The 144,179-nt window shown below is 45.2% G+C and overlaps 2 protein-coding genes, 1 long non-coding RNA gene and 3 pseudogenes across 6 annotated transcripts; 3 read left to right on the top strand and 3 right to left on the bottom strand.

Annotated features, from left to right (window-relative positions):
* The first annotated feature begins 31,980 nt into the window (after nt 1-31,980).
* ALDH1B1 (aldehyde dehydrogenase 1 family member B1) lies at nt 31,981-37,583 on the top strand. 2 transcript variants are annotated; one of them, XM_009456247.5, is made up of 3 exons: nt 31,981-32,109; nt 33,780-33,868; nt 35,043-37,583. In XM_009456247.5, exon 3 carries the CDS (start codon nt 35,052-35,054, stop codon nt 36,603-36,605), a length of 1,554 nt encoding a protein of 517 aa, XP_009454522.2. In that variant the 5' UTR covers nt 31,981-32,109; nt 33,780-33,868; nt 35,043-35,051; the 3' UTR covers nt 36,606-37,583.
* An 8,229-nt stretch (nt 37,584-45,812) lies between these two features.
* On the bottom strand, nt 45,813-63,733 carry IGFBPL1 (insulin like growth factor binding protein like 1). Of its 3 annotated transcripts, none has more exons than XM_063788548.1 (5): nt 63,236-63,733; nt 53,388-53,497; nt 52,517-52,633; nt 50,668-50,826; nt 45,813-48,502 (listed from the first exon to the last, which is right to left on the bottom strand). In XM_063788548.1, exons 1-4 carry the CDS (start codon nt 63,693-63,695, stop codon nt 50,677-50,679), a joined length of 837 nt encoding a protein of 278 aa, XP_063644618.1. In that variant the 5' UTR covers nt 63,696-63,733; the 3' UTR covers nt 45,813-48,502; nt 50,668-50,676. The 3 variants fall into 3 exon arrangements, with proteins under 3 accessions (XP_063644618.1, XP_054514802.1, XP_009454925.1); XM_054658827.2 differs by having other exon boundaries at nt 50,799-50,826; XM_009456650.5 differs by lacking the exon at nt 50,668-50,826.
* A 9,216-nt stretch (nt 63,734-72,949) lies between these two features.
* On the top strand, nt 72,950-85,895 carry LOC112204375 (uncharacterized). The gene is made up of 4 exons (XR_008537274.1): nt 72,950-73,028; nt 74,872-75,224; nt 76,967-77,130; nt 83,781-85,895. It is a non-coding gene; the product is annotated as an uncharacterized LOC112204375 (long non-coding RNA).
* A 6,144-nt stretch (nt 85,896-92,039) lies between these two features.
* LOC100613729 (armadillo repeat-containing protein 8-like) lies at nt 92,040-93,393 on the bottom strand (annotated as a pseudogene).
* An 8,066-nt stretch (nt 93,394-101,459) lies between these two features.
* Nucleotides 101,460-125,048, top strand: LOC129136032 (transcription elongation factor A protein 1-like; annotated as a pseudogene).
* The window catches only part of PANTROV1R-PS240 (vomeronasal 1 receptor panTroV1R-ps240 pseudogene), an 853-nt pseudogene continuing 640 nt past the window's right edge, over nt 143,967-144,179 (bottom strand).

The following is a 144,179-nucleotide window of genomic DNA, read 5'->3' as shown; positions in this document are numbered from 1 at the left end:
CTCCCCCATTCTGGAGGTGAGGAAAGTGAGACTCAGAGAGGTGAAGTCCCCTGCCCAAAGTTACACAGCCAGTATCAGGCTTCAAAATGAAGTCTGTCTGGCTTTCAGCTCTGGTACATGACCTCCCCCTGACACTGATCTGTTTGTAAGCATGCCCCCTTTAGTGGAGTCTCCCTTCAGGGGCAAGAGCTGGGTGGACTCAGCTCTTATTGCAGGGCTCATAGACACACAACAGATGCTCAGCAAATGCTGGTGGAGCAAAACTGAATAGAATTTCCACTAGCGCCCATCAGACACTTGAAATTGATGGACAGGTGATCTCCCATTCGGGCCATGTGTGTGTCATCTGCAATGGCTCCCGTGGAGTTGAGCAGACAGGAAAAGTGTCTCAGTCCCAGCAGGAGGCACAAGGTCACACTCTTGGAAGGAATTAATAATATCCAAGGAATTCCTCTGGAACAGTGGGGGGGAATAAAGGTTCTTCAAAGAAGGCCTAATAGCAAATTTTCTGGATTTTCCAGCTAATTTGAAGGTACCTACATGGAACATTTTCTTGTCAGAAAAGATTTTAAAATACATTCATTCAGCGTGACATGATAATTGGGCCTGGCTGCCTGATGAATGCCTTTTATCTATTCCTGAGCTATTGTTTCCTGGTATTGAGCTGATGGGCTGGAACCAGCACTTTGTTAAATGCACAAACAGAGCCACTTGCAGTGATTCCGGTCACCAGATGCAGTGGGGTGTCAGAGGTGCAGGGAGCTGGTAATGATAGTGTCAGAGCAGGAAGGAACTTTAGCGATTAGAGAAGGCAACTTCTTCACTGTATACCTAGGGAGACCGAGACCCAGGGATGAGCAGGGAGCCGCTATGGGGGTGGCAGAAATGGGACTTGGACCTGGGTGTCCTGCCCAGACCCTGAGCATCCTCCCCTGCCTTCTGAGGATCCTGTGAAGAGAGGCGAGCAATAAACAGCGTGTGTCCATGCAAAGCTGCTCACACCCCCTGGATCCTCTGCTGGAGTGTGCTCCACTCGCAGTTCATGGCAGGGCTTGGCTGCCAAGCGGAATGCATTTCTGACAGCTGACTTTTCTCAGCTCTGCAATGTTATTATAGAGTCAACTGTTTTCATAGGCCCTTTTCTCTCTCTCTCCTTTCATGTTTTCCTTTATTTTAATGTCTTTGTCTTATCAAAGGCAAATTTCCAGGCCTGGCCATCTGATAATCATTTGCAAAGTCTCCATGTTTCTTTATCATCACCCTTTCTGAGAAGGAAGGACTTGTTTGGACCTAACAATTCTTCAACTTCACATAATTTTTTGGTTTTATCTGAATCTGAAATTTCTCCACTTTAAAAAAAAAAACAGAATGTCTTTTAGAGTAGCTCTGAGCCTTCCATGTGTTAATTAGGTGTTTGCGAAACTATGGTTTGGGTTTTCTGCTTTGTCAGAGCAGGGCTACTATTTTTCTCTTAAAAGACTCAGTACATTATTAGAAATGCCTTTCACTAACATTTAACAAATAAAACAGTTCCATAGGGATGATGAAGTTGACATTTCCATTGTTTTCTTTAGAAAACACCACAGTGTTAATCATCCCTCAAGGGATTGCATTTTTTGAACAAGTGAAGTAGCAAAGGCCCAGCCTAGGGAGTACACGTATGTGCACACGTGTTGATGTTTAGCCACGGATGCATGTCTATGTTTTTATGCTTCAGTCTGCATGTCAGAATGTGTATTCATGACACTCTGCACGTGGCTGTTTGTCTGCCAATGATAATCGGCTACATGCATGTATGGATTAATGGTCTGTGTGCGTGTGTGTGTGTGTATGTGTGTGTAGATGAACCTATGTAAACCTGTATGTGTGTATCTGAACATATCTACCGTGTATGTGGATATGTGCTTCGTGCACCTCTGTGTGTGTATTTTATGGCACCGTGACCGTGTTCATGAGTACATGTTTGCGTGCGTACTTGCTGGTGTTTATGTACCTCCATAGTCATGTATCACATAATGAAGTTTCCATCAATGACGGACCACATATGCGATAGTGGCCCAAATTATAATATGGTATTTTCACTGTACCTTTTTTATGTTTAGCTATGCTTAGATACACAAATACTTACCATTGTGTTCCAGTTGCCTACAGTGTTCAGCGCAGTACCTGCTGTACAGGTCTGTAGCCTGGGAGCAATAGGCTATTCCGTACAGCCTCAGTTAGTAGTAGGCTCTGCCATCTAGGTTTGTGTAAGTTCACTCTATGATGTTCGCACAAAGAGGAAATTGCCTAATGACGCCTTTCTCAGAACGCGTCCGTATTAAGTGACGTATGACTGTATATAGATATACACATCTATCCGCATATGTGTGAGTGCTATGTGTGTGATGATTTGTGAGTCTGTGTGCATCCATATGTCTGAACATAGGCACACGTGTGGAGATATGTCTTTGTCCGTGTTTCTCTACTTCAGTGTTTGCATGCCACGCGGATGCTGAGTTCTGCGTTCAGAGCCTCCTATAAACACGTACACAGCACCCTCCAGTGGACATCAGTGGAAAGCACCTTCAAAAAAAACAAAGCCAAAAAAAGGCAGGATCTGAATCGCTTCCAAATTCAATACTGGTTTGTCATCACACGCAGGGTGAAGTTTTCAGGACGGTCCTTGAGAAAACTGGGGAGGGTCATGCTTCTGGAGTGGACACACACTTAACAGTTTTCCCTATGGAGGTCCAGCCTACCGGCAGCTGCTTCATGGTGTGGGGGTGAGAGGACAGAGGCAGGATCACTGGGTGGGTCTGTGAGCCAGGAGGGAGGAGGTGGACGACACACATTAGACCATGGTCAGGAGCAACTGTACTCAGAGCTTCCATGTTTGCTGGGGCCCTGCATTCTCTATTGCCCCAGTCGGGCCCAGTTCCAAGAACATGGAATTCACATTCAGAGCTATGCCCTTCATGCACCACACCAAGTCCCACTGGTCTGGGAAATAGGATCCCTTCACCCGAAACGCTGTGTTGATTTCCTGTGGCTGTTGTAACATAGTGCCACAAACTCGGTGGCTTTGTGGAGGTCAGAAGTGTCAATGGGTCACCAGGGCTGGCACCCTCTGGAGGCTCCAAGGGAAGCTCCATCTCGCTGCCTCTCCAGCAAGGCGATCTGCATTCCTTGGCTGGTGGACCCACGTCACTCCAACCTCTGCTTCTGTTTGCACATCCCCTTCTCTGCCTCTGTCTCTCCTAACTCCCTCTTTCCCTTATAAGGATCCTTGTAATTCCATTTGGTCCACCTGGATAAGCCAGATAATCTCCTCATCTCAAGTCCTTAATCCCATCTGCAAAGTCTCATTTGCCACGCAAGGCAACATTCCCAGGTCCTGGGGATAAAGATGTGGATGTCTGGGGCTCATTATTTGGCCCACCACAGGTGCCCATCCCAGAGTTCTGTGTCTCTCTGTACAGTTCTGTATGCATTGGGACTAGCAGGACTTGAGACACTGGTGCCACTTATGGCAGGTTTACTCGGTGCCTGTCATTGCACCTGACTATGCACTCTGCCATTTGGTCCTCGCAGCTTTCCTATGGGGTAACTGGGGCTTGGTAAGGTGACCTAAGGTGCCAAGGCACACAGCTGGGAAGTCATGGAGACAGATTTTGAATTTAGGATTGTCAAACTTCAAAACCATGATGACATGGTTTGGATATTTGTCCCCGCCCAGATCTCCTGTTGAAATGTAATCCCCATTGTTGGAGGTGGGGCCTGGTAGGAGGTGTTTGGGTCGTGAGAACGGATCCCTCCTGGCTTGGTGCTGTCCTCGAGATGAGGAGTTCTCTTAAGATCTGTTTTTTTGTTTTTGTTTTTGAGACAGACTCTCGCTCTGTCGCCCAGGCTGGAGTGCAGTGGCTTGATCTCGGCTCAATACAATGGGCACCTCCCAGGTTCAAGCGATTCTCCTGTCTCAACCTTCCAAGTAGCTGGGATTACAGGCAGGGGCCACCACTCCCGGCTAATTTTTGTATTTTTAGTAGAGACGGGTTTTCACCATGTTGGCCAGGCTGGTCTCAAACTCCTGACCTCAAGTGATCCACCCACCTCGGCATCCAAAGTGCTGGGATTACAGGGGTGAGCCACTGTGCCAGATCTAAAAAACCGAGATCTGGTTTTTTAGAAGTGTGTGGCACTTCCCCCAACCTTGCTCCCGTTGTCACCATGTGAGACACCTGCTTCTGCTTCTCCTTCCGCCATGATTGTAAGCTTCCTAAGATCCTCACCAGAAGCCGAGCAGAGCTGGGGCCATGCCCATACAGCCTGCAGAACTGTGAGCCAATTAAACCTCTTTTCTTTATAAATTACCCAGTCTCAAGTATTGTTTTTATAGCAATGAGAGAACAGCCTAATATACATGCCCTTCTCCATTAAAAGACATGGTAACAAGGGCCAAATCCCCATTTTACCGATTAGAAAACTGAGATCTGGAGGCAGGGCATTTGATGATAATTTGACATAAATAAATGCCTTGAGAAAAATGTATACATATGTCCTTTTAAGGATTGCTGCCATAGATAAACCAAGCAGTCATGTGAGATCCAGGGCATAAGACTTTTTAAAGTTAGATGTATTAAGGTTTTACATATACTAAAATTCACCAGCTTGAGGTATACAGATCTATGAAACACATACAGCCTTGTAACCACCACCATAATCAAGACATAGCATATTTCCATCACCCCAAGCACTGCTTCCTGCCTCTTTGTAATCAGACCCCTCTTTCCACCCCAACTCCTACAATCCTGGTCTATTTTATGTCCCTTTAGTTTTATCTTTTCCAGGACATCATAAATGGAAGCATAGATGGCCTTTTAATTCTTTTTTAAATTAAGGTATTCTTTACATATACTAAAATGAGGTATTATTTGCATGTTGTATTTACATATAATTTACATATAATACAATGTATGCTTTTTGGTATACAGTTCTGTGAGTTTTGACACATACAGTCATGTGACCACTACATCAATCAAGATACAGAGCCATTCTATCACCTCAAAAAATTCCCTTATGCTTGTGCCTCCATCGACATCCTTCTCCCCATCCTGGCAATCAATCATCTATTTTCTGATCCTATAATTTTGCCTTTTCCAGAATGTCATATAAATAGCTGACTACAGTATGAAGCCTTTTGAGTCTTCCTTTTTATTGCTGAGCAGTATTCCATTGCATAAATGCACCACCGTTTGCTTATTTATTCACCAGTTGAAAGACATTTAGTTTATTTCCCAATGTGGCAATTATGAATTATTCTTTGTGTTCACGGCTGAATTTGCTTTGATAATATTTTGTTGAGGATTTTTGCATCTATATTCATAAAGAATTTTAGACTGTAGTTTTCTCCTTTTTTGGAGAGTCTTTGTCTGCTTTTGGTATCAGGGAAATGTCGGCCTTATAAAATGAGAAGTGTTTCCTCCTCTTCTATTTTCTGTAAGAGTTTGTGTAGAATTGGCATTATTTCTTCCTCAAATGACTTGGTATTAGAATTCACCAGTAAAGCCATCTGAGTCTGGAGTTCCCTTTGTTGGAAGCTTTTCAATCTTAAATTCAATTTGTTTAATAGATATAGGGTTATTGTTGTTATCTATTTCTTCCTGAGTGAAGCTTTGGTAGTTTGCATCTTCCAAAGGATTTGTCCATTTCATCTAAGCTATTAAATTTGATTATTATAAAGTTAAGGAGAAGTCAGTACTGAAATAACCAAATACATGAGTGAATGGCTCACCTAAGAAGACCATAGAGAAAAAAGAACAGAGATTCTGGGTTTAAAAATTACTTGAAATTCATGAAAAACTTTATGCTTTTTTGAAATGAAACAGTTTATTTAAAAGTACAATTATGCACAAGGATGTAAAGCAAAGTCTTAATATAAAAAATTGGAAACCACATAAATGTCAAGGAAAGCAAATATGGTATATTCACTTGATGGAATATATGTTATTCAAATTGTGTCAAAATATGCACAGCAAAATCTAGAGAGAATACACCCAAATAGTAGTAGTTTTTGAGGTTTTGAGTCTATGGAGTTGCTTATTTCTTCTTTTCTATATCCTTCAATAATACTTTAGTAATATCTTGATTGATTCTAAGCTTTCTTTGGCTCATTTTTCTACAAATTCATTTTTTAGGTCATCAAAATTTATACTTTTAACCCCATTTTTCAATGGACACAACTGAAAATAACGTTAGTCACTCAACAGCACATTCTCCTGCTGGTGGTCACCCTTGGAAAGGAAGCAGCTCATCAGTCTCTCCTAGGCACCTGGCTTGATGATATTGCTGCAGGGCAAAGAGCTCAGTCGCCATCAAGGGTGGTTTGTTTGCAGTGTAGCCACATCTCCTCTCTCCTGGGGCCTGACTCCTGCCACCACTGCCACCAATATGAGCCCAGGTCCTGGGCCTGGCCACCCCTCAGGGTCCTACCACACCCTGGACACCCCAAGTGTAGTGTGTATGCACTTCAGGTGGCAAGGCCAACTGCTTGATCTGCACAGTGTCCACTGTCCCTGCAGACCTGAGCCCACACATGCATGCCTTACTACCTGGCATATATCCTCTGCTCACGTGCAGGCTCCATTGTACTATCAGACTTCACTACAAAGCAAGCTGAAGGGTAAAATTATCAAGAATTTTTTTTTTTTTCTTTTGAGACCAGGTCTCACTCTGTTGCCCAGGCTGGAATGTAGTGGCATGATCTCAGCTCACTGCAACCTCCGCCTTCTGGGTTCAAGTGATTCTCCTGCTTCAGCCTCTCAAGTAACTGGGACTACAGGCGTGCGCCACCATGCCTGGTTAATTTTTGTGTTTTTAGTAGAGACGGGGTTTCACCACATTGGCCAGGATGGTCTCAAACTCCTGACCTCCGGTGATCCGCCGACCTTGGCCTCCCGAAGTGCTGGGATTACATTTGTGAGCCACCATGCCTGGCCAAATTACGAGGAATTTCAAGACAGCCAGAGTAGAGCATAAAAATCAAGTGCCTGTACAACTGCAGAGGTCTCATACCTGTAAAGCCAGCCTGGAGCAAGAACACGGAGGCCTGGGCAGCAGAGGCTGAATGTGGAGTAGTGTCGTCCCTTAGAAGTCAGAGTGGGCACAGTGGGTGGGCAGGTCCAGTGATTGATAGTCCTAGGATACCTACCAAACATACAAATACACAGCATCATTACCACAGTGTAATTTCTGTTGTAGAAAGTAATAAGAAAAAAAAAACCACCATGAAGGCAGATACTATTTCTCGGTTTAATTTATAGCTAAAGTCCCAGGGCCTAGTCTAGTGCTTGGCAATTAGCAGGTAACCAATAAATATTATTAAATATAATTGCAGGGATTCCTATTCTTACCTTTTCTAGTTAGCTTGGTAACTCCTATATATCCTTCAAGACCCTATTCAAAATGCCCCATCTTCTAAAAAGCTTTTAGGAACCCTTCCAGAGTTAGTGACCCTTGTTTTCCTGCACCTTCTGCAGCTCTGATTTTAACACCAAGCCAAGGCATGGAGGTTATAAGACAACATCTTACACAAATCCTCATATTTTGGTTTAGTTTCAAAATTTTTTCTCAGTAATTTTATAACTACTAAAAATCTTAACCCCATCAACTAGGATGAAATGAGTTTTTCTATGGCATTTTCTAAGAAGTAAGGTACTTTGTTTATTAATCATTCTTCTCCCATTTTTGCCAAATGACTTTATTAATTTTGGTATCCAAATGTTTTTCTGTTTCTTTTTTTAAAAAATTAAACATTTTACTTTGGAATAATTTCAGATTTACAAGAAATTTACATATATAGTACCGAGAATTTCCATGTACCCCTTATCCAGTTTCCTCTATTGTTAACATTGTACATTATCATGCTATACACATCAAAACAAAGACATTTGATATTGGTACATTACTAATATGTAAAGTCTAGACTTTACTTAGATTTCACCAGTCTTCCCATTAGTGTCCTCTTTTTGCACTGGTATCCCATCCAGCATATATTGTATTTAGTTGTCATGAGTCTCCATGGTCCCCTCTGGTCTGGGATAGTTTCTCAGTCTTTCCTGGTTTTCCATGACTTTGACAGTTCTAAGGAGGACTGACTGGGGATCTTGTAGAATGTCCCCAATCTGGGTTTGTCTAACGTTCTTCTCATGCTTAGACAGGTTAAGGTTTATGGAAAACACTCAACCGAGATGAAGTGCCCTCTGGCTACATCATACCAATGGATACATGATAGCCACATGACATCACTGGGGAGGCTCACCTGGATCACCTGGGTAAAGTGGAGTCTGCCAGGCTTCTCCATGGTGAAGCTGCTATTTCCTTTTCTACATTCTATTCTTTGGAAGCAAATCTCTGCTTCCTTTTTGATCTAGAATCCTATCTCATGTGTCCCAGAACCTATCGCCATATTATCATTGTTCTTTTTAAAAAAATCAATAAATTATGATCACTTTAAAATATATTTAACATCAAACTTTAAAAAGAAATTTGCCTGTCAGACCCAATGATCTGATAATTACTATAAACACACTATTTACTATAAAATTACATGCTAATTACTATAAACATGTAATCATCAGATTACAAAATAATCCCAATTTAGGAACAGGTAGGATGAAAGTGTTAATGACACCAATTAGTGCTGCTTGTCCCATCCCCAAACCTGGCTGCATCTGGCCCCTTGTGACAAATGACATAGGCATTCCCAGGCCCCTGTTCTGTACTAGACCTTGTCCTGAGCTCTGTGACCTGGACTCTGGAGCTGACCTGCTTCAACCCCTTTCTTGTATAAGAGGGGAAATTAAAGACAAGAGAGGGAAAGGGCTTGCCTGAGGTCACACAGCCTGTGAGTAGCAGAATCAGGACTTGATCCTGAGTCTCTCATTTCCCCAGCATTCCAAGTAACGCCGGTGATAATCTGGGATCCTCCATGAAATCCCTATTCAGCCAAGAAGGATTCTCTGCTTTTCTGCATGGCTTTTAATTCCAGTTCCAGTATCTGAGTCCCTTCTGCACAATCAAGCTGGGGTCTTGCAGGGAAGGTCCAGGGGAGAATAACTACTCCTTAGCACAGCCCTCAAGGAGCTTCTGGTGAGTAGAGTGACAATTCGATCAAGGGCTTAGTACAGGGTCCAGCACGGAATAGATATAAGTCATTGTTGGATGATTGGATTGGCCGGAACAAAGTCACTGTCCCTTCCACCTGGTTAATGCCCATTACACACCTTAATGATAGTATATGCCCACCCCTGAGAGCACTGACCACTTTACACCAGCTTGTGCTTCCTGTGAGTAATGGCCCTTTCCCGGCCAACACACCCAGATCCTGGAGAGCAGGGGCCATGTCAGTCTTGCCCAGCAGCTGGATCCCAGCATTTATCACAGAGCCTGGGAGATGGCAGGCACCTAGTAGATATTTGATGGCTGAATGAGTGAATGAATGAATGCCATCCCAGGCAGAGAGAGGGCCAGGCTGTCACATACATGCAGTCAGGCCTCCCACTGCCCAGATGCAGCTCCCCACATTTCTCACCAGCTGCCAGGCCATCCCATCAGACTCAGGTTTTCAAATAGAAGCGAGGAGTTGAGTGTATGAAGCTAAACAAAGCAGTGGGCTGAGCCAAACTTGCCTCGAGGCAAGCTGCTTCCTGCTGCCACCCCGGCTGGCACCCCGTAGTCTGGAGCCAGGCCTGTCCCACAGCCAATCCTCAGCTTCCGAAATCTGCACCCAGCCAGAGAATGTAGGGTGAGGGGCTTCTGGGAGGGAGGTCACCTGCCACACTCCCATCCTGGATGGCAGGGTCAGACCACCCTACTCATGGCCCACACACCCAGATCCGGAGGTAGAGGTGGGAGGAAGCCTACATCCTGTGGTGGGATACAAGGAAAGAAGGAAGGAGACTCCACACCTCCTTGCACCCATCAGGAGCGCAGCTCGGTGCTGGGCACTGCATGTGTGTTATCTTGCTCAAAAGTCATTACAAGTCACAGAGGCAGGGGTTGTTATTCTCTTCTACAGATGTGGAAACTGAGACTCAGAGAGGGTAAGAACTTGCCAAGGCCACAATTCTGGTCAGTGGCAGAACTGATTTGAGCTCAGCTCTGTCTGATTCCAGAGCCTGAGGTTTGGCCTCAAGCTGTGGAGGTTTCTGTTCCCACATTCACCTGTCTTCCTCATTAGTTCCCATCTCTTCTTCAGTCCACATAAGATGCCACCAGGATACTGCCCTGGTGTTTTTGTTTGTGTGTGTTTGTTTTTTATTTTAAGGCTAAGATAAGGAAGGAGGGGAGTGGTAGGGAGGCATCAGCCATTCACTCCCTGGTGTGAATCATTCTAATCCATTGCTTTCCTTCTGGCCTCCAGCTGAGTCTCACCTGCCTGGAGCAGGTAGAAATGTTGGGGAAAGTGTGGCTGCCTGGGAGTCAAGGTTGCTTTGAAGGATCCACTGAGTCAGTGTACAGATGAGGAAACTGAGCTCAAGAGCAGGAAGGGAAATGCCCAGAAGCCAGTGAGGAAAACAGGCAGAGTGCGATCTGGATTCAGCAACAGGAAATGTGATTTCCCCACCTATTTGGGAGGCTGAGGCAGGAGGACTGCTTGAGCCCAGGAGTTTGAGGCCAGCCTGGGCAATGGAGAAAGACCTTCCCCACTCCCTCGCAAAAAAAAAAAAAAAAAAAAAAAAAAAAAGAATATGATTCCGAACACCACAGCAAGTGCGTCTCTCTGAAGTCCCCTGCTGACAGTGAAGGTAAAGGCAAAGGTGAAGGTGGTGGGGCCAGAGAGTGGAAGGGAAGCTAGAGGTTTTCCGAAAAGGTCATTCTGTAAGAACCCAGGGGCTATCCTAGATGCAATTGCCTGTTCTAATAAAGGAGATCTCAATACCCACTTCAGACTCCAGCACCCATGCAATTATCTGAGGACTGGTTTATGCAGAGGTGAACAACCTAATCTCACAGCAGGTGGCAGCCTAGTGTCTTGCAAAGTCACATGCCCTACCTGTGTTCTCACTCTGCTCCACTACTTACTGGGCTTGTGGACTTCTCTGAGCCTCAATATTCTCTTCTGTAAAGTGGTTGCCTCCTTTGTAGCAAAGACGAGAGTTCATGACTATAAAGCATGTGTACACCTAGTATATGGTTGGCTCCCATTAAGGAGAACAGCATTTTGTCAGGGCTGGAAATGGGCTTCTTTCTTGGTGCTTAGTCTCATTACTGCCTGACTTAAAACTTCTATCCAACTGGTCTGCGCAGCCCAGCAGAAATCCCTCAAAGGTGGTGCATGGAGCCTAGACCTGGGACCCAGGAGACCTGGATCAGTTCCTGCCTCTTCCACAGACATGCTATGTGACCACAGACTGGTGCCTTCATCGCTCCGGGTCTCAAAACTCCTGTCTGGCCTTGAGGTTAATGGTTTCCAAACACTTTATGTTATTTATTCTTCATACCTACCTTAGGAGATAAGTACTGTTGATATCCCCATTTCACAGATATAAGAACTGAGGCACAGAGAGGTTAAGTTAACCTTGGCATGCCCAAGGTTATACATCTAGTTAGAGAGGCAGGGTCAGGATTCAGTTCCAGCTCTGTCTGACACCAGAACCTCAGAAGAGTCTCCACCCAGGAGGACCTCAGTGCAGAAACAGAGAGGCAGGGTGGGCACGGTGAGACCCAGATAGGGTTGCCAGCCTGACAGATTTGAGGAGAAAGAAAAGGACTGGGAAATTGGGAGGGGGTGGGAGAATCCCTTTCTCATCAAGGCAGCTGCAAAGAGAGGAACTGGTGGGGACTAGAGGCAGTGGGGGGCACAGGGAGTGGCAGGGAGGCAGTGCCAGGGGAAATGGGGGGTCCTTTTGAGAATGTCTGGGACCTCACAGGTACAGAAAGAAGCCTGAGCTAGAGTTAGGGGCTTCAGCCTCTAGCTATGCCTGAAGGGTGCTGTGACCTGGGCAGATTCCTTTCTGTTCCTGGGTCTCAGTTTCCTCCTTCGTACCATGGAGGGTGAGTCCAGGAACTCTTCCAGGCCCTCCTTTGGGTCTCCAGCCTATAACTGAGGGCCCAGCCCAGAGCAGATGCCTGAAAATTGCTTACAGAATAGTGGCGTGAGCAGCTGAATGGAGGGGGGTCAGTGGTGGGGCAAGGGCTGGCTTAATGGAGTCACGCCCTTGGATGTGATGCTGATTAGTATCATGATTATTGTCTACTTACAGCCCTGCTTCTCTTCACTGGCTGATGTGCAGACATTTATTAGTAAATCTTCACGGCGGTCTAGGGAGGTAAGTAGGGAGGGGGAAGCCTGTTTTACAAGCTTTGGGGGCGAGTATTGGGTGGGAGTGGAGGAATCAAAAAGACTTGAACCATTTGCTGGAGCCAATTTTGAGCTCTCCAGCAAAAAGAGATGCTGGAAACGCTCTTGTCTAATTCTCAGCTGCTCTGCCATTTGAATTCTCTCCACTCGAGAGATTGAAAACAGGCAGCTACAGATAAAATCTGTATTTTATTTGGCCTGCAAAGGGTGTTTAAAAATTTGTGGTTAATATTTAAATACAGGGAAATTTGGAATATCCAACTCATCCACAGCTATCAGGGTATAAATGGATACATCCCCTTTGAAAAGCTGATTGACATTTTCTACTATAAGCAGAACACATGCGTGCCTGGTGACCCAGCAATTCCACTCCTAGGTATGCACCCAACAGAAATGCGTACACACAGCCATCAAAAGACGTTCAAAAATGTTTATGGCAGCATGATTTGTAACAGACTGAAACTGGAAACATCCTAAATGGCCAGCAACAGGAGTGGATGAATTAATTGTGGTATAGTCACACTAAGGAATTCTGTACAGTAACAAGGATGAAAATTAGCCAGGCATGGCTAATTTTATTAACTGTATAGTTATTAATTAGTAGTTATTAGTGATTATGAACTACAGTTGTTGACTATATAGTTATAGTTATTAACTATAGTTGCAGATGATGTCGATGACTTGTGGACAGATAGCATCTACAGTGTGGAATGCTGAACAAAGGAATCATTCCTATATTATTCACTGTATAGTTAATAATAGCCATGCTGTACATTAGGTCTCCAGAACGTGTTCATCTGCAAGTTTGTACCTTTCGGCCAACATTGCCCCATTTCCCCTACCCCTCACCGCTGGTATAACCACCCTTCTAGTTTCTGTTTCTGTGAGTTCACCTTTTTAAGATTCCACATATGAGTGAGATCATGCAGTATTGATCTGTCTTTCTGTGTGATGGCTAGATGGATAAAGCAACTTTGGTACAACAGTGCCCCCTTATCCACGTTTTCACTTTTTACAGTTTCAGTTACCCTGCAGTCAACCATAGTACGAAAGTATTAAATAGAAAATTCCAAAAATAAACAATTCATAAGTTTTAAACTGCGTGATGAAATCTTGTACTGTCCTGCTCTGTCCCACCTGGGATGTGAATCATCCCTTTGTTCAGCATTCCACACTGGAGATGCTACCTGCCCAGTTGTCATCAACATCGTCTGCTCTTGACAACCAACCACTGACATACTTATGGCTCAGTGATGCAGAATCCACCAAAGCAGATGAAGTGGGCTTGTATATTAAACACGCAGAGGGCTGCTCTTTACATTCACAAATAAGAATCATCTCCCTGACTTATTTCGCTTAGCATAATGTGCCCCAGGTCCATACGTGCTGTCACAAATGGCAGGAGTGCCCTCTTTTTAAAGGCTGAATAATATTCTGTTGTTTATATCTATAGTAGTCCCCCTTATCCTCCCCATTGTTCTTTTTCAAAAAAATTCGATAAATTATGATCGCTTTAAAATATATTTAACATCAAGCTTTAAAAAGAAATTTGCCTGTCAGATCCAATGATCTGAGAATTACTATAAACACGTTATTTACTATAAAATTACATGCTAATTACTATAAACATGTAATCATCAGATTACAAAATAATCCCGATTTAGGAACAGGTAGGATGAAAGTGTTAATACATTCCAAGACCCCTAGTGGATGCCTGAAACCTCAATAGTACCGAACTCAACATAGCTTATGGTTTTCCCTATATGTAAATACCTAAAATAAAGTTTAATTTATAAATTAGGCACAGTAAAAGATTAACAACAATAGCTAGTAATAAAATAGAACAATTTTAACGATATACAGTAATCAAAGTTATGTGAATGTGGCCTCTCTTCTCTCTCTCTCAAAATATATTCCTGGCCTTTGAACACATTTCCGTTTACAACCTCCATCCTACAGTGTCCTTGCCAATGGTTTGTCTGGCTTCTGTTTGCACACGCTGGTGACAGGGGGCTCATTCTCTCCCCAAGTGGTGCCTTCCATCATGGGACCATTTTGCTAGTTAGAAAGTGCTTTCTGAAGCTGACTTGAAATGTAACAGACTCACAGACTCTCACAAAGAGATGGGAACTTGGAGGTTTCCCAGCCCAGAAGTCCATATCCTTTTCACCCTCAGAGACCTTTTCCTTACCCACCCCCTTGGGCTTGCTGCTGGAATATATTTTGTCTGCCTCTTAAGTTGCATTTATTACTCACTCACCTGAGAGAATGTATTTCCAAGTGACAGCATCCTCTGGAATATTTCAACTACAAAAGGCCTTTGACTGAGCGCTGTTCATCGAGTCCAGCCCCGGCTTTGCAAATAAACAGCTGACACCAAGAGAGGAGAAGCAACACGGCTAAGGCCACAGGGTGACAAAGCCTTAACAGATATCAGCTCTCTGGCTGGCCATTCACATCCTCATTGGTCTCTGGATTGTTCTGGTCCAGCTTAACCTTAGCATACAGCAAAGAAGAGATGGGAAAGAGACAAAGGAGGGGTCCACTTTCTTGCAGAGAAATGGAGAGACAGGAAGGGGGTCCAAGGCAGTCAAGCGCCCCTCAGAGCAAGGAGGACAAGTGCTCTGGGCATAGGGTCGGGGGTCTGGGGGACAGATCTGGGTGGGAGCCGAGTGGGTGTGCAAATAAACAGCAGAGCCCATCACTCCCTCGAAGTCCCTGCAGACCCTGCCCACAGCTGCTGACCCCTCACACGCTCTAAGCTCTAGCCGCCGCCTTCTGCCCAGTCCCCCGCCCCTACCGTGCACTTCCTACCCCAGGCCTTTGCTCCCACTGCTCCCAGGCTAGGGCTGATTCTCTCTCCTCCATCCTCTATCCTCAACCAATACAGATGGGGGCCTGTCTATGTCCTTGAGTGTGCTGGTCACCTTCCATGGCTCTCATTCTTTTAGTCCTTATCATGACTCTGAGAGTTGAGTATTGTTATCCCTAATTTACAGACCAGGAAATTGAGCCTCAGAAAAATTAGGTTTTTAAATGTTAGGATCACAAAAGATTAAGTGGAGAAGTGAGATGAGACCCCAGGTCTTTAAGCTTGAAATTCAATGTTCTTTTGAATACACAGTTCACCATCCTGCTTTTCATGTGAAAAATATGCCAAACCGTAGGATCTCATGTATATGCATGAGATGGCGGCTCCATCTCTCTTTTCTCCCCATCCCCCTCCTTCTCTCTCTCTCTCTCTCTCTCTACCACCCCTTCTCCTACCTTGTGAGGACACAGCAAGAAGGGGAGAAGGCAGTCATCTGGAAACGAGGAAGACAGCCCTCACCAGAAACTGACACTGTTGGACCTCGATCTTGGACTTGCAGCCTCTAGAATTGCAAGAAAATAAATTTAAGCTGTGGACTCTGTTATTTAAGCTCTCTAGTGTGTGGTATGTTGTTATGGCAGCCTGAGCGGATAAGACTTCCTTTCAACAACAGAGGAGAGTGGGCCTGCAGCAGGGGTCGGGGTCAGGGTCAGGGTCAGGCTCAGGGTACCGGGGAAAATCCCCGGGGCCCCTCGTCAAGGAGGCAGACTCCAAGATCCACCCCTCTGGATTCCAAGTGGGCATGTCTGAGGTGAGCCTCAAGTCCTCATGATTTTGAGAGGCGATCTCTGACCACCCTCTGAGTACTGCTGGCCCAGAGGGTCCTCATGGTCCCTTCTGCACCTCACCCTCAATGTCAGTGAAGCCCAATGATAAGCCACATCACTTGCCCCAGCAAATTCTTCATTTTCAGACATCAGTTCATTCTAAGTCATCCTCTTTTGGCCTTGTTTAATATTAGAACATGGGAATGCAGAGATCAGTGGCTGAAAATAAGCTGAACATTTTTAAAAGAGAAAATGAATCTCCGCACACTTCCGGAAAGTGGAAAAAAGTGCTCTGAGTTACTGAAAAGTTGGCAAAGTGCCCCATTGGAGGGACTAAAAATTACCAATACTAGAAAAGAGACTGAAAGTATCTCTTGTAATAGCTACCTATTGCTGCCTAATAGATTGTCCCCAACTTAGCAACTTTAAACAACAATTTCTGAGCATCAGGATCCAGGAGTGGCTTAGCTGGCTGGTTCTGGCTCAGGGTCTCTCGTGGGATTTGGATCAAGCTGTCAGCCAGGGCTGCAGCCTCCCGAAGCTTTGCCTGGCCTGGAGGACCCACTTCCAAGTGCACGCAAGGGGATGCTGGCAGCCTGGAGGGAGGCCTCCGTTCCTGGCCAGGTGGGCCTCTCCAGACTCACATGGCAGCTTGCTTCCCGGAGTGAGAGATCAGAGAAAAAAGCCCAAGATGGGCCTCAGTCTTTCATCATCTAATCTTGGATATGACATACCACTGAGAGGTGACAGCCTGCTGGCAGCCCTCACAGCCCTCACTCGCTCTGGGCGCCTCCTCGGCCTTGGCGCCCACTCTGGCCGCCCTTGAGGAGCCCTTCAGCCCGCCGCTGCACCGTGGGAGCCTCCTTCTGGGCTGGCCAGGGCCAGAGCTGGCTCCCTCAGCTTGGGGGGAGGTGTGGAGGAAGAGGCGCGGGTGAGAACCGGGGCTGCGTGCTGCGCTTGCGGGCCAGCGGGAGTTCCGGGTGGGCGTGGGCTCGGCGGGCCCCGCACTCGGAGGCCCCGTGGCCCGCAAGCCCCGGGCAGTGAGGGGCTTAGCACCTGGGCCAGCAGCTGCGCTCGACTTCTCGCCTGGCCTTAGCTGCCTCCCCTCGGGGCAGGGCGGTGGACCTGCAGCCCACCATGCGTGAGCCTCCTCCACCCCTCCATGGGCTCCTGCGCAGCCGGAGCCTCCCTGACGAGCAACGCCCCCTGCTCCACAGCGCCCAGTCCCATCCACCACCCAAGGGCTGAGGAGTGCGGGCGCACGGCTGGGACTGGCAGGCAGCTCCACCTGCGGCACCAGTATGGGATCCACTGGGTGAAGCCAACTGGGCTCCTGAGTCTGGTGGGGACTTGGAGAACCTTTATGTCTAGCTAAGGGATTGTAAATACACCAATCAGCACTCTGTATCTAGCTCAAGGTTTGTAAACACACCAATCAGCACCCTGTGTCTAGCTCAGGGTTTGTGAATGCACCAATTGACACTCTGTATCTAGCTACTCTGGTGGGGACTTGGAGAACCTTCGTGTGGACACTCTGTATCTAGCTAATCTAGTGGGGAGGTGGAGAACTTTTGTGTCTAGCTCAGAGATTGTAACGGCACCAATCAGCACCCTGTCAAAACGGACCAAGCAGCTTTCTGTAAAATGGACCAATCGGCTCTCTGTAAAATGGACCAATCAGCAGGATGTGGGTGGGGCCAGATAAGAGAATAAAACCAGGCTGCCCCGGCCCACAGTGGCAACTGGCTCGGGTTTTCTTCCGTGGTGTGGGTTCCTTGTTCTTTTGCTTTTTGCAATACGTCTTGCTGTTACTCACTCTGGGTCCACACTGCCTTTATGAGCTGTAACACTCACCGCAAAAGTCTGTAGCTTCACTCCTGAAGCCAGTGAGACCACGAACCCAGCAGGAGGAATGAATAACTCCAGAGGCGCTGCCTTAAAAGCTGTAACACTCACTGCGAAGGTCTGCAGCTTCACTCTTGATCCAGCGAGACCACGAACCCACCAAAAGGAAGAAATTCCGAACACATCCGAACGTCAGAAGGAACAAACTCCGGACACGCCGCTTTTAAAAACTAACACTCACCGCGAGGATCCACGGCTTCATTCTTGAAGTCAGTGAGACCAAGAACCCACCAATTCCGGGCACACCACCGCTACATCTAACATATGCTGTTGGTCACACAGACCATCCCTGATACAGTGTGGGAGGGAACCCCACAATGCAGGCAGGTGGGAATACCAGGAGGCAGGGTTCAACTGGGAACCATTTGGAGGCTGGCTACAACATTCTTTAAAAAAAATTTTTATTTAGACCAAACTGATATCAACCAACGTGTTTTTGGCCCGATGGCCTTCAGTTAGACCACAGATGGTTATGTGGAACCTGAATGGAGACATTCAGGTCCAACAGTGTCAGTTTCTGGTGAGGGCTGTCCTCCTCGTTTTCAGATGACTGCCTTCTCCCTTTCTTGCTGTGTCCTCACAAAGTAGGAGAAGAGATGGGAGAGAGAGAAGGAAGCGGGGTGGGGAGAAAAGGGAGGGGGAAATTTGACACAGAAGAAGGAGGTGACAATGTAACACTAGCAAGACGAGAGGGGAAGGAGCTATGAAATAAGGAATCCAAGAAAAACAGCTTTAGAAACTGAGAAAGGCAAAGAAATGTCTTTTCTCCTGGAGCCTCAGGAAGGAGCAGGGCCCTGCTGATGCCTTGAATTTGGCCCAGTGAAACTGATTTCACACTTCTGACTTCTAGAACTGCAAGAGATTGGTTGGGGGGGGGGGAGGGGTTGGTTTTTGGTTTTTGTTTTTGAGTCAAGAGTATCACTCTGTTGCCTAGGCTGGAGTGCAGTCGCTCGATCTTGGCTCACTGCAACTTCTGCCTCCCGGGTTCAGGCAATTCTCCTGACTCAGCCTCCTGAGTAGCTGGGACTACAGGCGTGCACCACCACGCCTGGCTAATTTTTGTATTTTTAGTAGAGATGAGGTTTCACCATGTTGGCCTGGCTGGTCTCAAACTTCTGGCCCCAAGTGATCTACCTGCCTCCACCTCCCAAAGTGCTGGGATTGCAGGTGTGAGCCACTGCACCTTTCCTTGGACGTGTGTGTTTTGAACTGGAAATTTGTAGCAATTGTTACAGCAACAATAGTAAAGGAATACCCTGCATCATATCCATTTGGTACCATCAGGAGAGTTTAGAGCAGGAAAGAAAGCACACCTGTGGTCCCAGAGCTGCATGTACTAGAGGTTTCAGGCTCACAGAAGATGATGTTAAGGGGAGCAGATACTTTTTGCAGGGTAATGAGTTGCACTAATTTCCAGCATGCTCAGGTGAGGCCTAGTGGAGTCAGACCTCCCGGGGTAGAATCCACCACTCACTGGCCATGTAACCTTGAGCAAATTCTGCAACCCCATCGTCTCAACGCTGGCTACATATTAGAATCACCTGGAGCACTTCAAATTATACCCATGGCTAGGGCCTACCCTGAGAATTCAAGTTGGCCTCAGGAGAGGGGCTTAGGCACCAGTACTTTTTATTTTAATCTTGTTTTTAATGGACCTTCAAGAATCAGACCAGAATCAGTACTTATTAATATAAGGCCCCAGATGATTCTAATATGTAGCCAGCACCAAGCACCACCCCTACCTCTCTAAATCTGTTTCCTCCTCTAAAATAGAAATCAGTGTTAGGTTACCCCACGTGGGTGTGATGAGCCTCAAATAAGGTAATCCCTGTAAAGTGATTAGGACATAGTAAACCACCAATTCATTACTGTGACTCACGACTGACTCCCTGTGGATGTGCAGTGGTCCTTTTCCCTCTTGGGCCTCAGTATCCCCACCTGTACCTGGATCATCTTTCAGTGCCTCCTGCTATATCCCCTCTTATGAATAGAAAGATTCAGTAGATCACTTACTCAGTGACCTTTTCAGGTGCACTAAAACCAAGCATTTCACACCTTAGGGAGACACAAGACAGGATCTAATCAGAACTCTGCATCCCTCGGGCTTGGTTTAGGGATTCTAGTGCCACATTCAAAGCACAGAACAGGCGCCTGGGCCAATGTCACCTTGGTAAGTGTCTGCCTCCCAGCGTGCCTTAAGGTTGCAGGAAATTGCCTATTTACACGTATTCTGCTCTGACAGGCAGACCAGAATTTTAAAATCCTCCTTCAGGTTTCTCACAGATAAGATGGGGAACTTTGTTTACTATGGACTCCAGGGCTTCTTGAAGAGGAGGCCTTTGAGTTTTCGAAAATAATTGCTTTTCCTCTCCTGTGCTCTCCAGGGGTGGTCTTTGGCCGGAGGAAGAAATGGTTTTGTTGCTCAGGAGAGCTTTGGGAATGGAACTCAGGGGCCTCCAAAGAGCAGCAATCAGGAAAACAAGCAGGGAGGATCCAGGTTTTGCAAGGCCTGAAGCCTGCACACTAGGGAGCCCCATGCTCTGTGAAGGAGAGAACAGTGATAAGAAGAAGATAATGATTCAGCAGCTTTGCAAACATTGTTTGGTGAATAAACAGCCCCGTTCAGTGCACCAGTTTCTTCATCCCATCATGGGACAGGTGGAATGCGATCTGAGATGCCAGCCTTGGTCAGCTGGAGGGTTGTTCAGCTGCCTCATGACTCCTCCTCTGTAAGATTGAAAGAGCCTTTCATTCCCTAAATAAACATGTCTATTAGAGGCATTGATCTGTCCCCAGCAGGCAGTAATTGCACCTCAAATGCCACAGATGCACAGCCTGGGGTTCAACTCCACCCCGCCCTGCCCTGCCCTGCCAGTCTCCCTGCCTGGCCTGGGACGGGCCCTGACCCTCCTTGGGGTTCAGGCTCTTCTTCTGTACAGAGTCACAAGGCTGTTAATTCATATTCTTCCCATCACAGGGATGAACCCCTCTGGCTCAGTCATAAATGATAATATAAGACTCGTTTTCTGTGGAAAAGCCCTAGTACAGCCATATGGGTACTTTAATACAAAATGCTCACCTACCAGTTTGTAAGCAGCCGCTATCTGAGCCCCTAGGTGCTACCTCCACTCTGTCTTCACAGCCCTTGGCCTGGGACCCCCTGAACTTCCGCATGACTCACCATGGCCAACCAGATCACAAGGGTTAGGGTTAGGGTGGGCACAGAAGAATTACAGCCAGGCTTTGTGCCGATGCTCCATTCCTCAGTATATCGAATCTCACCCCTGGGCCTGGGCTGGGGCCCCTGCACAGGCTCCAGCCCTTCTTAGCCTAGAGAGAGGCTTCTTGAGGAGCTTCTCCCATCCTTTAACAGCAGAATCCAGCCTGCCTGGATTCACTGAACAGGAGTGCAGCTGGGAGTGGAGCCATTTCTGAGCCGGTGAGCCCTGATCTGTCTGCTTCTACCTTAATTTCTAACAGGTATTTCTGGCCCAAGAAGTTGGGCCTGGGAGGGCAGACCCAGCCCAACCGTCCTCCTGTGAAGGACCCTTCGTGATGGGGTGGAGGCCACACTCTCTGGCTCCTGCTCCTGATCACTTTCCTTCCTGTTCCTCATGACCATGTCCAGGCATCAGCCCAGGGGCAGATATAGGAAAGCCTGGAGCCACAGGGCCCCTTGGAGCTTCCTCAGGGGCCACCAGAGGGTAGGGGCCCGGTAAGCAGCTCCCTTGCACCTGGCTTAGTCTGTAATCTAGTGCAATCCCTTCACCATGAGGATAATTGGGCCCAGAGGGCACATGGTGAGTCAGACAGCCTGGGGTCCAGTCCCCAGCTGGGGGCTTTGCCCACAGCACCTTGTGCCCTCTCTCCTTTGTGGGTCTATCCTCGTCCTCACACACGTTGTCTCTCTGTTCCAGGGAAGGAGTATTCCATGGCCCGTACTCCATGTGAACAGATAGACAACGGGAAGCATCTTTGTTATTCCAACACTGGGGCAATTTCTTTCACCAACCCGTAGCAGAGGCCTTAATGAGGCTTCAGTCTAGCTGAAAAGGTTGTCCAAACCCCACATGTAGCACCAGGTGAGCCATAACTAAGACTGGAGTATATGTGGGCTCTCACTTTGGACCCTATCCAGACCTTCCCACTCACTCCCTGTGGGATCTACAGAAGTCTTTCCCTTCTCTGGACCTCAGTCTCCTCATCTGTACAATGGTGATGTTGGACCAGAAATTCTAAGGACCCCCTTTCCCCTGATCTGTTCCTGATTCTATAAGGCCAGGGGTGGGAACAACCATCCTGGAATCCTCTCAGGAAAAAGCTGCTCAGGCAGGGCGCAGTGGCTCACGCACTTCGGGAGGCTGAGGCGGGCAGATCATTTGAGGTCAGGAGTTTGAAACCAGCCTGGCCAACATGGCAAAACCCCGTCTCTACTAAAAATACAAAAATTAGCTGGGCATGGTGGCATGCATGTGTAATCCCAGCTACTTGGGAGGCTGAGTCACGAGAACACTTGAACCCAGGAGGCGGAGGCCACAGTGAACCGAGATGGTGCCACTTCACTCCAGCCTGGGTGACAGAGCAACACTCTGTCTCAAAAATAAAAAAGAAAGGGCTGCTCTTCCTTGATGACTTACTGAGGTACACCTATGGTGGGACCTTTAGAATCAGATTTGGAGAGGGGAGACAGTGCAAAGTCAGTCACCTCCACTAGCTTGCCTAGTGCTTTTAAGAGTGTGGCATTCCAATCCATCACATTCCTGGAAAATAGTCAACCCTCTGCAAAAATAATCTGTGCATTTTACCTTCAGCTACTGCACGTTCGTTCTTCTCTCCAAACCATAAATGTCAAGCACTGTGGAAGGTTTTCTTTTTATTACTTTTTATTTTTGAGGGGGTAAATACCTTGCAACAGGACCACTTTGGTGAGTTCTGATGCCAGTCACAGCTTAGAAAGTGTCAAGGTAGTCATGCTGGATAGAATCTAGACACAACACATTTGCAGGCGAAGTCACTTTCTGGAAATAACCATGACGGAGTCAAAGACTCCTCAGAAACCACTTAGGCCAGTGCTTCCCAAATATGGTTATATATCAGAAGCATATGAGAAACTTGGCCAGGTGCAGTGGCTCATGCCTGTAATTCCAGCACTTTGGGAGGCTGATCGGGGTGAATCACTTGAGGTCAGGAATTTGAGACCAGCCTGGTCAACATGGTGAAACCCCGTCTCTACTAAAAATACAAAAATTAGCCGGGAGTGGTGGCATGCGCCTGTAGTCCCAGCTACTCAGGAGTCTGAGGCAGGAGAATTGCTTGAATTGGGGAGGCAGGGGTTGCTCTTCCTTGACGACTCACTGAGGCACACCTATGGTGGGACCTTTAGAATCAGATTATCAGATTTGGAGAGGGGAGACAGTGCAAAGTCAGTCACCTCCACTAGCTTGCCTAGTGCTTTTATGAGTGTGGAATTCCAAGCCAAGCTTTGCAATTGCAGATGCACCACTTACCAGTGAGTAATTTTCTCTTTCTGAACCTCAGTGTCCTTATCTGTCAACCAGAGCCAGTAATCTTTTCCTCATAGCAGAGTTGGAGGGGTCTGTGACAGAACCTCCTAGTTAGCCCCCAGTGTCTGTCTTCCCACCAAGCCACAGAAATGAAAGCCCCAATATTCTGACCACCATAAGACTCTATTTCCCAGCATGCCTTGCAGATAGTTGTACCATGTAGGTAAGTTCTGGCCAATGGGATATAAATGGAGTTGTTTGGGGGTTAGCTTTGGGGAGCCTTCCTCTAAAGCCAGAGGCATGCACACTTTGCCCTTTTGTCTTCTTCATTCCCACCCGCCTTCTGATCCCTAGAATGTAGATGTGGTGGCTGCCATTTGGGATCATGAAGACAGTTTCCCCTGCTAGGGGTGACCAGTGGGAATTGGAAGGGGTCCACCTCCTTGAGCATCATTGAGCCACCTCCCTCACCTGCTTCCCTCTGGGCTTCTTTTACTTTTTTAGAGAAATCAACTCCCATCTTATGTAAGCCATTTTTATACGAGTCTCTGTTACTCAGAGCTGAACTTACTCCTCACTCACTGCCATAGGATCTGAGGAAATCAAGTGGTTCTCATCTAACCAAGTCACCCTTATGCCTTAAATCCCTCTGATACTGACAGGAGGCAGCCAAATGCCTAGGCAGATAGGAGTGGTCCCCAGTGAAATCCCACCTCCAAGCCAAAGACAGTTCAAAGCCTAAAAGCCAAGCTACAAGTTAGATCCTTGGACCGGACTGAGAACCTGTCTTCCCATTTGGCACACTTTCCTCTGACTGATCATACCCTTCACCTATTTTACACTAGCCTACCCTTTTCTAATTGGTTTTCTACACTGTCGTGCCCTCCTTTGGGTGGCGTCTTCGCTTTAACCTTTTTTGCATGCTCACAACCAATTAGCATGCATTCCCCATTCTGAGTCCATAAAAAGCCCCAGACCCAGCCACACTGAGGAGAGAAACCACCCAGCTGCAGGGCTGGGGGACCAATTCCCACATCCCTTCTCTGCTGACAGCTGTTCTATTGTTCAATAAAATTCTTCTCTGCCCATCCTCATCCTTCTACTGTCAGCGTGTCCTCATTCTTCTTGGATGTGAGACAAGAGCTCAAGAACTGCTGAACACAGGTACAAGCTATAACACAGGTGGGACAAGTGGGTAGGGTGTCTCTAGCGGCAGGCCTGGGACCCAGAGAGGCCCAGGCAAGGGGGACATTGCTGACCAGAGGTCCCAGCTGGCAAAGTGACTGAGAAGCATCCTGTGTCACTTCTGTGCCTCCTCAGGATACATCCAAACTCCTTAGCAAGGCACTTCAGGCCTTTCATGATCTTGGCATGATCTATGGCTCCAGACTTGGCTCTCAATGGCCCCCACTTATCCCATCACAGCCCAGGCACCAGCCAGGAGGAGGTTCTTACTGCACCCAAAGCCACAGGGCTCCCTCTCATTTCTGACCTTTGGCACATGCAGCTCTGTCTTCCAGAAATGCTGTTTCTCCCCTTGATTCAGCTTTCAAGAATCAGGTCAAGCATCACCTCCTCCAAGAAGCCTCCCCTGACCTTCCCAGGCTTTGTTTAGTTGTTTTGTCCCATTTCCTGTTTCTCTGCTCTCTTGGCATCACTCTCTGGGTTCTCTTTCTCACACTGTGTGAGGGAAACATGCCAGTCTCCATGTCTGTCTGCTTCCCCAGTCTGTGAGTTGCCAGAGGACAGGTATGATGTCTTATTTGTCTCCACACTGCAGGGCCTGGCATAGGTGGGTCAGCAGTAACAGGAGCTGAGTGAAAGAAGGAATGATGAGTGGCAGATGCTTGCTGATGTGGACACTGCTGGGCCTGACAAGGGACTGTGCTGGGGAAACTGTCTTTGAATCAGAAAGAACTAGCTAGAGACAGAGAGGCAAAGTGGAAAGCAAGGATAATCAGCGCTCACTGCGGCTCCCATACTCTGGTCACCTAGGCATCAGCCCTGTGGATCCAAATAGCCTTTGCGCCCTCCTTGGCAGGTCTGCCCTGCTGTCATTGATGGTAGGGCAGCATTTCAGGCTCGCTCCATCAGCAAGTGTATGAAGATACACTGGGTCTCTGCCAATACTTTGTACTTCAACCATTGCCTTATAGTGGCCCATAACCAGCCATAACAGGATGGGAAAGTCAATTGACTGGGTTTAACAAATAGCATGCATTTAGGCTCCAACATTTGCGGCCCAAGGACTCTGCTGCCAATGAACAAATGAACATTATGTAACAGCTTTACTACAACTTTCTGGGGCTTCAGTCTCCTAGAGGCCCTTGTGTCCTCCTCCTCCTATACCCCTCTTTTTACAGTGGCGATGACTGAGGCCCAGAGGGAGGTGGTGGCTCAAGGTCACACAGAAAGGCTGGAACCAGCACCCAGGCTCTGATAGCCTGCCAGTGCCCTTTGCACCAACTCTACTAGGTTTGGCGATTGCTGTTCAATAATTAACCGTGGATTTTGAGAAAGACATGGACCCCTCGGGCCCAATCATGAGGTCACAAAAGAACAGATTCATTACATAGTGTTTGAGCCCAGAGGACACTTGCTATTGACTTGGTAACATAATCTTTTTTTTTAACTTTTTATTACCAGAAATTTTAAATATACACAATAATAGACGTTATAATGAACCCCTTTGTGCCAGCAGCTGCCAGCTTAAGTAATTATGAACACCTGCTGTTCTTGGTAACATAACTTGGAATCTTATTTCCTCCTTGGAAACTGGAGGAGACACACACTATAAAACACTATAACCAGAATGATCATTTCAAATTGCAAACTGGATCGTGTCAACCGCCCTTCCTTCTCCCTCAAGACCCTTTAATGGAATCCTCTGTTCCTGGGATGAAGATGGAGCAGAGCTCCTACCCCAGACCTGGACAGCTGTCTCTAGACTTCTTTTAAGTGAGAGAAAAGTACACTTCTCTTGTTTAAGCCACTTTTATTTTGGGTTTTCTCTGATGTCAGTAGTTCTCAAAACTGGCTCCACAATGGAATCAATGGAAGAGCTTAAACACAAAACAAAACAATAACAAAACCAGATAACCCAGAACAACACCCAGGGACCCCTAGCAATGTGGAGTGTTGCTCAGGTGTTTCCAAAGACTCTCCCAGGTGGTGCTGATCCACAGGCATAGTTGAGAACCACTGTTTCATCATATGCATCCAATCTAACTCTAACTGATACAGGCTCGGCTGAAAGGTCATCTTCTCCCAAGAAGTCTGGGGAGGAACTCAGGGCTGCCTCTTCTGTTTCCACAGAGCTTGGTGCTAATCTTTATTAAGTGTATCAGGCTGGGCATAGTGACTGATGCCTGTAATCCCAACACTTTGGGAGTCTGAGTCGGGAGGATTCATTGAGCCCAGGAGTTTGAGACCAGCCTGGGTAATATGGTGAGACCCTATCTCTAAGAAAAATTTTAAAATTAGCCGAGTGTGGTGGAGGTCAGAAACTCAAAGTGTCTCCTTGGACTAAAATCAAGGTGTTGGCAGGGACGAGTTTCTTCTAGAGACACTGGGGGAGAAGCCCGTCCCTTGCCTTCTCCAACTGCTTGCATTTGTTGTCTTGTGACAGCATCACCTGACCTCTGCTTCCATCCCCACATCTCTTTCTCTGACTCATGTTTCCCTTCAATAAGGACCCTTGTGATTACATTAGGCCCTAGCTATACAATCTAGAATAATCTTCCACCTCCAGATCATTAACTACAATATCCCCTTGTGCCATGTAAGGTAATGTCTTCATAGGTACCAGGTGTTAGGACATCGGCGTCTTTAGGGGCCATTATTCTGCCTACCACAATCAGTGTACATAAGGTGAAGCAATAGGGAGTGGTGAGGCCTGTGGCAAACTGGAAAATGAAAGCCCTGCCTAAAGGGGGCAGCTACTACGTGCATCTCTAGTTGAGCCACTGTTCCATATCCATGTGCAGGCCTGATAGTACTAAGTCTTCCAATGTTTCAAGAAAAAATAGAAACATACATTTTAATGTCAAATATCTCAATGTTTAAGCATTAGAAAGCATAAAACGGGAAAAAAACCCCACAACTCTGCTGGGGCCAAATACAACATGTATGCTGGCTTGAGACTTGGGCTACCAGTTTGTGGTGTCTAGTCTGGAGCTTCTTTCTCACTAGGACAGTTAAGGCAGCATTAATTTATTTTGTGCTGCTTGTCACCTTGTCAGTGGGAGAAGAGACAGGCAGGTGTGAAGCCCAGGCTCTCTCTCAGGCCCCAGGGTGGTGTTGGTATTTCCCTTCCATTTACCACCCACGTTCCTCCCTTGACCTCTGTCCAAACTCCTCCTCATCTCTCCAACAAGAAGGAGCTCCCAAGGCTGCACGTGGCTCTGCCTTCAATTACTGTTTAGTTCAGTTGCATGTGGCTTTTCTCCTTGACCTTAACATGAGGAGGGGAGCCACAGCCAGGGCAGCGTAGTAAAAGCTGAGCCTTTTGCTCTGCTAGGGTGAACTCTAACTGTGCTTTACAGGTGCTATTGCCACACGTAAGCACTGCAACAGTCTTCTCTCCCTGCCCCACCGGCCCCCAACCTCCTCCTCCTCTCAGTTGGGTCTTCCTTAGTCTCAATGATGCTGTCAGTTAAGGTGTAGTCAAGAAAATGGAAGCCACTCTAGGTGTTTTGAGTAGGAAGAGATTAATATTAACACAAGTGTTGGGAGGCTGGGAAGTGAAGGGCACTAAGCTATTGTCAAGAAATCTGGAAGTGCTAGGATTATAGGGAGGCTACTACCAGTGTTCTCTGCAGTCCACAGTCATGAACGGAGCACTCCTTAGGAGGGCCTTCAAAGCCTTGGGTAGAAATCCACCTCTGCAGATGCCCACGCACCAGCTGCATGCTTTGCTTCCAGGCCAGTGTTATTTGTGTGATTGTGCAAGAGCTTGGCTTCTAGTCTGCACTTGGATACTAATCCCCTAATCCCTTCCAAAGGGACCTTGGGCAAGTCCCTTTTCCTTTTTGGGTCTCAGTTTCTTCAACCATAAAAATGAGGTGAAGGGGAAGGAAGACAGAGAGGGAGGAGAACAGAGTTTGTGGCAAATACTCAGGGGTTGGTTATGTTCAACAACATTCAGACTTGCTCATGTTCACAGAGAGTAAGCTTCATTTAGAGGATCACTTAGGAAAAAAGAAAAAAGTATATATTGGTTTGATTTTTAAATGTATCTTTATTTTTAAATTTCCATTTCCTGCAAATGCCTCAGTGTCTTGACCTAGTCTTGCCTCTTCCGTTCAAATACAGAAAATGATTATGCTCAGTGTAGAAGAAACACTCAGTGCAGCTTTCAGTCCTTTTGTTTGGAATCTAGCTGATCTGTACGTCATTCTCAGAGCTGGATTCTTCTTCAGTAACTTCCTAGACATATAAGGCTCTACAACGCTGAAGGATAGAAATTGCTTCTCTTCTCCCACCAGCCCAGTGTAAACACATCCCTGGACGACACTGACCTGACTGTGGCTTGTGTTATCTCACCCTTTCCCCTTCAATCCACACAGGCTCCAGGTCCAATATCCTTACAAAGGGCCTGGATCTTTTTTTGTTAATTAAAAAGCTGAATCCATCACATTCCTGGAAAATAGTCAACCCTCTGCAAAAATAATTTGTGCATTTTACCTTCAGCTACTGCACATTCATTCTTCTCTCCAAACCATAAATGTCAAGCACTGTGGAAGGTTCTTTTTTTTTTTTTTGAGGAGGGGTAAATACCTTGCAACAGGACCACTTTGGTGAGTTCTGATGCCAGTCACAGCTTAGAAAGTGTCAAAGGTGGGCATGCTGGATAGAATCTAGACATAACACATTTGCAGGCAAAGTCACTTTCTGGAAATAACCATGACGGAGTCAAAGACTCCTCAGAAACCACTTAGGCCAGTGCTTCCCAAATATGGTTATATATCAGAAGCATATGAGAAACTTGGCCAGGCGCAGTGGCTCATGCCTGTAATCCCCGCACTTTGGGAGGCTGAGCAGGGCGGATCACTTGAGGTCAGGAGTTTGAGACCAGCCTGGTCAACATAGTGAAACCCTGTCTCTACTAAAAATACAAAAATTAGCTGGCATGGTGGCACGCTCCTGTAGTCCCAGCTACTCAGGAGTCTGAGGCAGGAGACTCACCTGAATTGGGGAGGCGGAGGCGGCAGTGAGCCGAGATGGCACTGTTGTACTCCAGCCTGGGTGACAGAGTAAGACTCCATCTCAAAACAAAACAAAACAAAACAAAACAAAAAAGGAAGCATATGAGAAACTTAACAAAAACTTCTGGGCTCCAACCTACATCTAATAATTTAGACTCTCTGAAGGCAAGGTCCAGGAGATTGTTAAAAAACAAAAACAAAAACACAAACAAACAAAAAAAACTAAGCTCCCCACTCAATTCTGATGTATAGCTAAGTTTGGGAGCCCCTTGTCTAGTTCTTATCTGAACTAGGATTTTGCCACATGGTTATCTGTCCTTCCCTGTACTCCTCCAGTGATGGGAGGCCCACTGCCTTTCAAGGGAGCCCCTCCCAGCCTTAGCCAGTTCTGCTTTTTCTGGGAGTTATTCTTCTGTATTCTTCACTGGTCTGGCTCTGCCTTCTAGGACCCCACAGATCCTATCTGGTTTTGCCCTTCAGAGATTTGGACGGCACAGCCTTGTCTTTCAAGTTCTAAAGGGTGAACATCCCAGTTCCTTCAGCTGCTCCTCAAAGGGCACAGCCTCCAACCTTGCCGCGTGGGGGCCACTTCCTGTCTGCAGCTGGCCTCTCAGACCTGCCGCAGTTTCCAATGCACTCTGACATGAGGACTGATACTCATTTTGCCATAAACTCATTCCCTCTATCAATGAGGCCTCTTAAGGATTGGTCAGTTAATCATTAAGTCAATCAGTCCTGGAGTGCTATGCCAAGTGCCCAAGGGGAGCTAGGCTGTCCACGTGCTGTGGGGGAGGCAGGAGGGCCTTGGCAAGGGGCTGATGCCATTGCTGGAGAAACCCGAGGAAAGCATGGGCATCAAGGTGATAAGATGCCAATCATAGTGCCTTCATGGATGGCTAACTTTTGCAGCAAGGGCTGTGAACATCCTAAGGATGATATGGTAGCAAAAGATTCCATAGAGATGTAGCTTAAGGAAAGAACTAAGTGAATTAGGTCCAAGCAGTTGCATGTGAGCACCCTAGATCAGTGGAGAGGCAGGGATTTAATACAAGGAACTGGGTGCTTACAGACCTGCTGCAAGTGCCGGAGGCAGAAGCAAGCCTTAGCCAGACCAGGACCAACTCTCAGGACAATATGGACATGGCCCACCAGCCTGGTGCCTGTCTGAGGCTACTTCAGACACCCTCCTGCAGCCTCCATTCAAAGAGCAGGAAGCCAGGTCAAGGAGTGGCTATAGCCACAGCGGCCAGTCCACAGCCAGGAAGCTGGAGAAGGGACAAGGAATGCTGCCGCAGAACATCTCCCATTTCTGCTATCCTGCTAGTGCCACCCTACAGGGGCAGGACAATACCCTCCAATGCGTGCCCGCCTTCCACATCCGGCAGAGTACTACTAATTGGCAGCACCTAGTCCACATCCAGAACTCTAACTGCAAATGAGGCTGGGAAACATGGCGGTTAGCTTTTGGACCTCCCTAGCCAGAAGGAAGGTGCAGCGAGGGTGGAGCGAGTGAGATGCATGTTCAGTGGTCCATCTTGGCAACCTTTATAGCAACAAAATGGAGACAATTAAATGTCCAACAGTTTACCCCTACAACAGAATTCTATGCCACCTTGGAGAGGATGATGTCATCTGTAATTAGTGATAGGAGAAAACTTCAAAATACAGCGCTAAGTTTTAAAATTTTTTTTAAAGTAGCACAACAGAGGTTACTATATGATTTTATGTTTATTAAAATAATTTTGAAAGATGCAGAGGAAACAATACTAGCAGGACGAACACCGTAATAATGGCTACCGTAGGTGAAGAGATTACAGGTGATATTTTTCTTCTTTTTTCATCCTTTCCTGTGTTTTCCAAGCTTTCTACACTGTGCATACATTCTTTTTGTCCTTAGGACAAAAATGTACTTTGAAAAATGCCCAAATATAAAATCTTCTTGAAGGAACTGAAGAAAGGAGCAGTGAAAGTGGAGGACAGAAATTAGTGAATCCTGGACCAAAAAAGTGAGGGAGAGGCGAGGCAGAGAAGGGGTTAAGGGGAGTCTCAAGGATGGCAGTCGATTAAGCAGCGTCTTGCAGCGGGGAGAAATGCAAAGTGTAGTTGGGGTTCGGTCTCCGAAAACTTTGCTGTGTGACCTGGGGAAGCCCCTGCCCCTCTCTGGGTATCTCTGTTTCCGCTCCCAAACCAGTGCCTTAGGACCCTAGATCTGAGCAACGTGGACACTGGGCTTGCGGAGACCCGAGGGAGGGAGCGCTGAAGCGGTGCGGGCTGCCGGGGGTAGAGGGGCGGGGACCGGGAAAGACCGGGCTGGGCGAGGGAGGAGCGGCCTTGGCCGGCGACAGGACGTAGGCAGCGCCCTAGGCGCAGGCGGAGCCTCATTGGCCGCTGAGCCCCGGGCTGCGCGGAGGCGGGACCTGCGGCCAGCCCTGGGCGGCCATCTGGACAGAGCTGGGAGGGCCGGAACCAGAACCCTAGCGTGATCCTGAACCGGAGCCCGAGCCTGCTGCAGGTAACTAACGCTGGTCTCCCCTCGGCTCCCTCGGGAAGCCGCAGCTCCTGGCTCCGCGTGGGGGCTTTCCTCTCTGGGCCGCTGCGTCCGCATCTGGGGGCTGGCCTTTCCGCCGTTGCACTGTAGGACTCTCTCCACGTCCCCTAATCCCATCCCCCGCCTCTGGGTGACGCTACAGGAGCCCCGAGGACACAGACGCCCCCAGACCTTACCACGTTAGCTCGACCTCAACACTCCTGCCCACTCGGCCCACTTCAACAGGGGGCCCCTGACCATAGCCCAGAGGCTTGGACAAGCCCAAAGGTTGCGCCCTTTCCCCCGCAGAAGGGGTGAGGTGGGCGCCGCTGCAGTTCCCGCGGATAGAGAAGGTCCGGTCCTTCCCGCTGTGGGTGAACTGTAAAAAATTGCCCGTATTCAGGAGGATATGCAAAGCTAGGTTTGTGGAAATCTGGGGTGAGGCTCCTATACTTTCTTGCTGTGTGTCCTCGGTGAGTCCCTGAACCTCTCTGATGCCCAGCCTTCTTCCAGAATGGGGGTCATCATCAACCCTGACCACCCAGGGACTGCAGAGAGGCTTGGCAAATTTCCCGTGAGAAGACGGCCTGCAAACTGTAAAGCATGATGCTCTGTGAGCTGTGATCTTCCTATCGGCAAGTGGAGGCCCCAGCAAGAACCCCATATAGGCCCCAAGAGTAGGAACGGCCTTGGTGTGGCTGCAAAGGTTTGCCAGCCTTGGCCGATGACCACCTCTCCTGACTGCTTCACCCCTCCAATCCTTACCCCATGGATTGGTGACTCCCCTTTCCCCTACCTCCTTTTGTTCTCCTCACCCTCAGAGCCAGGCCTGTTGGTGGCAAGGGGGCTGTGTCCCAGCATATGGCAAAGTCCTGAGCTAAATGGAACCCTGGGCACCCCTGGCAGATCTGCTGACTCAGCTTCCCCCTGTGGGATATGATGAGGTTTCTCTTCAAATAATCTGATCAATCTTTTATTCTTTAATTCTTAGTATCCCCCCCTTTTTTTTTTTCATTTTTTTCCTTTTTGCCTTTGTTAGATGCCCAGGCATGCCACAGTACCAAGCGTTATCAGTACCAGCTCACATTCCTTTGCTTATTTGGAAAGAAGACTAACTTTCTAGCTCATTACAGACACCCTTTCCCCTTTCTCTCCACTTTCTTTTACGTGCCCACTCTATCTAAAATAAATCAAATGTTTAGCCAACCGGGATTAGTTTAGATTGTACGACCTGACCCCAGCCAATGGGGAAAGGGTACAGGGGCAGGACTTGCCTCAGGAATAAAGGCTCTCGTGCCCCTTTGTTCAGGTGTGCTCTCATGGCAACTGGCCAAGGAGGCATCCCTCTGCGCAGAAGTAAAATTGCTTTGCTAAGAATCCTGTGTTCGAGTGTTCAATTTCCTTAGGATTTTGAGCATTATTCCTAACACCCGCAAGGGGAAGGGAAACTTTCTTGGTCAGCATTGATTATTATTATTTTTTTTAGATACAGTCTTGCTCTGTTACCCAGGCTGGAGTGCAGTGGCACAATCATGGCTCACTGCAGCCTCAACCTCCTGGGCTCAGGTGATTGCCCCCCACCTCAGCCTCCCAAGCAGCTAGAACTACAGGCATGCACCACTATGCTCGGCAAATTTATTTTTGTTTTTTTGTAGAGACACGGTTCTTGCTATGTGCTCAGGCTGGTCTCAAACTCCTGGCCTCAAGCAGTCCTTCCACTTCGGCCTACCAAAGCGTTACCAGCGTAAGCCACCACGCCCATCACATTGATTTTTATGGGGCCGGGGACCCACATGGAGCCTTGCTTTCCTGATTGAGTTTTTTGTTCCTCTCCCTGCCCAGGGGTGGAGGGTGAGAGGCTGGGGGTGAAGGGACAGGCAGGTGCAATTCCATTTTACTGCTGGGTGGAGCAAGACTCATGAGACATCAAAGGCAGAGAGATTCAAATTCTGACTGAAGAATAACTGCTTCAACTAATCTGGGAACATTGCACTCTGTTTAATTTTCATTTAATATGTATTATATGCCGTTTAAGTTTTATAACAGTAGTTGTTTTAACGAAGTCTACACTCTTCAGAGTTGTAGCTTTTCTTCTCAGCTGCCTCCTGACTTGCTGCACCTCTGGGAAAGCTGAAAAGGGATGCTGAGACCTGTGGTTGGGGGATGCTGGGCTAGGTCAATTTCTGAGGCACGGCCAGTTCTGATGTCCTGAGTGGAGCTTGCCAGGGTTTTTATATGCAAGACATCATTCAACATAACCCCATGAGGCATTTCACATATGGGGGAACTGAGGCACAGAGGTGAAATGAAGCAAGTCCCTCTCAGAGAACAACCATCTCCAAGTCCCTTTGATTTCTACTCAAGTCTTAGGTCAATTCTTAGACAGCCTTTGTGGCAATTTCAGTGTTTTCTCAGTGTATCATTCAGTACTGTGTGTTGAGCCGCTGCTCTGTAGCAGGCATACCTCTAGGCTCGGGGACATAACAGTGAATGGAACAGAAAAATAAGTTCCTGTGCTCATGGAGCTTGCATTTTATTTGGGGGAGACAGACAAACATATAAGCCTGTAAAGATAGTATTTGGGATGTGAGATAGAGAAGGAGTAAAGCAGGGTAGGGGGGATAGAGAGTGTTGGGGTGGGAAGGGTTGCAATTTTTTAAAGGGTGGTCAGGGAAGGCATTGCTGAGACAGTGGCTTTTGAGACCCAGCAGAGGTGAGGGAGTGAGCTGAGGATAGGCGGGACGTGATGGAGTTGGCCCAGAGAGTTCATCAGGGCCCTCACAGCTCTTACAGTCTGTGTTTTTAGAGGTGACAGTCCTTTATGCTGGAATCTTGAAATGTTTGAGCTGGTGGGCCCTTGGGTACCGCCACCTGCCTTCTCCCACCTGTTCACCCTGGTTTCTTTTGTCCCTCTCCAGAGTGTCAGCATGCTGCGCTTCCTGGCACCCCGGCTGCTTAGCCTCCAGGGCAGGACTGCCCGCTACTCCTCGGTAGCAGCCCTCCCAAGCCCCATTCTGAACCCAGACATCCCCTACAACCAGCTGTTCATCAACAATGAATGGCAAGATGCAGTCAGCAAGAAGACCTTCCCGACGGTCAACCCTACCACCGGGGAGGTCATCGGGCACGTGGCTGAAGGTGACCGGGCTGATGTGGATCGGGCCGTGAAAGCAGCCCGGGAAGCCTTCCGCCTGGGGTCCCCATGGCGCCGGATGGATGCCTCTGAGCGGGGCCGACTGCTGAACCGCCTGGCAGACCTAGTGGAGCGGGATCGAGTCTACTTGGCCTCACTGGAGACCTTGGACAATGGGAAGCCTTTCCAAGAGTCTTACGCCTTGGACTTGGATGAGGTCATCAAGGTGTATCGGTACTTTGCTGGCTGGGCTGACAAGTGGCATGGCAAGACCATCCCCATGGATGGCCAGCATTTCTGCTTCACCCGACATGAGCCCGTTGGTGTCTGTGGCCAGATCATCCCGTGGAACTTCCCCTTGGTCATGCAGGGTTGGAAACTTGCCCCGGCACTCGCCACAGGCAACACTGTGGTTATGAAGGTGGCAGAGCAGACCCCCCTCTCTGCCCTGTATTTGGCCTCCCTCATCAAGGAGGCAGGCTTTCCCCCTGGGGTGGTGAACATCATCACGGGCTATGGCCCAACAGCAGGTGCGGCCATCGCCCAGCACATGGATGTTGACAAAGTTGCCTTCACTGGTTCCACCGAGGTGGGCCACCTGATCCAGAAAGCAGCTGGCGATTCCAACCTCAAGAGAGTCACCCTGGAGCTGGGTGGTAAGAGCCCCAGCATCGTGCTGGCCGATGCTGACATGGAGCATGCCGTGGAGCAGTGCCACGAAGCCCTGTTCTTCAACATGGGCCAGTGCTGCTGTGCTGGCTCCCGGACCTTCGTGGAAGAATCCATCTACAATGAGTTTCTCGAGAGAACCGTGGAGAAAGCAAAGCAGAGGAAAGTGGGTAACCCCTTTGAGCTGGACACCCAGCAGGGGCCTCAGGTGGACAAGGAGCAGTTTGAACGAGTCCTAGGCTACATCCAGCTTGGCCAGAAGGAGGGCGCAAAACTCCTCTGTGGCGGAGAGCGTTTCGGGGAGCGTGGTTTCTTCATCAAGCCTACTGTCTTTGGTGGCGTGCAGGATGACATGAGAATTGCCAAAGAGGAGATCTTTGGGCCTGTGCAGCCCCTGTTCAAGTTCAAGAAGATTGAGGAGGTGATTGAGAGGGCCAACAACACCAGGTATGGCCTGGCTGCGGCTGTGTTCACCCGGGATCTGGACAAGGCCATGTACTTCACCCAGGCACTCCAGGCCGGGACCGTGTGGGTAAACACCTACAACATCGTCACCTGCCACACGCCATTTGGAGGGTTTAAGGAATCTGGAAACGGGAGGGAGCTGGGTGAGGATGGGCTTAAGGCCTACACAGAGGTAAAGACGGTCACCATCAAGGTTCCTCAGAAGAACTCGTAAGAGCAGCTGTCAGGGAGGCCCAGTCACAGTCCAGCAATTCCACAACCACCTTGACCAATGCTTGCCAAACTGTTTTAAAGCCAAGAACACCCTTTCTTTGTTCCAAATTAACTCTTAGAAGAAACCCCACAAATAAAGCAATTCAATCAAGGCTGTTCTATTTAAATCAGAGATGGGGACCAGGCTCAGAGTTCTACCTATCTAACCCCCAACCACAGCCCCCTTGGTGGCCCATGAGTTGCTTCCATGAAATCTTAGGAGTCTCTGGAAGACAGATTAAAAACCAGTGATCTGTAATTTGTAGCTCTTCCTGCTGATCCAAGGACTTTCCCATGGGTGCACTTGATGGTTTAGTGGATCGACTCAACTCAGAACGCAAGCTTGGAAAGTGTTAGGGGTTTTGAACTACGTGGATACCAAATCTCGGCCCCACTCTTCATTGGCTTAACCTAAAAACCAGAGGTGCTTTTCCTTGTCTGTGTGCCAGTTGCTGGCTGTTTTAGTTGCTTGCCCTTCATTTTGCTACTGATTTTCCTTAATTTGTGGGAAGGAATAGGCAAAGAATATGCTTACATGATTACACCTGTAAAGTAAGCCCAAACATCCCAAATGTCCATCAACTGATGAGTGGATTAATAAAATGTTTCCATGGAATATTCCTTGGATTACTCAGCCATAAAAAGGAATGAAGTACTGACACACGCTGTGACATCAGTGAACCCTGAAAACATCCTTCTCAGTGAAACAAGCCAGAGAGATGTACAAGGCTACAGACTGTATGATTCCATTTATATGAAATATACATACTAGGCAAATCCATGGAGATGGAACATAGATTAGTGGTTGCCAGGGGATAGAGGAGTAACTGTTAGTGGGCATGGGATTTGTTTTTGGGAGGTTTTGAAAATGTTCTGGAGTTGAACAATAGTAATGGTTGCACGATTTGGTAAAAATACTAAAAACTATGGAATTGTTTAATTATGGTATATGAATTAATTTCTTTCTTTTTTTCTTTTCTTTTTTTTTTTTTTTTTTTTTTTTTTGACATGGAGTCTCACTCTGTCACCCAGGCTGGAGTGCAGTGGTGTGATCTCGTCTCACTGCAACCTCCGCCTCCCAGATTCAAGCGATTCTCCTGTCTCAGCCTTCTGAGTAGCTGGGATTATAGGTACACGCCATCACACCTGGCTAATTTTTGTATTTTTAGTAGAGATGAGGTTTCACCATTTTGGCCAGGCTGATCTTGAACTCCTGACCTCAGGTGATCCACCCGCCTCGGCCTCCCAAAGTGCTGGGATTACAGGTGTGAGCCACAACACCCAGCCATGAATTAACTCCGTTAAAAAATACACGTATACATTCTGTGAGCAAATCCATTTTGTCTCCATATTGTCCTGCTGCTGAACATTTTATAGAGTGTGGGGGATGGAAGGGACCCAGGTGGTCTAGTCAACCCCCAGTCAGGTGCAAAAGTCCCCTCCCCAATGTTTCTGTTTTTGTTTTCTCTTGGATGGGTGACAAAGTGCAACTGTAAGACCCATAGAGAAAAACTCTGGTTCCTGCTCAGAATGGGCCCATCTTGTTGGACTCGTTTCCACAGCCCCCCACCCCTTCCAAACCATACCCACCCTTCAAGCCAAGCCTAGCATGGGGGCCACCTTGACATGCTGGGGATTTCCAGAGTTTCAAACCTCAGAGTTCACAATGTATATTGTTAGTCTTGCTACATTCATTCCCCAACTGATGGGAGTGAAGGCAAATCCAAGCCAGCCAGGCCACAATACAGAAGCAGAATGCTGAGCCTCCCTCTCTCGGTCCATCTTTCTAGACCATGCTGCTTACAAGCCACCTTACGTTCAAGTCCCCCCATTCCTGTAAATGCACACCCCACTCATCTCTGCTTCCCAGGCTCAAGCAATCCTCCCACCTGAGCCTCCCAAGTAGTTGGGACTACAGGCATTCACCACCATGTCTGGCTAATTTTTTTTTTTTGGTATTTTTTATAGAGATGAGTTTTCACCATGTTTCCCAGGCTGGTCTCAAACTCCTGGTCTCAAGCAACCCTCCTGCCACGGCCTCCCAAAGTGCTGGAATTACAGGCATGAGCCACCAAGCCTGGCCCGAGTCAACTCTTAAACATCCTATTGTCTTACCTAGGCAACATGATGATTTTGTTTATTAACATAACTTGGGTTTGGCTGGAAACTGCTGCTTGAGGGTTCAGAGTCTGTTTGGTTCCCTCACCTCCCTTCCTAGGACCTCCTTTCTACACTATTTGTCTACAGCTAAGGTGACCCTGACACTCCCCCATAGTGCACCTTCTACGGATTTCTCTGGGAGGCTGTTGGCACCTCTGTTGCACAGCAGCGAAAGTTTCTCATAAACGCACTGGGACGTGGAAGTGGGCGGGTGGGTGTCTCTAATGATTAATGTGCAACATCACAATATTTTAACAAATCCATTCCTTATTTAAGTTTCAGTACTCCTTAACCAAAGAGGAGCTCTGTAGACAGTGTTCCAGTATGGAATGGGATTGGAAAAGACAATCTTCATGGTCCCTTGTTCTGAGCCCTGAAATTCTGAGAGTGAGGAGCCTGTAGGTCAGATTGTTAATAAGCTCAGCCATCACGGCTCCTCCACCCATTTTTAAATTCTTTTAAAATTTTTATTTATTTATTTATTTATTTATTTATTCATTGAGATAGGGTCTCATTCTGTTGTCCAGGGTGGATGCAGTGGCACGATCATGGGGCTCAAGCAATCCTCACACCTCAGCCTCCTGAGTAGCTGGGACTACAGGCATATGTCATGATGCCTGGCTGATTTGTGTATTTTTTGGAGAGACAGGGTTTTGCCTCATAGCCCAGGCTGGTCTTGAAGTCCTGAGTTCAAACGATCTGCCCACCTTGGCCTCCCAAAGTGCTGGGATTACAGGCGTGAGCCACCAAGCCCAGTCCCCTCCACTCATTTTACCACTGTGCTGAATGCACAGACTTGTGAGCAGGGAGGTTTAACTGGGTGTCCTCATTCAGGCCAGACACTGCCCACCAGACTCACACTTGGGAGATGTTGCAATTCTGGGGCTTCCATCCACTTAGCAAACTTTCACCAAGATCTTACTCCATAAACACTATGCCAGGCACCTTGCCATGCTATGGAAGCCTCACAACCATCCTATAAAGCAGGTAGTGGAATAGTGGAGTTACCGCCCCACTTTTTTCAGGTGAGGGAAAGGAAGTGGAGAGGTTTAATAGGGAACTCTTCTGGAATCAGTTCCCCATGAGCATGCACGAGGGACCAGAGAGCGGGGCATACTGGCAAGCACATGGAACCAACCCTCCAAGCCTGGAGAACCCACGGCAAAGCCCAGCAAGCCCTACACACCCAAGCCAGCCACTGTGCTGGATGCATCAGAGCTGCTGCTCAGTCCCACCGGTTCTCCTCAGACCCGGAGCCATTTAGGAACTTTCATTTGGGTTGGCTCCATTCTGGGTGTGAGGCTGACCTCTGGTGGCCACCTGATTCATTAATTCACACAAGTAACTGGTTTAAGAAAAAACAAAGGGGTTAGTGGGGGCGATGGTCCTGCTCTAGGCCTATTGTTGGGGGAAAGAGAATTGAGTAAGACAGTCCCTTCCCCGCAGGAGCTCACAGCTGGGCAGGGGAGACAATTACAGAGCCGGGTGGACAGTGCAGTGAGAAGCACAGAGGCCGTGAGATCATGAGCGGAAAGCAAGCCTCTGTATCAAGCACACACGGTGGGCCACCTCCCTTCATGCTTCTTTCTTTTTTTTAATTTCGAGATGGAGTCTCGCTCTGTCTACCAGGCTGGAGTGCAGTGGCGCAATCTTGGCTCACTGCAACCTCTGCCTCCTGGGTGCCTCCTGAGTGCCTCCTGAGTAGCTGGGATTACAAGCACACACCACCACGTCCGGCTAATTTTTGTAGTTTTAGTAGAGACAGGGTTTCACTTTCTAACTGCCATCAGGGCCCTCAGTATTATTCTTCTGCACTTGATAGACATCGAGCCCGGGAGGTGTTCAGCAGTGAGTGGAGCCAGGCTCAAGCTCAGGTCCTCTGACTCTGCCAGACACCGCTGCCTCCCAGGGCTCCCAGCTCAGTTCAGGCACAGGCCCAGTGGGAGTGGGCATGGGGTCCTGCTAAATGACTAGCAGGGGACCAGAGGGATAAGGGAAGGATGCTCCTGGAGTCTGAGAAATATGGAGGGTTGGAGGAAGGGCAAGTTTTTCCATGAGGAGGAAAGAGGCAGGGAGGAAAAGCATGGGGGCAGGGGGCAGGCAGGGGCTGGACTGTGAAAGGGCTCGTGCATCCTTTCAGAAAGCTCACACTTGGTCTAGCAATGGGAGGGTGCTTTTTGGTTTTGCTTTTGTTTTTTAAGCAGGGTCTCCCTCTGCCACACAGGCTGGAGCACAGTTGCTCGATCATAGCTCACTACAACTTCAAACTCCTGGGCTCAAGCGATCCTCCCACCTGAGCCTCCCAAGTAACTGGGACTACAGGTGTGTGCCACCATGCTGGGTTAATTTTTTAACATTTTGTAGAGATGGGGGACATCTCGCTGTGTAGCCCAGGCTGGTCTTGAACTCCTGGCCTCAAGCAATCCTCCTGCCTCAGCCACCCAAAGTGCTGAGATTACAGGTGTGAGCCACCATGTCTGGCTGCCCCCGAGGGCTTTTAAAGGAAAGTGATAGGATCACATTCGGTTTCTGAAGCTGGCTCTGCTTCAATGTGGAGGATAGATTGAGGGAGTTCACCTGGAGTCAGCACCTCTCAGGACATTGTTGCTTGCGCCCAAAGTGATGCTGGCGCACCAGGGTGTGGGGTGGGGGCAGAGTCTGGACAGCCAGAAGGCAGGCTTCAGGGCATGATGACAGATGGACAACTTGGCACAAGAGAGGAGAGAAAGTTGGGTAACCTCATGTTTCTGGCTGCAGTAACCACGTGGGGGGTAGTGCCAGCCACTGCAACCACCCTGGAGGTTGCACGTTTAGGGACACGGTGGGACTCTTACTTATGTATTCCTTTGTTTAACACATTTTATGGAATGTTGTCTATGTGCTAGGAACTATTCTGGGGGCAGAGGATACAGCAGGAAACTAAAAAAAATAAAATCCTGAACATCCTTTCTGACAGAAGAGGCAGACCATATGCAAAACAGGTGAAATCGTTAGTCTGTCAGGAGGTGAAGGGTATTATAGAGAACAACAGTGCTGGGAAGGGAATAGGGAAGTGGGTGGGATGGAGTAGACATTGTAATTTTCAGTAAGGTGCTCAGAGGTCGTCTCACCAAGAGACTGGAGCATGCCTGGAGGCTCCAGGAACACAGGAGAAGGCCAGGTGGCTGGCATGGAGCAAGCCAGGTGGGGAAATAGGACAGAGAAGTCACAGCCTGAGGGGGGCAGAGGGCTGGTGTTTGGAGGTCACCGTGTGGATGGACTGACGGGGCCTTTACTCTGAGGAAGGAGCCACCAGAGGCTTTTGAGCACAGCGGCAACATGATATGACTTGTTTTAAAAGGATCACTGGGGCCGCTATGTTGAGAACAGTTTGTAAGGGGAGCAAAATCATTTGACCTTAAGAATGCCAACAAGGAGTGAACAGAGAATGAGGAGGAGCAGGAGGAAGACCCAGGAGAGATGAGGCAAGAAGCCAAGGAAGGCGGGGTACTTTCCGGGGGAGGGAGCCCCCAGCAAAGCCTGAGGCTCCCAAGAGGTCAAGTAGGAGGAGCACTGAGCACTGTCCCTGGCTGCAGCCACCAGGACTCCCTGTAGACCTTGGTAAGAGCAGGTGGTGGAGTTGGGCACAGAAGCCAGAAAACCTGGGTTGAGAGTGTCACTTAATCCTCCCAAGCGCCAATGATCTGTACATTAGTCCTGGAGTTAGGAAGACCCTCAAGGGAAAGCAAGAAGTCCTGGTATGAGGCCCTTTGAGAGCCTCTGGTGCATCCCACCTCACTTAGCCAGAAATGTGGACAGAGCAACTTGGACAAGTTGCTCCCAGCCAAGCGTTCTTCCCATGTGTACTGGCATAATGTTAGCCGCCACAACGAATAACCCCCCAAATTTGAGGGTTCAATACGACGACTATTTAGTTTTGCTTATGTAACAGTCTAATGCAGGTACCTGGCAAATTGGTATTTTCCTTCCACATGGAGATTCAGGGACACAGGTTCCTTTCGTCTTGTGGTTCCACCATGTACAACAGTTCTTAACCTTTTTTTTTTTTTTTTTTTTTTTGAGACGGAGCCTTTGCTCTGTTGCCCAGGCTGGAGTACAGTGGCGCGATCTTGGTTCACTGCAACCTCTGCTTCCTGGGTTCAAGCAATTCTCCCTGCCTCAGCCTCCCGAGTAGCTGGGATTACAGGTGCCTACCACCATGCCCGACTAATTTTTGTATTTTTAGTAGAGACACAGTTTCACCATGTTGGCCAGGCTGGTCTCGAACTCCTGACCTCAGGTGATCTGCCGGCCTCAGCCTCCCAAAGTGCTGGGATTACGGGCATGAGCCACCGCACCTGGCCTGTTCTTAACCATTTTTATGTTTTGCGTTCCTTTGAAAAGCTAATCAAAGCAATAGACCTTTTCACCATGAAAAGGATGTACACGCACATGCACACAGTTTGCACACTTTCAAGGAGTTCACAGAATCTGTGAATCTACCTATAGAATCCCAAGGGGTCCAGGGATCCAAGTGAAAACCCCTGTCTGGGGCCTCAGAGATCTCCGTGTCAGCTGGTAAATGGGGAAGAAAGTGCAGAAAAGGCACAGTGACTTTTTGAGAGCCCTGGGCTCTGCATGGAACACATCGCCTCTACTCACATTTCACTAGCTACATGACCCAGCCTAGGTGCAAGAGGAGACGGGAAGTATAGTCTGTGACAGGACAGTTCAACACTGTGGAAGACCCTCGGTTTTGCTGGCAGCTCGCCCCAGCTCTGCCGCCCATGGCACGTCCATGGAGATATGCCAACAGGAGACTGCTTCTCACAAGGATGTTTTTTGAGTTTAATGCTCTCGTGGGTCATTTGCTGCCTCCCATCCAGCTGTGCTCACACTGTTCCTTTTTCTTGGAGCCCTACTTAAGGGCCACCCCCTCCAGGACAGTTCCTCTGAACTTCTCATTTAAGCAATCTCACCCTTTGAGCTAACCTTTTGCGCTAACAGCTGTGGCAGCACATGCTCTCTTAGCCTCTGAAGAGGTCTCTGGGCACCCTTCATTTAGTCTTGTACTGAGGCAGCTCTCATTGGTTGAAACGGGTCTAATGTTTTTGTCCTGCTAGACTATGTCTCACATACTCTGAGCATGTTTGATTTATCTCCCAGCCCTCTCCCACCGGCACACAGCCCTCCAAGATCTGTGCAGAACAGACAGTGCATGGCCATTCACACATGGGGCTCTCAGAGCAACAGGCCAGGGCAGGGATGCCACCCTTCCTGGATTGAAGAGGAAATGGAAACTCTAAGAGTTGATGAAAGTGACCCAGCCTTGCAATCTCTGACAAGGCTTGACCTTAGTTCTGGGTCTTCCAACTCTAAAGCTAGTGCCCTTTCCACCCAAGCAAGAGCTGCATACACCTTCAACAGCAGAGAGACGGGGCATGCCACCTGGCACCACAAGCAGCCTTCTGTGCCGGAGCTGAGACTCCGAGGTCTGTGGGCAATTGTAGACCCTTTGCTACCTGGCGATGCCTGGTGCACTGGAGGAGCTCTGCAAATGTGTGATGGGTGGGTTTATGCATGGAGAAAAGAGGGGAGACTGTTCCCCCACTCCCTAGTACTCAGGATTTGTACTCTTCCCTCGAGAATCAACCGTTCTCTAATATAGGAGGGGACATGTAGGCATGAGGAAGAGACAGCCACAGTGAAAGTCAACACAGGGAAGTCTGCCTCCTTGGACCCACGCACTTCTCACTGCTGGATGCAATCGAGGCTGAACTGAAAAGGAGCCCTGGCCGTAAACGAGTTCACGTTCCAGGAGAGCGGTCAGCCCCAGAGAGCCAGAGCGTGGGCAAGTGTTGGTGTCCAACTCAGCCCTGGGCACTGGGCTTCCACGTTCTGAATTCATTAAACTGAGACACCAGAGCACTTGGCTTTCCCTTAATTAATTAAAATATCATGGAATAATCATTGTCTGATTTAATGTTCAAGAAGCCCTGGTAAAGGCTGGGAAGGAGAAAATTCATTAGCGGAGACTTTTACTGTCGCTGGATCTGCCGTTCTTATTCATTTCTCCTGCACCATCCATCCCTGGAGGAGAGGGCAGGACAGTGTTTTTAAAGATGTTGGAATTAATTTCACCATAAAACCTGAAAGGAAAAAAAAATCCACCTTAACTAAAAACTAGTCTTATTTGTGTTTAAGGGGGAAAGCAGATACATTTGGGATTGAACATGGGCTGTGGAATTGTCTTCCTCAAGCCCAGCTGACAACAGAGGCAGAGATTCAGTCTGTCCACTGCTTACGGCAACAAGTTCAACCTCCTCTGTCTGCATTGAGGGGTGTTGCCCCAAACTACTACCCACCCACCACCATAGCTCTGAGCAGCAGCAACTGGCCATTCCTCCCTGTTCACAAACTACACTGCATTTTTCTAACCTGACTCCTTTTTGCATGCTGTTTCCTTAGCCTGGAATCCCCCACACCCACTCCTGCCAGTTCAAATGCCTGCCTCCTCTTCTGGGAAGTCTTCCTTGATCTCCCTCTGCTCTAACCACAAAGCAGACACCATATGCTGCCAGGGATGGTGACCTCATCCCACCCATGTCTCCACTGGAGTCTGAGTTCAGGACCTGATTCTACCTACTTTCATATGGGAGGAATCCAGATGATTCCAAACATATGATTTTCGGCATCTTGTACCTGTCTGGCACCTGGAGAATGCTACTCTGTGTGTGGGAGGGGACAGAGCACTATCTCAGCAAGTGAATTAAGTACTAGAATGCTTACACGGCAGGACACACATAGTCAAGGGCAGTAGTGTAAGATGATTAGGGCTGGTTAAAAATTTCGGGCAAGGTGAACGGTGGGGCTGTGATCGTAACCCAGGCGTGAGAGGTAAGGAGGGTCTAGACTAAGTAGCTGAAGTGGGCATGCAGAAGGAAGGACAGGATGCATGAGGGATGATAAAGGAATACCAGTGGGACCTGCACCCACCTATACAGCATTCCTACAACAAAGACACCACAAAGACTGTCCTTAAAAACATTTATTTCTTTCAGGGTGCAGAGGTCGTGACATCATGACATCTACAAAAACAGTAGAAAAACCCAGGTTTGGTGCGGGGAGTGGGGGCATTGTAATTATGTCTCCAAATGCTAACAGCTGTGGCAGCGCATGCTCTCTTAGCCTCTGAAGAGGTCTCTGGGCGCTCACACTTGAAAAACCATGAGGTTGGAACAATCATGTTAATGCGCCTTTTTGGTTTTGGTGAAAATTTCAGACAGTGTGACATTAATTATTTATTTGTCTTTGCACAGAATGATGATGCTAAAGCCAGCCCCATACAGTCTTGATGCTCAGTACTTCCAGCATGGGCTCTGTCCACCCTGCTCTCTGGGTCTACATCCAGCCCTTCAGTTTTCACTAGGCAAATCTGAGGTGAGTCAACTGAGTTTGCAAAATGTGCTTATTAGCAGGTGTGGGATGTTCTACTACCTTCTTCAGAGCCACAGCATTCCTGTTCCTTCCCACATCATTTCACTAAGGGTCTGACCAAATCATCTCCCAACCATTCAAGACACAGGAGAATTAACTGCAGGCCCTCACACATGGAAGTCAGTCACAGTGCGTGGAGAAGGGAGGGGCGGGAGGTGCTGAGTGAGGAGTGGATGTGAGCAGGTCCCCTGGCAGCTCCAAACCCCAGTAGACAAGAACAGCTTCCAGTGCCATCCATTTCAATTCTCATCTTTTGTTTTCAAAGAGAGCTTCCAGTGTTTTAAAGTTTGAAAACCACTCATCTAGTTTTATTCCCTTTTTACTCAAATAAGGACACTGAGGCACAGAAAGTGAAGGAGACTTGCTCAGGGTCACACAGCGAGCCGGGGATTAATATGCAAATGGATCTCATGTTTCCAGAATCCCAGGCCAGTCTCCTTCTGCTGCATAGTACAGAAGGTGATGCCATCCCAATATTTTAGATATGGAATGGCAGGCTTACAGGCGGAAAGTTCACTTCCAACAAGGACTCCAAAATGTAATGGACAATGTGAGCGGTATGAAAGTGTGCCTTAAAAGTTGGGATTAGTCTTGATAAGAGTCCCTGAAGCCTGTGGATTGGCAACATCTGCCTTTACATAGTTTTGAGATGACCCTGAGTAGCAGCACCATGGAGTAGAGAGGGGACCAAGGAGGGCCAGGTGCCCTGAGCTCTGCTCCTCTTTCAGAGGCCTTCAGGCCTTGGGCAAGTAGCCTCTCCTCTCAGAGCCTGGTTTCTTCATCTGCTAAAGGCAGGGACATTAACACCTGTCCTGCCCCATCTCCCAGAGTTGGGATCAAGCTTTATGAACTTAAAGGACTGTGCATAGTAAGGGATCTCAATTCTTATTTTAAAATTGTAATCACCTAAGGATCTATTTTTTTAAGATAAGATAGCAAATATTCTCCTTTCTTTTTTCATTAAAAAAGAAAAAAAAAGAGAGCCTTACTCTTGGGTGAGGTCAAAATGTTTGTAGGTAAAATATATTCTACTACAATCTAATTCCACAGTCTGGAGATAACACCTGACCCCTTTTTTTACAATTTGATGGTCAGAAGCCTGGTATCCACCGCTTCTAACCACCTGTTTAGAGAATGCTAGGCTAGGCCAAGCACAGTGGCTGATGCCTATAATCCCAGCACTTTGGGAGGCCAAGGCAGGAGGATCACTTGAGCATAGGAATTTGAGACCAGCCTGGGCGGCAACATAGGGAGACCCTGTCTCTACAAAAAAAAAAAAAAAAAATAGCTGGGTGTGGTGGGGCATGCCTGTGGTCCCAGCTACTCAGGAGGCTGAGGTGGAAGGATCACTTGAGCCCAGAAAGTGGAGGTTGCAGTGAGCCATGATCACGCCACTGCACTCCAGCCTGGGTGATAGAGCGAGACCCTGTCTCAAAATAAAATTTTAAAAAAGAGAATGCTAGGCTAACAAATGGATGCTCTGGTCTCCAAAGACCCAGCCAAGGCGCTCCTGAGTCTGGTAAAGCATCCCACCTAAAACTAAATCTCCTTAAAAGGGAAAAAGTTAGGAATAGAAGAGCTACAGCCAGCTGTCCACACGCTGGGGTAAAGCAATGGAATTTGTTTCTGAGGGAATACCATTTTAGAAAGAACACTAAGACCACACTTCCTGTTATTTTCCCAAAAGGCCATCTTACTCTAGGATGGCAGGGCTAAAAGGGACATTGATAACATCCAGTTAAAATGCCATACTCACAGATGAAGGGACCAGGGCCCAGAGAGGGGAAGGGACCTGTTCAGGTCACACAGCAAGTTACAGTCAGGCAGAGGACAGCTGGGACCCTCATCCCTCCTTCTACAACACACACTAAGTCACAGAGCACCACTAATAGGTCATAGACAAATGAGGTAAAGAGTCACAGCTGATACGAGCCCTTTAGAAATTGCAAACATGCCATTCTGTGATCTCCCTGGAAGAGAGTAATTACAAAAAGACTTCTCATGGAACAATTCATTTCAAAATTATAAAAAAGCCACATGCAAATCCGTTTCTCACTGTTTGCCCTGCTAAAAACTATATCTGCATACAAATCTAGTTTGCATCTAATTTTTAAAAACACACAAAAGGGGTCATCTACACACACAGGTTTTCCAACTCTTCATGAAGCACAAAGATCCGTTATTTGACTTTTCCATCATCCCATGATCAATGTTTCTAAGACCCTAGGAAGAAAAGGAGAAAAAGAATTAGAGAACGTAAGCCTGCTCCATTACAATCAACTATGTGTTACATGGAAGGTGGGGGAAATGATCCTTCACTTCGAATCTCTCCCCAGCAGGAAATGGGGCCAGTGGAGAGTGAAGGGCCCTGTGGAGTCCCAAGAAGTACTTTTAAGACCAAAAGGTGGACGTTTCAGAGCAGCAGACTCCAGCTTAATAAGATCTTTTCAACCACTGGAAAATCCACAGATGGCTCTCAGTGGTAGTGAGCTCTGTATCCCTGGAGGTATGTAAGCCAGAGCTGGCAATACTGTGTGTCACAGAAGGAACTCACGACCTAGGCAGCAGTGATGCTCTTAAAATTCCACAATTTTTCGTGGTATCCTTTTGATGTATTCACAACCCAGAATCATTTCTGCCTCAAAATATACGTGTATTTGAAAATTATAGATATATATATTTAAAACTGGAAACATATCTATATAAAACAAGTCACATATCATCAGGAAGACAATTTTAAGACCCAATCTCCTAACTCTTTGTTGAATTCCTATTTCACAGTTTTACATTTTCATATTTTTCTCCCCATTTCTAGGGCCTCTAACTACTCACGTACACCCATCCTTCAACCCTCATGCCACCTCCTCGATGATTCTTCCTTCATTTTCCCCAGTTCTAAGCTGCTTCTCATGCCTTAATATCTCCTCCCATTCCCTTACATCGCACTCCTTGTATTATAATTATGTCCACTTTTTGTTTTTCTGTGATCCCCTACAGACCAGAAGTAAGGCCTTGCACACAGAAGGTGTGCAACAGTAGTGGCTGAAAGAATAATATAACTAAAACCATGGCAAAATCCCCCTGCTTTTGAGAAACCCTATCAGACTTGTTTCTAATTTTTCCTGTTCTATTAAGCACCTGTTGATCAGCCTTGGTAATGGTGCCTGTTCACCACTGCTCCCCCATTCCTGTAAGAGGATCATGCAGGCCAGGCATAGTGGCTCACGCCTGTAATCCCAGTACTTTGGGAGGCCAAGGCGGGCGGATCATGAAGTCGGGAGATCAAGACCATCCTGGCTAACACGGTGAAACCCCGTCTCTACTAAAAATACAAAAAAATTAGCCAGGTGTGGTGGCGGGTGCCTGTAGTCCCAGCTACTCGGGAGGCTGAGGCAGGAGAGTGGCGTGAACCCAGGAGGCAGAGCTTGCAGTGAGCCGAGATCGCACCACTGCACTCCAGCCTGGGTGACAGAGTGAGACTCTGTCTCAAAAAAAAAAAAGATTGGTCTGTAAATGGGCAGGGCATACATCACATCCGAGCAGAAACTTTAAATGCAATGGTGTGTGCAGCTTGGCCACAGAACGGACATGTTCCACACTGGAGCTGTTCCTCCAGCTGGGTCCTGAATGAGGGGACACATGGGGCAGGGCCACAGCCAGCTCACAGCTATAACATGGAACATGAGCAAGTGATCAACTCTGTGGCTGTGAACCAGCAAGATTTTGGGATTTTTATGAGCAAAAGCTGGCTTATAAAGTGATCCCTTTCCCGAATTCCCAGTTCACCTGTAGGCAAGGAACAGATGCAACCCCAGCTGTCACCTGTGTGACTACAGACTAGGAGGCCCTGGCCAGAGGGGATGCAGAGATTCTCTCTGCCCCTACCCACAAGGAGATGTGTTGCAAAGCAGCACACAGTGCTGAGGACAGGAAAGCAAGGCCTGAGCCCCAGGAAGGAAGCTCAGGTGTCCTGAACAAGGAAGAGCTCCAGGAACACACAAGGGAAGCTCAGGCATCTTCTTTGTGGGAACATTTTCACATGGATGCTGTCACAATGACACTGTCTGCTACCTCTCTCAGTGCTCTTTCTAGAAGAATACAGAGGAAATATTCCCTCCAGCCCCAAAACACAACTGGTCTTTTCATCTCATGGACACACATCATGTTCACAGCTCTTGTCTTTGCATGCTAAGAAGCTCAGAGGGAGATGTGTGCAGAATATACCAGGGATTCTACTGCTCATCTAAGTATGTCCCTACTCTTCTTTTGCTCTTTCCCTGGTTTCCTCCATTTACGTATTTTTCTTCTTTTTTTTACAGGTCTTATAAGCCACCTCAAATATCTCATAACATGGGTGTAAAATACTGAAAATGACTTAGAACATGTACATTTCTCCATCACATGCGGTCATCGGGAGCTGGGAAGTGGAAGCTCCTGTATTTACTCAGATCTAGAACCGTCACTGTGCTGTGGGACTCAGCCTCTCCCACCATGTTGGCTGCATGGCACTGGTACACACCCTCATCCTCCTTTCGCAGGGGGTTGATCTAGAAATACAACAGGCAAGTTTATACAGTTATATAAGGAACAGCAAAATGACTTCCTTAGTTAGTTCTTAATGATAAGTCTGCACACTTCCTCCTTTTCAGAATAAGGTAAAACTTGCTCTATTTCTCTCCTTGCCTTGGCTGCCAAGGAGCACGCAGGTAAATTTCCTTCCCAGGGACCCTCTTGAAAGGCACGCTCCCTATTGTGGCTCTCATCTGAATGATTCCTCCACATACCTGCCTTTTACTGTGAGCTACCTGGTCTTTTGTATTAAAGGTGCAAGGTATAGGTTATTTGGAAAATACCTCAAGTTAAAAGAAGAACAAAAATCTACTGACCAAAGAATGATCCACAAAGTATTCCCTATAGGGGCAGCCTCTACAAAATACCACCAGAGATAACCTCTTTTCCCTGTCTTTTCTCCTAAGAAAATAGAGGAATGTGCTTGATTTGAAAAAAACCACACAGCCAATTGCATTCCCAATCTCTCAGCTGGGTGGAGAAGAGTCACCAAGCCTCCCAGAGCTGTGGGTGGAATGAGGAGGTTGTCCTTAGGGAGCACCCCAAGGATGTTCACAGCCAGGTCCATAACCAGCTCGCGTCTTTTTTGCTTTCTCTTGTTACAACCAACCGCTTCCATCAATTACAAATCATCCTACGGACCACACGCTGGTGTACGCACATCAGCTCGTTTTAAACTCATGCCAGTCGTGGGGGAAGGGTGAGCATTATGGTCTTCTTTTTACAGGAGACTCACAGGTAAATCACAGACTGCCAGGGCCACAAAGGCCCTCAGAGGTCTTTCAGTTTGAAGCCCTCTTTCAACAACAGTGGAAATGGAGGCTCAGAAAGGTACAGTGACGACCCAACATGGACCCCTATCTCCTCATTCCATCACTCTTTCAAACATGTGGCATTCTTCATCTTGGTAAAAGTGCTGCGAGTGGCAGGAAAGAGCTCTGGAGGAGGACTCGAATGTGCCACCTTCTGCCTTTACCAGCGGGTGACCTTAGGCAGGTGTACTAGTTCCTTGGGCTGCTGTAACAAATCGCCACAAGCTGAGTGCCTTCAAACAAACACATTTCTTTTCTACAGTTTTGGAGGTCAGAAGCCCAAAGGGGGCTAAAATCAAGGTGCCGGCAGGGCTGCATTCTTTCTGAAGGCTCTCAGGAGACTCATTTTCTTGCCTTCTCCAGTTCCTAGTGGATGCTGGCACTCCTTGGCTGTGGCCCTTTCCAACATCATCACAGCCAGAAATGGTGGGTCAAGTCCTCCTCACATCGAATCACTTCAGTCTGCCTCTGACTCTTCTGTTTCCCTCTTCCACACTTAAAGACCCACCTTTAAATTGGCCCACCCGGATAATCCAGGCTAATCTCCTTATCTTAAATCTCCTTATCTCAGCTGTTTAGCAACCACAACCTCCCTCCCACCACCTTGCCATGTAACATCGTACGGTTCTGGGGGTGAGGACGTGGTGGACATCACTGTGGGGCCATCACTCTGCCCCTGGCAGCAGAACACGTATGTTCCCAGCAGATCTGAAACCTGCCCTGCCTGCCTCACAGTTACTGGAGGGGCCAGTGAGAAATGGGTAAGAACAGCTTTGAAACATGTAATGTGTTGTAGAAATATAAAGGATGGTTTGTAATGGTCAGTCAATAATATCCAATAATCCTAAACACTCACCAAAATCCAGGCCGTGGCCTCATGGTCAGAAGGGCCCCCTCGCACTTGGACAGCTATATTGACATGGTCCCCAGGCAGCTCCTCCAGTGCTTGGGTGCCCTCAGGGGACTTCGTGACCTACAGGGGACAGGAATGCCAGGAGGGGGCTTAGAAAAAGCAATTCTGGATAAAGACCATCCCATAGGCTTCCTTGCCCTCCTCCTTCCTCCTCCTCCCACTGACTCAAAAACGGAAACCCTAGCACTGCTCATGCCTATGCAAATGACATCAGTCATTTTTTAAACCTACTTGTACATATAGACAGCACGCTCTGCCAGACAGCAAAGACCCGAACATCACCACCATCCCACAGAAAGATTCAGAATTTCAACGCCTGTCTCAGGGCTATTGACATTAAGGGGACAACATTCACTGTGATCCTTGCCGGTCTCTCAAAAACTGGTCTTTAGAAGAATTGGTTTTGGAATAGGACTGAGTCTTCTGCCACCAGCCAGGTCTGTCTGAAACACAGCCCCGAAGTGAAGCAGGATACACACACACACGGCCACTGCAGCTGAAGCAGACTGGGTAAAAGCACAGCTTTCTGGGTCCCTAAGTGGCCAAGGGTGTAAGTGGCACAGGAAGGGTTGCAATGTCCCCTTCCAAGGGGAGAGGTTTGGGGTAGAAGTTTCGAGGCAGAGGAGTGGTACAGATGATATCTTTTCTTCATCCTCTGGCCCACCTATAAAGGCATATATATATAAACACACTTAAAAGAAAAACATTTTTACCACTCACATCTGTTTCTCCCTCTTTCTCTCTCTCTCTCACACACACACACACACACACACACACACACACACGAGATGCATGAGTTCTTGGACAGAAATACCTTTCTCCACGTGATGACTGGGGTAGGCACAGCCCTCACTTCACAGGACAGGCCCACCTGCGCCCCGGTGACGTTGTGAACACTTCGGGGAGGAACGACGACCACAGGAGCTAGGAGGAGGAGACAAGGAGACGCAGCCTTTACCCTGCAGGGTTCCAAGCAACCCACCTCTAAATTCCCCTGCCGCGGAGAGCCCGCTGTGATGTCCTGACATGAGGGGAGCGGCACGTCACGCTAGGGCAGGAATCCTAAAAGAGAGATTTCCTCAGACCTGGAAAGCTGCCGACCGATCTCCTGATCCAATGATTGTTTTACCAATGGGGAAGCAGGGGTCCAGAGGGGAAGGGCGACTTTCCAAATTCCCCCAGCACCATCTGTGGCAGAGCTTGGGCCTCAGTGCTCCCTCCCAGGGTCCGTTCCAGGCTCCGGCTGCCATCTGCTATAGCTCAACCAGGAAAAACGGCAGCCGACTCCTACAGGGGCTGGTGTCACGCCACCAACGGCAGAGTCTTCTAACAGATGGGCTTTTCTCCTTCCAGGTGGAGGGTGTTAGGAAGAAGAATGCCAGGAAGAACAGCTGCACACACCCTGGAGCTCAACCCCCTGCGGTCCATTCAAGATGCCCATTTGCATGCACAGAGTAAAGACTCCCCAGGGCTCCCCCACTCCCTCTGCCTCCCCATCCCCAGAAGCCGACCCAAGCCTGGGCAAATCAGGGAATCAGGGAAATGTGGTTCTAGACTGCCAGAACATGACGGAGAGGAGAGGGAGGGTATGGGCTCCCTGGACAGGACCCAGTGTTAGATGTTTCAAACTCCTACTCCACACTCTGCCTTCCTCCCCATGCCTGACATCTGCTCTGCTCACACTGGGCTGGAATAATGAAGGCCAGACGTTTCTACCTGCTCTCACCTGCATTGGACAGCAACTCAGCCACCCTGGCATCCAGCACCACAGTGTGTTGGGCAACGTGCAGTGTAGAGGCCTGGCCAGGGAATGCTCCCACCCAGCTGTCATCTATAAGGTGGGGATCACACCCCTGCTTCCTAGGGCGGTCAGGCTGATCTAACCATGGAATGAGTGAAAAGTGTAAGTTAATGTGATATGCAAGTGAGGGCCAGGAGCAAAAGGATGACTGGATGAACAAACACATGAGAAATCAAGGAACAAACATGTTCATTTCCAAGCCATCAAACTGCAGAGTCTAGAACTCCTAGGGCTTTGCCTGGTGACTCAAGGACAGCCCTGTTGTTCTCCACAAGACTGCACCTGGATAAGGCTGCAATACAAAAGGAGAGCAAAGGGAGGAGACAGAAGGCAGGAGGAAGGAGGTGACGGACAGCGTCGCATCACACCCCAATGCTCAGGAGGATCAGGGTGCAGAAAGGAGACTAGTTTGGCCCCTCCAGACAGACTGGGAAGCAGACCCTGTCAAGCCAGTGCCAAAAAATCTCTGGAAAATCGCCTTAGAGCCACAGTCTCAAACTAGAGAGGCTCTTTAGCATCCTGATTCTCTGTGATTCTGTGCCTGACCACGTATGACATGCTCGCACAGCCTCCATTTGCATGCCTTCAGGGATGGAGAACTCACCACCTACGGAGCCAGGCCATTCTGTCTTTGGAGGGCTCCACTGGTAAGAAGGTGCATCCTCACCTAGAGCTAAAGCCTGTAACTCCCACCTGTTGATCCTGGGGCTGCCCTCTGGAGCCCCATAGCCCCTGGGTGTCCCAGCAGCCCACCAGTGAGTTGAATACAGACTGCCCTCCCCATCCCAGGCTGCTTTCCTCCCCCTCTATCTGATCCGCCCACTCTTTCAGCTGTACCCATCTGAGGGCCCTCTGAAGGGTGGTGCCCAACCCATGTGCCTGAATGTAGCCAAAGCCCCGGGAACCAAGATCCTAGATGTCTAACGTTGCCTGACAGCCACAGAGAGCCACAACACTGAGCTCTCCGGCAGGAGCCCCATCTGTGATGACAAAGACAGTCGAATTTATTCACATTGTCCCGCCAGCGCCTCCCCAACCACACAAGCGCTGGGATGCCGCCTCCAGGGGAGCCCAAACCAGTGCTCCAGTGGCTCGCTGTGGTGACAGTCAGAAAGACCTGGATACCAAGGGGACTCTCAATCAGCCTGGTTTACTTTTGTTCATGTAAAGTCATACATTTTAAATGTGATTTCATCAATCCCTTTCAGGCCTAAATGAGTAAACCAGTAAATCACAATTCATCTCTCTCTCCTCATGTTTCAGTCTGTCTCTCTAACAACTACAATTAAGAAAGACTGTCTTGGAAATACTGACTTTGTAACTGATTTTGTGGCAAAAAATACAAATTCCTTTACAAAAGAAGCCCTGCTTTTTAAAGGGACATCAAAGCACATTAAAGGGACATTTAAATTTGTATTTATTTATTTTTAAATTTACACAAAGCACAATTCGTTCCTTCTGGTGTGCAGTTCTAGGTTTTGACAAATGGATACAGTCATGTAATTACCACTATAGCCAAGATACAGAACAGTTGTTCTGTGACCTCAAAAAATTTCATGTTGCTCATGCCATAATAATCCGGTTCTAATTTTTTTTTTTTTTTGAGGCAGAGTCTCATGTTATCCTCAGACTGGAATGAAGTGGCACAATCATAGCTCACTGTAGTCTTGAACTCCAGGGCTCAAGCAATCCTCCTGCCTCAGCCTCTTGAGTAGCTGGGACTACAGGCATGCACTACCACGCCCAGATAATTAAAAAAATTTTTTTTTTTTTGTAGAGATGGGTCTTGCTATGTTGCTCAGGCTGGTCTTAAACTCCTGGCCTCTAACAATCCTCCCATCTTGGCCTTCCAAAGCTCTGGGAATACAGGCATGAGTCACTGTATTCCCAGCCCTGTTTTTAATTTTAACATATCTGATTTTAAATTTAAAATATTTTTATCCATAGTAGCTCTTTAAGATCAATAATAATAACACTGTTATTATGCTATCAGCTAGCACAGCGCTCGCTGTGTGCTAAGCACTCCTCTGCCTACAGGTATTAACTTGTTTATCTCTCCAGCAATCTCACCAGCTGCCAGATGGTGGCGCTACCCTGGGTTACCGAGCATTAAAGGGTGTAGTGAGGAGGCTACGAGCCCAGTGATGTGGCTCCAGATCCCAAGCTCTTCTGAACCACTGTGCTAACACCATCCTGCCTTTTCCCTAGAGGACCCTTCCATGTACACCACCCTTTAATCCTCATGGCAGCCCTGTGAGGTAGCTGCTTCCATCCCCATTTCACAGATGAGAAAACCAAGACTCAGAAAGGTAAAGTGCCCAGAGGAACAGGGACTCAAACCCAGGCACCATGATTCCATTCACTCCCACACTGGTTTCTAAAGTGGAACATTTGTTATCTGTGTGGTCTCCGATCCAGAATAAGAGATGAGTTGCTTAGGGATTGTGTTGGGGGATCCCCAAGACAACTCTCTGGTTCAATGATTTCCTAGGAGGACTAGGAGGACTCACAGGACTCAGCATTTAGTGGTACTCAGGCTGTGATTTATTACAGTGAAAGGATTTTCCCATCTGGCAAAATCAGCCAAGGGAAAAAGTCAGGGTTGGGGAAGCAGGCCCAAGATGCCAAGAGCCCTCCCCATGGAGTCACAAGCATGTGAAATGCTGTCTACCAGAGAAGCTCAAGAGGGACTTGGCGCCCAGGGTTTTTACTGGGAGCTGGCCACAGAGGCACTCTCTGCCTAACTGAATACCCAAATTCCACACTCCGAGAAGGAAAGCAGGGGTTCAGCATAAACCACATTGTTTGTACAGTTCAGGCACAGTGAGCCACTCTCATCAATTCTGAGAAGAGTGGAACCCCCCTGAAATCTAAGTCCCCAGATACCAGCCCAGGGCCAACCTTGCCAGCAGGCCTTTCTGAGATATGGTCGCAGGCCTGCCGTGTTAGCTGTTTTCTATACAACAATGAAACACCCCAAACATCACCCCCAGGGAACAGCTCTTGTGAAGATAACCCATAACATGAGCAATGTGTCCTTGACACCAGCAGGACATTTCTAGTCCCTACTATCCCCAAGGGCTCATTCCAGCATGGCACTGGAGTGCTCAACATCATGGCTGCCACCACAGGCAGGAAGGACAGCGTGGCAGGCAGGGGTGGAAGAGTCCAGGTTCAAATCCTTTCTCTGCCATGTCCCAGTCTTGGCCTCAGTGTCTTCTTCTTTAAAATGGGCACAGGAATCTATTCCCTTCCCAGCCCACTCCCCAAAGGCTGTTGTGAGGAACAATTGCAAGACCCCTTACAAACTGTAAAAGACCTCTGCAGAGGGACTTGAGGACTCAGCCAGGGTGTGCTGTCCTTAGGCGTCTCCTCTAAAGCTCCCTGCATGCATGAGAGCCTCCTCTGGCCTTGGGTGAGAGGCACCAGGGACCATGACTACAGCCCTCACTCTGGGGAGCCAAGCACATACTCTTACTGTTGCCAGAGCCGCCACACTGCCAGAGGAACCAGGGCTTTCCTTTCTGCCTGCCTTTCACAAGAATGATGTGGCTTGCAGGAGGGAGGATGGCTTCTAGCTAGCCCAGTCTGTGAATGTGGAAGCTTCATCCCCCTATAGCTCTTCCTTGCTGATACTTGTTTCCTTCTGCTTGTGCCAGCAATAGCCCTAGAATTGCACAAATCCAACCATCCAAGGGCTAACCAGCAGGTAAGACAGTCGCCCAGATGCACATGGTCACAGGAGGCAGTACTGTGGGGTGAGCAAAAACAGTACCAGAGGGAGACTCAAATGCCCAGGGGTCTGGCTGCCAACCACTTGAGCTTGGGCAAGTTGCTAATCATTTCCTTTTTATCTGCAAATGAAGATAATGACCGCAGCCTCGCATCCTTGGGGTGAAGGGAGAAAATGGATGTGACTGTGTTGTTAACTGTGTGGATCTGTACAAATGAAAGGGATCAATATTATTATTATAGTGTGTGGTGATTTGTCCCCCTGCCTCGTCAATTATATCGATCATTGATGGCTGGAATGAAAAACTCTTCCCAAATCCCTCTGAGATTTCTTTAAAGTTAATGGTGCTAGGGAAAGAAAGGATATCAAGTCATCCCCCAGGACCCCATCTGCTTGTATTAAAAAGCACATAACCAAAGATTTTAATAATCAACACACTGAACAGCCCTGATAATTTATGCTAATAGTCACGTTATGATGTGGAACAAGAAACAGCTTAATCCTGCTCCCTGCAGCCTCTGCCTCAGATCTCCTCCCTCAGCATGAAAGGGTTTTGAGCACAAACCCCCTTCTTTGTCCCTCTCACGAAGTGGCATGCGCTGCCTCTCCTGGTTACCTGGTAACACACACTGGCACAGACCTAGGTTTCTAAGTGGAGCTAGAATTTCAACCAAGGTGAATTTTCTAAGATTCAGGGTCTCAGGAGCTCACCGAAGCTGCCAGGGCTCAATGCCCTGGCGGGTGCTGGCCGGGACCCTGTTCCTATCTAATTTATCATTTGAAACATGACATTAACTTGCTGTCCGTAGGACCCCAACCCTCTCCCAATGCTAACAAATAGGGTGCACACACTGAACTATCCAGTCTTTAAAGTAATGAGAGCAATAATCATCATCATAATACTAAGGCCATACCACCTTACCAGTGAGAAGCTGAACCAATAATTCAGAATGTATCGAAGACCCACATATCAATAATTCTTACTGTTGGAAATTGCTTTTGCATCCTTCTTCTTCCTTCTCCTCCTCCTCCTCCTCCCCCTCCTCCTCCTCCTTCTTCTTCTTTTTTTTAGACAGGGTCTTACTCTATCTCCTAGGCGGAGTACAGTGGCATGATCATAGCTCACTGTAGCCTCGAACTCCTGGGCTCAAGAAATCCTCCTGCCTCAGCCTCCCAAGTAGCTGGGACTACAGGCACATGCCATCATGTCCAGCTAGTTTTTAGAATTTTTTGTAGAGATGGGATCTTGCTGTGTTGCCCAGGCTATCCTTGAACTCCTGGCCTCAAGCAATCCTTCCACCTCAGCCTCCCAAAGTGCAGAATGAAGTTTCCCCCTTTGGCCTTGCACCCAAGGCTTGCAATGGCCTACCCAAAACTACTCTGGGGTGTCATCTCCTTTCCCAACCATCCTACCAGGCCTCGGCCCTATGGGCCCACTTGCACACCCACCAAAGGGCTCCCACCTCTGAGCCTCAGTTCATGCTGTGCCTCCCCCTTGCTAGCATTGGGATTCTCTCCCCATCCTTCAAGGCTTCTCTCAGGAGCTATAGCCCAGTGCTAAATAGAGGGACAAGTGACAAACCTTGGGAAAAACAGGAAGGTGGACCCAGACTGAGAAACCCCCAAGATTCAAGGCTGGCGGGTGCACAGCACCTTACTGATCAGGTTGCTAGCGGCTAGCTGTGCAGCGCCCATCTGAAAATAGCGAGGCAGGCCAGGCATGGTGGTGCATGCCTGTAATCCCAGCACTTTGGGAGGCCGAGGCGGGCAGATCACGAGGTAGGAGATCGAGACCATCCTGACTAACACAGTGAAACCCCGTCTCTACTAAAAGTACAAAAAACAAAATTAGCCAGGCGTGGTGGCGGGTGCCTGTAGTCCCAGCTACTCAGGAGGCTGAGACAGGAGAATGGCGTGAACCCAGGAGGTGGAGCTTGCAGTGAGCCAAGATCACACCACTGCACTCCAGCCTGGGTGACAGAGTGAGACTCTGTCTCAAAACAAAACAAAACAAAACAGCCAGGCAAACCTACACTGGAGCCCTTTCACAGCTGGGACCAGCCAGGTGGCTCCAGGGAATTTCCTTCCATGTGCCTCAGCTTTCCCTTCTATCAAATGGGAAGGAGACCTCCCCAGGACACTTGTAAAAATCATGTAAAAAGATGGGTGCAGCCCAGGGATGGTATCTCATGTCTGTAATTTCACCACTTTGGGAGGCTGAGGTGGGAGGAGTGCTTGAGGCCAGGAGTTCAAGAACAGCCTGGGAAACACAGTAAGATCCTGTCTCTACAAAAAATTCTAAAAATTAGCTGGGCATGATGGCATGTGCCTATAGTCCCAGCTACTTGGGAGGCTGAGGCAGGAGGATTCCTTGAGCCCAGGATCACAGTGGGCTCTGATCAAGCCATTGTATTCCACCTGGGAGATACAGTGAGACCCTGTCTCAAAAAAAAAAAAAAAAAAAAAAAAGGATGCAAAAGCAATTTCCAACAGTAAGAATTATTCATATGTGAGTCTTCCATACATGTGTGCGGATCAAAGGATCACTCTCATTATGTGGCAGTTTGGGGCGTTTCAGGGCATAGGAGGAAAGGGCAGAATTTAAGCCTGAAAACTGCTTCCCCAGGCTCCTCAGAGGCATGTATAAGGGCCCTTCACACACTGTGAACAACATAATAAATACTTCCCGAGGCCTCATTCCATGAAATCTAGGTGCTTGGGTACCCAAGGAGTCAGGAGGGGTGATTTTATCATGAATATTGAAGCAGAACAGCCCTGCTCTGACTCACAGTCTGTTTTCCTTCAACCGGGATCCCCAGAGGCATTGTTAAAAAACGCTCCCGCTGTGTCTTGTGAATAAAAGATGGCTTTAGGGCAGCACAGAATGAGCTGCTGCCTGGGCTAGGAAACATCCCCTGTCCAAACCTTCATGCTTTATCTGGACACAAGGGCAGAGGCCACACTAGCACTTCAGGACAGAGAGTGACAGGCAAACAGTGCCCGGTTCTGTGGTGGATGACACAAAGGCTGGTGCGGAAGAAGGGCTGAACCCCGGGGAGGCCTGACGCCTGTCAGTAATGAGATCATGAAAACCAGTTCTGAGTTGCTTCCATGTGGCCCCACGAATATCTTTATTCCCTGGGTCTGTGCCTGGGGTGGGCCTCAGATCCCATAGATCAGAGTGAAGGGGCTGTCACATTTACTTGTCATTTGGTAATTTTCAGTGAATTAGGGGTATGGAGTTTCCATCTGCCATCTGGCCTCACTCTGGTAACCATGGTAACCACCATCTGCCTGACTTAATACTATTAAGTCCTGTGCCGAAAGAGCACTGGACAGGGTGTTGGGACCAGGGAGCTGGTCATCCTTTACTGGTCACCCTGGACAAGGGCTCTGACCTTGCTGTGTCTCAGTCTCTTTCTCTGTATAACAGCAGATTTGGTCTGAATGTCTTTAAGGTGCCTTTCTCTTAGGAAGAGAATGCCACTCTGGGGAGAAATTATCTGAGATCATCAGCACCATTTATAGTCTGAGGACCTGGTCAGCATTTCTTCTGTCTCCTGCATGTGGAGTTAAAAGTGTTACCTGTCTGGAGACAAAGAGAATTGCCTGTGAATTAACTGCTGAGGAAAGCAGTTATAAAAACGAGTGATAGGAACTAGCAAAAGGAAAGAGACAGGACTGTTTAAGTGCCACAGGGCGGAAACCAACTGTTCCGAGTGAAAGGGACCTCAACAATGACTCCACTGGGGCTGATATGGCCAGAGAGGGGAAGGGACCCGTCCAGGGCCACTCAGGGAGCCAGCGGCAGCACAGATGCACCCCCAGCCAGCTCTGTCCTCCATGGGGAGCTTCAGCTAGGAACAGCCAATGGTGACTTTCCTGTGCTCAACTGGCCACACACTGGTTTTACATTTCCCAGGACTGGAGGCTTCCTGCCCCATCTCCAACAACCCATTGCGTCTCCTGGACTTGGGTACATCTACCTGAACTACTTGAGAGGAAAGACTACTAGATACTTCTTAAGGCTTGGAAAGGTCTCACCCCACCCCAAGCTTCTTTCTTGAAGCTAAGTCATTACACTGACTTAGGCACTAAAGTCTGGACTTGGTCTCTGGGCTCAGGCCAGAATTATTTCCCAGAAGCCTGAACCCCAGGCCGAAACCCAGGCTCCTTGGGACTCACTGGCCACCTTCTCACTCACCCTAAACTCAGCACTGCCCACTCCAGGCAGAGTACACAGCGGCACTTCAAAACCTAGTGGGTGGGATACACTCATGCTTAGGAAGCCGGTAAAGCAGTGCTAACGTTTTGGTTTCTTTTTGTTTGGTTTTCAAAAGGTACGTAAAGAGGGTGGGCAACTATAGCACTCAGAGATTATTTTACTGTGATGTTAATGAAGCTTAAGTTTCTAAGTCCCTAGCATTTCATAATAAGTTTCTAAGTCCCTAGCAGTTCTATTCCTTTACTTAAGGCAGGACTCTCCAAATTATATATGTTTTAGAAGCACGAAACCTGGGTCTGCCCCTAATAGCACCACAATCTTTTCAGACCTTACGTCTCCAAAGGTCTTACTTTTTCTGGATGGAGCTCCCTCAGCATCCCAGCTCAGTCCCTTCCCACACCGGGGGCCCTGGTGCTCTGGTGCTATGGCCTGGTGACTACTGATTCCCCAGTCTGGAACTCATCCTCCTCCTGCATCCTCAACTTCCCTTCCTCCCCTATCCTCTACTTCCCTTCCTCCCCCAACCTCAACTTCCCTTCCTCCCCATTCAAACAATCCACCTAGCGCTGGATACCTGGGAACTCGGATCCCCCTCCTTAACTCCCAGTCTCCTGCTGGGCAAACATACCATGCCTACAAATAAGTGACTGCATCAGCAGGTACTTAAGTACCAAAAGGGGTAGCAGGCTCACCAAAAATTCGACTAGCACAGTGAGTGGCGTCTCCAAGGATTCTCGCCCCAGTCTCTCTGAGCACGAGGAGAGATAAGAAATACTGCTCCCTAAGGGGAAACTGAGTGCCAGGCAGCGCCGTCCACCACTGGGCAGGGGGATCCTTCGCTCCACACCCCAGAGGGTTGGAATCCCTCCTTCTCTACCCACCCAATCCCCGACCCTGACTCACCGAACTCGCAAGGGCCGTCGCGCGCCTTGTGCAGGTGACCGGGGTGCGCGCGGGGCGTGTGCCGAGCGCGCAGGCGCAGCGCGCAGACGCTGGGGTACGAGCGACCGTCGGAGCCGCAGACGGTGCCGCGCTGCGCGCACACGCAGAGCCCGGTGCCCTCGGGCGCTGCCCCAGCGGCCTGGCTCGCGCATACCAGGCCGGGGCCACAGCGCCCGCCGGCGCGGCCCCCGCAGCTCGCGCCCTCGGCTCCCAGGCAGCGAGCGCAGCAGCCGCACTCGTCGAGCGCCGAGATCCCGGGCGCCGGGCAGGGCGCAGGCGCCGGGCAGCCCTCTGGCCGGCACGGACCACACTTGGGGCGCCGGCCGCCCACGTCACGGATCCCGAGGCTCGGGGACAGCGGCGGCAGCAGCGGCAGCAGCAGCAGAAGCAGCAGCGGCAAGAGCAGAGACAAGCGCGGCATGGCTTGCTCCGAGACAGCGGCGGCGCCTCTGCTTCGCGCTCCGCTCCGCGCCCGCCGAGCAGTCACCGCTCCCGCCCCGCGGCCGCTGATTGGCCGGGCCTGCACCGCGGGGCGCCCGCAGACCGCTGCTCCAGCCCGGGACCCGCGCGGTGCCCGCGGCCCGGGACTCCGAGCTGGAGGGTCGCCCCGAGAGCAGCTCTCCGACCTCCGATTGGACTCTTGAGGGAACCGAGACCCAGTCGGGGCGACAACTTGCCCGAGGTCGCTATGGCAGAGTCAGGATTGGATAACCGTACGGTCTCCGGATCCAAGGCTGGCTCCAGATAGTATGCCCGTAAATCCTCCCAGAAGGATGCGCTATTTTATTTAATTTTATTTTGCATTCAGTAGTTTTCAAAGTTTTATTTTATAAAGAGAATATATGGTTTAAAATGTAGATTTTACATATACATCTAAAGATGAAAAGAGGGTTACCCTACCACCTTGTATCCCCATCCTCCAACTCGGCTTCCAGAGGCCACTCTTGCTATCAGGTTTTTGTATATCTTTTCAGAAATTTTCTCTATGCCTATAAAAGTACATGTGCCTAAAAAAGCCCCTTCCTTTAAAACACACACACTCTGTTTCTCTCTCACACACACAGAGTAGCGTGCCATACACATTAATCTGCACTTGGTTTTTGCACTTACAGTGTTTCACAGTTTCCCCACCTCTTGTCATCTGTGAAACTGGGTTTCTTATACAATCAATGGGAGCATAGTTCATTGGCTCTGTGAGTGTGTTTCTTAATGCTGCATAAAGTCATGGTACATCTCTGTCCACAGTGACTTTGTTGTGATGAGATATGGTGATATATTTTGGAGTTCATACAGAGTGGCCTTTCCACAGGGTTTAGTTGCAGTTATTTAACCACTTGTTTTCCATCCTTTGGTTAATACGAATAATGCTTTGATGAAGTCTTGGTGCACAAGGGTCAGTGTACCTGTGGCTTACTGGGGAATGCATGTTGGAAAGATGCAGTTTCTTGTAGTCAGTTATTCATGCCGCCGTTGCGCCTTCTCTGGGCCAGGCTCTGTGCACACCATCCTGCCTGAGTTCTGGCAGGGCACCCAGACGAGAAACCTAAGAGAGTCTTGGCTGCTGGGATTTGATGTGTCGCTGGGTAAATGCACTGGATGGAGGGAGGGACTCGCTGAGCAGGTTTTATAGGAGACTTTTCCTGCTTTTACTGGCCACCCCTCATTTGTCTTGTGCTCTATTGTTTTTTCTTTGCTGAACTCCTGGAGATGGAGAAAGCCTCTTGCAGCCTGGGAAGACCAGCTACACCGTTCTTGGGTGGGGTTCATTTTGCTTTTCAAGCCCAGTTCCTTCCCAGTTTGCAGTCTTCTTATCCCCAGAAAGGAGCCTCTTCTGAGGCCACTTTATGTGGTGGTCAGAGGAGGGCCATCTGCCTGGTCCACGCCAGGCCTTACCTTACAATCAGCCACACAGAGCAGGGGCGGTTAGGCACCATGAAGGGGTGGTGGTAAGGAATAAATATAACAATGTTGGTAATGCACTCAGCGCAGCTCTCAGAACCTATCAACAGTGACTTTCAACCTGGAGGCTGCTGTCTTTACCAGGAGTGGCCTTTTAAAGTACTCTCACCCCTTGACCCCTCTGTGCTCTTCCAGGAATCTCTCCTAAAAAAATGATCACTATGTGTGAAAATTTCATCCTGGAGTTGGTTACTATAGCAATAAATAAATAAATAAATAAAATAAAAATAAAAAAACTTAACGACCTAAATGCCCACCGAGAGGCAATCGTTAAATAAATTATGGTACATCTAACAATAGAGGATTATGCAGGCATTAACAATGAGAAAGAAAATATGGGTTAATAGAAATGAAAACATGTTTATAATACATTGTTTAGTAAAATAGCAGTTAAAAAGTGCACATCTAATGTAATGGCATATTTGTAAATATGTGAATGTGTAAACATGCAAAAATTTAAGATTGTTTTTAATGATGTGAAGGAAAACCTTTTTTTTTTTTTTTTTTAAAAAAAGAGATGGTACCTCATTCTGCTGCCCAGGTTGGAGTGCAATGTCATGATCATAGCTCACTGCAGCCTCAAACTCCTGAGCCTCAAGCCGTCCTCCCCCACTGAGCCTCCTGAGTAGCTAGGACTACAGGTGAGCACCACCACGCCTGGCTAATTTAAACAATTTTTTTTTTTCAGAGATGAGGTCTCACTATGAGAAGGAAACACTTATAATGTTAAATGAACAAAGCAGGATTTGCAAACAAAAGAGATAAGCGAACTCCATGCTGCTTTTCAGGGACAACTTTGCTGGTAAGTTCAAACTTTCTAATGGTTCATAGTTGTCCAAAGAGAGATCAGGCTGCTCCAGAGATAGTGAGGTCCTTGTCAAAGAAGGAGTTTAAGAATGAGTCTTGGCAAGGAGCATGGAGGGGGTCAGAAGTAGGGGTCAGGGGAGTTGACGTTTGATTACCTCAAACTGAGTCACCATTCCTGTAGTACAGTGCCTGACCCTGAGACCTGGACTGGACAAAACATGGTCATGATTGAGAAATAAATGTGTACAGAAATGATTTGCCTGCTTTTTATGCAGACATTAAAGGAGGAGTAAGTGAACGGTGTCATAATGAAATTAATGTGTGCTTAATGCAGGTTAGGATACACAATCTCACAGAGGCACATTTACATATGATCTACATTCCTTTTAAATGGTAGGGAGAGGATTATGTATGCATAATGACTCTTTGAGAATTAAATCAGAAGACTCATTTTCCAACACTGAGCCTGTGGCATCAAAGCCCCTGTATCTGGGTGGAGAAAACATTCCCAAGCTTTGAAGGTGATCGGTCATGTCTATTTCCTTTTAAAATTGCCCGCAAGCCCATAGCCCAGCAGAGGCATTTGTGCTCTTTCATCTCTCTGGTTCCCAGAGTACCAGTTAACACTGTGGGCCACACCTGTGGGCCCCCTAAGATGATAGGAGAAAGTAGGGACAAATTCTCCCAGTCGGGAAGGGGGGTTGAGGTGCCTCTGTTGTCTGGCAGGTGGAGAGATCCCATGCACCTGGGTAAGTAATTAGGCAACAAGAATGGGTGTGATTTTCTTCCTCTTCAGCCTCCAGCCTGAAAACAAACACAACACAGGGGAGACTAGCCAATCCCCCATTCAGAGCAGATGTGTGCCCACCCGGCAGCTGCTGAAGTGGGTATGAATGTCCCATCCATTAATTCCTCCCTTGAACGTAGAGATAAATGGCAGATGTTCTCTGTCCTTGGGGAGCTTCCAGCACAGAGGAAGAGAATAGAAGCTCAGTTGAGCAAAGGCCACTCCATAAATAGGCCATGGATTTGAACCTCAAGCTTTAACAGTCAGGGCAATCATAGATAGTCTTCTCCAAACTAAAGGAAGGTGAAAGCCCTTTCTCCAGACCTCTGGTGGGCGATTACAGAGCAGAAGGCAAGGTGAATTTCTAGAGGGAAGTTCCATAAATGACAGATGGGATTTTTAGGGAGACAGATTTCACTTCAATATTGCATGCAAGGGGATGTAGCAAGATGTAGAACTCTGCAAAGATGGGAATTCAGATACTGAGCAGACGAAAAAGAATGGTAGAGGATTTGCTGTTCTGCTGTAAACCACTATATAACCTGGACAAATTAAAGAAAACAGCTATGGACAGGCACTGGACAGTGTTCTAATACAGGGCTGTGATCCTTGAGAGCGTCAGGGGGTACACAATGTGAGCCCCACATCTACCCAAGCATTCTCCCTGGGGACACTTTCCAGGCCACTCTGCAGGGAGGTGGAGGCCAAGTGGTCTCACTGGACAGAAGAGGTAGACATCAGAATTCAGGACTAAGGCAGAGATTTGGGGATCTAGGACAGAAAATGAGGAACCACAGAGAGGGAATCCCACAAGTCTTAGACCTTTGGCTGACCCTGTACTGCACAAGTACAGGGCAAGACTTGAGGGAGGCTGCTGGGAGGTGAGAGCTGAGCAGAGATTTGGGGCTCACACAGTGCTGATAAGATTTTAGAGTTCAGGCCCACCCAGAATGAACTGCCCCAGCCCCCCTGGGGTTCTTTCTCCAAGCTCAGTGACACTAGCATCAGCCTAGTGGCACACCCTGCAGAGGTCTGAGTTTGAGCTCCAAGGACCCCTCTTATATGCATCTAAGTTTTAGTCATTCCAGCCATTTCCATTGTTCTCCTAGCCCTCATGGTGGTAGCTGCTTCACAGTTGCTACCTCCAAGTTGCCTAGTTAATAATTCCTCTTCTTCTTCTTCTTTTTTTTTTTTTTGAGACAGGGTCTGGCTCTGTCGCCCAGGCTGGAATGCAGTAGCACGATCTTGGTTTACTGCAACTTCTGCCTCCTGTGCTCAAACCATCCTCCTGCCTCAGCCTCCTGAGTAGCTGGGACTACAGGCATTTGCCACTATGCCTGGCTAATTTTTGTATTTTTTTGTAGAGACAGGGTTTTGCCATGTTGTCGAGCCCAGTCTTGAACTCCTGAACTCAAGTGATCCGCCCACCTCAGCCTCCCAAAGTGCTCAGATTACAGGCATGAGCCACTGTGCCCAGCCAATAATTCTTTTTTTTTTTTAATTATTATTTTTTGAGACGGAGTCTCGCTCTGTCACCCAGGATGGAGTGCAGTGGCATTATCTTGGCTCACTGCGACCTCCACCTCCTGAGTTCAAGCGATTCTCCTGCCTCAGCCTCTCGAGTAGCTGGGACTACAGGTGCGTGCTGTCACGCCCAGCTAATTTTTGTATTTTTAGTAGAGACAGGGTTTCACCATGTTGGTCAGGCTGGTCTCGAACTCCTGACCTCAGGTGATCCACGCGCCTCGGCCTCCCAAAGTGCTGGGATTAGAGGCGTGAGCCACCATGCCTGGCCCAATAATTCTTTATATTACATTCCATTTGTAGGCTTGGCACAGTGGCTCATGCCTGTAATCCCTGTACCTCCCAAGGTTTGTGGGGAGGATTGTGTCAGGACTTCAACAGCCTGGGCAACATAGTGAGACCTCTTTTCTACTAGCAAAAACATGTAAAGTTTGCTGGGCATGGTGGTTCACGCCTCCAGCTACCCAGGAGGCTGAGGTGGGGGGATCACTTGAGCCTTGAAGTTCAAGACTGCAGTGAGCTGTGATCAGGCCACTGCACTCCAGCCTGGGGAACAGAGCTGTTGCATGCCTGAAAAAGAAAAAAAAAGAAATGAATTCTATTTGTCATCTGACTAGGCCTGAGTGATCTAGCTAATAGAACCAGGAGTGGTCCCAGGAAACAACTGTCAAAGATGGGTCACAATCAGAGAACTAGAAAGCTTAACTATAAATATGCTTCAATAATCATACAAATTATTTATTTAAATGATAAATAAGAATACATTTCTTGCAGCTACAGGGTCAGTATTGCTGAAAATGACACAAAAAAATGTAATTGTGTGTGTTGCATAATTATAAGTTGAATTCACAGGCTTTCCAGTCTCTTATGTGAAAGTTAGGGAATGAGAACCTGAGACTTGGAATGGAGAAATCTGGGTGGACTCAGATGAAGCTGAGAATCCTGAACCCTTGAGTCATTCTGAGCTTCCTTTGCCAATGGAAGCAGCTTGCCTGTCATGTCTGAGAAGACTCTCTTTCCCTTGCTTAAGGACCCTGTGTTAAGATCACCCAAGGCAGTTGCCTTGCAAGAGATACCTTTTCTCCTCAAAACCTAGGGCTTGTGGCCACTAGACTCTCAACTGACATCAGAACTCTATGTACTTGAGTAGGGCACATACAAGGTTTACCCTGGGAAGATTTAGCTTCTACACCAAAAAAATGGCAAGATTTTGATACATTACATTGTAGAAACCTGGAGAATATGTGCATGAATAGATTCTTAGGGTGTTAGACCAAGGAAGGCAGAATAGAACTTAGCATCAAGTCAAATTTATTGATACAGGTACACTGATCAGAGATTCTGGATTCAATGTGTTGATTTGTGCAGGGGGAAGGGGCTCTATAGTTTACTTAGCTGTTTGAGTGGAACTGGGACTCAATGGTGACCTATATTTAAAGACATTGAGGTGCCAGAACATCCTTGGTGTGTTGTAGGGGATGGGATAAGAAGGCTTAGGGAGATGTTGGAATAGATTTGTTATAGACAACTCGCACACTCACCCACCCAACCAACCACTACATTCTCCAAGGGGGCCCAGAGGACATTCCCTTCACTATGACATTGGGAAATTCACTAGCGAGGGGACCACTACTATCCTTGAAGACTTGGTGGTGGCTCTCCTCTATTGGCCACATATGAAGATAAGAGATGACACCACTGTGATGGGCTCCTTAATCCTCTGGGAATCAGAGGATCCCAGAATAGCAGAGGCCAAGTGGTAGCATCCAACTGCCAAGGGCAGAGCAGGGCACATACACTGTAATGGGCAGTAAAATGGAGTAAAATGGTGGACATCACTGTGTCTTGACTCACAGGAATCTTGTCATTGGCTAGTTGTCACAGTGTCCCTAGGACTGAAAGAGATGGGCATCTTACTAAAATGCTGTGTGCTCTATGTAACAGGGAAAACTCCATATCTGGTGTCTAGAAGCTGATTTCAATCACCACAGTGGACAGCCAGAATTTCTTGTCCATTTTCAGACCTAGTATTAACCCAGAGCCTCTTCTTTGAAAGGACGGCTGGGTCCCCTTAAAGAAGGACTCTTTACAAATGTATCCTATAAACCATCCTGTAAGCCCTCCCCAGAGGGACCTCTGACCGTTTACGAGAGTGAACCACCATAGCCCACAGTCAAAGTCGGGGAATACAGCACTCAGGGCCCAAGTTCAGATCACAGAGCACACATCCTGTGGTTACTTCCCCACTTCCTAAATAGAATAGATGCACTTGGCAACCAGCAAAATCCCAGCATCAGCTCTGTGACACAAAGTGGAAGGCCCTGGAACTTCCTTTCTGACCAGGAGGGTAAAATATCTGCTGCCAGTTTCCTCACAAATAATTGAAAGAGAATTCATCTTGCCAATGGGAGAATTCACTTTCTTAGAAGGCAGCACAGCCTAGTCTCATAGGAGGAAAGCACCTGCCCCCTTTTTCATGTCTTTGGCTTTTTTCCTTTCAAAATAATAATGTACCATTATTGTGCTAAGAGCACTTGATTGCTTTCTGATCCAGATCAGCAAAAAATTACACAGCAAGTCCTTCTTTAACACCGTGGATAGGTTCTTGGAAACTGACTTTAAGTGAGACAACGTATAACAAAACCAATTTTACGTAGGCTCATTGATACAGACAAGAGGTTAAGTTCCTATGGCATATTTCTGGTTATAAAAACATTACCAAACTTCTAAATAAAAACCCCAAATACTTCTAATCATAAACATTAAAATGAATGTGAACTATAGGTACATTTAAGAAAAATTAATAAGAACAAGATAATTATTACTCAGGGTTGCAAGAGCTGAACCCTATCTGAGCAGCTCAGAGCACAAGGCAGGAACTGACCCTGATCATCGCAGGGCATGCTCACACACACCCACAGTCACTCACACTGGGACCATGCAGACACGCCAGTTCCCCTCAGTGGTGCACATCTTCAGGCATCTCCTGGAGAAAACCCACACAGACATGAGGATAACGTGCAAACTCCACACAGACAGTGGTCCTGGCTGGAGGTGGTTTCCTTTTTTCTCATCAATGTTGTAAAAAAATCGCGTTGAATGTGACAACTTTATTCAAGGACCTGCTGTAGCTTCTTCCCCCACTTATTCTCAAATTTCTTCCATACTGGGGAGGGGTACAGGTCTCAGTTCATCTTGCCACATCACATCCCTAATCTGTAGATTCACTGATGCATTGACTCATTTGTTCTTCATCCAGCAAGCTCTCAGAAGGCTCGCTGTACACCTGGCCTGTGCTGGACACTGGGGAGTAGCTGAGGAAGCCATGCTCTGTGTGCTCAAGAAGTTGGCCCAGGTAGGGTGGATAGGGAAGCAATTTCAGTGCAATGAATGTTACTACTGAAGAGTATTCGGGGAAAAGAGAGTCAAGGAAAGCTCCTGGACAGAGCACTTCCTAAATTAAATTTCAGAGAGCCAGTAGGTTTTGGCCTGGAAGGATGATACAGAAGGGGAATCCACATGGAGGGAACAGTGTATGGGAAGGCATGAGGACCAGAGAGAGGACAGCACAGTCAAGAGCAGGAGCAAGCTCAGCACAGCTGCGGTGTTGTGTGGGGTGTGGAGACATAGGAGGGGAAACCTGAGAGGTCAGTAAGAGCCAGACCATCAGTCTTTCCTGGCCAGCTGAGAAGCTTGGAAATAGTGCAACCTAGGCTTGGCCACAGTAGAGCAGGCCTGTATTGCTTTCTGACAGACAGACACTTCACAAGTGGAGGGGAAGGGGACAGCACGTACCCACCAGGGGCCACAGGATGAGCCTTTTGGAAAGTCCTTCTGGTTCTCCTTTCCTGTGTCTCACAGGCTGGAGTGCAGTGGTGCAATCATAGCTCACTGGAGCCTTGAACTTCTGGACTCAAGCAATCCTCCCACCTTGGCCTCCCACAGTGTTGGGATTACAGGCATGAGCCACTGCACCTGGCCCTTCCTGGGGCTTCTATCCAAATGTAAGGTTTGTGCTGGGACCACGTGTAGGAAATTGCCACCTTGTGGGTAATGCTGGAATTACAGATCTAGAAATGATGATGTTCCTTATTTCTGAATTCAGTATGTATTTGCTAATAATTACAAGCCACAGTGCTGGAATAAGGAGTCTATCAGGTGGAGAGAACAGAAATGCATACAGAAGTCAGTGAATGTTCAGAGGTATGCCTGAAGCAATAGGTTGGTGAGGGAGGTCATGGAAAGCTTCAGAGATGACACCTGCACTGAGTCAGGTAAAAAGGGGTCTTTGGGGGCCATATTCACTTTCCATCCTGCAGCACAGAATAGGAGAGGACTCACTCAAGGTCACACAGCTCTTCAGGGCAGAGGTGGGGCAAGCACCCAAGTTTCTGGGTATGTCAGCCCAGAGCTCTTTCTTATACATGGTTGGCCTTCAGTTTAAATGGGTCCCACTCCTGGTGCTCTAGAAATGGCCTTTGCAGAATCTGATCTTCTGCTCCTGCCTGTTCCCAGGCCCCATCATGGTAATTGGTCACAGGCAGCTTTCTGATGCAGTAATCTCTTCCTTTGTGATCTGAATTCTGTCTGTGTGAAATTGCAAAACACTAAAACTCTCCCTAGGGTGAATACTGTGCTGAAGCCAGGATCTTGTCCTCCCTGGGAAGAAGAAACAAGGTGTGTCCCAAGAGCATTTATCCTCAGGGACTAGCATAGTCCTTGGTACATAAGTACTTTGAAATTTTTGTGATGTGAATGAATGAGTGAAGACAGGGGAGGTGGATAGGCCTGAGAGGTTAGTCCCAGCTCTCCTGTGGGCTTATCCAGAGTTGAGTTTTCTCTAGAATAGTCTGGAAAGATTAGTTGGGGATAGATTACAAAGGTCGCTGAATGCCCAGCTAAAAAGATTGTCTTTCTTCTACTAGCAGAGGGGAAGCAAACCTGTTAGAGAACAGGGAAGGAGCAGGATCAGAATATAGGTTGGTTTCATTCCTTGTCAAAGAGAGAAAAATAGTCCCAAGTCAAAACTCTATCTGTCCCAGAAAGCCATTGATATTACTTTGTGAACCCAAAAATATCGGAGACAGGTTTCAATCAGTTTAGAAAGTTTGTTTTGCCAGGGTTAAGGACACACTCGTGATACAGCCTGAGGAGGTGCTGACGACGTGTGCCCAAGGTGGTCGGGGCACAGCTTGGTTTTATACATTTTAGGAAGAGAATGAGACATCAATCAATATGTGTAAGAAGTACATTGGTTCTGTCTGGTGTGGTGGGACAAGCCAAAGTGGGGTCTTCTCGGTCATAGGTAGATAAGAGACAAATGGTTGCATTCTTTTGAGTGTCTGATTAGCCTTTCCCCGAATACACAGTTTACATGTGAGAGGAGGGTAGAGGAATAGTCACTTATCCCTTAGTCTGGCTCAGTGAATCTACACTTTTACATAAACAATAGGGTAGAGGAAGCAATCAGATATGCATTTGTCTGGGGTGAACAAAGGGATAACTTGGAGTTCTGTCTGTCCTTTGTACTGCACGTGTGAAGATAAGCCATCAATTTACATAGCCAAGGTGAAATTCAACAGAACTGTTTTAGGGTAAAGACCCTGAGGCCCACAGAGAATTTCCTTGTGGGTAAATTATGAGAAAGTTATGTAGTTTTTTTTTTTAATTGAAGCTTTGTAGCTATCTTATTTAGAAATAAAATGGGAAGTAGATTTGCCTGACTTAGTTCCCAGCTTGACTTTTCCCTTTAGCTTAGTGAGGGTCTGAGACAGATTTTCCTTTCACAACTTAATGAAGAAATTGCACTAGGTTTTCTAGATATCTGAGTTTTTTTGTTTCTAAAGTTAGTAATTAAACCATATCTCTAGAGAATAACTAGAAGCTGGCCTGTGATAAGCTTACAACACTCAGGAAACAAGCACAACCTTTGTGATACACTGTTGAATTTCCTTCTGTGACATCACCCAGGCTGTGAACCCTGCTACATACAGGGCCCCAGTACAGTAACTCTTCCTAACCTGGGTCTGGTGCAGTCAGTAATCTCTTTCCTCACTCTCTGCCAACTGCAGCACCATTGCATTAACTCCTGGAAAAAAGTCTGTAGTGGAGTGCTATAGGGCTCTGTTCTCGTCAATGTTTTTATCGGTAACCTAGATGAACTCAGAGTATTCAAATGCCCCCAAAGAAATTAATATACGTTGGATAGGAAAAGCAATATTCGAAAAGGCTTGCATAGCTTAGCATGGTGAAGAGAAATCAAATGTTGAAATGTTCTGGAGATACATGTCAAGTTCTATGTTTGAGTTCAGCACAAAAATGAGAAAGCCCAAGAGAAGGGAAATGAGATCTATCATGCTGGTTTCAAAAGGGTCCAAGCCTGGAGCATGACAGCCCCTCAGAAGTAAATCTTTACTACTATGAACCAAATTTTCCGGAATTTAAGCATTTTAAAACCAATGTCCAGAATTTAAGCATTTTAAAGCCAATGTCTCAGCTTTTTATTTTCCCCCACTTTAAGATGGCTGCCTTCCCAATGTCCCCAGAGTGGTTGGTGACAACTCAATAATGACTCTTCCTTAATGGTATGAAGAGAGGAATTGTAAGATTATGAGGAAACTTGCCACAATCATCCAAGAACTTAAAATATCCATTTGAAGTCTGGGAAGTGGAGCCAGGAAGCACGTTGTGGATGGGCACTCCTGGAAGAGAGCATCTCCATGTGCCTAGAAGGAGAAGAGCTTTGCAATTCTTTTCTATGAACCATGTGACGAAGATGTACCAAGAACTGCTTCTATCAGTGAAGGAGACAGCCTGGTTTCAGAGGAAATGCATTTACAGTGATTCTTTGCTTTTAGACATTCAGCAAAAGAGGTATGTTGTACTCAATCTTTGTATTTCTCATCCTCTTTTTTCTTTCATCATTTTCATTTTGAGAATAAGTATGTATGGGGCCTCCCCTGTGTCCCAGATATCATGCTGAATCAGATCTAGGTGTGGCTTCCAAGCCACTCTGGCCTAGAAGGGGGCCGTGACTTTGTGACTGTGTGCTCAGTACCTGGCACATAGTCGGCTCCCAATGATAGCCAATGTTCACTGAGTGCTTACTGTCTGTCAGGTACCCTGCTAAGTATTTTATATCTACTAGCTCATTTCAGCCCCACTGTCCATAAGGTGGTCATAGCTTATCTTAGATAAAACTGAGGCTCAGGGAGGTTAACAATGAAACTTGCTTGAAGTTACACAGCTGGTAAATGATGGAGTTGGCCCTCAAGTCCACACTTGGAACCACTGCACCTGACTATTTCTCCATAAGTATGTGTTAAATGAACAAATAAACTTATGACATAAAAGGATGTAGGCCAAGTCCAGACAGAATATTGCATCACGGCAGATCAGAAGATACTTCATGCAGATTCTGCTTGAGGCAGGATTTAATGAACAAGAGTGATGCCGACCAGTAGAGGTGGGAGGAGCCACTCCAGGCAGGAGTGAAGAGGTCAGGGTTGGCAAACACAAATGGCCTGGGTTTGTCAGTTATGGTGTCTGTTTACTGCCTCCATGACTGTCTCCTACTCTGCCATGGCTGATTCAATCAGGGGTGTTATGGACTGAACTGTATCTCCCTCCCAAATTCCTGTGTTGAAGCCCTAACTCTCAGTACCTTAGAATGTAACTGTATTTGGAGATAGGACATTTAAAGAGGTAATTACATCAAAATGAAGCTTTATCCTTAAAATAAAGGATGGACCATGTGGTGCTTGCAAGTCCTCTACATTCTGTGCTGTGTCTGCTATGGTAACACCAGCTGCTAAAACAAATAAGCCCCACTCTTCACCCGCTTATTACAATAGAACTTTGCTTCTTGCTCATGCACTAGTCTGTGAGAGGACAGCCTGTGTAGAGGACAGTTTTGGCTGCATGGTGATTCATGGACCCAGATGCCTTCCATCCTGTGATTCTATATCCTTCAGAGCCTTAGAGTCCAACCAACAGATGGGGAAGGAGAAGGTGGGAAAGACACACTTGTTCCTTGGCCATCTTGGCCTAGAAGTGACACACATCACTTTGGCTCACACTCCATGGGTGAGACCTAGTCCATGTCTGTCCCTAGATGCTGGGGTGGCTGGGAAGTATGGCCTGGGATGAAAAGATCCTTACTTTATAGAAAGGGAGCAGGAACACCTGGTGGACAGCTAGCGTGTCCTGCCATGTGGTTGGAATTCAGTTCTGAACTTGTCTCCGGCCTGTTCTCCTCGCGAATGGGCTGCTTTGTTTCCAAGAGAATCTGGAAGCCCGTGGTCCTAGTGTGTTGCCTTAAGGCAGAGTCCTAGTTTATTTCCTGTAATAATTTTTACAGCTAACCAAAGGGGCCATGGCTGCTGGGCGAAGCTCTGACAGCTCAGGGGGATGGTGCCCACAGCAGGAGCTTGAAAGGGTCCACAAGAGCCCAGGAGAGAGGAAATAGGAGTGTAAGTCCTACATTTGCAGCATGAGAAGGGGAGGAAGAGCTGAATAGTCAGCAGTGTTCTGGAATGAGGAAGTGGGCTGCCTGCTTGCTTTCATTTCTTAGGTAAATATTTGCTGGAAGTTTGCCTTTTCTCTGAGTTTTTCAGTGCTGTGACGAGAACTGAGCAGAACATCAGCTCATCAGAAGCAGTGACATCCAAGAGCCCAGAGGAGCCTGAAGAACAATTGAGAGAAGCCTCCTTTGCCAACGCGTTGCCCACCAGGGCTGCACGTGGTACCCCTGCTCCAAGATGCTTCCCAAAAACACCAGGTAAGCTTTAAGAGGCAGATCTGAGACAAGTCATGCTGGATAGCGGCATGTTCCTAGCAACTGTCTTCTTTGATGCTGGTGTTTAATGAAAACCAGGAGAAAGGCATGTTTTAGCTAATTTGTAGACAGGCTGGCATGGAGGAAATAACATAGATAGGTTACTTGGTCAGTGAATAGATTTCCTTTCATCTTCAGTTCAGAGACAGAGTGGAGTGGGCAGAGCCCAGATGTGTTGTTAGGGGGCCTGGGTTCAAATCCTGGAGTTTCCTCATCTCTGAATCAGGGGTGATACCCCCTGCCTTACCTAAACCACAGCTTTGTGAAGATCATATGAGAACAAGAATGTGAAAGGATTCGAGATCTGTAAAGTCTTGCCCCGATGGCAGGAATTAAGAATTCTTATTCTAACCTTCAAATGTTTTAGATCCAAGAACTGAAAGCCTACTCCAAAATATAACAAAAAATCCAACCATCACTTCTGGCGTCACAATATCTGTTTAGAACTGTGGGGGATCAAAGAGGGAAATGAGCCAAGAAAACACCAACAGGGGTGGGACTGTAAACTAGTTCAACCATTGTGGAAGTCAGTGTGGCAATTCCTCAGGGATCTAGAACTAGAAATACCATTTGACCCAGCCATCCCATTACTGGGTATATACCCAAAGGATTATAAATCATGCTGCTATAAAGACACATGTACACGTATGTTTACAGCGGCACTATTCACAATAGCAAAGACTTGGAACCAACCTAAATGTCCAACAATGATAGACTGGATTAAGAATATGTGGCACATATACACCATGGAATACTGTGCAGCCATAAAAAATGATGAGTTCATGTCCTTTGTAGGGACATGGATGAAACTGGAAACCATCATTCTCAGCAAACTATCACAAGGACAAAAAACCAAACACTGCATGTTCTCACTCATAGGTGGGAACTGAACAGTGAGAACACATGGACACAGGAAGGGGAATATCACACTCTGGGGACTGTTGTGGGGTGCGGGGAGAGGGGAGGAATAGCATTAGAAGGTATACCTAATGTAAATGATGAGTTAATGGGTGCAGCACACCAACGTGGCACATGTATACATATGTAACAAACCTGCATGTTGTGCACATGTACCCTAAAACTTAAAGTATAATAATAATAATAATAAAATTAAAAAAAAAAAAAGAAAACACCAACAGGAATAATAAGAGTCACCTGGGAAAGGAGATTCCCAGAATCCCACCCACGGGAAGAAGGAGGGAGCCTGAGTGCAGTGGATGGAAAAGACCTGAGGCTGGAAACAGACCAGAGGGACGGCTTGCAAGACCAGTGGACAGGGAGCACAGGAGGCAGCCAGAGGTGGGCAAAGACTGGAACTGGAAGGTCTGAGAGCATTTTTCCTTTCCTCCCTGTCTCCAGCTGGCCCCTTGGGCTGGGAGAAGGGAAAGGCTAAGAGGAGGATTTTTAGGAAGATCCCTCTGGTCACAGGATGGAAAATGGTTAGGAGGTAGGAGCCCAAGCAGGAGGCTACTGAGATAGTCCAGACAAAGGGGACAGTGGCCTAGACGAAGGTGGTGGCTGTCAGGGTGGAGAGATGTGTCTGGATTTGGCAGGGATTGGAGAGGAAGGAGTGGAGGATGACTTTGGGTCCCTGACTTGGATGAATGGGTCGGGGGTGGTGCCACTCCTGAGATGAGGATGCCAGGGGAGGAGCAGGAAGTTGGGGTGTTCAGATGGGGCATGTTCGACTGGGGTGCCCATGGGACATCCAGAGACAGATAACCAGGAGGCTGACAATTGGCCTTGTGGTCTGGAATTAGAGGGAAAGTCCAGGATGGACCCAGAGCATGTGGCTTACCTTTTGGTGCCAGCTGTGCCCCTTGGACCCTTGATGTTCCTTTGAAGTCAGCACCATGCCCCTGAGAGCTTCTACCCATCCCTCTCAGGGCCCCCTCTCCATCACGGTCCTCTTCCTGGGTATGGTTCGGCTGGTCAGGGTCCTTCTCACAGGGCAGGGCCCAGCCTGAGCATGTAGTTCAGATTTGTCTACCAGTGAGGGGTGGGGGAGGGGTGTCACTGTCCCCACTAAGGACCCCAGACATGAAACCTTTATCAATGTCTTAATGTCATTGTAGTGCCTGAATATGTTTCCTCTTTGGAAAATATAAGACGGGTTCAAACTCCAGCTCTGCCAGCCTCTAGCTAAGTGACTTTGGGCTTTTACTTAACCTCTCTGAAGCCTCAGTTTTCTCATCCGTGAAGTGGGAATACATGTTACACAGGTTGTGAAGGGTTAAGTGAGACAATAACTATAGGAACCTTTTCCAAATGCCCAGCACACAGCACACATTCAATAAACAATGGCTATTATTATTGTTATTTTTATTAAGTGAAAAGAAATGAAAAAGAGTATGGCTTTATTAGACAGTTAAGAAAGAAAGGAGGTAGAAAAGAAAAGTTTTTGTCTTCTTCAACAACCAATTTTTTTCGTGGTAGCACTCTCTGAACTTTTCAGACATGCATGAAAACACCCTCCATGCACATTTTCTAAAGCGGGGTACCAGCCGGAGCTGACCATTCCTAGCCAGCCATACAGCAAGGTCAAAATGAATGGAGAAGTCAAGGCAAACACAACGAGAACAGAGATTTGGACATACAGAGAAGAAAGAGAGAGGCTCTGGGAGAAAATGAAATAAAAACAGGGTGTTTATGTGTGGGCTTGATTGCAGAACTTTTCCTTGATTCTCAGAAGGTCACAGAAAGTGGCAGACATAGAGACAAGCCAACACACAAAGAGAGAAAGGCAGCGGGGCCGCATGTGACACTCTGAGGGGCTGTCAGAGGCAGGCCTGCAGGGGAAAAGGAGAAACCGGGAAACAACCAGAAAGACAGTCAGCAAACTTATGTGGGTTTATGGTAGTCATGGACTTCCTCTTATTTTATTTTAAAAATTTAAGCTTTTTATTATGGAAATATGCAAACCCATGCAAAAGAAAAGGGAATAGTATCATGAACCGCCAGCTTCAACAACTGTCAACACATGGCCGATCTTGTTTCATTGATACTCCCCCATCCCCTCCTCCTCTCCTAGGCAGCCTATTATTTCATCACAGTTTTCATTTTTGTGTTTTTGCTTGAGACAGAGCCTCACTCGTCACCCAGGCTGGAGTGCAGTGGTGCAATCACAGCTCACTGCAGCCTTGGTCTCCCTGGCCCAGGTGATCCCCCCACCTCAGCCTCCTGAATAGCTGGGACATAGACATGCACCTCTAAGCCCAGATAAGCCTTTTATTTTTTGTAGAGATGGGGGTCTCCTTGTGTTTCCTTGGTTGGTCTCGAACTCCTAGGCTCAAGCGATCCTCCCCCGTCAGCCTCCCAAAGTGCTGGGATTATAGGCTCGAGCCACCACCCTGCCTGCATTTCATTTTTGAAAAGAATTCTGCCTTCTCCAGGGAATTTTTAAAGTGGTGTACAAGTGATCTGATACAGAAGTTTGTTCTCAAACCTACACAAGCCCCTGCCATTCTCTCATCTTGATTCTGAGAGAGCCCAGACTGCCCTGGCCATAGGAGCTGAAAATTATATTGAAATCAAAACTTGGCAGTCAGAGAGTTCTTTTACGATCATCCAGATTGTTAGCATTCAATGCCTGGCTCCCCAACTTGCTAGCTGTGTAAGTTTGGACAACATTCTAGATCTTTCAGTGCCTCAGTTTCCTCATCTGTGAAATGGGGTGATAATGTACCTTTCCCATAGGGCTGTTGTGAGGATGAAACGAGGTGGTAAACATACTAAATGTTTAAAACAAAGCTTGGCACATAGTAGACCCTCAAGGGATGTTAGCTTTCCATCCACCCGTTTAGGAAACATGAGTGAGTGCCAACTGTTGCCAGAGGTATGGGCAGGAGCTGGGTACAGGGAGCTAAATGAGAAGGGCCTCTGCCCTCGAAGAGCTCCCCATCCAGTGGGGTACACAGGCCTATGAAAAGTTAGCTCCAAACAGTAGACAGGTGGCTGTGAAACTGGGCCGTGTCCCAAGCAGTCCATCCCATCCCCTCAATTCAGAAGTGAGCAAACAGAGACCTATGGGGCCCCTGAGCCTAAGGAGCCACAGTGCTTAGCAGCAGAGCTGGGATGGACTCAAAGTGGATTTTCCTGACTGGGCCTCTTCACATGAGGGCTTCAAAGGAGGCCGGTGGCTCAGGAGGGCACCTGGCCCATGCTGGGCAAAGGTGCTGGGCTTTGGGTCAGTCTTCCTGCAGTAGGGAAGGGTAAGATTGGTCATGGGGCCAGGCGTGGGCAGCCGCTCTGGCTACTGGTTAACCAGGTGGGGACTGCAATTCACTGCACGGTCAGGGGCCCAAAGGTAGTGGAGTCCTTGGCACTTTCAGCCCTAGCAGAAGGCCAGGGATGCCAGCTCGGCTGAGCACAGCCATGCATGGCACTGGACTGGGGCTGGGGGATGGAAGGCAGAGCCTGTGGGGAATGGGAGAGGTCGCCACTGTTTACCAGATGCTCTGGGGACAGAGGAGCAGACAGGGTCCAGGCTCCGAGGGGGTAGAAACGCAACCACTGACAGTCCCCTTTCAGTTCTGTGAAAGGAAAAACACCTTTCTTTTGTCAGAGCTGTCCAAAAGCGGGGAAAAGATTGAGAAAAGAAGCACTGCTCTTTGGGCATGAGGCCAGGCACTCGACTCTCATTGTATCTCATCCACACAGAGCCCTGGAAGGGGGACACTGGATCCATTTTCAGGATGAGAAGAGTAAGACCCAGAGAGGGGCACGGCTTGCCCACAGTCACACAGCTGGCGCGTGGTGGAGCTGGGACTCACTCTCATGGTCTTCCTGGCTCCAAAGCCCACACTTTTCCACTGAGCCTGGCTCACTTAGCAAGATGGCAGGGTCGGCCTGGGAGGTACAGGGTTCCTACCCCTGAAAGTGCCCAAATGGAGCTTCGGGGCTGCCCTGTGGGGAGGGAGAGTGACAGAGAGTGCAGAGGCATTCACACTTCCCATGGGTGGATGCTAGTCTGTGATTCCACTACTTCGAGTGGATGAGGGGCCAGGAGACAGCTCAGCCATATGCAGGCCAAGTACACACAGTGCAGAGTGTATGTCTCCCTGGCACCCGCCCTTCCTGCATTCTCTCCTTCCTTCCTTCCTTCACTCACTCATTCATTCAGCAAGCACTTACTTGGATTTATTATGTACCTTGTCTGAAGTCCAGAAGCTCAGGGTAGGGGTTGGGTAAGGGACGGCTGGAATTCACAGTTGAATAAAACGTGTTTCTAGCTTTTGAAAACCTCACAACTGGAAAGCGAGAGATGAGATGTGAAAAGCGTCCCTATAGCATGAAGAAGATGTGATGAGTGCTAGAGAGGACCCTCAGCCAAGTTCAGTGGGGCTGGGAGAGGAGAAGTGGGAGGGAGGAGGGAATGACTTCGGGTCAGGGAGGAGCGAGGAGGAGGGCCCAGAGAGGCAAAAAGGTCTGAGCTAAAGTTTCCACCTGACCTCATTTGCTGTTTACACATCTGAGCAGGTAGCGGGTGTTCAGGATCCTGCAGTGTGAAGACACATATTTGCAGAATGCGTCAGAGGCCTTCACGGACAGATGGCCCCCTAGCATCATCTGATAGTCAAGTTTGTTTGTGTTTTCTTTTTCCAAACACTTGGTTGCAACCCATTTGTGGGTTGTAAAATCAATTTAGTGTTTATGACCAGCATTGTACAAAATGAGTGGGACAGAGTACAAATGACTTGAACCAAATTAGGACTACCAAAGGGCACTGAGCATGATAAGGGTATTGTTTTGTGAAAAATCATTAAACATGCATGCACAGAAATTTGTTAAACATGCATGTGTGCACACACGCATCTCAACTGGGTCATAATTGTAACTATGAGTCGTGTGTTATATATGTAACACATACAATTGTGACTTGTAGTTAAAAAATTTTGTCTGGTCCAATGTCCTCATTTTACAAAGTAGGGAAAAAGGATTTGTGCAATGCAGAGCATAGAGAGAAGAGCATAGGGTGGGGCACTGGCTTTCTCGAGTTCTTTTATTTACCCTTGTTGTCTTTCCTCTAAAGCATAGTTAATGTTGACCTTGGTCCTAGAAACTCTGACATCTTCATTATTTTAGGAAATGCCAGAGCCGAGGTCACTTGTGCCCAGTGGTATGCTGGGAAATGTATCAGAACTGGCTCTTGAAAAAGTATGCATATGTATATATAAGCTTATTATAAATTATACTGATATAATACATTTTACATAATTGACAAATAAAAAATGTACAATATCTTTATTGCAAATTCCATTCAGCCAATTAATTCTCATAGAGTGCTTTCCTTAATTTCTGCTGAATTCATCTGTAGCCAAGCTATGATTGCAATTGATGAGTAAACATAGTTTCGACATGATTATTGGTTGATATTTTTATTTATGTTAAGGAGTAAGACAAATGGGAAACAACAAAGACTAGATGTAAGTCAGAACTTGTTTGTTGATTGTCAGGAGCTACTTTGCTGAGTGGAGTAAACGTTTTTGAATTCTGGAAGAATATTTTCTCAATTATTTCTGCTATGCACTCTGTAATAGCTACAAACATGTTTTTAAATCTGCATTATTAACATTTTCTCTGTCACTTTACAGGCAATCTACAAAACAATAAATCAAGCCCTGATTTTGTAGTGTTTGCCTATTGCCATGATATAAACGCTCCCACCATGGCTGATGTCAAGCGAGGTGATGTCACTGAATATGGAGTTGGAAAGCGATGCACAACAGCACATCATAACAGTGTTTACATGATACAGATGCAATAGATGTAAATAATCCCAAGAGCATAGATGATAGTAAAAGGTAGCAAAACAATAGGGAAGTGATGCGTTTTGTTGTTTAGAGACAGGGTCTCACTGTGTTGCCCAGGCTGGTGTCAAACTCCTGGGCTCAAGAAATCGTCCTGCCTCAGCCTCCCGAGTATCTGGGACTATCGGTGCCCACCACTGTGCCCAGCTTGAAGAGATGAGTTTTGAGTCTTTTTTTATCTTTGTTTTTAGTATAACTTATTTAATTATAGGTTTATATAATTTAATTTTTGAAAACAATGGTGGTGCTTCACAACTGGCTTGCAGAATTCCTTAGAGCATGACAATTGGTTCTTCCAATTTGGCACAAGCCAGCCTCAGCACCTCTACATCTACCTCAGACCTCCAAGGCAGGATTCTGGGGAATGAACTAGGGGATTCATGGGATTCACAAAGGCAGGGCACGGCTGGTGCAGAATCAGACATCCCAAAGTACACATGGCTGCATTGCAGAAGGCATCACATGGATGCACACTCACACGCACTCTGCACACACCCCTTCCTGCTTCCCTAACCCACTCTGCACTGAGAAGTGGGAACCGTTTCTTCTGTGCCCACAAGGTGGTCAGCGCCCTGCTCAATGAGCACAATGAGGGACCTCAAAAGTCCTGGGCAGCTGATGCTTCTGATCTCTGCTCTCTGGGCCTCAGTTCCCTGGCAGAGAGTCCCATGGAATTAATCACCATTCCCTGAGCCTCTTTGCCAGGCACTGGACTGGTCTCTGAGGAGAGAGGTGAGTTGGCCACAGCCTGGAAAACCAGGAAACTCTGGAGCTCCAAGAAACCACCTGAGTGAGCCAAGGACTGGGACAGAGAAGGGGACGTGAAGGGGAGCCTGACTCCCACACTTGCTTCCTCCTGGGTAAATCATCACACCTCGCCTGGCTTCAGTTCCTCATTTTAAAAAAGGGCTGATACAACCTACCTCGTAAGATTCTAGTAAAGGTTGAGTTAGGTAATATAAAATAGCAGAGTACCTGGGACATAGGGACACAATAAAGTGACACCAATCAGTGAAAGCTACTATCATAGGTTTAACTTACTACTACAGAGTGATCATGTTAGGACCAAAAAAAGCAGAAGGATGTGGGAGACGCCACCCCGCCCCTGCCGGCAAAGACGATCAGTGGCACATGTTGGAGAATGGAGGGAGGAATATAGATAACTGTGTTCTAGATGCAGCATGTAGGTGTATGTTGCTCTTCAGATTGGCCCTCATTGTATTTATCCTTTAAAATAAAAATTTAATTGACACATTGTAATTCTACATATTTATGGAACACAATTTGATGTTTTGGTTTATGCATGTGCTGTACAATGATCAAATCTGGATAGTTAGTATACCTATTGTCTTACACATTTATCATTTATTTATGTTAAGAACATTAAAAACCTCTGCTTCAGCTATTTTGTAGTATACAATACCTGACTGTTAGCTAGAGTTACCCTCCTGTGCAATAGAACACCAGAATTTATTAATCTTATTTAATTATCACTTCATACCCATTCACCAACTTCTCCCCATTCTTCCTTCTCCCATTCCCTCCCTGGTTTCTGGTAACTACTGTTCTACTTCTGTATCACCTTTTTAAAAGATTCTGCATATGAGTAAGATTTGGTATTTGTCTTTCTGTGTCTGGCTTATTTCACTTAACATAATGTCCTCCGGGCTCGTGCATGTTGTTGCAAATGATAGGATTGCATTCTTTTTTATGGCTCAATAGTATTCCACTGTGTATGCACCACAATTTCTTTATCCATTCATTTGTTGTTGAACACATGGGTTGATTCTGTACCTTGGCTATTGTGAATAGTGCTGCAGTAAACATGGGAGTGCAAATACCTCTTTGATATACTGATTTCATTTTCTTTGGATAAATACCCATACTGGGGGTTGCTGGATTATATGGTAGTTCTAGTTTCAATTTTTTTGAGGAACTTCTATACTGTTTTCCATAATGGCTGTACTAATTTACATTCCCACCAAAAGTGTGTAAATGTTGCCTTTTCTTCACATCCTCACCAACACTTGTTTTGTTTTGTCTTTTTGAATAGCCATTCTAACTGTAGTGAGGTTGTATCTCATTGTGGTTTTGATTTGCATTTCCCTAATGATTAGTGATGTTGAAATTTTTCATGTTGGCCATTTGTATGTCTTCTTTTGAGAAATGGCTATTAAGGTCTTTAGCCCACTTTTTAGTTGGGTTAAATAACTGGTTGTGCTGTTGAGTTGTTTAAGTTGCTTATATATTCTGGGTATTAACTCCTTGTCAGATAGTTTGCAAATCTTTTATCCCATTCTGTAGGTTGTCTTGTCACTCTGTCAGCTCTTTCCTTCACTGCACAAAAGCTTTTTATTTGGTGTAATCCCGTTTGTCATTTTTGCTTTTGTTGCCTGTGCTTTTGAGGGCTTACTTTAAAAATCCTTGCCCAGCCCAAATATCATCAAGCATTTCCCTGATGTTCTCATAGTTTCATAGTTTTAAGTTTTACATTTAAGTCTTTAATCCATTTTGATTTGATTTTTGTATGTGGTGAGAGGTAGTGGGGGTGTCTCATTTTTCTGCATGTGGATATCCAATTTTTCCAGCCCCATTTATTGAAAAGAGTGTCCTTTCCCCAATGTGTGTTCATGACACCTTTGTGAAAAATCAGTTAGTTGTAGATTCATGAACTCATTTCTGGGCTCTCTGTTCTGTGCCATTGTTCTACATGCCTCTTTTTATGCCAACACCATGCTGTTTGGGTTAGTATAGCTTTGTATTAATAGTATATTTTAAAGTCAAATAGTGTGATGCCTCCAGGTTTATTCAGGATTGCTTTGGCTATTTGGAGATTTTTGTGATTCCATATACATGTTAGAATTGTTTTTTACATTTCTGTGAAGAATATTATTGGTGTTTTGATAGGGATTGCATTAAATCTATAGATTGCTTTGGGTATTTTATAGCTATTTTAACAACATTAATTCTTTCAATGTATGAACATGGACCATCTTTCTATTTATTTGTGTCCTCTTTAATTTCTTTTATCAATGTTTTATAGTTTCCAGTGTAGAGATCTTTCACCTCTTTGGTTAAGTTTATTCCTAGGGGGGTTTTTTGTTTGTTTGTTTTTTCTTTCTTTCTTTTTTCCTTCCTTCCGTTCCTTCCCTCCCTCCCTCCATCCATCGGTCCCTCCCTTCCTCCCTCCCTCCCTCCCTTCCCTCCCTCCCTCACTCCCTCCCTCCCTTCCCTCCCTCCCTCCCTCCTTCTTTCCTTCCTTCCTTCCTTCCCTGTATAGCAATGATATTTTTATATTTTGATTTGGCCTTCTGACACTTTATTGAATTCATTTCCTAGTTCTAATAGTTTTTTGTCAAGTCTTTAAGACTTTCTAGATATAAGATTATGTCATCTGCAAATAGAAACAATTTGACTTCCTCATTTCCAATATGAATGCCTTTTATTTTTTTTTCTTGCTTAATTATTCTGGTCAGGACTTCCAGTACTATGTTGAATAGAAGTGGTGAAAGTGGGCATCCTTGTCTTATTCCTGATCTTAGAGAAAAATCTTTCAGCTTTCCCCCATTCAGTATTATGTTAGCTGTGGGCTTGTCATACATGGCCTTTATTGGATCGAGGTACATGTATTCTATGCCTACTTTGTTGAGAATTTTTATTTTGAAGGGATACTGAATTTTGTCAAATGCTTTTTCAGCATTTAATGAAGTGATCATGTGGTTTTCGTCTTTCTTTCTATTAATGTGGTGTATCACATGTATTGAAATGCGTTTATTGAACTATCTTTGCATCCCTGGGATGAACCTCACTTGATGATAGTGAATGATATTTTTAATGTGCTATTGAATTTGGTTTGTCAATACCTTGTTGAGAATTTTTGCATCTATGTTTATCAGAGATATTGGCCTGTAGTTTTGTTTTATTGTGTGCCCTCATCTGGTTTTGGAATCAGCATAATGCTGGCCTTGTAAAATGCATTTGGAACTATTCCCCTCTCTTCAATTTTCTGGAATAGTTTGAGAAGAATTGATATTAGCTTTTCTTTAAATGTCTGATAGAATTTAGCAGCAGAGCCATTGGGTCAAGGACTTTTTGTGATGAAAGACTTTTTATTACTGATTCAATTTTCTCACTTGTTTTTCCTCTATTCAGGTTTTCTATTTCTTCATAATTTAACCTTCGGGTGTTATATGTGTCTAGGCATTTATCCTTTTCTTTTATGTTTTCAAATTTGTTTGCGTATAGTTGTTATTCATGAGTCTCTTATGATCCTTTGTGTTTCTGTGGTGTCAGTTGTAATGTATCCTTTTTCATCTCTGACTTTATTTGCATCTTCTCTCTTTATTGTTAGTCTAGCTAAAGGTTTGTTGATTTTATCTTTTCAGAAAAAAGAACTCTTTTTTGCTAAGTTTTTAAAAATGGCTTTTTTTTTGGCCTGGTGTGGTGGCTCATGCCTGTAATCCCATCACGTTGGGAAGCTGAGGCAGGTGGATCACCTGAGGTCAGGAGTTGGAGACCAGCCTGGGCAACATGGTGAAACCCTGTCTGTACTAAAAATACAAAAATTAGCTGGGCATGGTGGTGGAAGCCTATAATTCCAGCTACTGGGGAGGCTGAGGCATGAGGATCACTTGAACCTGGGAGGCAGAGGTTGCAGTGAGCTGAGATCACACCACTGCACTCCAGCCTGGGTGACAGAGCAAGACTCCATTTCAAAAAAAATAAAAAAATAAAAAATAAATGAAGTAAAAATTGCTTTTCTTGGCCTTGTTTCATTTATTTCTGACCTCAACTTTATTACTTACTTATTTCTAACAATTTGGGGTTTGGTTTGTTTCTGTTTTTCTAGTTCCTTGAGGTGTGTCATTAGGTTATTGGAAATCTTTCTTCTTTTTTGATGTAGGTATTTATGGCTATACACTTCCCCCTTAGAACTGCTTTTGCTGTGTCCCATTGGTTTTGGTACAATGTGTTTCCACTCTTATTTTTCCTCAATAAATTTTAAAATTCCCTCTTTAATTTCTTCATTGACCTAGTGGTTATTTGGGAGCATGTTGTTTAATTTCCATACATTTGTACTTCTGTTGTAGTGTTCCTTCTGTTATTGATTTCTAGTTTTTATACCATTGTGGTCAATAAAAAAATTCTTGAAATGATTTCAACATCTTGCATTTGTTAAGACCTATTCTGTGGCCTAATACATGATCTATCCTGGAGAATGTTCCATGTGCAGTTGAGAAGAATGTGTATTCTGCAGTGCTGGGTGGAATGTTCTGTACGTCTGTTAAGTCCATTTGGACTATGAGCAGTTTAAGTCTGATGTTTCTTGTTTTTTGTTTGTTTGTTGTTGTTTTTTGTTTGTTTGTTTTATAGAGACAGGGCATGTGCCACCGAGATCAACTAACTTTTAAAAATTTTTATAGAGAAGGAGTCTTGCTATGTTGCCCAGGCTAATCTTGAACTCCTGGCCTCAAGTGATCCTCCTGCATTGGACTGCCAAAGCATTGGGATTATAGGCATAAGCCACCATGCCTGGCCTAAGTCTAATGTTCCTGTCATGATTTTCTGTCTAGATGATCTGTCCGTTGTTGAAAGGGGGATGCTGAAGTACCCTACTGTTATTGTATTACAATCTCTCTCTCCTTTTAGAGCTAATAATATTCATTTATGTTAGGGTGCTTCATGATATAGTATTCATAATATTATATATTCATCATATATTAGGGTGCTTCAGTGTTGAGTGTATATGTATTTACAGTTGTTAATCCACTTGTTGGATTGATTCCTTTGTCATTAGATAATGACCTCCTTTGTTGCTTTTTATAGTTTTTTACTTAAAATCTATTTTATCTGATAAAATGTCTAGCTCTTTTATCCTTTCAGGAGTATGAGTACTCCTGCTTACTTTTGGTATCTGTTTGCATGAAATATCTTTTTCCATTCCTTTACTTTCAGTCTATGCTTGTCTACCAGTGAGGCTAGTCTCTTGTAGGGAGCGTATAGTTGGGTCTTGTTTTTAAATCCATTCAGGAGCTCACTTTAAATTGGATAATTTAATCCATTTATATTCACAGTTATTATTGATAAGTAGGATGTACTCCTGCCATTTGATTGTTTTCTGGCTGTTTGGTAGATTCTTTTTTCTTCCTCTCTTACTGTTTACCTTTGGTTCAGTGGTTTTCTGTGGTATTAAGCATTGTTTACTTTCTTTTTCTTGTTTGTGTGTCTGTTTTAATTTCTTTTTTTTTTGTAGTTATTATGGGGCTAACACAGAGTCTTGTAGTTATAATAGACAACTTTAAGCTGATAATAATTTAACTTTGGTTGCATAAAAATGCTCCATACTATTGTTCTCCTTCCACAATTTATATTTTCATTGCCTTAATTTATATCTTTATTGCATGTTCCTTAGCCACTAATTGTAGCTCTTATTGACCATTTTGACTTTTACTTTTCATACTAAAGCAATGAAAGATTTACATAGCACCATTATAACACTGGGGTAGTATCAGTTTGATTATGAATGTACTTCTACTGGTTATTGATTTTTAGCTTCCAGTTGCAGCACTCCTTTAAGCATTTCTTGTAAGGCTGGTCTAGTGGTAATAAATCCCCCCAGTTTTTGCTTATCTGGGAAGGTCTTTATTTCTCTCTCATTTCTGAAGGATGAGAGTTTTGCTAGATATAGTGTTCTTGGTTAACAGGGGTTTTGTTTTGTTTTGTTTTTCAGCACTTTGACTATGTCATCCCATTCTCTCCTTGCCTGCAGGGTTTCTGCTGAGAAATCTACAGAGATTCTAATGGAGATTCCCTTATATGTGACTGATGCTTTTGTCTTATAGCTTTTATAATTCTTTCTTTGTCTTTGATTTTTGGCCATTTGATTATAATGTGCCTCAGAGAGGATCTTTTTGGGTTGAATCTAATTGGGGATCTTTGTGCTTCCTGGATCTAGATGTCCATGTCTCTCCCAAAACTTGTAAACTTTTCAGCTATTATTTTGTCAAATAGATTTTCTGTGCTTTTGTTTATCTCTTATCCCTCTGGCATTTCTATAGTACAGCTATTTCTTTGCTTAATGATTTCCCTTAAGTCTCATTCACTTTCTTCATTCCTTTTTTTTCAGGTTCAGACATGTATATATTTTTTACTTACAAGTATTCATCTGACCAAAATTCAGCATAACCTTTATTGAACACTTAACAATTGTTTTGTATTTAAAATAACATTTCATTCAAACTTTATATAATTCAGTAAAGTTTTTATACAGCAAGCAATGCTTAAACCTGGAAAATCTGTAGAAAAGAGATTTTCACACAAAATGAGGAAAGAAAAATGTGAGGTATCCCTCATACACACATATACATTCATTCTGGCCCATGTACATGCGCACACACACACACACTCACACCTGTGTGTTCACACAGGCATATTCATTCTCACTCACAAAGTGGCTGCAGCATAGGCAAAAGATTGTAGGTCCAAAGGAAAACGATTGATTGTTCTAATAAAGAGTCCATGTAGCTAAGAAAAAACTAAAACAAAACACAGTAATCTTCTGAGGAAATTACTACCTCAAAAAATGTTCTCAAGGTGAATTTGAGATCTAAGCCTACTAAATTACTTTTGCACAACAGCTCCCTGCAGTCCAAGGCAACTTGTGCAAATAGAAGGAATCAAATGAAACTGGTTTCTGTACTTTTTTTTTTTTTTTTTTGAGATGGAGTCTCACTCTGTCGCCCAGGCTGGAGTGCAGTGGTGTGATCTCAGCTCACTGCAACCTCTGCCTCCTGGGTTCATGCCATTCTCCTGCCTCAGTCTCCCAAGTAGCTGGGACTACAGGCACCTGCCATCACGCCCAGCTAATTTTTTGTATTTTTAGTAGAGATGGGGTTTCGCCGTGTTAGCCAGGATGGTCTTGATCTCCTGACCTCGTGATCCGCCTGCCTCAGCCTCCCAAAGTGCTGAGATTACAGGCGTGAGCCACCTGTACTTTCTTAAACAAGGATGTAGGATGCTCACAGGTGCCTAGGGGCGCTCTCATCATGCCAGGTACTGCTGCAGTGCCATCTTTGCCTTGTCACAAAGGTCTTAATCTGGTGGCTGACTCGGTTTATGTAGAATATCTATGATGCCCATGTCTCATAATTTATCCTGGCATTCTTGTGAACCTTCCTGTTCATTCCGTATGAGGTTTGATATACAAAACATAGCTGGAAGCTGCAGTTTGACATGTGAATGGTCCATGTAATATTTGATTTTCTGAAGGATATCATCATTGGTCATAATACATTCTTTTGCTGTTGTCTCATCTTTTATATTGGCTAAGATGCACAGTATCTACTCTTTGACCTTAGAGTTATGTTCCCCTTCCAGAATAAGGATGACAGCTTGCATAATTTGCTTTCCATGAGTACTCATTATTTTATTATATGAAGCCAGGTCAAGAGGAGATTTCTAAGAAGTCCCAGTGTCTTCATCAGCACATTCAAATCTGAATCTGATAATAACCAGAATAGCTGTTCAGTACTCAAGCTTTGTAGCATGTCTGCTTTTATTTTTTCTTCAGCCTGAAATGCCATATTCATTAAAGCCCAAATTCTGCTCACTCATAAAGCAGAATTTTCACTCTGGGTTAATCCACAAAGTAGCTTTACAACTCCTGATTTTAAAATTGACTCTTTCCTTGGAGAAAATTCAAGAAGATTATATACCATGGAAGATGCTGCTACTAGGATTTCATCTGGTGCATTTTGTAAAACCTTCATTAAAGGTTTTCACAGAGTGTGATCCTAGAAAGTGTTTTGAAGCTGCTGCACAGATCTGAATAAACGGTGCAAACATCTGACAGCAGGTAACCGCACCTTGACACTAGACTCAGACAAGCCAGTCACAATTCAGTCCATCATATTTTCAGTCTCAGGGCTTTTCTTCTGAATGTCTTCATCATTTGCTCTAAGAGAGTCGTAGAGATTGAATGCAGCCTGTCAGAGTTCATGAGCATGTTTTAAATCACGATCAAGCCTTTTACTATCAGTGATGGCACTCAATGAGTTGGGATACTTGAAATAGTCAGCAAACATGGCGATGAGGTGATCAGTTACACTAGCGATTCTCTGTAGCTCAATATCTGGTTCAATCAGATGGGCAAGTGTCTCAGCTCCTTTAACTCTCTCCTCTAGTAATCTCTTCTTACTGCATGTTTGAACCAAATAAGGCAATGTCTTTAATACAGTTGTTATCTGTCTGAATTGCTCCAGCTGTATACATGTAAGTTAAACATTTTGCTGATGTAAGCTGCATCTCAATATGCTTATCCCTCTGTAACATCGTCACAAAAATCTGTGATAACAATTCTCCATCAACTAAAACATTTACCAGGGTAAAACTGAGAAACATTTCAGTGCTTGCATTTGAACTTTGTAGAAGAATGAGGTTAGTAGGTGAGCAATATTCTTAACTGCACCACGGCTAAATAAAATTGTTTGATGATCTGGCCCCTTTACAGCAGTGTGAGACGATCCGACCGATGTACTCCTGGATATAGTGGAACCTGCTAAGCAGTGCCGTGAGGTGCGGTGTCACTGTGGCATCTGTAAACAGTAGCTCCTTTGGAGTGACAGGACTGGAGAATTCCAGTAACTTTCATTCATGGTCTGAAAGGAAGCTCATGCAGATTGGGGTCTCCAACAGGCACACCATCTTGAGCCTTCCCGTTTGGCTGCTCTCATTCTTTTTTATTCTCATTTTCTTTTCTGACTAGGTTATTTCAAAAGACCTGTCTTAAAGTTTCAGAATTCTTTTTCCTCCTTCCTCTTATCCTCCTTTTCCTCCTCTTCCTCCTTCTCCTGTGGTCTGTTGCCAGCCCCATTCTGCTTCCACTTCTTGTACTATGGGTATTGAGCACATCCTGAGTGCTCTTACAGTCTGTGGCCATGTTGGCTGATGCCTTTACTCTGATCTAGTCCCAGTTGCTCTCTATCTTTCAGGGTCTTCTGGTAATTTCCATGTCCCTGATAGAGCCCCTTCTTGCTTTCTAGTATGGTTATGCATTCTCTCTCTCTCTTTCTCTTTCTTTCTCCTCCCTTCCTTCCTTCCCTTTCTTCCTTCCTTTTTTTCTTCCTTCCTTTCTTCCTTCCTTTCTTTCTTTCTTTCTTTTTTCTTTCTCTTTCTTTCTTTCCTTCCTTCCTTCTCTTTCTTTCTCTTTCTTTCTCTCTTTCTTTCTTTCTTTCCTTCCTTCCTTCCTTCCTTCTTTCTTTCTTATCATTTTGAGGGTTTTGTATGGGATGAGGAGACTGGTATATATACTCTGTTTACCTCCCTAAAAGCAGAAGTCTGACTTTTACAGTTCTATCACATATCTGACAGTTTGGGTCTCATCCACCCCCTCCCCACCACTTATCAGATATTTCAGATCCATGGTTAGACATAACTGTGGAGCACTGGCATTTTAAAGACTTACTGGGGAATATGCCAAGCTTATGGAATCCCCAGAGGAGTCCTCTTCTCTGAGACGTCTGAGGGAACAGTAGGTGCTGTCTAGGGAAAAAAGGTCAGCAGATGGCCGGCTGGCTGGTGGATGGTGTAGGAGTTGGGAAAAGCATGAACAAAAATGTGGACATATATGATAGAGTGTGTTGTGGTGGCCTTGTAGGGATCAGAGCAGAAAGAACAAAGTGTGGTGGGAGTCCCAGAAAGGAGGCATCTCTTTGAAGAGAAGCCATAACACTACTGCCATGTGTTTTAGACATGAGACAATGACAGTCCTGTTCCACAGATAGTGGGGGCTGGAGAGAACAGAGTCTGCAGCCTGTAGTCCAGTAATCTCTCTCCTGCCCCAACAGCCCAGCAGTGGCTCAGGTGTGAGCTGATGTTTCTTGACCTTGACCAGTGCTAATTTCTTGTGAAGGATGCTTTAGTCTCAGGGCCCCTCACTGACACAGGACCCTTCCAAGGCTCTGGGAGAGTGGGAAGAACCCTGATTAGGTGTTTACATGGTCATATGTCTCCCTTAAAATATGAAAAAGTAAGACATTTTGTAGTATTGCTTTAAAAACATGCCCAAATTATATAAGCTTTGAGCCCCACAGAACTGGATTCTGCCCCTAAATGAAGGACTTAGTTTCAGTTAGCAGAGAAGTTGGATAAATAATCAAGCTGGAGAAAAAAGTATGAAAGATTATTCCACTTAGGGAAGACACACTACAGGTGAGCAGCCTTGGCTCTCAGAAAGTGAAGTTTAAAAAGATCAGATGGTCTTAGCGGATGGTCTTAGGCCAAACTTCTTGACAGTGATGTTCAAGACTAAAGGGTGAATGACAACAGCAATGACTGATGATATGAATGTGATGTTTTTGGCCATTTTGCAGGACCAGGCAGTTAAATGGCACTTGTACCAGCTTGGTGGACATGGAGCTCTTCCTTCATTATTCCCTCATCCCATCAGTAAGTAAAGGCAGGGGAAGGGTGAGGAGGGCAGGAAAGGGCAGCTGGGCTGCTGCCAAACACAGATTCCCAAAGAGACCTGAGTAGATCAGAGGAAAGAGATCAGCTGAGTTTCCTTCTAAAATGTCTTACATTATATACGAAAAATATGGCAGAAGAAGGCTTTGTGGGCCCGAGAATCAGGCATATGGACTTTTAGGAGAGTGAAACAGGCTTTTCCAATGAAGTAATGATGGCTCTGAGGTCAGTTGGAAGATGTAGTTAAGGATATTGCAGACAGAAGGGGAGAGCACATGCAGAGGCTCTGGGGAGGGAGGGAGAAGGCAGAGTGGGAAAAGCTGAGAAGTTCAGCCATGGCTGGAGTGAGGAATTGAGGCAGAGAGGTCTGGGGAGGGAGGGAGAAGGCAGAGTGGGAAAAGCTGAGAAGTTCAGCCATGGCTGGAGTGAGGAATTGAGGCAGAGAGGTCTGGGGAGGTGGGCGGGGCAGGCCAGGCAGAGCCCTTTGGGGCTCTGTGTTTAGTTTTGCCTTCATTCTAAGTACAGTAGGAAATAATGGAAGTGTTTCCAGCATGAAGATGGTGTGATCAGATTTATGTTTTTAAATGATCTCTCTGGTTGCAATGCAGAGATCGAGTTGGAGGTGGGCAAGAGATGAGGCAGGAAGACCAACTGGGAGACTTGCAGGGATCCAGGTGAGACGTGATTTTATCATATCCTAGATGATGATGTCAACTCCGGAAGTTCAGGAGGTGAAAACAATAGGACTTGTAATGGGCTGGATAGGAAGGTTAGGGAGAGGGGCAGGTTGAGGATGACTTAGGTTTCTAACTTGCACAATGAAAGGATGATGGTAGCTGTCATTTACTCATTAAGGAACATTAGAAGAGATCCAGGTTTGGGGCAGATATAAGACATACTTGGCCAGGCACAGTGGCTCCTGCCTGTAATCCCAGCACTTTGGGAGGCCGAGGCAGGTAGATCACTTGAGTCTAGGAGTTTGAGAACAGGATGGGCAACATGGCAAAACCTCATCTCTACAAAAATTAGCTGGAGGTGGTGGCATGTGCCTGTGGTCCCAGCTACCCAGGAGGCTGAGGTGGGAGGATCAGCTGAGCCTGGGAATTTGAGTCTGCAGTCAGCCGTGATTGTGCTACTGCACTCCAGCGTGGGTGACAAAGTGAGACCCTGTCTCAAATAAAAAGATGCATACTGAAGCTTTTGATAAAAGCTTTGAGAAGCTTTCAATACATTAAAAAGAAATATCAACTGTGTAGTTGGCTAAATAGTTTTGGAGCTCATGGACAAGGTCGGGGCTGGAGATTCAAATTTAAGTCTTCTGCGTATTTATGGTTATTAAAACATGGACATGAGGCTAGGCACAATGGCTCACACCTGTAATCCCAGTGCTTTGGGAGGCCAGGGTGGAAGGATCACCTGAGGCCAGGACTTTGAGACCGTCCTGGGTGACATAAATGAGATCACCAAGAGAAGACCAGGTAAGATGAGTAGCCCTTGGACTGAGCTATAAGGAACTCTGCAGCAAGGGCTGGGGTAAAGAGTGATCCAGCAGAGAATGCTGAGAAATAATGGGGAAAAATCAAGAAAACATGGTTGTAATGAAGGCCTAGGGAAGAGAGTACTCAAAGAAGAGGGAATGGTCAACACTGTAGAATGCTGCTGGGAGATGAAGCTAGATTTGGACTTCAAGTATACACGGGACCAAGCCACAAAACGGTCATCAGTGACTTTGGCCATAGCTGTTTCAGCAGAGTGATGAGGGTAGAAGCCAGGTTCAGGGGTTGAGGAGCCAGTGACAGGTGAGGGAATGGAGACACAAGTGTAGACAATTCTCAAGAAGTTTCTGATAAAGGCAGGAGAGAGAAAGAGCATCAAGTTTGTGAGAACATGACTGAATCCACAGAAAAGCAGCAAAGAAGCCTTTGCAACCTGGCAGTTATTACTGCCTTTTGACAGAAGAGGAAACTGAGGTACAGAAAAGTTAAATCTCCCTCTCAACCAGGATGTGAGAGAGACCAGATTTGAACATACATCTGTTCAGGGAAACAAAAAGGAAGGCTCAGTACAGAACATTCTGGTAGCTCAAGAGTGCATGCAGTCAGCCCCCTGGCTCTGGAGTTTGAGGTGTCACTAATGTTCTGTGCACTCTGCTAACCCACACGTTTGTTTTCAGGGAGGGCTCAGAGGCCATGCTGAGAATGAACATGCCCACTAACTCTCATCTTCTCTTCTTACAGCTCTTCATCATGTTGATCTTGTCCTTCCTTCAAAGATGAGAGCATTGTAGACAGAGAGATGATACCTCTTACCTGCTGGGGAACTGCTTTGGCATTATCATGTGAGTTGAGTCAACCCCTAAAGCTTGGGGTATCCTGTGGTTGGAGCCAATGCCAATTATGAGGTCAGATAGCTACCAGGACCTCTCCTCCACCTCTACCCCACTGTGCACAGCCCTGCCCCTCCGTGCCCCAACCCAACCAAAGCTCTCAGAGTTCAGAATTGGTTTCCAAGCCATTGCAGCTATCAGCACCCAGGGCTGCTCAAATATGCTTAAATCATCTCACAGAGACACAGCCTACTATGGAAAAGACCTTCCCACACTTGAGACTATGGCTACCTCAGGAGGCAGGAGGGAGAGAGCTCCCTGTGAATGGAGACAGCAAAGCTTCTTGTTAGGATGGCACCATGGGTCATGCACCAGGAGAGCTTTCAGAGCTTTTCTAGCTCTGCCATTTTGAGTCTCTGCAGCTCATATCACATTCTTCCTTGAGTTCTGATTGTTCGTATCTCTGTTTCATCACTTCTTATAATCATCTTCATCATCATGCAGTTAACATTTATTGCACACCATCTGTGACCCAAGCACTGAACCATTTGCTTTGCCTACATTATTCTGACAAATCCTCTTGCCAATCTAGCATGGTAGAAATTGTTATCCTCATGCAATGAATGAGGGAACTCAAGCTTAGAGAGGTTAAGTGACCTACCCATGGCCACACAGCTAACAAGTGACAAGACCTTTAGCCCAGAGCAGCCTTATATTCTTTTGAATCCCCCCAGTGTTATAACCTTAGCAGGCTCAAGCTGTGGACATGCTGAGGTCTCAGCCAAGGGCTCTGGAGAAGAGAGAAAGCACAGATGTCAGAACTGAGGCAAGGGGTGACCTGAGCTGCAGGTGAGAGATTCATTCTAGATACCACCCACTGGGGCAGTCAGCACTTTCCAAACTGCCAGGTCTGAGACCCATTGGTTGAGGCATAGAAAGAGACTGAAGCTGGTGGATAAAGACCTTCAGTTCTGCCCTAGACATTTAGCATGTAGGGGCTGGCACAGGACTTTATAAAGTAGGAGGTCCATAGCAGTTACATTCAACTACTTTGAATTACATGGATAATGACACAATTGACGTGCTGCCTGGCTACTTTCCCACCTAAACCCCTGCTTGTCTGATAATTTTGGCCCACTACTTCTCCGAGCAATAACTCCTCACGTGTGTGGCACTCTGCAGGTGATAAAGCAGTTCATCATTTGCTGTCCACAATGAATGTGATAGGGGCAGAGTAGGGGATTGTGTCTCTGTTTTAAAGGTGAGGAAACTGAGTCTCACATAGCTCTTAAGTACTACAGATGAGATCTTGATTAGATTTCGATTCAGTTCAACAAAATGCATGTCCACAAACCTGCACTAAGCGCCTACTCTTTCCAAGGTCCATTGCTAGGTCCCCACCCCTAAGGGGTTTATAGTTTACTAAACAAGTGGAGAGCCACGGTTACAGGGAAGCAGAGATTCTAAGTCAGAGAGGAAATAATATGACAGAGATAGACCCTGTCTCAAAAGGGTCTGGTGTGGTGGCGCCCACCTGTAGTCCCAGGTACTTGGGAGGCTAAGGTGGGAGGATCGCTTGAGCTCAGGAGGTTGAGGCTGCAGTGAGCCGAAATTACACCATTCTACTCTAGCCTGGGTGACAGAGGTATGCTCAACAGGGACATTAACTTAATGCTGAGGGGACACGGATGGGGTAGCCTCACTGGCAGTGGGTGAACAGGGAGGCTTCCTGGAAGATGTGCTCCTTCTGCTGAGCCTTAAATGTGAAGGCGAGTGAGCCAATGGGACTCCCTGCCTGCAGTGCCTGGCTCTCCCTTCCCTCCTGAGTTTTCATTAAGGCCCACTTTAAATGGCCGTTCCCTTTTCATTCATTCAAAGAGACTTTTTTCTTCTCCCAAATGCAACTGCTTCCTCTGACCTATACAAAGCTGTCTTGGTTAGAAGAAACAGATATTCACTCAAGCTTGTTTACATTAAGGAAGAGAAAGTATTTTTCTTTTTCTTTTTCTTTTTTTTTTGAGATGGGGTCTAGCTCTGTCACCCAGGCTGGAGTATAAGGATATAATTTTGGCTCACTGCAGCCTCAACCTCTTGGGCTCAGGCCATCCTCCCAGCTTAGCCTTCCGAGTACCTGGGACTACAGGTGGGCACCACAACACCCGGCTAATTTTTGTATGTTTTGTAGAAACAGGGTTTCTTGTTTCATGTTGCCCAGTCTGGTCTCAAGCTCCTGGGTTCAAGCAACTCACCTATCTTGGCCTCCCAAAGTGCTGAGATTACAGATGTGAGCCACCGCACCTGGTGAGAAAGGATCTTTTTTTTTTTTTTTAACAAAGTTAGAGTCTCACATAAACCAACAGAACAGGCCTCATGGGAACTGGATCTCTTGAGATGGGAATCTGTGGGAGATTGATTTTTTCTCTCTCTTTCTGCCCCTCTGTGTTACTGGTGCCTCCTCAGCACCGTTCTACCATTTTCCTCTCTGACTTAGAATCTCTGCTTCCCTGTAACCTTGGCTCTCCTCTGGCACTGACTCTGATCCCAACTTTTTATGACTTTACAGACAAGTACTTTAACAGCTAACTTGTTCATGTCCTTAGGGTCACAGATTCAAAATATAAGATCAGACATCTGATCAGCCCATTCAAAGACAGGCCCATAGTCCAGTCAACTGTGGCTAGGAAGGCATGAATGTGTAGGGGAGACAAAATTATATCTCTACCCTCTTAAGTTTTTCAGCTGGGCCTGATAATTAAACTGACATAAGACAATAGGAGAAAAGTATACACATTTATTTAATATAAGTTTTAGGTGACACAGGAGCCCTTATAATGAAGTGAAGACCCAAATATACAGTTAGAGTTGAATACGTACACATTGAATTGGACAAATAGTTAAGTTGTGAAAAAGTAACTAAGTTGTGGGGGGAGACTAGAAGACAAGAGTTATTTAAATAAAGTCTGTACCAAATTCTCTTGGCCTCAACTTCCTGTCCCTGATGATAAGAATGTTACTTTCTTTCTGTATAGGGAGAGCATTTTTTACATAGAAATTTCATCTCCTGTTTTTAAGAAATAGCGTGAAGGTCAGAGTGATCTTCTTGTACCTGCTGTTTTTTGAATGTCTTTAATTCAAAATAGTCGATATGCCAGGGTGGCATATTTCAGGGTGCCTATTATTTACTTCTTCAAGCACAGACATAGCAAACGATACCTAGACCCTCATCAGGTATATTGGAAGGAAGAATTCTCATAGAATGTGACTGGCTGAGGGCAGGCTTCCCCAAATCTGTCTTGGACCTACACCTTGTTTTGGTCCTTGAGTCATTCTGTCTGTGTCTCTTATAGATGAAACTCATCCCATTTTGCTGTCAAGGCTTCTGGTGTCCTTGCTTATATCCTGCTCATCTTGGAGCTCCTCCAGAGCAAGAGTTTTGTCCTCCTTACTTCAGTACCCTGAATTCATGCTTACCCCTAGGCCTGGCACAGAGAGCCCCACAAAATGTCAGTTGCAATAAGCAGCTGACTATTCAATAATCCCTCCTCAGGGTGGGATCTCTACTTTGGCGATGATCTGTGGGAATGTCTCAGAGCCACCTTCTGGCCTCACAAACTGTTTCTGTTGTTTGCAGGCCTCTGGACTTCGTGGGCACTTTCAGTAACCGATGGTCCTATGGAATCACCTTTGGGGCCACAGCTAATAAGGTCATGTTTTTGTTCTCAGAAGGCTACCAGCCCCTGCAGATCCCGCAGTGGGCCCAAGGTACTGGGGATACCTCATACCTGCTGGAAACTGCATCATGAAAATTCTTGCTCTCAGAGACCACATGGCACACGCTGTCTGGGATCAGGGGATAAACTCTGTGAATGGTCATGTTCTTGCCAGCCTGTTGCTTGCCCAGGGTCAACACCTAGCCCACAAATCTTCAAAGCTTCTTTGTGGGGCTTTCCCCAGTTACATTCAGAGGTCCTTTAGATATGATATATCAAGTCTTAGGAAGTAGGTTCTTCCTCACCTACCTGCCAAAAGCTCTCCTGTGTCATAGTCATGGCTGCCTTCTTGATGTTGATGAGCCCCATTCCTCCTCAAAGAACAATGCTTATGTTTTTGGCCATTAGTCTGAGGCATCGTCTTTCCCCATGCCTCATGCTCCATCTGAAGGAGTGTAACTCTAAGCTACAAGTTCACTTTTCCATGATACAATCATTCTCAAACCTCTCTGTCCAGTACAGTTCCCTCTCATGGGCTCCAAGCCTATATGATCAAATGCCCGCTAACAGGTCATTAGTCTTTAAGAAAATGCAAATTAAAACCAAAATAATGCATCATTACACACCTCTTAGAAGTACACAGTTTAAGAAGTTTTGGCAAATATTTACATCAATGAAACCATCACCACAATCAGGATAAGGAATCTCAGAGATTTCCTTGTTCCCCTTTGTAATCTCCCTTTTCCTCCCCTCTTCTGTCACATGCCCACTAATCTATTTAGTTTGCATTTTCCAGAATTTTGTATAAATAGAATCATACAGAATGTACTTTTTTTTTGGTCTGGCTTCTTTCAGTCAGCATAGCTATTTTGAGATTCATACATATGTAACATGTGTTAGTAGTTTATCCTTTTTTCTTGCTGAGTAGTATTCCACTATATAAATTGACAAATTTATATAGTTTATCCATTCACTTCATGAGTAACATCTGATTTATTTCCACTTTTGGCCATTGCAAATAAAACTGCTGTGAACGTTTGTGTACAAGTCTTTTCATGTACCCATGCTTCAGTTTTCCTGAGTAAATACCTATGAGTAGAATGGTTGGATTACACAGACCATATAGTAGATCATATTTTTAAAGGCTGGATTACATAGATCATATAGTAGATCATACTTTTAAAGAAACTGTCAAACTGCTTTCCAAAGTGATTGTACCACTTTAGATTATCCCCATCAGTATGAGAGTTCCAGTTTCTCCAACACTGGTACAGTCAATTTTTAAATTTTAGTTTCTAAATGTAAAAAATTTAATTTTTAAAATTAAATTCATTTTGTTAATTTAATTTTTTAAATTTTAAATTTTCTAAGAAGTGTATAGTGGTTTCTTATTGTGGTTTTAATTTGCATTTTTATAGTGACTAATGCTGTTGAGCATATTTTTATGTGCTTATTTGCTATTCCTGTACCTCCTTTGATGAAGCTTCTGTTCAAATCATTTGCCTGTTTTCAAAAATTGGTTTTTTAGCTTTCTTTTTAGTGAGTTTTAAGAGTTTTAAAAATATATTTTGGGTATGAGACCATTATCATACACATATATGAATTGCAAATATTTTCTCCCAATCTGTGGCTCGAATTTTCATCCTCCTAACAAACTCTTTTGAAGAGTTGACATTACTTTTGATGAAATCCAATTGACTCATTTTTTTTCTTTTATAGATCAGGCTTATGGTGTCATATAAGAAATATTTTCCTAAGATAAGGTCATGTAGATATTCTCCTGTATTTTTTTCCAGAGTTTTATAACCTCAAATTTTGCTTTGAGGTCTACAATACATTTTGAGCTAATTTTTTTTTGCATATAGTATATAGTAGGAGGTGTGGATTAAAGCTTTTTTTTGCCTTTGGATTGCCATATAAAACGTATTCTAGCACTATTTGCTACAAAAGCCTGTCCTTTGTCCACTGATATGCCTTTGCACCTTTGTTGAAAAGCAATTGGTCACATATGTATGGGTCTATTCTTAGACTCTCTATTTTCTCCTATTGATCTGTTTGTCTATCTTTGCACCAATACCATACTGTCTTCATTATTATAGATTTATAATAAGTCTTGAAATCAGGTGGTATTAGTCCTTCAGATACATTTTTATTTCAAAGTTATTTTTGCAATTCTAGATTCTTTGCATTTCTACATGAATTTTAGAATAAATTTGTCAATTTATACAAATAATGCTGAAATTGGGATTACATCATTTGTACATTTTTAGATCCATTTTGGGAAAATTGTTATTTTAACAATAGTGAGTCTTCTGACCCATAAACACAATATATATCTCCTTTTATTTAGAGTTCATTACTTTCTCTCAGCAATGTTTTGTAGTTTTCAGTGAATAGATCTTTCACATCTTCTGTCAGATTTATATCTGTTTTATATTTTTTAATGTTCATTGCTAATATATAGAAATACAATTGATTTTTGTATGTTGATGTTATATCCTACAACCTTGCTAAACTCAGTTAGTAGTTCCAGTAGCTTTTTCTGTAGATCGTATAGTATTTTAGACATACTACATCATATTATCTGTGAATAAAGGCAGTAGTTTTATTTCTTCTTTTCCAATATGGAGGTCTTTTATTTTATTGTTAATGTTTTTCCCAATTGCAGAGGGTGAAATTTCCAGTAAAATGCTCAGTACAAGTGATCAGACCAAGCATCCTTCTCTTGTTCCTCATATTAGTGAGAAAGCTTGTTTTTTAAAAAACACGGATTTTGAACAATTACATTACTATGTGTCAAATTTTCTTGATATTTCTCATGCTTGGAGTTTGTTGATTTCTGCATTTTGATTTTTCCTCAAATTTAGAAAAATTTTGGGCATGGTGAGGTGGCTCACGGCTATAATCCTAGCACTTTGGGAGGCTGAGGCAGGAGGATTCTTGAGCTCAGGATTTTGGGACCAGCCTGGGCAACTTAGTGAGACCCCATCTCTACAAAAATAAAAATAAAATTAGTTGGACATGGTGGCACATGCCTGTATTCCCTGCTACTTGGAAAGCTGAGGCAGGAGGAGCACCTGAGCCTGGGTTGTCAAAGCTGCAGTGAGCCATTATTGTGCCACTGCATTCTAGCCTGGGCTACAGAGCAAGACCCTGTCTCAAAAAAAAAAAAAAAAAAAGAAAGAAAAAGAAGGAAGGAAGGCCAGTCTCAGTGGCTCACATCTGTAATCCAAGCACTTTGGGAGGCTGAGGCAGGAGAATCACTTGAACCCAGGAGGCAGAGGTTGCAGTGAGCCCAGAGTGCATCACTGCACTCCAGTGTGGGTGACAGAGTGAGACTCTGTCTCAAAGAAAAAAGGAAAAGGAAGGAAGGAAGGAGAAAGAAAAAGAGAGAGAGAGAAAGAAAGAAAGAAGAAATTTTGGCCATTATTTCTTTAAATATTTTTTCTCTCTTTTCCCTCCTTGAGGACTACAATTTTAGGGCATTGGAGTTGTTGCATAGTTAATTGATGCTCTGTTCCTTTAAAAAAAATTGTATTGTAGTAGAATATATGTAACATAAATTTTTCATTTCAATCATTTTCAAATATACAACCCAGTGGCATTAATTACATTCACAATTTTGTGCAACCATTACAAATATCTATTTTCAAAACTTTTCATCACTCCAAACATTATTAAGCAATAACTCCTCTTTCCTCCTCTCCTCAGACCCTGGTGTCATAGTCCAGTCTCATGCTGCTATAAAGAAATACCTGGGACTGGGTAATTTGTAAAGGAAAGAGATTTAATTGACTCACAGTTCCACAGGGCTGGGGAAGCCTCAGGAAACTTACAATCGTAGCAGAAGGGGAAGCAAACAGCAAACATGTCCTTCTTCACGTGGTGGCAGGAGAGAGAATAAGAGCTGAGCACGGGGGAAGCCCTTTATAAAACCATCAGATCTCGTGAGAACTTACGCACTATCATGAGAATAGTATGGGGGAAAATCACCCTCCCATGATTCAATTACCTTCCACTGGGTTCCTCCACCACACATGGGGACTATGGGAACTACAGTTCACGATGAGATTTGGGTGGGGACACAGCCAAACCATATCACCCTGATAAGCTCTAATATACTTTCTATCTCTGTGAATTTGCCTCTTCGAGACATTTCTTTTAAACAGATTCAAATAATATTTGTACTTTTGTGTCTGGCTTTCTTTCACTTAGCATAATATTTTCAAGAATCATTCATGTTGTAGCATAGATCAGAACCTCATTCCTTTTTACGGCGGATACTGCATTATATTATGGCTGGTAATCCATTTATTTGTTGATGAGCACTTGAGTTGTTTTAATCTTTTGGCTATTGTTAATAATGTTGTAGTGAACATTGGTACACAGGTATCTGTGTCCCCATTTTAAATTCTTTTGGTTATATACCCGACAGTGGAATTGCTGGGTCACTTGCTAAGTTAAATCTATGCTTACCTTTTCGAGGAATTGGCACACTGCTTTTCACAGTGGCTGCACAATTTTATATTTTTACTAGCCATGTGCAAGTGTTCCAATTTCACCACATCCTAGCCAACCCTTACTGTTCTCTCTCTTTCTCTCTCTCTCTCTCTCTCTCTGTGTGTCTGTGTGTTTGTTGATTATAACCATCCTAATAGGTGTGCAGTAGCATCTCATTGTTGTCTTGATTTCGTTTCCCTAATGACTAGTGATGCTGAGCATCTTTTTATGTGCTTATTGGTCATTTGTATATCTTGTCTGGGGACTTGTCTATTGAAGTCCTGGCCATCTTTTTACTGAGTTGTTTATCTTTTTGATGTTGAGTTGTAGTTCTTTATATATTCTGTATATTAAATCCTTATGTGATATATGATTTGCAAATGCTTTCTTATTCTGTAGGTTTTCTTTTCACTTTCTTGATAATGTCCTTTAATACATAAAAGTTTTAAATTTTGAGGAAGTCCAAATTTTGCTTGTGCTTTTGATGTCATGAAGTTTTTCAGTCTGACTGGTGAGAACAGGCACTATCCTGGCACTTTGTGACTTGCAGACATGTTTACCTCTAATCTTTTCAAGTGGTTTTTTCCTACACAACCGTGCTGGTCAGCACTCAGCTGAAGACTCAGGGGAACCCTCTACCGATCTCTGTCTCCCAGAACTCTCTCTTTGTGCAGCTGCCTCCTCTCCAGTACTATCTCCTGCGAATTCTAGCTGTCTTTGTCTTCCCGGAGTCTCAGTTCTTTCTCCTCAACTCGGGGAAACTTCAGGGCTTTGCCTGGGTTTCCCCTGCCTGTACTACATTCTGCATTAAGATAGGGAAATGGTGGGGCTCACCTTGTTTGTTTCCTGTCCTTCAGTGATCATTTTCCTCTGCTGCCTGAAGTCCAGTGTCTTGAAAGCAGTTGTTTTATATATTTTGTCTGGTTTTTGTTTCAGGTGGAAGTGTAAATATAGTGTGTACTTTATTTTCAGGTGCTCTTCATATATTCAGGATATCAATTTTCTGCTTGTTTTACTTTGGTCTTCATTTCTGAAATGATTTTTTTCTTGTATTTATAATTTTTTTCTTGAGTTATCTAACCTGTCGTCAAATCTTTCCTTTCTTTAATCACTTCCTTTTATAGTTTTTCAAATTCTGATTTATAGATTATTTGTTCATAGATGCTATCATTTTCTTAATTTTTTTAGCTTATGTTGAAATATTAGATTACAGTTTCCATCTGTCTTACAGGCCTCTTTCTGGAGTGGTTTTGTGATCTGTAGTGCTATTTTTCTGCTCTTTATCCTTTTTTTAAATAATAACTTTGAATTTTTTTTTTTTTTTTTGAGATGGAGTCTCACTCTGTTGCCCAGGCTGGGGCACAATGGCATGATCGCAGCTCACTGCAACCTCTACCTCCCAGGTTCAAGCGATTTTCCTGCTTCAGTCCCCCAGTAGCTGGGACTACAGGCACCCATCTGTGCCTGATTTTTAAGTGAAATAAGTTTTCTTATAAATTCAAGAAGGAAGGCTGGGTCAGACATTATTTCTTACTTTGTGGCTTTAGAGTTCCCTTTTTTGTTTTCACAATGTGACTATATCTCTGTTTCTTCTATCTATCTATCTCATTATCATTATTATTTATCATCTACCTAATATCTATCATCTATCCATCATCTATCTACTATATACCTATCTATCTATCCATCCATCTATCTCCTCATATTTTCTGAGTCTGCCTCTCTTTTCCACCCTTGTCCAGACAAATTATTTCCTAGCTACTCCTCATTTTGGATTCTACTGCTAGCAATTTATGCTCAGTAAAGGGCTTTGTCCTGGGAGGAGCCTTAGGTTATTAGTATAGGAATTTCCGGGGGCTTAGACAACTCCAGCATCTTCAGATCCTACTAAGGTCTGCTTACACTCACCTATGAATTGTGGCCTTCAGCTGCATTTTCTCGTTAATATCTGCTGCAAATTTTTGAGTTCTTCAGCTCTTGGGTCTTCAGACCCAAGAGCCTTTCTTCTGCTTCCTCTTACTCAGACATTGACGTCAAATGGGTCTTGTCACCTAGATTTGTTGCAGATGTTGTCTGTGAGTCTTTAGTTTTGTCTTTCTAGCTGCTCTGTTTCTGTGGGGGGGAATTCAGGGAGATTAGAATGTTTTGCTGCTGCAACTGCTATCCTCACCACAATTATTGTTTTTGTATTGATCTTTCTCACCAGCCCTCCAGCATTCACATTCACACATGTGCCGACCAGCCAATTATCTCCCATCCTTTGATGTCCTTCCTTCCGTACTTCTCTCCATTGTAGTCTCCTGCTTATGTTGCATTGCCTCCAGGAAGCCTTCCCTGATACCGCAAGTGTGGTCAGTGGCTTCATCTTTTGTGTCCTTGCAGCAGGCTGAATGTCCCTGTCTTACAGGTCATTTCATGCCACTGACTTTCCCACCTGTCTCCCCTGTTGGACTGTCAGTATCTCAAAGCAAGAACCTTGTCCATTCCTCCTGTCCTGAGTGCCTGGCCCAGGACTCAGCTCAGAGTAGACACTTTGAAAAGTATCTAATCATTATGCATGATTATATTATACTGGATGCTGTTAGTCCATCTCAGAGCTAGTTAGTGGCAGGATTAACATGACTGTTCCCTTATATGTAAAGTGCGCTATAGTTGACAAGCAGCTTTGCACATACCATAGCCCCTCTCTCTAAGTCTGGTGCACTTGCAGTCGCTATTTTTGCTCATTCATTTGTCTGTTTGTTTATGTAGTCTGTCTCCATCCATCACACTGTGAGCTTACCAAGTACAGGGACCAAGTCTCCTTCATGTCAATAGTAAGCCCAGTGCCTGGCGCCGAATAGGGACCAGGAAGGGCCTGTTGTATGAACGAATGAAAGCCATTCCTGCATTCCTGCTGGTCCTAAACTGGGGCTGTTCCATTCTCTTCACTGGGTCCTGAGGTCCCTGACTGGAAGTCCGCATGAGGTACCACAGCTTCCCTGGGACTCCCCCGAACCCACTGGTAAGAGAAGCTCACAGTGTCTCTGGCCCTGTCTCCCCAGCCTTTGAGCTTCTGATTGGAGGCATTGAAGTCGGCCTGTCCCACTTCCCCTTCTTTGCCTGCCTCTCGTCAGAGTTCCAGCTGGTCAGCTCCATCCTGGGCTTCTGCTACTCTGATCTGGTAAGACGGTCTCTGCCTGCCCCCACTCCCCCAACTCCTTGAGTGTGACTGAACTCTGGGCGCAGGGCTGGAGGTGATCTGGGAGCTCCCCTTGGAGGATACCTTTGCCCAGAACTGAGGCCCAGGGAGGGCAGGAGTGACTTGTCCAAGGTCCCATTGTGGGGACTGCATTAGAGGCTTCAGAAGGCCAGGCTGGCATTCTATCTGCTTCACACAAGGCTGCTTGTCATTAGAATGTTTCTAGAAGTCAGGAATTTTGGATAACTCATTTCTGTTTTTTTTTTCAAATAAATTATAATTTTATTTTATTTATTTCTATTTCAATAGCTTTTGGGGTACAAGTGGTTTTTGATTACAAGGATGAATTGTATCACAGTGAAGTCTGAGATTTTAGTGCACCTGTCAGCCTAGTAGTGGACACTGTACCTGATCTGTGGCTTTTTATCCTTATTCCTGCTCCCACCCTTCCCCCTTCTGAGTCTCCAGTGTCCATGATATCACTCTGTATGCTTTTGCGCACCCATAGCTTAGCTCCTACTTAGAAGTAAGAATATGGTATTTCGTTTTCCATTCCTGAGGAAAACTCATTTCTGTAAACTGCTGGGGGCCCCACTGGAAGACTCAGGAGCCCTTTTCAAGGCTTTTCATCGGTGCTGCCATGGCTTCTCTCGGGAGCCTTGGAGAAAGTTCCCGTGCCTTAGCTGGGCATTCAGGGCCATCACAGTCTGGCCTCTCCTTTTCCCTCCATCCCCCAACAATGTCTGGCATACAACTCCACCCATACAAGACTCCTCCATTCCTTCATCCATCCACTTATTCATTCGACAACCATTGTATCCCTACTACGAGCCAGGAAATACACTGGAGAACAAGACAGACTTGCGTGGACCAGGTGTTCTGGCCTCTTTGTCTGTATGTCCCCATTCCCTGTGTGGGTCATGTCTAGAGATAAGTATACACTCCTGCTACAAGGAAAATCACTCCCACCAGATGAAAGCTTCTTGATCTTCATGTTGAGCTCTGTACCCTCAGTGCCAGGCACCAGACTTAGCACAGAGCTGGCACCAGAGAACAGTTGTTGACTGAAAACCCCTCCAACAAGTCTACTCTCCAGCTGCGGAGACTCATTTCCTTGTTCCCAACTCCTTTGCTGGGCTCTTTCCCCCATCCAGCATTTTCTGTGAGGCTGGGATTCTCCCACTTAGTCAGAGATGATGGGCAGGGGCCTCACAAGCAACTGATACACCAGTGGCTACAATCATAAAGTTTGTAAGTGATCTGCTTTATAGAAATTTAAATAGAGGGTATCCAGGGTTAGATGTGGCATAACATCATCTCATCAGCCTCTGACAGACGTTTGCCCAGGAGAGAACATGGTGGTGGGAATCGCTCAGCACCTTGGGCACCATGGGAGTATGGCCCAAGCTGGAACACAACCAGGAATGCATGTTGGGGGTGGGGTGGGGTAAAGCATCAAGGCTCATGACTTCTGAGCAGAGTCTACAAACAGGTCACATAGAGGCAGGAAGATCCTTAGCCATGGAGTCAGGAGACCTGAGTCTGCCCATGCCCATGTGTGACTTGGATAAATCCCCTGCCAACCCTGGACTTCCAGCTCCCACCTGAATGGTGAGGGGAGGGAGGATGAGCTCTCTAAGGGCCTCCTGCTCTGCCATCACGGATTCCAAGACTATGTCCTCCATGAGGGCAGGTGAATGAATGAATTTAGTGTGTGCCTACTTTGGCACAAGCAGGGTGACTGACTGGGGAGAGATGTCCATGGAGGCCCGGGAATCAGCCCTCCCAAGGGGGACAGGTAGGTGTGGGTGGGTGGGATCTGAGCCATTTTCACGGGGGCTGCTCCTGGGGCTGTGCTGGGAGGGAACCCCAAGGCCCCAAACTCTGTTTCTGTTCCTGCAGGTTTGCTGTCACCATTATTCAAGTTTCACAGTGTCCCCACGGGCAGGTAAGTCTCTATTGGCCTTTTTTGGGGTTTTCAGTCCTATCACCATGGTCAAGTTGCTGTGTGATCTTGAACAAGCCTCTGTCACTTCTGGGGCTCCACTTTTTCATTTGCATAAAAAGGTAGTTGTCGTTTGTGATGCTTCCATTTGTAGAGCACCCCATGTTCATCAAGGTGTGCATTCACAGACAGGTGTTTTCTCATTTACTCCTCAGAAGTAAAGCTTCTGTTCCATTGGCCTGTGTGTCTGTTTTTGTACCAGGGCCATGCTGCTTTGGTCACTGTAGCCTTGTAGATGGTTTAAGTCAGGTAGTGTGATGCCATCAGCTTCATTCTTTTTGCATAGGATTGCTTTGGCTGTCTTCCACATAGCTAGTCAATCACAAGTTGTGCTAATGTGTTCTGCCGTTTCTCAAACCTGTCTCTCCTCTCAATTCTTACTACCACCCTGGTTTTCAGACCATCAACATCTCTCACCTAAGCTGTGCAGTAGCCTCCTAACTGATCCCTGACACTTCCGTGTTGCCCCTCTGCCCTCACCACTGAAACACAGACTACCTAAAACAAAATTATCCTGAGACTTCCCTTCTTAAAATCCTTTTTTGACTCCTATTTCCTATTAAATAATGTCTATACTTCTTAATGTAATGGACAGGCATCTCCTGTTCCTCTCTGCTCTACCTTTGTTACTGTAGTAATAGGTAAATGTTTATAATTTCCCCTGAAGTCCCTCTGCTATTCAGTGCTTCCATGTATTTGTTCATTATGATCTTTTTCTCTGAAACTCCCTCACCACTTTTCCTCCTGGCTAATTATTTACCGTCCTTCAAGCCTAAGCTCAAGCATCATCTTTTTCAGAAAACCTACTTTGAAGTTCCAGAGTGGACCAATGGCCCCTTTTAATGCTCCCCATAGTCATAGTGTTGATCTCTATCTTTTCACTTTAAACATGCTTTTAAACCTACTTCCTGAGTATAAAGTTTGTTATAATTTTAATATTTGTATTTTTCTATGTCTTGTTCTTCTCTTTATGGTTTCTGTTGACTCCTGCTTATGGTAGTTTGACACTTCAACTCTTTGTTAAATTTTATAAATAGCTCATATTTGTCTAAACTTTAACTTTGGGTTTCCTGAGAGACCGAAATTGAGATGATTTGCTTGGTTTCTGCTTGGCTCTGGAAGCGGGACCAATCAGGAACCATTCTAGTTAGATTTATTGGTTTGAGTTTTCTTGGACTGTGAGTATGGTGTAAATTCAAATTCCAGCATAAAAGTAAAGCTGGTTAGAAAACATTAGGGAAGACTATTAAAATTATTAATGTTTTACAACCCACCGCCTTCAGAGACTGATTTGCTTATTGGTTCACTTGTCATATCCTTCCAGCTTTGTCTTTTCCACTAAATATGTAGCCCATTTTGGTGCCTGGATTTATGTGGAGGTCTCAGATTCAGTTTCCTACTTTGTCAGGTTCAAATCCTGTTAGTTAACCAGAAAAATTCTAGATTCCCAGGAATGTGTCAGAGCATTTCAGTGTCCCCTGCTGACATCTCATTCCCAGCTTTTTAAAAAAGAAAGTATTTTTATTTTCCTATTGATTGCCCCAATTCCTATGTACTACCTCAGGCAGCCGCAATATTAACTAACAAAGCTCTAGGTTTTTGGTTTTGGCACACTTCCAGGGCATCTCTGTCTTCTGTGTTGACTGATGACTTTAGTTTCACCTCTAGATTGTTTGCATGCATGCGTGTGTGTGTGTGTAATCATTTTGTACTTCCTCTACATTTTTGTGAGTTCAGAAATGTATTTAAAAGTGTATTTGGGGTCGGGCGCAGTGGCTCACACCTGTGATCCCAGCACTTTGGGAGGTTGATGCGGGAGGATCACCTGAGTTCAGGAGTTTGAGACTTTTCTGGCCAACATGGCAAAACCCCATCTCTACTAAAAATACAAAAGTTAGCTGGGCATGGTGGCGTGGACCTATAATCCCAGCTACTAGGGAGACTGAAGCAGGAGAATTGCTTGAACTTGGGAGGCGGAGGTTGCAGTGAGCCAAGACCACACCATTGCACTCCAGCCTGGGCAACAGAGCGAGACTCTATCTCAAAAAAAAAAAAAAAAAGTGTATTTGGAAGTGATGTCAGTAAAAATGGCAGGCTAGGAACCTTCTAAAATTCCTGTCTTCATAAAAGCAACTCAGAAAAATAGAAGCAACTTTTTCAGAACTCTGGAAAATATCCAAAGGTTTGCTGTAATCTTGGAGCATTTATCCAAGAACATAGGCTGAATTTTGGTTAGAATAGTGAGAGTTGTAATGTTCTTATTTGCTCTATGCTCATCACATCCTCCCAGCTACATGGTAGTCTTGAAAACCAACATCCTACAATCTTGGTGAAAAACAAGCTCCTGGGAGCCATAGAAAGAAACAAAAGGGGTTTGGGACTCATTCCTTTTTTTTTTCCTCTCCCTCCCACTGTCAGACAGCATGGGCTGTACCGTGCATTCCCTCCGCTGGAGAAATGATGGTAGGTTTCCACATCTGTGTAGCATCTCCCGCTCTGAAGATCACCCTGAGCCCTTGCATCTCCCACCAGGTAAGCCAAGCCCAGTCCAGGCCTGGCTGTGAGCCTGGGCCTGGCACTCAATTTTCCTGAGTCATTATTTACACAACAGAAATAATGAAAGTGTCTACCATGAAGGGATGCTGTGAGGACTAAATGAGCTGTATACATAAAAGGCCTGGCCCAGAATGAGCACTCAGAGATGGTGGATGTAGTTTTTTGTGCGAATAAAGTGTTCAGACAGGTTCCGCAAGCTTCATCTGCGTAAAGTTTTAACATGATCTCTAGATGCTTGTCAGATAATTGTCTAGATTAATCACTTGAAAAGCATTACACACACACACACACACACACTGTTTTGTGATCTGCTTTTTTCAACAAAACAAAATACTGGAACAAAATTTCATGTTTCAATTCTTCGTCTAGATCATAATTGTAAATAGCTAATTGTGTGGTGATACGCAGTGATATTTAATCAGTCCCGTATTCTGAAGCATTGAGGTGGTTTTCCACTTGTCATTGTTTGAAAAACTTCATGCCAAATGTATTTACGATATTATTCCCCTTATAATATTATTCCCTTGCCAGATTTTCTAGAATACATTTCTAGAAATGAAATTACTGATTTGAAGAATATGCATGTTTTTAAGGTTTTGATTTCTGTTACCACTAGAACTTTGCTAAAATAATTTTACTGAGAAAGTGAGGTGGTACATTTTTGTATGAGGGCCATGTTTTTTATTTTTTAAAAATTGCAGCAAAATACACTGAAGAGTGCAGTTCAGTGGCATTAGACATTTATGTTGCTCTGTTACCATTACCACTGCCCATCCTCACACTCTTTTCATCTTGCAAAGCTGAGACTTCTTATTTTTAACCTCTAAGTTTTATAAAATTAAATAGATTAAATAATATTTAGGGTTGGTGTGAGTGTGGAGAAGTGGGTCCCCTCATTTACTGGTAAGTTGATGTAATTTTGTTGACCAAAAAATTGGGAAGATTTATGGTTTGTAAAAAAGTACATACTGTTTGCCTCAATGAATCCACTTATAGTCTACAAAAGTAGTCACACAAGCATGGATATTATAGTCACATATTCAAAGATTTTTCTGTAGCATAATTTATAATATAAAACAACTGAAAAGAATCTATAAGTTTATCTATAATGAGATTTTAAATTACAGTTACATGTGATGGTTAAGCAGAATGAGTTGTATCTGTGTGTATAGTTGTATCTGTGTGTAATGAAAAGGTGTGCAGGATAACTGTAAGTACAAAAAAACAAACTTCAGAACAATGTTTATAGTATGATCCTATTAAAAAACCACAATAATAATACATTACTTGGCAAAACTCTCCTTCATAAATAAGGGAGGGATAAAGACTTCTTCACACAAACAGAGGGAGGAAGTCCATTAACACTAGACTTGCCTTACAAGAAATACTAAAAGGAGTTCTTCAAACTGAAAATGAAAGGCTGCTAATTAATCATATGAAAACATAATGAAAGTATAAAATTCACTGGTAAAGGTACATATATAGTCAAAAGTATTAAGAATAACTTTACAATAACTCATTAAGTGATACACAACATAAAAGATGTAAAGTGTGATATCAAAAACAGAATGTGTATGTGTGTGTGTAGAGCTTTTATACAGGATCAAAGTTAAGTTGTTGTTAGCTTAAAATGGACTAGTATAACTATAAGATGTTTTAATATGCCTCATAGCAATCATGAAGCAAAAACTTAGCAGATACATTAAGATGAAGAGAAAGGAAACAAAGCATACCACAACTGAAAATCCTCAAATCACAAATAAAGACAGCAAGAGAGGAAAAAAATACTAAAAGAGCTGCAAAGCAACCAGAAAACAATGAACAAAATGACAATAATCAATCCTTCTCTATCAATAATTACTTTAAATGTAAATGAACTAAATTTGCTGATCAAAAGACACAAGGTGGCTTTATGGATTTAAAAAATACAAAAACAAGGCCAGGCCTGGTGGCTCACACCTGTAATCCCAGCACTTTGGGAGGCAGATGTGGGTGGACTGCTTGGGGCTGGGAGTTCGAGAGCAGCCTGGCCAACATAGCAAAACCCCGTCTCTACTAAAAATACAAAAATTAGCTGAGTGTGGTGGCGAATGCCTGTGGTTGCAGCTACTAGGGAGGCTGAGGCAGGAGAATTGCTTGAACCTGGGAGGCAGAGTTGCAGTGAGTCGAGACTGCGCCACTGCACTCTAGTCTGGGAGACAGAGTGAGACTGAGTCTCAAAAAAAAGAAAAAAAAAAAAAAAGAAAAGAAAAGAAAAAACAAGACCCAACTATATGTTGCTACAAGAGACTCACTTCACCTTTAAAGCTACACACAGACTGAAAGTGAAGGGATGAGAAAAGATATTCCATGCAAATGGAAAGCAAAGAGCACAGGGGTAGTTATACTAGACAAACTAGGCTTTAAATCAAAAACTAACAGGACAAAGATGGTTATTATATAATGATAGAGGAGTCAATTCATAAAGAGGATAGAACAGTTGCAAATAATATGCACCCAACATCGGGTACACTTAAATATATAAGGCAAATATTCATAGATCTAAAGGGAGGAATAGATGGCAATACAATAATAGCAAGGGACTTTAATACTCCACTTTCAACAATGGATAGATCATTCAGACAGGAAAACAGTAAGAAAACATTAGACTTGAACTAAACTTTAGACCAAATGGACTTAACAGACATAAAGAGAACATTCCATCCAATAACAACAGAATGCACATCTTCTCAAGCACACATGGAACATTCTCCGGGACAGAGCAAATGTTGGGCCACAAAGCAAATCTTAATAAATTTGAGAAGATATAGATCATATCAAGTTTCTTTTTGGACCACAATGGTATGAAACTGGAAATCAATAATGGGAGAAAAACGGGAAAGTTCACAGATACATGGAAATTAAACAACATGCTTCTAAGCAATCAATGGGTAAAAGAAGAAATCAAAGGGGAAAATGAAACATTTTGAGACAAAGAAAAATGGAAACAAAACATACCAAAACTTATGGGATGCAGCAAAAGCAGTTCTAAGAGGGAAATTTATAGCAAGAAAAGCCTGCATTAAAAAAGAAGAGGCCAGGCATGGTGGCTCACACCTGTAATCCTAACACTTTGGGAGGCCAAGGTGGGTGGATCACTAAAGCCCAAGAGTTTGAGACCAGCCTGGGCAACATAGGGGATCCCTATTTCTACACACACACAAAAATAATAAAACAAAATTAGCTAGGTGTTGTGGTATGAGCCTGTCATCCTAGTTACTCGGGAGGCTGAGGTGGGAGGATCACTTGAGCCTGGGAGGTCAGGGCTGCAGTAAGCCGAGATTGTGTCTCTGCACTCCAGCCTGGGCAGCAGAGCGAGACCCTGTCTCAAAAAAAAAAGGGGGGGGATTTGGACTTGATGGTTCTGTGGTAAACAAAAGAAGTGAGGTGATGGATAGGTAAATTAGCTTGATTTAATCATCCCATATTTGGTGTGTGTGTGTATATATATGTGTGTGTATATATATATACACACACACACATCACATTGTACCCCATAAATGTTTATGATTTGTCAATCAAAAATAAAGAAAAGCAATGTTGAAAGAGCATTGAGAGAAAAGTTAGGCATTCAAAATGCAATATTTCTCTGAACTGTAGTTTTCTTATTTGTATAAAACACAACAAAACAAAAAATCATGTTGCATATCCTAAATATATATAATTTTTATTTGTCAGTCATACTTGAATGAAGCTGGGAGGGTGCGGAGCTGGGTTGGCGCTGCCTGGGGAGGAAGAGCCGTGGGCGGGATTGGTCTAGGAGGAGGCCTAGGCCCAGCCTGTGGTGGTGGATCTTGCCGCGCCGGGGCTGCTTCCCGCCCTTTCCTCTACTCCAGCTTCGCCCACTTCCCCTTGCCAATGGGCCAGGCACGGAGGAGACCTGCCGGAGCCACGGAGGATGAGGTGGCCCGAAGTACCAAGAAGATGGACGAGATGGTGCAGGAGAAGAACACGGCCGGAGCACTGGGTTTGTTAACCGAGCTTCAGAATATTCTGGAATTACTGCGGTCCACAGGAACTGGAATGTTACTTAATGTTAGTCTCAAGCAGAGTACAGATGAAGAAGTTACATCTTTAGCAAAGTCTTTCGTCAAATCCTGGAAAAAGTTACCAAATGAGCCCTCAACTGAGAAAGACCCCAACGAAAAGCGAATAGAACCTGCAATGACATCGCAGAATAGCAAAAGAAAGTCGCTCCAGAGGCAACGTAAGCAGCAGAAAGGATAAGACAAATGCTTGAGATACTTGTTTCATCTGTTCCTCGGCACGAAGCGCTTCTGATTCTGTGCAGATGAAGTACAGGGAGATGCTTGCTGCAGCTCTTCAAACAGGAGATGACTGCATTGAAATGGGAGCTGATGAGGAAGAATTAGGATCTCGAATTGAGGAAGCTATAGATCCAGAAAGAGGGAATACAGGCATGAAGTACAAAAATAGAGTCCAAAGTAAGATATCAAATCTTACAGATGCACTGTGTGGGAATATTCCTCCTGACTGACTTGCTAGAATGAGGGCAGAAGAAATGGCTAGCGACGAGCTCAAAGAGATGCACAAAAACTTGACGAAAGAAGCCATCAGAGAGCATCAGATGGCCAAGACAGGTGGAACCCAGCCTGATTCGCTCACATGTGGCAAATGTAAAAAGAAGAATTGCACTTCCACACAAGTATAAGCCTGCAGTGCTGATGAACCAATGACAACGTTTGTTGACTGTAATGAATGTGGAAATCAACAGAAGTTCTGTTGAGATGGAAAAATTGGCAAAATCTGGACCACTAGGAAAACGGATTTTGTAATTAGCTTAAACCTAGGACAAGCAACTAATTTCCTGCAAATCAGATTTTTAGAGGAACATACATCCCGCGGGTTAGGCTTTGTTTTTGACCCAGCATCCTTTCCTTAAGTGTCTTCTGTAGTTCCTGATCAGTAGGGAGACCACAGGATAATTGTATGGGATCTGTTTTAAAACTTTTTTTTCCATTTTTATAAATAAGTCGATATTAAACTTTTATAAATTAAACTTCTTGCAATTTATTTTTTTCTTTCTTAAAGGAAAATATACCTTAACTTTTTTTTTTTTTTGAGACAGAGTCTCACTCTATCAGCAGGCTGGAGTGCAGTGGCGCAGCTCACTGCAACCTCCACCTTCCAGGTTCAAGCTATTCTCCTGCCTCAGCCTCCCGAGTAGCTGGGACAACAGGTGCACACCACCACACCCAGCTAATTTTTGTATTTTTAGTAGAGACAGGGTTTTACCATGTTGGCCAGGATGGTCTCGATCTCTTGATCTTGTGATCCGCCTGCCTTGGCCTCCCAAAGTGCTGGGATTACAGGTGTGCGCCACCATGCCTGGCCTTTTATTTATTTATTTATGTATTTATTGAGATGGAGTCTCACTCTGTTGCCCAGGCTGGAGTGCAGTGGCACAATCTTGGCTCACCATAACCTCTGCCTCCTGGGTTCAAGGGATTCTTCTGCCTCAGCCTCCTGAGTAGCTAGGTCTACAGGTGTACACCACCATGTCCTGCTAATTTTTGAATTTTAAGAAGAGACAGTGTTTCACTATGTTGGCCAGGCTGGTCTCTAACTCCTGACGTTGTGATCCACCCACCTCAGCCTCCCAAAGTGCTGGGATTACAGGCATGAGCCATTGGGCCCGGCCAACTTTTTTTTAACAGTGTGAAATATACACAGTAGAAATTCTGTTATTCTCTGTTATTAGTACATAAATGGAAATACTTTTTTTTCCCATATTGGCATGTATCTACAAATATTAAAGGAGGAGAAAAGGCAATATACTTTTAGGTTTACCACATATGGTGTGTATTCAAATAACACGTGACCAGCTTATCAAAATTGTACATAATATTTGAACTAACTTATTAATTTGATTTTCATTATTATGTCCAAAAGCTTGGGATGCTAGATACTACTTTGCATCTGTAACTAACTATGATCCTCATTTCTTGTAATTTCTTGTGCTTGTATATTACTTGTTCTTAATAGATTTTACTTTGGAAACAAGACTTTGTTGAGATCAGTTTGGTTTTGTTGTTAATTTACCTGTTTGACTTCATAATGTATTTTAGTTTCGCAGAAGAACACTTGTAGATTAGAAGGCTTTTCATAAATCCCCTCACAGGCAAAGAGGAAAACTTCCCGCTATTTTATTTCCCTCATAGGAAGACATACTGGAAAGAAAACGTTTAGCATCTTAGTATAGAATAGCTATTGTGAACAGTTCATGACTTAATCTTGATATGGAAATCTGTACTGACCAATGATTAAGCTTAAGGATTGTAAAATCATTAAAGCTGTGGTCTTTTCATGTGGAGGTTGATAGAAAATATTTTTGTCCTAAGTCTTATTTGCTGACTTTTTCTGTCAATGAGGGAGGTTGTTGAACAAACTGAATCTGTGGGCTATAGCAAGTAGCTTTACAGCAGATCTTACTGTGAAGTTTTACTTTGTGCTTATTTAAGTGGGTACCACTTTTTCTGTTTAGAATAATTAAAAAATGATTTTCACAGGTTCCTTGGGGTACGCTTGCTCTAGCACACCTTGAAGGCCGCTGTTGCAAAGTACATTTTATCATGCTGAATCAGCGTTCTATCACGTACCTGTAGAAAGACCTCAGTACCTGCTTTGCACTCTCCTTTGCGCCCCCTTCCAATTTCTTATTGCAAATCATTTTGATGTAATATGGAAAACAGCATTTTAAAATGTCCACGTTAAGAATTGGCCCACCGGTGCCAACTCACCTCTATTTTGTTAGTTCATAGTTGAAGCTTTTGTTTTATCGCTTTCAAAAATAAAGTATATTTTTGGAAGAATGAATTTAAGAATGAAGAAAAGCTATGAAAAATGCTGCAAATTACCATATTTGTGTATTTTGATATGCAGATGTAGCAATATGCATAGAGAGAACCTAGTAAAGTGGTCTTCAACTCGGGGAGATTTCGGACCAGGGGACATTTGGCAATGTCAATAGACATTTTTGATTTTCATGCCTGGGTGAATAGGCCAGGGATGCTGATAAACAACTCGTAACAAAGAATTAACTGGCTTCAAAATCAATAGGACTGAGGCTGAGAAGCCCTGGCTGGAAATTGCTATAAGAATATTGGGAATGAGGCCGGGCGCGGTGGCTCACGCCTGTAATCCCAGCACTTTGGGAGGCCGAGGCGGGCGGATCACGAGGTCAGGAGATCGAGACCATCCTGGCTAACACGGTGAAACCCCGTCTCTACTAAAAATACAAAAAATTAGCCGGGCGTGGTAGCGGGCGCCTGTAGTCCCAGCTACTCGGGAGGCTGAGGCAGGAGAATGGCGTGAACCCGGGAGGCGGAGCTTGCAGTGAGCCGAGATCGCGCCACTGCACTTCAGCCTGGGCGACAGAGCGAGACTCCATCTCAAAAAAAAAAAAAAAAAAAAAAAAAAAAAAAAGAATATTGGGAATGATCTCTAGCATTGATAGGGACATTAGGATGCTGTGTAGGGAACAATTTTTTAATTTTTAAAATTATTTATTATTTATTTATTTTTAAAATTTGAGACAGGGTCTCACTGTGTTGCTTAGGCTGGAGTGTAGTGGTGCGATCTCGACTCATTGCATCCTCTGCCTCCCGGGCTCAAGCGATCCTCCTGCCTCAGCCTCCTGAGTAGCTGGCACTATAGGCGTACATCACCACATCTGGCTAATTTTTGTTGCCTGAGGCTCCCACAGCGCTGGGATTACGGGAATGAGTTGCTGTGTCAGGCCTTTTTGTCGTAATTTAAACAAAGTACTTTTTTTCAACAGGTAAATTGCTGGTTCCATACCTCTTCAAAAAAATATAACAAATGAAAGGTTTGAAAACATCTGGGTCGCTTCTCCACCCTCACCCCTATAATATGCTTTGTTGGTTTCTTTATTCACCCTTCCAGATATATTTATGCATACCAAACCAAGTAGAAATACAGCTTCTTATTCTCTCTTTTTCTTTCCCACCATAAGGTACATATTATATTTGGTTTAGCACTTTTTTTCTTTAACAATATGCCTTACACTGTTGTATTGACAGTTGTACTGAAGTCATTTTACAATCATATATATATATATATTTTGAGACAGAGTCTCACTCCGTTCCTTAGGCTGGAGTGTAATGGAGCAACATTGACTCACTGTAACCTGTGTCCCCCGGGTTCAAGTGATTCTTCTGCCTCAGCCTCTTGAGTAAGCTGGGATTACAGGCACGCACCACCACACCTGGCTAATTTTTTGTATTTTTAGTAGAGATGGGGTTTCACCCTGTTGGCTAGGCTGGTCTTGAACTCCTGACCTCAGGCGATCTGCCCGCCTCAACCTTCCAAAGTGCTGGGATTACAGGTGTGAGCCACGGATGCCTGGTCTTACAATCATATATATTCCTTTGAAATTAAAACAAATGAGAAATATTGAGCCTTGGTTGGGAGGGAGTTGGAATTGTCAGGAGGGGTTAGTCATTTTCATTCGCAAAGATAACTGTTCCACTTCTAGCAGCTGGGAAGCTAAAGAATAATTTTAAAATTGAGACAAAAATAGCTATTGCAGGCATAGAAGTAGGTACCAATAGATGATGAATTTGCCTTCTCAGTGCTGATGTTGCTCTGTTGAGAACGATAATTCCATGTCTTTAGACATCAGTGCTTTTTATCCAAGAATACCTCTCTAAAGCACTCCAGTGCTCACATGTCTGCTCCTACTCACTGCACTGAACCTAGAGGGTCCACGTGTCCAAAGGGCAGGGCACCGAGGGCAGCCTCTTGTCAAGAGAAGTGGAAATTGAGGCCCTCAGTCCTTCAGCCCGTGGAGCTGAAATTCTGCCAACAATAGATTCTTCCCTCGTCCAGCCTATCGGACACCCAGATTACAGCCTCAGGGGGGCCCCTGAGCAGAGGACCTGCTAAGCTGCGCCTGGACTCCTCATTCATAAACACTGTGTGATAAGAAATGTGTGTTGTTTTGAGCCGCCAAGTTTGTTGTAGTTTTTATGCAGCAATAGATAACTATCACAGTTGTGAAATCACCACTTTTCACAATGAGTAAGAGCCAAAGCAGGTGCCAATCACTAAAATTTCCTTGTCAAGGAGGGCACTGTAATGTTATTCCACTGGCGAAGAGAACTTGGAGCAGACTTCCTGAGTTTTAAGGAATCACAGGAAACAAAATCACCTCCACTACAAGCTGGGACCTGCAGCGTGTGTGTATGTGAGCAATGGAAGCGGGACCTGCAGGGTGTGTGTGTGTGAGCGATGGAAGCTGGGGTTTACAGGGTTGTGTGTATGTGAGAGATGTGAGCTGGGACCTGCAGGGTGCGTGTGTGTGAGCGATGTGAGCTGGGGTCTGCAGCGTGTGTGTATGTGAGCTATGGAAGCTGGGGTCTGCAGGGTGTGTGTATATGAACAATAGAAGCTGGGGTCTGCAGCGTGTGTGTATGTGAGTGATGGAAGTGCCATCCTGATGTGTGTTTTTGCTCCAGAATAGCTTCAGATCTGGGGTGTAGTCATTCTTAAAAAAATTTTGGAAATAGATAGCAGTGATGGCTGTACAACATTGTAAATGTCGTTAATGCCACTGAATTGTAACTCGAAATACTTATAATGGCAAATTTTACGTTACGTATATTTATTAAGAAAAGATAAATACAAAACAGTGTAGCGTCAAATTCTCAACAGCGCACAGCACATTCTCCAACCTCTAAAGGGAAACTTGCGTGGAAAGCCTGTGTTCTTTCAAATCCTGGCAGTGGAAGAGTAAATTGGTAAACACCTGCCAGTTGGGCAAAAAACAAAAAGCCCAGGTGTTGCCTTAGGTTTTTATTTTTCCCTCCAGGTAGGAAAAGAAGGGGCCCAAGCATTCCCAAAGGTGAATTTCAGGTGGACCTAAAATGCTAAAAGTTTGTGCTGTTCTCTTCTACAAAAAGTTAAATTAGGTACTAGGGCTGTGGCAAAGCATTAGATAAACTGGAAAAAAGAAAAACTTCTAAAAACAAGAAGAAAAAAAAAGAAGAAGAAAGAAAAGAAAAACCCATTTCAGATGCGAGAGCCTCCCATCCCCCATTCCATGTTAACTCTCAAATGCCAATTGCACTGTTGGAGACTCTCAAATGCAAATTGCCATTTGCGTAAACTTGCAATGGAATGGAAAATTTTAAAAACTTGAAATGAAAGGGAGTTTTTAAAAGCTGGCTTTGTGTCTTATGGCCACTGCATCTAGATAGATGATAAAAAACATATTCTATGCTTGTAATTTCATAAACATTGAAGGAATCATCCTGATCAGGAAAGCTGCCAAAAGCAAACAAAACCCAGGATGGTATACAACTGCCTTGCTTGCTGCAGCTGGTGAGGAAATTGAAATGCAAGTTTTTGAGTATTAAAAGGAAAATAATTTCTATAACTGACAATTTTTAGTATGACTTTCACCTATGGGAGCCTCTGATAAAAGGGAGACAATATGAAAAGACAGGCACTCTCTAATTGGAGATACACTTTTAGAATTTTAAATATTAGTTTTTAGTTCCTAATGAGCTCTTGTAAGATCAGATGCCTGCGCCTTAGAGGCTGATAATTTTCTGGCCTCTGAGCATATTTTTGAGTGGGTCCATTTGGACTCAGAAAATAACAAGCCAAACAGGGCTTAGGAAAGCCTTGCCCATCACTGGGACCAGCAACACTGCTTTCCCACTCTTCAGGGCTTTGGCTTTGCTACAGCGGAACAAAAGCTGTTGGCTTTTTGTGGGGAATCCTAACTCACAGATCCTAATTGCCTGGACCTGACTCTGAGATGAAACCTTATACTATCTGCTGCTGGCTGTTTCAGCCTCAGCACAAACCGTGCTGAACGAAAAACTCTATAAGCACAATAAACAGAACTCAGACTCTGGTATCATTGCAGATTAGGACATGCCTGCATGGGATCTCAAACTATGAAAACATCATGGATGCTGGCTAGACTGTGTGCATCACACACAAATGCCCACAAGAAAGGGCTTGTTCTCTTATGGGACCATCTGCAATCACGCTTCTGATCAGCCTCATATGTCTGACCCAAAAACTAGTTTCATTCCTAAACTTGTGATTTCTGCCCCAAACAAGTTTGGGGTGGACACATCACAGGGACTCTGAACTCCCTGCCCACTCCTGGCAGATTGGACTCTTGACCCCCTTTGGGGGTCTTGCTGCTGTCTGTTGATTATTTTATTTGGCTTTCTGGATTACTTGCAGCTTGCAACAACAGCCTTCCTTATGTTTCTCCTGGTGTATGCACTTCAGTAAAGCAAGCTGATCTGTGTAAACCCATGTTGAATTTTTTTTTTTTTTTTTTGAGATGGGGTCTGGCTCTGTTGCCCAGGCTGGAGTGCAGTGGCGCCATCTCTGCTCACTGCAAACTCCGCCTCCTGGGTTCACGCCATTCTCCTGCCTCAGCCTCCCAAGTAGCTGGTACTACATGTAGGTGCCTGCCACCACACCCGGCTAATTTTTTGTATTTTTAGTAGAGACAGGGTTTACCATGTTAGCCAGAATGGTCTAGATCTTGTGACCTCGTGATCCGCCTCGGCCTCCCAAAGTGCTGAGATTACAGGCGTGAGCCACCGCACCCGGCCTTGAATTTTTTTTTAAATTCAAGATTTTGTCCTAATTTCTGAACATGGCGTGTCTTTTTACTTAAATTGCATAATAATGTTTTCCTGTGACAATGTTTTTATTCCTCTTCCAGACAATCCTTCCTGACGATATGTCTGAATGAAAGTAAGGTATGATTTCAAAAATGTAAAGTTATGATTGCTGAAAAGGACACACTGATTTTGCAATAATGAGAGAAAAAACAAAATCCTAGTATCTGGAAGGTCCAGGAAGGGGGAAGGCATTCGTGATCTCTGTTGTTCAAGGCCGTTCCTGAAAGCTGTCTCCTCCTGTGGAAGAAACCCCCCCCTGTGCTGCCTTTCCTAGCTGCGGAGAATGTTTTGAATTCAGACTGACGGCCGAGGCAAGATCATGGGGCAGGGCAGACTATTGTCAAAGAAAACCAGTGTCAGACAGAAGTTAAAGCAGCAAAGGCAAATTTTATTCAGAAACTATCTCAGTAGGGGAAAAGAGACATCAGTACAGAACTGGGCTCTATTCCAAATAGAACAAGTACAAGTAGGAATTTATGGCCAAGGGACAGGGGTCACTGGACACAAAATTACTAAGAGGAAGCATCAGGGATAAGGGGGGTTCTGGTTAAACTAACTTAATAGATTCTCTCTCTCATTTTGGCTGGAGCAAAACTTTACTGTTCAGAGGCTCTGCTGGGCCACGTGTCCTCAGGATACCAGGCTGCTCTGCCCTCCTCTAAGGCATTCAATAATATTAGCAATTAAATAGCAAAGCTCATCCCCCAACTGTAATGTACAATAGAGGTCCCATTGTGACATTCCTGAGGAGTCTGGCCCCATGAGGTCAGGAACACAAGAGGCAGAGAGGGCCCCCTGATGCAGAGGGGGTTAAGGCCACAAACGAAAAGGAGAAGGGATAGGGTTTGGGGGCAGCTGAGCTGGTCCAGGAACCTGGCTGGAGGCATGCAAGCTCCCTTCCCCTTCCCCCCGCACCCTCCAACTCTGTGGGTCTGGAGGAACCGGGGGGGAGACCCTAAGCATGGGGATGCCTGAGGGTTTGCAGTCTGGCTGTGTGTCCATCCTACCCAGTGCTCAGGTCCTCCAGTGTTCTGGACCAGTCAGGGGGCTCCCAGGTGCATCTAGTAGCCCCTCCCATGCCAGGGCAGGGCTTTCCTTCATCGGAGGAGGAGCTGGGAAGGGCTTGACAGCGGGCGGGCAGCCCATTGGTCTTAAGGCCAGAGTCCCCAGGTTGGCCACGTTTGCCACATAAGAGAATAAGGGATGAAAAGGAGGAACTGGAGGATCTGTAGGCCGAGTCAGGAGCTAGAGGGTCTGGGGCTGGAGCCCGGTTAGGGGCTGGTCCAGTGGGGGTCCCGCCAGCAACAGCCTTATGGGTCCCGGCATTGGCCAGAAACTCCTTGTCCAGGCGTCAGAGCAGCTACTCTGGTGTGTGCGGAAGACGCTGGCGGGTGTGGTGCTAAACTCTAAACTGGGGTTGGACTGGGAAAGCCAGGGTGCTTCAGGGCGGTGGGCATGGAGAGCCCAGGGGTGCTCCTGCCCGAGCCCCGCTGCCCCTGCCCTGTGGCTCCCACGAGTGCTGCCCATCTCCATCCTTGAGCCCAGTCTGCTCCTGCGTCCACCGGGCAGGGCTGAGGGCCGCAGCTGGGCTCCCCTCTCTCCTGGAGCTCCCCGGGGCCGACTCGGATCCAGCCCGTCCCGGGACTGGCTGCGCGGGGCAGGGGGCCGTCTCGGAGAGGCCAGGTGGTGGTGGTCAGCCCCCGTCTGGGTCTCTTCCTCCCGGCCTAGTGCCTCATCCTCGCTGCGGGCACCAAGGGGGCGGCTCTGGGCTGAGAAAGCTGAGGAGTCACTGTCCTCAGAGTAGGAGCGGGGATGCGGCGGGCAGCTGATCCCAGGGCCTGGGAGCCTCGGCCCCTGCTTTATGCTTTGTAAGCGAATAGGGGTCACCTAGGGTCCGGAGCGCCGGCGCTCTCTCGCGGGGACCAGGCTACCAGGGCAGGGGCTAGGGGTGGGCGACACCCTCTGCGGGGACAGGGTGCGGACCCTCGACGGGGGCGGGCGGTGGGTGGTGGAGGAGCGGCGGCGCGGGTCCTGACTGTCCAGGTAGCGCTCCAGCGGGTCGCCACACCCAGGCGCGCCGTCAGGCGGCTCCCGGGCACCCTCACAGAGATCAACAGGCCGGAGTCTCCCACGCGGAACTTCCCCTCCGAGGCCTTTATCTTGGGGAGCTGACCGGGTGCAGAGGCCCAGTGTCTCCCTCGCCAGCTCGCGGAGCATTTCGGGCTCGCCCAGATCAGTGCGCCACTGGCCGATGAAGGTGGCCGCACTGTCGCGGGTCACGAAGAAGCGCAGCGCCAGCCACCCTGTGGGCCTGGAAGGTCACACTTCGGGATATGCAGACAGCCTCATGGGTTCCCATAGACGGGCCAGCCGAGCCACTGTGGGCGGGGGTACAAACCAGGATCGCTGTGAGGATCCGGCAGGCGCTCAGAGCAGACTAAGCCGCAGAGCACTGCACCGGCCTGTCACTCAGGCCGAATGGCTGGTTTACCTGCTGGCTCTGAGAAACCTCAGTGCCTCAGTTTCCTCATCTGAGAAATGGGTACAGTAAATTACCTGCTTGGTAGGATTCAATGGGATAATTTTTAATAAGCAACTTAGCGTCTGTAAATACTGGCTACGCAGCCTTTTTTTTTTTTTTTTTGGAGAGGGGATTAGGGGCTGGCTGAGGCCTCCTTCACAGGCAGAGAGGTGCCCACTGTGAAGGGCTGGGATCTGGAGAGATGAAGACAACGACTGGGACCCCCAGTGGATAGGAAGGGAACCCAGGTCCCGACCTCAGGGTGGGTGACCTCCGTGGTTCAGGGCTGTGCCCAGCCCACCTCCTGCGGGAAGGTACCGGTTTTTCCCTTGATCCCCCTTCCCTAAGGGCCGTGCCATCAAAAAACGACATAGCAGCAGTAATGGTATCAGTAACAGCAATGAAGTGGCTAGGGCTGAGTGCGTGGTGATATTATCTCCATTTTACAGGTGTGGAAACTGAGGCGCGGAAAGGGTAAGAGCTCGCTGGAGGTCTCAGAGCTGTGGGTGGAGCCAGGGCGTCCAGGCTGCGCCGCGTGGCCTATCTCGGCGATCCAGCAGCCGAGCCGCGAAAGCCAGACCCCCCTCAGCAAGAAGCGCCCCAGAACCCCAGGCCATCGTTTGTGGGGCCAGAACTGATGGCCCAGGCCCAGAGGGGGTGCAGGGCCGCTCAAGGTCACACAGCCCCAGGGAACAGAGGCTGCTAACGCTGCTGTCTGGCTCCGGGCAGGGAGTGCTGGGGGTTTCCCCACTCTCCTGGTTCATCCACCGGCCCTGGGGAGCATGGCCCCTGCAGGGGCAGGAGCCAGGCCCAGCCCGCAGCAGGGAGGCGCCTGCAAGCCACAGCTGGATCTGTCGGGCCGCTGCGGCCTCCTAACGGCGGGCCGGGATGATAACGATATTGAGGGTAGGGGCTGAGGAATTTGATTAGATATCAAGGGTGATCAGAGACCTTGGTAGTGGTGGGAATTTTGCCTATTTTGACTCAACAGAGTCTTGAATAAGCAGGCCAAGGTCAGAGCCCCAGGTTGGTACCTTAAGGGCTTAGAGAGGCCTGACTAGCGTGAGCTTAACACCCTTGCAGGCTTGACATCAGGGAGTCCTGTCATCAGGGCTGACTCCATACTGAACTGCTGGGGAACTCTGAGGCCCACAAAGGAACTGTGAGAAACACTTTCTTCACCAGCAGCTGTGCTCTTAACAGTATACAACACATTATACAAGGCCTCCAACGGGCCACTGTAACTCCAAACTCTGGTTAGTGAAATTGTGTCATTTAGATAAAACGAACAAGAAGAGGGCCATCATGTTTAAACATGTAACCAGCTGGAGTCCCTGGACAGGGGGGACTTTCAATTTGCTTGGAAGCAGAGGCTCCCATTCTCACCTTGTCAGAACTTAAAACAAAGCGAGAGCAAGCAAAAAGATGGAGAGCCCTACCAAGAAACTCAAACAAAGGCAAATACCTCCACCAAGACAGGAGTTCTTTCGCATGAATGAAGACTTGTGGCTCCAGGTTCCAGCAGGTGCCCAGATCTCAAAGTGCAACCAGCTTTTAGTGAGTATCTCACAGATGTGGAAGAGACCACCAGAGCCACGAAGGATGAAGTCACATGGCTTCCCCACTAATAAAAAGGAGGAATCAGCCGGTCAGGCCAATAAGTGTTTACTCAGGAATGTGGGCTGCAACCTGGGTACCAATCAGAAACTGTACCACCCAAGAGAGCAAGGGCTCACACTGATAGAAACTTATTTAGATTACATAAATTGTTTGCCAGATTATTTCGTAAACAAAGAATTCTTTAATTGTTAGTAGAAGAGCCCTTTTGCATCAGTGGGTCAGGAAAAACCTATTCACAGTTTGTAAAGACAAGGACCAGAGTTTGGAGTTACAGTGGCCCCCTGGAGGCTCATTTGACCTTTCCAAACATATATATATATTATATATATTTTAAGATAACATCTTGGAAATAAAAAGGTTTGCACTTCTCAGAATGCATGGGAAGCATACTTTAATTAGCATTCAGAAGGGATACACATAAAAAAGACCATGAAATCTAAAAGAGTTTTCCCAAGACACTGTTTCTAAATTAGTAAAAGAAAACGAGCATTTAAATAAAAATCTTCAGGAGGCTGGTCACGCATGTTCCTGCAATCCCAGCAACTCAGGAGACTGAGGCGGGGGAATCACTGAGCCTAGGAGTTCAAATCTAGCCTGGGCTAAATATAGTAAGACACTGTCACAAAAAATAATAACCAAATCAAATCAAATCTTCAGGAGAACATTCACGCTCAACCTCATCATATGCCCCGCCGGCAGAACTCCGACATTCCTATTCCCTCCCCTTTACAGCCACCTAAAACCGCTGAACCAAAACTTAGACTAGCAACCCCTACGATGGCCTTCCCTACCCCTGTCCCAATTCCTACATACCCCTTCCAATACTCCCCAAATAAAAAAGAGAATTTACTGATGGCGTCTTACACTCTGGTCCAGTTCTGAGTTGCCTGTGATACAACAGCCAAATGATTTGCCAAGGTGACTGAGGATCTCTCAGATTTGCCGAGGAATTCTCGACGGTCTGTACAAGTTATGTCCTAGAGTTTTCAGTTTCTATCAGCTGATACATTTGCTGGTGGGACCAGGAGGAGAGAGACATTGGGTAAAAATTGGCAGGATGGGAAAATCCTTCTGTTGATTGATTTATTTATTTATTTAGATATGGTGACTCACTATGTTGCTCAGGCCGGTTTTGAACTCCTGAGTTCAATGATTCTCCCACCTCAGTCCCCTGCGTAGCTGGGGCTATAGGCACACACCACTCACATTTGGCCTCTTCTGATGATTTAAATCAAAATTTGCTCCAAGATATAGAAAAAGCCAAATAATTGGCTGACATATTAATTAAAGTTACTCTCATGGCTTTTTCAAAGCCAGTAGATTGGAATAAAATTTTGGCTTGTGCTGAGAGAGAAGGCAGACTAGTTCATGGTTATTCCAATAAACTAGAAAGTAATATTTAAATAAAATTCTGGTTTCTCAAAAGAACAGACTGATGCCACTTAAGTAGCACTTAACTCCATGTTTGTTAATGGTCTCAATTAAGATTTAACCATATTAGTTAAGAGAGCACAGAAAATTAACAAAGATATTCAGGACCTGAACTCAGCTTTGGATCAAGTGGACCTGACAGATATTTACAGAACTCTTCACCCAGAAACAACAGAATATACATTATTCTCATTACCACATGGCATTTACTCTAAAATTGACCACATAATCAGGAGTAAAACACTCCTCAGCAAATGTGAAAGAAATGAAATCATAACAAACATTCTCTCAGACCACAGTGCAATCAAATTAGAATTCAAGATTAAGAAATTTACTCAAAATCACACAACTACCTGGAAATCAAACAACCCGCTCCTAAATGACTCTTGTTGATTAATGAAATTAAGGCAGAAATCAAGAAGTTCTTTGAAACTATTGAGAACTAAGATACAATGTACCAGAATCTCTGGGATGCAGCTAAAGCAGTGTCAAGGGGAAATTTATAGCACTAAATGCCCACATCCAAAGAAAGATCTCAAGCTAACAACCTAACATCACAACAAAAAGAACTAGAGAACCAAGTGCAAACAAACCCCAAAGCTAGCAAAAGACAAGAAATAACCAAGATCCAAGCTGAACTGAAGGAGATAGAAACACACAAAAAAATCCTTCAAAAAAAGCAATGAATCCAGGAGCTGTTTTTTTTTTAAATTAATAAAATAGACCACTAGCTAGACTAATGAAGAAATGAGAGAAGAGTCAAATAAATATAATCAGAAATGATAAGAAAGATATCATCACTGACCCCACGGAAATACAACCATCAGAGAATCCTATAAACACCTCTATGTGCATAAACTAGAAAATCTAGAAGAAATGGATAAATTCCTGGACCCATACAGCCTCCCAAGACTGAACTAGGAAGAAATTGAATCCCTGAATAAACCAATAATGAGTTCTAAAATTGAGGCAGTAATAAATAGCCTACCAATCAAAAAAAGCCCAGGACCGGATGGAGTCACAGTTGAATTCTAGCAGGGGTACAAAAAAAGCTGGTATCATTTCTTCTGAAACTGTTCCAAATAGTTGAAAAGGAGGGACTCCTCCCTAATGCATTCTATGAGGCCAGCATCATCCTGATACCAAAACTTAGCAGAGATACAACAGAAAAAGAAAACTTCAGGTCAGTATCTTCAATGAACATTGGTGTAATAATCCTCAATAAAATATTGGCAAACCAAATCCAGAAGCACATCAAAAACCTTATCCACCACAATCAAGTTGGCCTCATCCCCAGAATGCAAGATTGGTTCAACATACACAAATCCATAAATGTGATTCATCACGTAAACAGAACTAAAGACAAAAACCACATGATTATCTCAATAGATGCAGAAAAGGCCTTTGATAAAATTCAACATCCCTTCATGTTAAAAACTTTCAATGAACTAGGTATTGAAAGAACATACTTCAAAATAATAAGAGCCATATATGACAGACCCACAGCCAATATCATACTGAATGGGCAAAAGCTGGAAGCATTCCCCTTGAAAACTGGCACAAAACAAGGATACTCTCTTTCACCACTCCTATTCAACGTAGTATTGGAAGTTCTGGCCAGGGCAATCAGGCAAGAGAAAGAAATAAAGGGTATTCAAATAGGAAGAGAGGAAGTAAAACTATCTTTGCTTGCAGATGATATGATCCTATATCTAGAAAACCCCAATTGTCTCAGCCCAAAAGCTTCTTAAGCTGATAAGCCACTTCAGCAAAGTCTCAGGATACAAAATCAATGTGCAAAAGTCACAATTATTCCTGTACACCGAAAACAGGCAAGCAGAGAGCCAAATCATGAATAAACTCCCATTCACAATTGCCACAAAAAGAATAAAATACCTAGGAAGACAGCTAACAAGGGAAGAGAAGGACCTCTTCAAGGAGAAGTACAAACCACTGCTCCAGGAAACCAGAAATGACAAAAAGAAATGGAAAAAAATCCATGCTCCTGGATAGGAAGAATCAGTATCTTGAAAATGGTCATACTGCCCAAAGCAATGTATAGATTCTATACTATTCCCATTAAACTACCATTAAAATTCTTCATAGAATTATAAAAAAACTATTTTAAAATTCATATGGAACCAAAAAAGGGCTCCAATAGCCAAGACAATCCTAAGCAAAAGAACAAAGCTGAAGGCATCATGCTATCTGACTTCAAACTATACTACAAGGCTACAGTAACCAAAACAGCATCATACTGGTGCAAGAATAGACACATAGACCAATGCAATAGAATAAGACCAATGCAATAGAATAGAGAGCACAGAAAGAAGACTGCACACCTACAACCATCTGATCTTTGACAAACCTGACCAAAATAAGCAATGGGAAAAGGATTCCTTATTTAATAAATAGTGCTAGGAGAACTGGCTAGTCATATGCAGGAAATTGAAACTGGACCCTTCCTTACAAAATCAACTCAAGATGGATTAAAGACTTAAATGTAAAACTCGAAACTATAAAACCCAGGAAGAAAAATCTAGGCAATACCATTCAGGACATTTTGTGACGAAGATGCAAAAAGCAATTGCAACAAAACCAAAAATTGACAAATAGGATCTAATTAAACTAAAGAGCCTCTGCACAGCAAAAGAAACTATCATCAGAGTGAACAGACAACCTACAGAATGGGAGAAATTTTTTGCAATCTATCCATCTGTAGTGAACCTCCTCATGGGTCACACTTTGTACTGAATCCCTGAGCTCATCCTTTTCTTTCCCCAATGCAATTAGAAGCAAGTAGCAAATTTTATTCTATTCATTAGTTTGACAAAAATATTATAACATATTAAATATATGGTCACCCAGTAGCTTGCCTTTTATGAGCTTTTGATTAAGAGTATCTAATGGTGACATTGTGTGTGTCTCTATTGCCAGATCATGCCAGTGCTGTCTTCACCAATGGAAATAGAGTAATTGATGTCTTTAAATCTAATCAGATTAGAGAACCAATTCCAGAAACCTCAGAGCCAATCCAGAAAATTTATTCTTAAGATTTTGTTCTTGTAGAGCTATTCTTGGTAGCAAACTTTGGATTAGCATTGTTGAGTGAAATAGAACCATCATGATGTGTGTGTGTATGTTGCAGTCTTGAATCTGAAGGTAGTCTGGAGGCAGAACTCCTTTCTCCTCGAGGGGACCTCAATCTTTTCTCTTTAGGCTTCCCACTGATTGGATGAGGCCTGCCCATACTATGGAGGGTGGAATGTAATGTCCTTTACTCAAAGCCTCAAACTATGCTTATCACATCTAAAAAATACCTTCCCCACAACATCTAGACTGGTGTTTGCTGAAGCAACTGGGCATGTGTTAGTCAGGGTTCTCTAGAAAAGCACAATAGGGTATGTGTGTATGTATGTGTGTTTGTGCGTCTGTGATTTCTGTATATGTGTGTGTACATGTATATTTACTTAATTGATATTTGTCTAATTTTTGGTTACTTATCTATTATCTATTTACTTATTTGGAGTTGGCTTATGCAATTATGGAGACTGGAGAGTACCAAGATCTGCAGGGTGAGTTGGCAGGCTGGAGACCTAGAAGACCTGATGGTGTAGTTCCAGTCTGAGTCTTAAGGCCCAAGAACCAGAAGAGCTAATGGTATAGTTCCAGTCTACAGGCCAGCAGCGTCAATATCCTAAGAGCCAATGTTTCAGTTTGAGTCCAAAGGCAGGAAATAAAGAAAGCCACTGTCTTTCTTTGAAGGTCATTAGATAGCAGAAATCCTCCCTTACTTGGGGGTGGGTCAGCCTTCTGGTTCTCCTCAGGCCTCTCACTGATTGGATGGGGCCCACCCACATCAGGAAGGGCAATCTGCTTCACTCAGTCAACCAATTTAAATGTTTATCTCACCCAAAAACACCCTTGCAGAAACACCCAGGATAGCGTTTGACCAAACAACTGGGCACATTGTGGCCCAGTTAAGTTGACATGTAAAATTAACCAACACAGGGCACTATAGTTTACTCTAGTTGACAGATGTCGCTATGACACTTGTTAAATCTCCAAGCAACATTGTGGATTTGTCTATGTTTTGTTTTTGTTCTCTCAGTTTTTGTATCGTGTATTTTGAAGTTCTCTTATTAGGTATAAAGATCTTTATGATGATTGCGTTCCCTGGAGAAATTAACCTGTATTAAGATCGTGATATATCACCTTTTATCTCTTGAAATAACCGGTTGTTAATGCCCACTGTCCCCACTTCAGTATGAATACAATTTTTGATATGATTAAGTGTAAGATTACCACCTAAAAATTCATTTTCTAGTTGCCCCCTGTGTTTTGTTTGTTTTTTCATTTGGGCCTCTATTTCACTTTTCTTGCCATCTTTTGGATTAATCAAATTTTTTTAGTATTCCATTTTTATTATTTTATTGGATTTTTATTGTACTTCATTGCATTTTTTTAGTGGCTATGCTAGGGATTACAATATGTATCCTCAGTTTATCGCAATCTATTTAGAGTTAAAATTGGACCACTTCACATTAAGAGCCTTTCAACAATAGAATTCCACTTATTTACTGTCCTTTTTGTCGTTGTTGTGATATATTTTATAGCTACATATTAATAAACCCCATATGATGGATATAATCCTGTCATTTGTGCCTTAAACTGTCTTTCAAAAAAGCTAAGAAAAAATGTAGTCTTAAAAAAAATCTATCCATATATTCACCATTTCTAATGCTCTTCATTCATTTCTATGTATCCAAGTTGCTGTGTGATATGACTTCTCTTCAGATTGAAAAACTATCTCAGTTTTTTTGTTTTTAGTGCAAATCTGCTGGCAATGAAATATCTTAGTTTTTATTTATTTAAATGTTTTTATTTCATCCTCACTTTTGAGATATAATTTCCTTGATAGAGAATTCTGGGTTTATACTTTTAAAAAATTTCATCATTTGAAGACATCATTCCCTCATAGCCGGGCATCCACTGTTTCTGATGAGAAACCTGCTGTCATTTGTATGGTGTTCTCCATGGGGTAGCTTGCCTTTTTATTCCCTCTTTCAGTATTTAAGGTTTTCTTTTTCTTTCTGGTTTTCAAAAGTTTTTCTATGTTCTGCCTAGATATGGTTTTCCTCATATTTACCTTCTTTGGGTTTTACTGAGCTTCTTGGGTCTATAAGTGGTATTTCCCACTGTATTTTGAGAATCTTTAGCCATTATTTTTTTCAAAGATTTTGCCATTAGTCCTTCCTCTGTGTCTCATTACACATAGGTTTCATAATTTGTGAAATTAGTGCTTCTGAGGCTCTGTTCACATTTGTCCAATCTATTCTTTTCTCCAATTTTCAGTTTGGATACTTTCTATGGATTTATCTTCAAGTTCACAAATAAGCCATTCAGTAACGTTTCATTCCAAATACTCAGCTTTAAAGTTCAAGGATTTCCTTTTTTTTTTTTTTTTTGAGACGGAGTCTCGCTCTGTCGTCCAGGCTGGAGTGCAGTGGCGCGATCTCGGCTCACTGCAAGCTCCACCTCCTGAGTTCACGCCATTCTCCTGCCTCAGCCTCCCAAGTAGCTGGGACTACAGGCGCCCGCCACCATGCCCAGCTAATTTTTTGTATTTTTAGTAGAGACGGGGTTTCACCGTGTTAGCTAGGATGGTCTCAATCTCTGGACCTCGTGATCCGCCCGCCTTGGCCTCCCAAAGTGTTGGGATTACAGGCGTGAGCCACCACTCCCAGCCAAGGATTTCCTTTTTTAAAAAAAAATTTTTAGCTTACTGAAATTTCCCATCTGCTCACTCCTTATAATAATATTTAAGTCCGTAAACTCAAAATAGCTCCTTCAAAATCTGTCTGCTAATTCCAAGACCTATATCCTCTCAGGTATTTTTACGGGTACTTCCTCCCGGGATTTTGGATTCCATTGTCCCAGTTCCCAGGTCTACTGGTTCATGACCAGATGCTGGACAATGAGGATGCGATGTTATGTGGTTTCTGGATTATGTTTTTATTCATCTCTAGGACCTTTGAGTTTTGTTCAGGCAGTCAGTTGAGTTACTGGAAACCCTTTTTGTGTGGCTTTGTTCATACTTTGATAGGCTGGGTTTATGATGGCATTGAGCTTAATCTTAGGGCATGGTCCTTTTGCTAAGATGTAGTGTTCACTCTTCTGTAGTTTCATTGAAATGCCAAGGTGTTCCTTAAGGTCTCTCCTCTCTTAGTAGCCAGAGGTTCTCACATACCTCTCAGCCCAAGCAGATGACCTCTGCTAGGCTCAGGAAGCCTCAGCCTGTGTAATTAGACTTGCTCTTGCTCACTATTACATGTTGAAATCTGTGGTATAATATGAAAAAATATATCTGCTCTTTGTCCCCAGTTCTTGACACAGTGCTCCTAAACTCTTAGAATATCCTGAGTGACAGGAGTGTCTTATGTCATTCATAACAAGCCCCTTTTCATCACACCTGAACTTATGGTAATGAGGTGACTTAGGGTGAACCCCAAGACAGCCTCAGCATGGGACTAGTTCGCAGAAACACCAAATTATTAGAGAGTTGGAACTTTCTGCCCTAATATCCAACCTCCAGGGAAGGGATAAGGGGTGCTAAACATTGAACTGTCTATAAATGCTCAAACAATGATATTCAGAGAGCTTCTGGGGTGACAAACAGACACCCTGAGCTGCTGAGAGGGTGGCATGCCTGGGGAGGCATGGGAGCTCCACAGAACCCCCCATACCTTGCCCTATGCATCTCTTCCATCTGGCTGTTCCTGAGTTGTATCTTTTAGAATAAACCATTAAGCCCTAAGTAAAGTGTTTTCCTGAGTTCTGTGAGCCATTCCAGCAAGTTATCACACCTGAAAGGGTGCAGTGCTTTGGGAATCGCCTGACTTTGTAGCCACGCTGGACAGAAAGGTGGGTTACCTGGGGACTCAGTACTTGCAACTGGCATCTGAAGTGAGGGGGCACTTGTGGGACTGAGTTCGTTTCCTGTAGAGTCTGATGCTGACTCTGGGAGCTTAGTGTCAGAAGTGAACTGAGTCACTGGACAGGTGTTTGGTGTCTGGAGAGTTGGATAATTGGTTGGTGTGAGAAAACCCCCCACACATTTGGTGTCCAAAGTGTTGTGAGTAAAAACAGCACAAACTCCAAACAAGCTTTTGCCACACCTCTCCTTCCCACATACTAGAGATTCTATTTCTTAATCCTGACCGAGATTCAAATTCCTTCAGCAGCTCAGCAAGACCATTGCTCCATTTGAACTTAATCTCATTGTGCCACAGCAGGAAAGTGTCCATAAAGCAAAGAGACAGAGGATAGAGGGACCGAAATCATGCATTTCTCTTCCCTCAAGGATCACTGTCCCCAAACGCCTGCTGTGTGCAATGCTTGAAAAGAGTTGTGTCATATGTTGTCAATTTTGATAGCTGTTTTTGAGTGCAAGTAGCTTGGTATGATACTGTCATCAGCAGAGTGGTAGTCACAGGTATTGAGCCTCTTAGAATCACTGTGGGTGTTGTGCAAACAGTGGACTGAAAGAATTAAGATTAGAAGCAGTTAAGGGGCTTCTGAAATAAGTCCTGAGGTTGCTGGAATAAGATGATGGCCTCAGGGATAAAGAGAAGGAAGGAAAAATGTTAGGTACCTAAGAGGCAAAAATGGAAAAGAATCAGTTTTTGTTTTGAGGGGTTAGGAGAAGAAAGAGGTAAAGGATTCCTTCTACGGCTCCTGTGTGAGCATCCTGAGTTGGTGCTATCCAGTGAAACAGGTCAAGTTGATTCTCATATTCATACTTGCTTCTTACAAAAAGTATTACATTTAAAAATGAGTAACAAGTTTCATTTAGTAAAGATTAAATGTTATTAAATCATACCCTGAGTTTACTCAGTGTCTATGTGTCAGAAATTACACTCTATGTTTTTACAGACACATACACTTCTGTGAAAAGACTATAGGATGCACACACTACTATGCAGAGCACAAACACACGAGTGTAATTCTACAACACAAATGAACGGCTGTTTTCAGAGACAGAAATCTATCTAAATTATCTTCTCAACGATCATTCTCAAAGGTGCACGTCTGTTAGCTCCGACAGGATGGTGTCCTATCAGGGTCCTTTTCCCTGAGTTGAGAATGAAGAGTATCTGTCATGAAGGGAGAAGTCACAGTCAGCTGGAATAAGGAGGCTGTCAGCAAGACAGGCTGTCAGGCTCTCCTGGGTTTTCTCTGGAAGACTTCAGCCCACACCTCCCCTTCTGGACACTGAGTGGGAATAACGAGAATCAGAGGCCGCCCCGAACAACAGAGCTCCAAGTGGAGCTCGGGGGTCAACTCAGAGTCCTGCTCTTTCTCCCCCTCATTTGACCCCAAAGAGCAGCAGAGTACAGTGCAGTGGCTGTGAAACGGATTTTGAATAGATTATGCTATTCACTAGCATTTTTTGCAGGGGAGTCTCTTTTGAGTAGTGTTTTTTTTTTTTTTTTTTGACAATTTTGGGACATTTAAGTTAGCAATGACATCAAGAATCTGATGGAAACCATAAGTTCTCACCACAGCAACATGCACACACCCACAAACTCGGTGGCTCATGGACTCTCTGCAGGTCACAGATGGTTCTTAGGTTAGGAAGGGGCTGGAGGCATCTCAGAATATTTATTTGCTGGTTACCTGATCCTAGCATCTGTAAGTGTGCTCAAGCGAGCGGATGGGCATGGATCTGGAATGCAGAGGAGCCCAGGCATGAAGCAGCAGCACAGACAGCAACTTGCTCTGACAACACCCCCTGACTTCTCTGACTGGGTGGGTTACACAACCCAGCGGCCTGTCATCCTGACCATCAGGTCAGAAATGATTGGTGATAAAGTTAGTCACTCAGTCACTTAGATAAGTGGGCAGGCAGTGAAGTCTGCTTCATAGACTACCTATTAAGTTTAGTTCCAGTGTCAGGCAAGCAGCTGAGATTCAACATCATTTATTTAAACATTTTTGTTTATCTTGAGATATTTTTAAAGTTTCCTTTTCATTTTCTTTTTGACCCACTGGTAGCTCAAGAGTGTATTATTTAGTTTCCATCTATTTGTGAATTTTCCTGTTTTCTTACCATTATTGGTTTCTAATTTTCTTCCATTGTGGTAGGAAAAGATACTCGGTATGATTTTCAACCTTTTTTTTTTTTTTGAGATGGAGTCTTACTCTGTTGTCCAGGCTGGAGTGCATTGGCACAATGTTGGCTCACTGCAACCTCTGCCTCCCAGGTTCAAGTGATTCTCCTGCCTCAGCCTCCTGAGGAGCTGGGACTACAGGCACATGCCACCATGCCCAGCTAATTTTTGCATTTTCTTAGTAGAGACGGGGTTTCACCATATTGGCCAGGCTGGACTCCAACTCCTGACCTTGTGATCCACCTGCCTCAGCCTCCCAAAGTGCTGGGATTGCAGGCCTGAGCCACCGCGCCCGGCTGATTTGCAACTTTTTAAAATTAGTTAAGATTTGATTTGTGACCTAATGTGATCCTAGGAAAGTTTTGTGGGCATTTGGGAAAAATGTGTATTCTGCTATTATGTGGGAAGTTCTGTATGTGTCTGTTGGATCCATTCAGAATATAGCATTGATCAAGTCAGCTGTTTCTGTATTGCTCTTCTGCCTGGATATTCTATTATTACAAGTGGAGAATTGAAGTCTCCTACTATTATGGTTTTGCACTCAATTTCTCCCTTTGGATCTGTCAATATTTGTTTTATGTATCTGTATATTTGGGTGCTAGTCACATAATTTGCAGTTTTTCAAATGGTTTTTTGACTTTTCATCAGCTTGGAAGAGCTTTTTTTTATCATACATATGAACTGTGAATAAATTTTCTTAGTCGATTTGGGTTGTTTTAGTCCCTCAAAGGTATCTAATGTTTTATAGCGAAATCCTTTCCCTTTTCTTTTACAGTTTCTGTATTTTTGTTTTCATGTAAAAGTTGTCACAATCTCTACAACGCACATAGGTTTTCCTTTTTTATTGTCTGTTTCACCAACTAAAATATGTTCTTCATGTGGAAAAGGACACAACCTATATTGTTCATCATTGTATCACCAGTTCCTAGAGCAGGCCTCAAGTATGTCAACAACTTAATAAGTATATTGTGAGTACATAAATGAAATTATTTTTATTTCTGTAAAACCCCTTGTGTATGCACTTGACTGACTCAAGTAAAATGGTCTGAACTGGAGAAAGGAACTATTCCCTTCAAAGTATGTCATAGGGCCTTCAACTTACACTGTTAGTGCAGCAAGATCTCCATCATTGCTGAAGTATGTCAAAACTCAGACATTCATCAATAGCTCCAATAAGACAAAGTTGTCATATGGGTTAGCCTCTGATTTTTCTTTTTCAGATGGAGTCTCTCAAGCTGGAGTGCAGCGGCGTGATCTCGGCTCACTGCAACCTCCGCCTCCCGGATTCAAGTGATTCTTCCAGCTCAGCCTCCCAAGTAGCTGGGATTACAGGTACCTGTAATCATGCCTGGCTAATTTCTGTATTTTTAGTAGACACAGGGTTTCGCCATGTTGGCCAGGCTGGTGTTGAACTCCTGACCTCAAGTAATACACCAGCTTCAGTCTCCCAAAGTGTTGGGATTAAGGCGTGAGCCACTGTGCCTGGCCAATTTTTCTACTAAGTTCTAAATTAGACATTGCCTGTATATCACCTGAACATCACCCCAAGACTCTCTGTGAGATGGTAAGCCCCATCTGGTAATTTTCCACCTGACCAAAATGGTTCCTGCTGGTGTAATAGATTCTTACATGAATTTATTCCCTGTCTACAGCTAGATGGACCGCACATGAGCACTTCTCCATCAGGGGCCAACTGGAACTTCTTCCTGGGAATTTAGAATATTGTATCATTAAAAAAATGAAGTAAAGCTGGGAAATAACAACAGCCGATATCTAGCTCTAGTTTTAACCAAAATTATTTTGTCACCCTCCTACATTATAGCTGCTCTGTGTTCTTCCTCTGACTTTTGTGAGTCAACAAAGTCATCTTTTACCCAAGTTAATTCAAGTTGGGTTTATGACATTAGAATTTAAGATCCTGAAGTATTACAAAAAGAGACTAAAAATTCAAATTTTCTCCCCCAATCCATTCTTTTAAAAACCAGGAGTCCCTGTACCCAAATTCTGAGACTCAAATCTCCAACTCATCCGTAGCAACCACCATCATCTTCTCTTCTCTAGATTTACACACGTGCGTGCATTTGTGCAAGATGGAAGGGCTGTTTACATAGCAGAGGGTCAGGGAACCAAAATACTGTTATGTTGACGAACCAACAATATTTCTATCTTAGCTTAACACTTGAAACACAGTACTAAATGAAGTTAAATTTTCATCACTAAAATTGCTGTGACCTTTATCTCTTCCGTTCCTACTGTACTTGCTGAAATATGACTTCATTTATGACATTTCCAACTCATCAACCATGTCAGCTGGGGACAGAGTTAAAATAACTTTTAAAAACTGAACTTCAGACAAATGTGCTTGGCTCTGGGAAATCTTAGAAAGTTTTGGCATATTAAGCAAAAGCCTGCATTGTTTTTTTCTTACATGCTTGATAGTATGAATATTTATCTGGAATTTTATTTTGTGCTGGTTATTATATGAAGTGTGTACTGTCCTCATCAAAGAGTGCTTTATACAGAAATAATTTAAGTCAAAACATCCTCTTTCTTATATGAGTCTTCTTCAAGGGCCAAGTTAATAAAATTAATAGACTTAACCTTTTAACTCTTAAATATTTACATTTAAGTTAGTGACATAAGATTGTATACATTAAAAAAGTCTATTCATTAGGATCTCAGGTAAATCCTAAAATGTAGAACACATACTTTAGGCAAGGAAAGTAATTTTTGTTTCCTCAAATTTAAGTATATAGGTTTCTTAATTTTCTTTTTAAAAAATAAATTTTTAATTTTCAAATAGGTTTAAATTTACAGAAGAGTTGCAAATAGAATACACAGAGTTCTCCTCCACACCGTACCCAATTTTCCCCATTTTAATGTCTTACATTACTATGTTACATTTGTCACAATTATTGAATCAATATTGATACATTATTAAGTTTATACTTTATTTCTATTTCCTTGGTTTTTACTTAATGTCCTTTTCTGTTCCAGGATTCCATATCAGGATACCACAGGACACTGAGTCCTTAGGTTCTTTCCGGCTGTGATCATTTCTCAGGCCTACATTGTTTTTGATGACCTTGATGGTTTTAGGGGGTACTAGTCAGGTGTTTTTGGAAACTGTTTCTCAGCTGAGGTTTGTCTGATGTAGTGGGATTATTAGTTTTGGGAGGGAACATGTCAAGGTAAAATGCCATTCTCATCCTGTCGTATGATACACACTTTCAACTTGACTGATCACTGCTCACACTGGCCTTGATCACCTGGCTGAGACAGTGTTTGTTAGGTTTCTCCAACGTGAAGTTACTCTTTTTCCTCCTTTGCTATACTGAGTTCTTGGTAGGATGTCATTATGTGAAGCCCACAGTTTAGAAGTGGGGAGTGATGCTCTGCTTCCTGGAGTGTCTGATCTCCTTTTGAAATGATTTTTCATGCTGAACACAGAGTAATTAAAGTAAGAAAAATACGGATATTGAATGACTAGTTGCAAGAAGTCCATTATGACATCTGACATGAAAAATTATCTATCTACCTGTCTATTAAACGATTATATCTGTGTATACAAACATTAAATACTAAGCTATGCAGTATCATCTTTACTGAAGGTAAAGGTCATTAGATTATATGCCATGCAGTGAACTGAGAAATATCTCATTTTTCAGACCTAAATCCCATCATTTCTTCAGAATACCAACTCTTTATAGAATGTTGTTTTGGGAGAAGTTTATATTGGTGAAAGTTTACTTTGACATATCTATGGGATAAGATGACTTTCTCCACTTCATAGATTTTGAATTCAGGATAAGACTTTCTCTACCAATGAGCAAAAATGGACCAAAATATGGGGTAACACGAGGAAATCAAATCTGAGACGGTCCACAACTGATCCCTTTCCTTCACCATACTTAGGTAAATGCTGTGGCACGAGTTGTTCACATTAAATACAATGAAGC

This window comes from Pan troglodytes, chromosome 11, assembly GCF_028858775.2.
Source record: "Pan troglodytes isolate AG18354 chromosome 11, NHGRI_mPanTro3-v2.0_pri, whole genome shotgun sequence".
In the NCBI taxonomy this organism is placed as follows: Eukaryota; Metazoa; Chordata; class Mammalia; order Primates; family Hominidae; genus Pan; species Pan troglodytes.
This window is presented reverse-complemented; position numbering and strand designations above follow the sequence as displayed.

Excerpts from the sequence above, each read along its gene's own strand:
- IGFBPL1 (XM_063788548.1), bottom strand. The coding sequence starts at position 63,695 with ATGCCGCGCTTGTCTCTGCTCTTGCCGCTGCTGCTTCTGCTGCTGCTG. Across the intron at positions 53,498-63,235 it reads CGACGGCCCTTGCGAGTTCG|CTCCTGTGGTCGTCGTTCCT; the intron begins GTGAGTCAGGGT and ends TCCTCCTCCTAG. Across the intron at positions 52,634-53,387 it reads CAGTCATCACGTGGAGAAAG|GTCACGAAGTCCCCTGAGGG; the intron begins GTATTTCTGTCC and ends TGTCCCCTGTAG.
- ALDH1B1 (XM_009456247.5), top strand. The coding sequence starts at position 35,052 with ATGCTGCGCTTCCTGGCACCCCGGCTGCTTAGCCTCCAGGGCAGGACT.